Source organism: Tympanuchus pallidicinctus, unplaced genomic scaffold (assembly GCF_026119805.1).
Source record: "Tympanuchus pallidicinctus isolate F22 unplaced genomic scaffold, pur_lepc_1.0 scaffold7, whole genome shotgun sequence".
Lineage (NCBI taxonomy): Eukaryota > Metazoa > Chordata > Aves > Galliformes > Phasianidae > Tympanuchus > Tympanuchus pallidicinctus.
In genome coordinates this window covers 4098311-4242489 of record NW_026294791.1, presented here as the reverse complement: position 1 = coordinate 4242489, position 144179 = coordinate 4098311, and the positions used below count along the sequence as shown (strand labels likewise).

Sequence of the window (144179 nt, the reverse complement as noted above, 5' to 3'; positions counted from 1 at the left end):
AGTTTGTCGAAAACACCAACACCAAGCTGGCCATAAAATAAAGAAACATTCGTTATGATTTTTTATAGCTCCCAACTACTGTAAACCATGGACGAATAGAGCTGCAAAGCTGGTCATTAAACTGTCTGCTCTTTCCTGTTTGAACAGGGCCTCTCCAGGGCTTTTGCTGCCTCCACCACCATCGGTCAACATCCAGGAAGGAAGACGTTTCTAAGGAAACCACGGAGGCTTTCCACCAAGGTGGTTGCATGAAAGCGCTGAACTGGTGAGAGTGACAAAAAGCAGTTCATTGGATAATGTAGAAAAAGGTAAAAAGTTATTGCACACAGACTGTTTTTATAATGAGGCCATTCAGGCATAAAATCACTTTAAATAGGTAGTTTGTTTCCACATTGCAGAATTATTTTCGTCCTACTCTTTCAAGGGGCAGTTTATCTAGGCACAGTGGTGCATAAATAATAAATAGCCCTAGGGGCAAGGCATTTTTACTTTTTTTTCCCCTGCTTCGTATCCTGTTGCAGTTGGTCTGGGGCTGCAAAATGAATTTTGTTTTCTAAAATAATATTATTTACTTTGAGTGCAGTCCTCTGCAAGATGCCATGAATTCTCTTCTGCAATTGCAATGTCCCAAACCAGACAGGAGCTTTTCAGTCCAGTCTTTTTGCTAAATGGCTTTTCTGTGGGTTGCAGAGTGGCTTGCTGGGAGGACAGGTACAGTGCCATTAGCTCACAGACCTCCAAGAAAGCCATGTGTGCATCCAGTGTTTGGACCAGGTACTCATATGTGGTGCAAATGGTCTGGGATAAACCCATGGAGACCTGAAACGTAAGTTTGCCATAAAGGTTGCTGGTGTGAGGAGGAGGTAACAGCTGACATACTGAGAATATACTTACACTTACACTTAGAGATTCTCTGGACAAACAAGAAAGGTTCATTTCTTCTGTTTCCTGAGATATTGCACATCTCCTGCAGTAACTGCATCTGTTATTGCAGCCAACAGATCAGAAGGCCATACCAAGATCTGCTTGGAGATCTGGAGTCTTATCCTGACTTCAGGGAGCTTCCAAGCTTTGATCCCATGGTAGTGTCAGAAGGTCTGGAGCAAACCTGCCATCAGCACCCGCTCGGTGGAGCCAATTCAGGATCTGACTCACCAGCCCAAATTGAGATTCCTTGTTTACTTTGGTCATAGATCCCAGCTTTGCTGGTATGCTTGACAGGAAAGTAAGGGGGTGGGGGACCTTTCCCTTTTCACCTCTTCCTTGGATTGCCTTCTGTACATCTGAAAGGATGGACGATGGTTGTGGAAGAGTCAAGAAGACTATATTTGGACATGGGAGACTTCAGGCTCGGTGTGGAGATCCCAGAAGGATGAAACACACTGCAGGTGGGCTCTGGGAGAGGAGCAACAGGGATTTGCAATAGGGAAGGGATTAGGTTCAATGAGCTCTGGTGAACAGCTTCCACCTCCTGTGCTAGAGAGGTCCAGTCATTGTGTCACAAGTGTGGGCCCAAGGGAAATAAATAGAACACGTTAAGGAAGGATCAGCCTGAAAGGATCCAGACATGCAATAAAGTCCCAGGTTGCTGATGGGGGAGGGAATGAAATTCCTGCTCTCCTCAAAGCAGTGAGTGATTAGCTCTAAAAGCCATGTGCCAACGCTCCTCCGGCTGCCGTTGTTCAAGATAAAATAACAGGTCATCTGTTGGAGCAGAGGTCCTTCCAGACTGAGGTCTAATTTCTGTGCTCCGGGGGCTTAAGTGCTGGTTCAAAGGTCACCAAGCAGCACCAGTCACCGAGCAAGGACGAAGCTCATTTTCACTCAAAACAGAGCCTGCAGAGCAGGACTCTGCATGCAGTCAATCACACACAGCTTGGATCTGCACATTCTCAACGGAGAAGGAGATGTTTGGAGATCAATAGTGCAGACGGATGGTGCCAGAGCAGATGCTAGTGCAGAGATAGGGCTTACCTTCCCTCTCATAGCCAAAAAGCTTGAAGCACAGAACTGCTGAATAAATTGTAGGAGCTACAGATAAGCTTGTGGGGAACCTCCATGGATCTGCACACCAAAACTCCATGACTCCATCCAGGAACCACATTATTGCTACGCCAACTGTGCCTTCAGCTGAGTGGTGGATGATCTTCATCCCAACAAAAGATGCTTGTGGGTAAGTGAGGGTTTCACTGTACTCTTCCCTCGCAAATAAATAAATAACTAAAAGCACTTTTTCCCCCCCAAAAAACAGAAACATTCATGTTTGAAAGAACTTTTCCTTTCAGTTCCATGAATCTGGTTTCTTATCACTGGAATAGCAGAAGTTAATAAGGTTAATAGTGTGAAACAGAGTGAAATGAGTAGCAGTAGAAGCACAACCCAGGTCCTGCTGGGTGCCTGGCACGCTGCTGGCCCTACCCCAATTGGGAGGGGGATCAACCTGGCCTGGCAGATAGTAATGGCAAGTGGTCACCATGGAGCCTGGAAAATGGATTTTCTTTTTTGCACAGATAGCATGAGAAAGGGTGCACCTATAATAAGCAATAAGCCTTTCATCTACTAGGTAAGGAGATAGGGAAAACCACCTATTCAACACAGAACTTGTTTTAGAAGGCCAGATACAATGGTACCAGAAACTTTGGAAAAGTAAACTAAAAAAGATGCGCAGGAACTCAAGGCCTTTTTTGGACTAAATGTCAATCCACACGTCAACTGGGTAGTGAACTTCCATCTGGTATGACAAACCAAATATTTGCAATTCCTGCTCGCCCTTGGAAAAGCCATTGCCCTTCCCCAGGAGCAATCCAGAAAACCTAAGAACAAGCTCCAAAAGGTCTGCAACACAAAAGCTCTCAGGGGCTGGTTGTGGTGCTCTGCAAAGCATTCAGGGCTTTTGCATGTTTATTCCTTTTAAGCACTGAGTGGCTTTTCTTTCTCCATGATAAAGTGATCTATTTCACAGCTTTCAGCCCAAAGTGTCAAGCACTCAAGCAGAAATTAGACCTTAACGATTGCTAATATATTTCAGCACCTAAGGAATCTATGCAAGAAGGGCAGGTAAAGGATGGAAACGGTCTGTAGTTAATTCCTGCCCTCCCCTTGCAAGGGTTTGTATCCCCTGCCTCCCAGTCTGTGTTTTTACTGAGTGGCAATTAATTAAAAAGATCAAGATAGAAGAAAGATGGAAACCTTATTACTGGTGTTATATTTCCATTCTAGTTTTGCCCAGGGAAAAATGTTTCCCAGGAGATTAGCTAATAGTTAAGCTATTAAAGGCCTTGAAACTGAAAAGGTTATTTGCAAGGTCAGGCAACTTGACTAAGCTCGTAGTTTCAAAATTATCCTGGGTTCCTTTACTAATTCATCGATCAAAATGACACGTTTTAAATTACAGATGAAAATGCAACAGATTTAAGTTCCCATCATGTAACCCCTGCATGAAAACTACACATTACAAGCTTCTAACCATAGTAATTTTTAAGCGAGAAGGGAACATTTGTTCTTATTATGAAGTGCTGATTTACTACAAATTCACAAGAAGCTGAACAAGCCTTCACACTGAAAACACACCGTCTCCCCAGCCACTCTCAGATGCAGTTAATGCAGTATTATTGTTCCATTAGCTTTAGTCATCTTTTTCATTCCTAGTTTAAAGGAAGGGATGCACTTCCATGAGGTGGGAAGCAAATAGAGAGATGTACAGAGCGGCTTTTCTCATGGATTCACTTCAACACTCTTTGTGGGAAGCCAAGACATCTGCAGGACATACAGATGGACTTCTATACAATAAGAATGATAGAGCACTGGAACAGGTTGCCCAGTGAGGTGGTGAAGTCTCCTTCTATGGAAATATTCAAGACCTGGCTAGACGCCTACCTGTGCAACCTGTTGTAGGGTACCTGCTTTAGCAGGGGGGTTGGACTCAATGTTCTCTTGAGCTCCCTTCCAACCCCTGTGATTCTGTGAGCTCCTGGGACCTGTCTGTCCTTCTAGGGTGGTCATAGGGGGTTTGGGGCCGGCTCAGTCGTTCAGCTGTGGCTCTGTTCTGATATTAAATATAATGCCAGGGCTGCCATCTGGGAATGATTCCAGACTGGGCACTACAGGTAGTTGCCTTTGAAACATCATGCTTTGGAAAGGCAAGTCAGGTGCAAAGGGTAACTGTCTGTTTTTCTCAGGAAGAACACCTCGGGAAGGGTTGAATGAACCCACATTAATACATCCAGCCAGGAGTGGAACATCCAAAAGAAATCCATGTTATGTTTGAGATGGGGTCAGAGTGGAGGTTGTGACCGGGGCTTTTGCATCCCATGCACAATCCTAGAATCTCACAAGAGCCACATCACCCCAGAGCTGTGCTATCATGGCAGAGGCAGTGGGGCTGGTTTTCTTTCCATCTGGCCGCTCTGCATCCTCCAGCAAAGGAGTCAGCACTTGCGGCCGCAGCTGTAGCAAAACCCATATGCTGAAGTTTGGATCATTTTCTTTCCCATCCCAGGCATCTGGATTTGTGGCTTGTTCAGCTAATCGCCTTGCTGGCAGGGCTGCACACAGCTAAATAGCCATGGGGAGGCTCAGGGAGGAGCTCACCTGTCCTGCAGGGCACTTCTTATTCTTTCTCTTCAAAGGATGTGACTCACTGACGTAAATTTCGTAGACAACCAGTGAAAAATGCTACTGGATAATAACGACCTCCTTTCAAAGTCTCTGCCATCGTATGTCCCGCTACTTCAAGAATTGTTCCTGTCAGGATAATGTGTTTATAAGTTGTTGTTTTTTTTTTCTTTTTTTTTTTTTTTTCAATGTGAATCAGTTACGAAATATTCAGGCAGAGGGACATATGGAAATCATATGAGGCTTTACTGTGCTACACTTGAATGTGATCCCTGGAGAGCCAGGACTCAATGCAGGGCTGCCCAGCACCACCAAGAGGGGATGCACGGGAGGAGGGGAACCCGGAACTCCTTAGTCTTTCATTTGTGGGGGATCACTGAGCTATCATGGCTGGCAGAGTGTTTGATGCTGGTCAGAAATCTCCCACTGAACTTTTTCCACAGAGGACGCAGGATTTGGTTACATGAACACCATCTGTGTTTTCGAAGCATTTGTTTTTTCTATCAGAAACATAAAACCCCCACTGGAGAGCAGCCCAGGTCCTGGATCCATAGCCTGATGCGAGGCTTTGCAATGCCCTGAGCACAGTGTCACCCATCACAGTGATGTCTCCTGAGCTGGCACCTCTCTGCTGCCAGGAAACAAGACATGAATGATGATGTGAGCAGGAGATTTACCCCTTCACCATCCCTGGAGGTGTTCCAGAACCATGGGGATGTGGCACTGAGGGACGTGGACAGCGTGCATGGGTGGGTGGGTTGGGGTTGGACTGGGTGGCCTCACAGGTCTTTTTTACCATAATGATTCTGTGATTCTATGATACTATTGATCAGCTGTAGGAGCTGCCCATGGCTCTGATTGCTGTTTGCATGGTAACCCCACAGCAGCATACAAAGAATCATCACCCCAGCTCAGCTCATGTGCTTGCTGTTTTGCTTTTACCTTTGCTGTTCTGAAGGTGAACAACCTCTTGCACCCACACAGAATTCAAGGGGTAAGAAAATGTATCAGCCACACTGATAGAAAAACAGTCCAGGCCTACGTGGGCAGGAAAATAATCTGCTTTGCAGAAGGGCCGAGGCAAATGCTAGAAGGAAGAAAGAGAACAAGAGGGAAGGACAGACATCTGCCATGCAGCTCTGCCATGTAACAGATTCAATGTGTATGTTCGGACCAGAGCACACACTTGTTTACTGGGGCAACACTGCTGTCACATGTCACCCACCAAACAAAACTGTACATCAAAGCCACTGAGCACTTGCTAAGCAGCGAGTGTGACCATTCATCATGTAGGGCTACATACATGTTATTCTGCAGTGGAATGCAGTGTGTTGTGCTAGAACATAGTGACAGACACCTCTAAACATGCTGAATGATGGAGTGCCTTTGTGCAGGGGGAGAACATCAGTTAGCTATTATACTGTGACCAGCATGCTGCTTAGGTTCTTATTCAAGTCTCTCTGCCAAAGCTGTGACATTAAAGCTTTCCTTGCAATCTTGTGGTGGGTAATTTTATTTTTATACTTTAACTTGATGCACTCTATCCTGATACTTTTCTTGATGTCACTTCTGTGGCTCAGCACTTGTGGAACTTGTGGAACTGTGAAGAAATGGCCGAGCAGATGCACGGGTTCTGGTTGGACATCATGCAGACAGCACATTGCAAGCTTTCTTTAGAGGACAGCACGTGGGTTATTATTAAACCAGAAAACATATGTGAATAATTGAGGAAAAGCATCCAGTGTTTAGCTCAGAAAGTCAGCTTGCTGAGGATAATGTATCTCTGCATTCTGACCTGTTGCTGACAACAAATATATTTCACTGTTACCTGGATAGCAGTGATGAGATATTTTTTTTCCTTGTCTAAATGAAAGCCAGTTGGGAGAAGCTGGCAACAGACAAATGATGCTCATTCCACCCCTGCTTTTACTTAATGGCTGATATCAAGATCCTCAGCATTCACTGGTGACATTACTATTAAAAACATATTTCTTATCTGGCTCTTTTCTTCCTACAAATCGATCATGGAAATAAATCTGTGCCAATGGAGCAGTGAGCATGCAACCGTGGGAAGGAGGAGGAGTGCAGCCTGCTATGTGGTGCACCTGCCTGCTGCTGCCAGGCATTACCTGCATCCAGGGACTGCAAACTCCATTCCCAGAGAGCCAAAATGCAATGGACTCCATGGAGATAGTGCAAAACCCTATGGATAGAGGAGGTTCTCTTAGCCCCTGTATCTCCCACACATTCAGGAGGATGTGGAAGGTCTCTCAGGTTGTTGATCTCTGCTGGCACACTGGCAGCACCAGGATAGTGGGTGGCTGAGTCTTGAGGAGATGTGCAGTGTATCAGTGTATCCACGTGTCGACACATCAATATGTGGCTGCAGGAAATTGCTGAGTGCAAAATAATCTCCATCAAGATCTGTGTGATTGTTGATCAGTACACGTAATATATGATAGATATACCATCCTATCCAGATCAGGTCTCCAGGATTTAAATATATGTATGATGAATTAAAATTTTGTGTGAAATTCTAGCTGGTTGCTCTGGTGAATATTGGAAAACATGAAGCCTTTCATCCCCAGGAAGACTTTTATTGGGGCAGACGAGTAAGTGCTTCACAGCCTTTTCCGTTATGGAGAACTTTTAAACCACAAGTGTGGTTGAGAAGAAATGAAATTTCCTTTCCAGATTGCCTTAAGGTGCTAAAAAATGCCGTGATTGTTGTTAGTGCCATACAGACAAGGTGGGACAGCACGGAGAATCAGATGAAATTTAATGATAAGTGATAATGTCAGCTCCGTTCATATTAACCAAGCATGAGTTTGAGGTTATGTTTCTTTTCCAGTTTATCTGAATTTCTCTGTTTTTATTTTATTTTATTATGTGTCCTTAGGGCATGGACAAAACTTTACCTGATTGTCTGGAGCCAGCACAGAAAGGCATAACTTTGGGCTTCTTAAGATCTGCAGATAGGAACCTCCTGGCAGTGTGTGCAGAAACGATCAGGTAACCGTCAGGGGATGAGAGTATCTGGTGACCATTTCTGGCATTCAAAAGGGAAAAAAACCTAACTTTGTAACACCACCACCTGAGGACTAAATGGAAAAAAGCAAGGAAAGGGCCATAAGGGGAAGGAGGGTACTGAGTGCCTCTGTACTTCATCCTTTGCATAATTGTTTGAGTTGGAAGGGACCTTCAAAGGCCACCTGATCCAATTGCCCTGCAATGGACAGGGATGCTCAAAGCTTGATGAGGGTGCTCAGAGGAGCCGTACACATGGCTGGATCCAATCGGTTTTCTCCTCACAAAGTCCTTAGGTAAGAATATGCTCAATCATTTAGCTGTGGAGGAAGATATGCTGTGTGCTCCATGAGGAGCCTATCACTCCTCCTGCGGAGTGGGCAAAGCCCACTGAGGGCTGTATTCATAGAGGTGTTCCTGGGACCAGCTCACTTCACTGAATCACCAAGGTTGGAAAGTATTCCAAAATCATCCAGTCCAACATAAACCCACCACCAGCATTCCCCCACTAAACCATATTCCTTAGCACAACATCCAAATGTTTCCTGAACACCACCAGGAACAATTACTCAACCATTTCCCTGGGCAGCCCATTCCAGCACCTGCCCACGCTTTTGGATAAGAAATATTTCCTAATATCCAACCTGAACCTCTCCTGGCACAAGTAGAAGCCATTCCCTCTCATCCTATCAATAAGAAGGAATAAGCTCTGAGATATTCCAACCTGTGATATGTCATAAAATAACATGCTATGGCATCTCCTCTCACTGTTTTCCTTTCAGGCCCACAAGGACAACACGGGACGAATCAATCATACAAGATGGATGAGGCCACTGGGTGATGCTTGGGTGAAAACCGCTTCCAGATTTCACACCAGCTTCACTTTTGTGCCCCGGCTGAAAACACAGCTTTATTGCATGACCATAAGTAACACAGGAAGGCACTCACCACTCCGTTTTGTGCAGCTTTTGTTTGTGATAGTTTTAATTTACTGCTGAAGTGAATCCGAGACTGATAATTTTATGATTTTTTACCGAGAGAAGACATTAAGCTACTTACTTTGGCTGCACTTCCTACTCTGCAGAAATTATTTATCCAAGCACAGCGGCAAAGTGGGTCAGGGGAGGAATAATAATAATAATAATAATAAAAAGAAACTGCCCACAAAAATCTTGAATCCCTTGCAGAAGTTGGATTAAGGCTCAAGATACTGGATGCAAACCGCTGCCACGTTCTCCATTTCAAAGGAAAGGTGTCAGCTCAGGCAGCGATGTAAAAGACTGCAAAGTTTGGGCTGCAAAATCCCCTTCCCACCGTTTTCCATGCTGGTCACAAAGGAACAAAGAGCTGGATTTGGTTCTGCAAGCTGCTCTGCCTTTTCCTCAAGGGATATAAACCCCAAGGAGTGAGTTGCTTCATTGATTCTATGAAAAAGAGCAGAGAAAGCACTTGGGAAAATATGGGTAAGCAGCAGTGCTCATGAGGAGGAGGGGAGAACAGGGAAGAGAAAGCTTTTTTTCCTGTATTTTCTACCACCAACTGCTCAGTTTGGGTGAAATAGGAGAGTCACATCTTTTCCCAACTCTCTAAAGTGAGGCAACTTTGCTGAGGCCCCGGCTTGAACCGTACTGTGCCCAGATATCATCAGATCCTGCACAAGAAAAATAAAGAGCTCAAGTTGCAAGAGAAGAGCGATGGAGGAGTGAAACTCGAGAGGAGCATGCAGTTTGCTGACAGCTCCCTGCAGCTCAAACCAACCCATCAGGGCTGCAGTAAAGCCTTGGAGCAGCAGCATTCTGCTCCAGGAAAATCAACATGGTGCAGCTGGGAGGGGATTATGCTCATGCAGAACGATCTCTGCAGTGGCACCAGAGGAAGAGATCACACCATTTGCAAAAGCGATCTGTGCAGGTGAGAAGGGAAGCACAAGCCACACCAGCAGCTCAGCTAATCAAAAAGGATCTAGCATTAATAAGCCAGAAGTGGAGGAAAAGAGATAAAACCTGGCAAGGCTGTTGGCAGAAGGATGCTTTTCTCACCTCACCAGCAGGAATCCAACCCACAAAAACCAAATGCATTTCTTACATTAGACAATTAAAACCCATCTTAATCCTGGGAGACTTCAGGTGGCATAGCATGCTGTTATTTAATTGCGCCTTCCAGGGCTGATTAGCTATCCAAGCAGCAAGGCATCTCCACCTCCAGTAGAAGTAAAGGAAGAGAGAGCAGTGGGATGGAACCTCTAGACCAAGAAGGTACGACAGCCACAGTGGGATCAAAGTAACTCCAAGTTGAACAAAGTCTGATCTTAGAGAGGCTAACTGGAATTTTATTCCCAGTTTCTATAAGGGCATCGGTAGTGGTTGTAGATCCAGGCACGGTATGGTTGAGATGGGGTGCAGGTGGGCTGGATGTGATCTGCTGGATCCCAGCCTTGTCAGGAAATTCAATTCATTCTTCAGAGTGATGTTGTCAGTGACCTCTGTTGACTGTGTGGAGCATCACAGACAGCCCTGTGAGCACAGCCCACCTCTCCACTCTGGGAAATAGCTCAGAACACCAAACTCACAAGTAGAAAAGTGCCTGAGCCAGCAGGAACAGGCCTTCAGCTGGGAAGGTGGGTAAATTTGGAGCAAGAAGACCAGTGTTTGCAAAATGAAATTCTGGAATGATTTCAGATTGCCTTGATTAAAGCCAGATTTGTTGCCTTGTGTCCATTTTAGGTTAGCTGTGAGGTTGCTTCTTTTCCATAGGTGTTTCCATGGCTACTTAATGAAGCTTTCGCTCTAGCTTCTCACTTGGAAAGTAGGAATTGGGACAAATTTGAAGAGCTTTTAAAGGGGTGAAAAATAGCTGAGTTAATTTGGCCTCTCCTCTACTCATCCACCCTCCCTGACAAGACAGATGTGATGTTGGTCTCCACAAAGTGATTAGAGGTGAGACCTGTGGGCAAACTGGGAAGTACAGCCCTGCCTGTCCCATGCGATCATCCTTACTGAAACGTTTCAAATAAGCCTCAGCTTGCTTGCAGATGTCAGGATGAAGCAGAGAAGTTCATTTCCTCCTGCAAGTGAAAGGTCACCGAGGAGCAGCACTCGTGGCAATCTCCATGTGTACCCAGCAGACATGATGAGAGGGACGTTTGCCACACAGGCAGCACTTGTTGCAGCTCTGGCTTGCACTGGTTGTACATACTCAACCTCAACCAACCTCTGTCTTCCTAAATGTTGGTAAGTTTCCCTCTGATATTCTGAAGAGCAGCTCTTCAAGATGGGTGACTTTCAAAGTGGCTGATTGTGCAGATGTGTCATGGCAGACAGGGTGGGAATGCGTGCAGCTGGAGGAGTGCTGGGGCTATATATTTTGCAGAGTTTGGAGTGTTTGTGAGCATGGCCTGAGTCAGCAGTCTGTGTTTTCTCCCAGGCAAGAAGAGATATTTCATGCAAACTTCGCCATCCTGTTCTCGTTTCCTGTGTATAAGAAATGACCTGAAAGCAGAGAAGGAGACAATGCAGAAAACTGTGATGCACGAGGGATACTAATAAGCCAGGAGCATTTAAAAACAAAGCTTTTCAGCAACTGAATTATTTAACAGCAGAAGAGTTGGAGAAAAGGAAGGGATTTCTGGCCTGAGCTGGCAGGGTCAGCGCTGTCTATAGGGCTAACTTGGCACTCCTCCGTACAAGGCTTGTGGATTTACTCCTGCAATCTGTGCTGAAGACAGGAGATCAAGGGGTTTTGAAGGCTACTGAGTATTGTGTCTTTGCTTTCGACAAGGCTGTATGTTCAAGAAGGGATTATATCCACAGCACTGTGGGTGCCACCTGTCACTGCTACTTTTTCTAATATTAATCTTAGTACTCCTTCTCATAGCATCATTAAGGTTGGAAAAGACCTTCAGAATCTTTCAGTTCAACCATCAACCCACCCCACCATGCCCACTAACCGTGTCCCTAAGTGCCACATCAACCTTTCCATTCCATGCACAAATCCTTTAAAGGTCCAGTTTTAAGGAAATATGAATCCTATTTTTTGAAACAAAAGGATTACAAAAATCCTATTCACAACTTACAACAGTGTCATGCTTTCTGTTGCTAGGAGTTCCTCTTACAAAATCAGCTCAGCTTTTGAGGGTCTGCCTATCTGATAGGGTGACATACAGCTTGAATGCAAGCCAGTCAAAACTCAACACCTCAGCAAAGTCAGTCCTCTGGGAAGCAGAAGCTGAGCAGCCCACGTGGGTGCTACTGGAGTCCTCCTCTGGAGAAGATGCAGAGCTGAGGTCTGGATCACACATGGCTGGGACAGTCCCAGCAGAGGCTTGCAGAGCTCTGTGTTGCACCATTGCAGTTTAGTCTGATTTGCAGTAGTGGGGTCTGGTCTGGCCTCATCTATTCGCTCAGCTTCTCTCCATTAGTGAATCCTTTGGCGCTTATTACCCTTCTTCTTGTTTCAAGATCACCATGGATTGGGAACTCAGCCTCAAATGAATTGCTTTGTGTCTAGAATTTGTCACTGCTCCCAGATCATCAGCAGACAAAACGACTCAAAACATTCATCACCATTATTGTAATTATTACTGTGATTGCTGCTTATTCCCAGCAGAAATTTCTCACCAAATGATCCCTGATAAACCTTCAACAAATGATGTCTTATTTTAAAAACAAATAATTTCCAACAGGAATAGCAGGCAGTTGCAGCTCCTTTGGCTGCTGTGTGCTCCAAGCTATGATATGCAAGCTGTGCTCGTATGGGTACCAGCACTGGGCTCTGTACAGCCCAAGTGAAAACAGCAAAAGGTAACTGGGAAATAGATGTCAACAGTGCTTCTAATCATCGCAGGCCTCCTTAGACACATGTTTGTAATTGCTTTAAAATAATAATAAAAAAAAAAGAAACGAAATAAAAACAGTTATGAATAATCTAATAAGCTCACCAACCACCTGTGAAACGTGGCTTCCCAGCTGCACAGTATCAAACACAGGAATAGAAAACAGAGCATTCTCCGAGGCAACGCACATCCACATCATCCCGAAGCTGCAGAAGAAAAATGCATTAATGCCATTTTTGGCTCACGGTGTGCATGCCACTCTGTGTAAATGTGTTGGAGGAGTGGTTGGTCAGAGAATCTGCTTTAAAGTAAAAAGCTGGGGAGGGGAAGATGGAGGAGGAAGATGACATCGTTGACAAAACCCTGTGTAACAGTAATTTAAGGGGCTGCAATCTGGCAGGCAGAATTAAGAATAACGAAGCATGTTTGCCTAATATAAAGATATTCAGGAGTAAGTGCTCAAGCAATGTTAACATGCAGAGCTGCATGGGAGGCTTTATTCAGAAAGTAATTTGTTTTCCTGCTATGAAAAGAGGGTTATGTTTGCTGTGTTTTGTAGCCACCCAGCACGTGTCCTCGCAACGCTGTTTTTCATGGGAATGAGCTGTTTCATGGAGGGAAAAAGGTAACATCCTGACATGGAGGAAAAAAGAAAACTCTATTTGCAAGACTGTTCTGACATGTTTTTCTTCTACACAGAACCAGACATCAAGTACAGCTTCTTAGCCACGACACTAAGTGACCCACCCAAAGAACTCTTTTTCCACAAACAATATAACGTTGGGAGAAGGAGCCTGAGAGGAAAAGCAAACAGTCCTTAAAGCAACTACTTTATTTGGATAGTTCTGAACCACTGGCGTTGGGGGCAGATTTTAAGTCGGTGGGCGTGGGGAGAGGAAAGCTCATGGTTTTGATTTGAAGTAGCCACATCAAAACCCCTTTTTAGTGAATGGAATGGCAGTGTTTTGAAAAATACATCCTTCTTAAGGGGATGTTAGGGAAAACAGTGCTGTGGCCTGCTGAATGATAAAAGCCAACGTGTTGGCTGAGGAGGAAAAAAAAAATTGCCTGGAAGTAAGACAGTTGGATCAGTACAAGGGAGCCTTGCTCTGGTTGGAGCAGTACCTGTTTGGTGAAGGAAATCATTATGCACACGTGTTGCTGGTGGGCAGGGTAGTCCTAGCGAGTAGAACAGACGCCAAAATGTTGTTCTTTCTTTTCCACCACATGGACTGCTGACACGGAGTTGTGCACACTGTGTTGGCAAGACACTAAAAAGCAGTTGTTTTGCTCAGAAGAGATTTGGAGCCCTAGTTAAAGACCTGTCCATCCATCCTGTCTGGGTACAGCCTACCAGCCAAGTCCCCGAGGCACTGCTGATGGATGAGCCACAGACCTGCATGCTGTCTGCTCTGTGTTGAACAATAACATGATTTGGAACAATAAGGACACGGAAAATAGTTACTGGGCAATGAGGACATCTCTTACTGAGTCTTCTAACCTTTGGCTTCAGCTTTCACTTGTACTTTTGATCACCACACTGTACGTTTTAGAGGGGAATGGTGTTCTGCTTCCCATGCTAACCAGATCACTGCATCTCTCCCAGATGGATGCTCCCAGGTCTAAAGGAAATATATATATATATTTCATCAAAGTTCAAGCATGGAGCAGGTGACCATGGTGTGGCAAGGGCAACCAAGGGCCACCATAGTAGCACCTTCTTCAGCAGGCCGTGAAGCTTCTGTCAAAGGCAGCCAAAGATCAGGACCTCCACAGAGGTTTCTGAAATCTGGAAATGTGTTTTCATTCTGGTGTGGAACAAGAACCAAAGTACCACAAAGGTTTCTGAGAATTGGAAATGTGTTTTCATTCTGGTGTGGAACAAGAACCAAAATAGTCAAACGCTCCACCGAAATGGAAATAGTTTTCTTGTTATTTTTGCCATTGAAACATCTGTTTTCAGATTGAGATCAGGGTTCTCATTTAGATCTTTCTCTGCATATAAATTGACCCCAGAATCTCTGAAAACTTTCCCATGGAAATATTATTAATGGGACTATTTCACTGTGAGATGTTTTGGTTTGGATGAAGCAGCATTTTCCAACAATCTCATTAAGATATTTGAGTGGCTTCAGTCTCAAAAGCACAAACTATTTTTTCTAGCATTTTCAGATCCTACTGTAAAAAAAAAACAACACAAACCAGTACCAAAGTACTGCTTTGTCACCCATCAGATACATAAAATGAGAGCTGTATTATTGCCTGTTACAGCCTTTTATCAACGGATCTTTGTTCACAACAAATCTCTTACAAAAATGAGAAAAAAGAAAATATCACAGAATACCTCCAGACAAGGCTCTCAGTGCCATTCAGCAAGGATGCATTTTGGTCATTAATCACCCACATTTAGGCTAGCAGTTAGAAAAGCCCAGCTGTTCCAAGCCACAATGCTTTCCTTCATTACATTAGTATCTCCCTATTAACAACTTCAACACATGATCTCCAAGAAGGATCATAGTGCCTTATTCCCAAGGTGGCCATTGTGGCGTTGTTTAAGATTGAAAAGTTCATGTACTTAATGCCCCTAAAAAATCCCAGCTTTGTGCAAAGAGCTTTTGTACAGGCAATAGTTGATCTCACACCAGTGCTGCTGTTACCCGGCAGCTCCCAAGACACCTTGGGGTCTCCAACCTTCCCAGTGAGCAGTTATGGATACCCTCCCTGGAGATGGACTTTCGGACTGGAGTCAGGTATTGAGCAAGCTCTGAGCTTCAAATGAGTGGGAGCTGTCTGACACATGTAACTTGTGCTTCGTGCCAGGGCTGATTGAAGCACTGACTGAATGTCTCCTTATTTCTTCCCCTCCCAGCACTGCATAGTGCCAAGCTGCTGCATTTCCTCTGCTCATCTCTAATTCAGGCTCTTTTTTTCTGTTCTTTTTCCTTGCAAGCATCCATCGTCCAGTCTGGGATTTCACAGGCAATCTGGTGCCAGGAGCCATTTGGATGATGCCAACCTGCTGAACACACCCAGGTAAAAGCCCAGTGCATGCTTTGCTGGGTTGAGCCCATGCACATCCTCCCATTCAGGACCACACTCTCTTGTCCTTACCCCAGGGATGGCACTGCATGTTGGGATCTGCTCATGGCTGCCCCCTCTTTTGGCATCACCTCTGCCCATCAATGCCTTCCAGGGACATATTCACACTTCTCAAAGCCACAGCTTTGGAGTGGGTTTAAAATTTTCCCCGGGCACATTCCTAGGGCCTCTGGTTTCCAAACTGTCAGGAATTTGCCACACAAACATGCTCCTCCCCTTGATTTGTTTCTTCCAAGTAATTAGATCGGGGATTGTTTGTTACCTGTCATACCTTGGTTTAAGCCATTTGGGAACAAAGTGGGAGAAGAAAAAAAAAATGAGAGGCTCACAGTGGATTAAGACTGCTGATTGTAGTAACAAGAGAAGGTATTTTAATGACAGGTTTAAGACTTGCTAAGTAACTGCTGTGAGGATTATGAATATATTTTGTAACAGGGTAAGATTAGCAGATAATCCCTTAGGAAAAAAAAAAGAGAGAGAGAGAGAGAGAGATTGTGAACTTTTTGAATCTTTTTCAAAAGAAAAATAAACTACAAAAACACAAAAAGCCTTAAAAAATTCTACACGTGGAAAATTTTCCTTTGAAACATTGGCACCATTAAGTATTTCTGGGTCAGTATCTTTGGCGGGATTATGCTGATGTACCTTAACGTGAGTAAAGAAATGCTGATTTATAGCACATTTAATTTGAGCGTTTCTTAAAGGAACTAACGTGCTTCTTGCCAAGGAGCAGCCTGGCATCTTCAGCTGCAGGGAGCAGTCCTCAAGAAGCAAGCTGACTTTCTTAGAAAATGAGCTCTTGCTCCAGAACAATGCAGTCATTGATACCTAAATGTCATATGGAAATTTCGAGGACACTTGGGGCCTTTCTCTTTCCTGACTCCATGAGACCTGATCTTAACCCTCGCCAAACAGGATGTCTGACCAACCATTAGCTTTGGATTTGACCCTTTCTTTCTATTCATCGTGAGGAAGGGAAGCGATGCACAAAAAGCTGTGTTTTCATTAATTATCAGCAGTAGGAATTCACTGCCTGAAACATCTTCTTCTTGGCTGTATGTACATGTTTCTATGTTCATGAGATCTGTGTGGGCAGATCTCTGCTGACAAAGGATGTTTTTCCAAGCAGTGCTGGAGCTCTGCAAAACCAGCTGAAGACTTGGCTGCTTGAAACTGATGAGGGGTAGTGTTGCTCAGACCTCTACCAACTATGATGCAAACCCATAGAATCATTAAGGTTGAAAAAACCAATAAGATCATCTAGTCCAATCATCAGCCCATGTCTGTGACTGCTCTAGAACTTGTCACTCAATGTGACACCCACCCTTTTGCTTGAACATCTCCAGGGATGGTGACTCCATCAGCTCCCTGGGAAGCATGTTCCAATCCCCTCAACCCATGGGGAAGGATTATGTCTATTCTCTGGCCAGCAGAATTTGGGTCTGATTTCCTTTCCTTTTTATTAAATGCCATTTATTCAGGTCTGAAGAGCACCGTAAGCAGATTTAGAAATGAGTCAGAAGTGTTTCCAGGAGAATGTTATAGGCTCATGGATTTGCTCTGAAGCTGAGCATCACCATAGCTCTTTTCCAACTGCAAAATCTTGAGTCACTAGATGCAACAAGACTCAGAGCTCATAGGGGAAGTTTCTGAAGTACTATTATTACCATCTCTCGTATACGGACCTTCAATGACTTACTTCAGTATCTCTTCACATAAAATCAGCAGAACAAAAAGCATTCCATGGAAATAAAAAGAGGAATTAATAGGGTGTTTTCAGTAGGAAGCATCTCACTAATATTTGTGCAATGCTGAGTCCTTCTCAGCAGAGAGACTTGAAAACAACAGCCAAACATCAAACTATAGGATAAATCCCAATGGCCAAAGGCTTCACTCATGGACATGTTTTTCCCCCTTTCTGACCAGTACAAGACACACCTCACATCTCAGAAGCAGAGGCAAAACTCAAGCTAAGTCGCTGCTGTGACATTAAATTATGTTTTAGGTCCACAGAAGGGCTTTCTGAGATTAGAGAGGGAAATGAAAGCCGACAGTGATTTAAATGAAGGAAGGAAACAGAGCAAAAAAGGACGAAGTGCTCTGGATAGAACTTTCCTCAAAGCACACTGAGATCAACGCGAGCCATATTTCTTATCCAGACAGGTTTTGCAGCAAGCCTGTGGTTAAATGTCCAGTTACAGTCTTTGTTTGGTCCATGGCCACAGAGAAGCAGAAACTGCTTTTTCTCCCAGAGAAGCAGTTCCTTGCCAAGTATCCCCACACAAAGAAAACAAACACAGGAGAAGGCACCATCGCAGATACCCAGGGAGATAAGCTGCAAAAACATGTGCTCTGGGCAAAAGTGCAAGGTGCAGAATGTGAGTTCATGATCTACATGTGTTCTTCACTCTGTTATGTTTATTTTTGCACGGTTTTGATGTGTTAAATTAAGGGATAGTTCATGGCCGTAAGTCATCTTCTTGCTGTCGGAAGCCAAATAGTGGGAAGCAGGTATCTTGCACATCAGAGGCCAGCTGTTTCACAGGGAGACTTCAAATGACTAAAGCGAGAACATGAGTGGTTGTGCCATGGCTCAAAATATTGAAGGAACTCCAAAGTTTTCGGAACAAAAATTGCCTTAGGTCTCAACTGCAAATTAGAAAGGGATGAAAATATCTGCTCCTCAAAGCGTTTCAGTGATTGAGATCATCAAACTATCCGAACTGGTTTCCATGAGTTTCCATGATCTCTCTTGGTACAGTTCCTGCTCCAAAGGCTTTATCTGGAGCAGAACCAGCCTGTGCAGCACGTAGCGGTGAGTCCAAAGAGATGATCCCAGCCCATGGTTGGCTGTACTCTGCTTTAACATTCATCTGACCTTACTTTCAGCATAGTGGAGGAAAAAAATGACCCATCCTAACCCAGCCATCCAGTTTCCTGCTAAATCTGTGGGTCCAATTGCCTTCTGATATTCTGTGTGCAATATGAGGTGGAAATCTTTAGGAAGGCACAACAAAGAGATCCTACAGTTTGGAGAGGAGATGGATTTTCTCAGCACTTACAAATGGAAACTTGGACATTTTTCTTCTCCTTTTCCAAAATATTTTTCCCATGCAGCAGCTGACTGTATTACAAAATTAGTGCAGCACTGATCTGTAAGTGCAAAGACACCTTAAGGAATTTGGGATAAAGTCTCGAGGGGATCCTGCTCAAATCTGCCTGTTGGCTTTTGAGAACCAGCTTGAGTTTTCCTGATGTGTGTTTCCACAGTGCTGGTGGTCTTATTAACCATGAAAAGTTAGGCAGCAACAAAACAACAAGGAAGAATCAATCCTTTTCCAGAATTTTCCATTATTATGGGGAAAAAACTGAGTATGCAGGAGTCACAGCTACTGACATTTAAAATCCATCAACATTTTAGTGTAGAGATCCGTGCTGTAACTTGGTGGTAAACTCAGTGGCTGTATATAAAGCAGAGTAGTTAAGCTTTGCTATTGTTTAAACATGCTTCAGTGCCCAAAAGAGTTTGCATAAAGCGCTCTTATGGACTAATCCATCAGTGTGGATGGGGATTGAATTCATCTATTAATTTGTTTCCAATTAATAACCCAATTGATTCAGAACAAAAAATACTTTTTGCATCCATTTTGTGTTTTCCTTTCATATTCAGCATAACTCACCAATGCCAAAAAAACCGCCGGGACAGGACCAATGGCAGCAGTAATTGTGTCACTAACTCACAGCTCAGCATCAAGGTTGCAGCTCTCCTGTGTGTTTTCCCAAATCCAATTTAAGCTCATAATGTACTTTATTAGCTGAAGACAGAATATTTAAACTCAAAATATTTTGTTTTTTAAGTTTCATCTTTTGAAATGGCAATTGGCAATATTCAAGCCACATGTTAGCCACTTGTTTTTAGGACAGAGGGTGTACCTTAGTACAAACCTTTCTCTGTTTCTTGAAAAAACAACAATAAACCACCCTTTGCCTTTTATCCACATCTGGCTGCAGCAGAAACAGTGACCCATGGAATTCAAAATTTCATACTTCACTGCTGCAGGCAAAGTCCAGAGGTTATTCTCACTGTGTTTGTGAAAGATGTAGCGCTGTCAGGAGGAGAAGTGCTTATTGAAAAAACACGTGGGGTTTCTGTGTCCAAAAGTTATGGAATTAAGCAGTGATAAAAGACTTTTTAATGCCCAGTAGTTGTTCATGGGATTTAATAGGGAACGGCTCAGTTGCTAATTGCAAAACAAGAGTAAACATCCCATGTCAGATCTCATGCATGGAGCGCTACAGCTCAGCAGATCTGCGATGCAGAAATCTCTCTTCAAGGGTCTGCAATTCCAAGGAGGCTGTTAAACATAAATTACCAGTAATAGTAACCTCGATTGTAAGCTTATGCTAAATATATTGCAATACCATAGTAAGTCAAGTTTTCCAAGAATTCAAGGAGGGTAAGAATTATCAGAAAGAGGAGGATGAATCTAAGTTATTTTCCCAATGCCGCCATCCAAAGATCATCTTTCTCCATTTCTGAGAGCTGTGAAATAGAACTTAAGGTTGGTCTGAACTGAGAAAATAGGAGTAATAGTCAAATCCTTATTCTTTCTCTTATTTTGTCTGAGTAGCAGCCTGCTACAATTACTGCTTAACTTGTAGAAACCCTACACATGAGATGGCTGAGTCCAAAATCTACCATCATTTTAGTGGCGTGGTTTAATGCACATGGCGATGATGGGTTGCTGGTTGGACTACGTGATCTTAGTGATCTTTTCCAACTTTAATGATTCTGTGATTCTATTATTATTATTTTATCATGCCTCTAACCTATCACTTGCCCAAACTCATCACTCAAGTTGCCTTCATCTGGTGTAAAGGACTCCCCGCATTTAAAGTTGGACAGTTTTGTGGATGGGAAAATGCTGTCAAGTGAATGCATCCCTGTTGGAAAGAGATGGGAAGTCCTCTGGCTGCCTCAACATTCCTAAGTGAATTTTCGCCCATCCTATGCTTTCTCCCAGCAGGATCAACACACTGCTGCTTCGAAGGGAAATGTCTGATTCCCAAATCTAGTTCTGGCTGGCATGCTGATCCTATCATCTTTCATGTGTGTGCAGGGAGGGGGGACTTTACAACTTTAATGATTGCAGAAAGAAGTTCATCTGCCAGTGCGACCTTTAGGAAGCACATTTCCTTCTGCCTCGCATGTGATTCTGAAAAACATTTGGTTGACATCTTTCTTTGAAGCTCCCCAATCATCTTACGTATCTACAAAATCCGAACAGCAAACCATTGACAGAACCACAGTTTCACAATATTTTGATTAAAGAACAACTCGTCCTCTCTGCTTTGATGCTTCCCTGTCTGTGTTTCCTGGAGGCAGAATTTCAACACTAAGCAGGACATTGGAACTCAGCCATTTAAAGGGGCAATGCTTTTTCTTTGTGACATTTGATAAGGAAAACACCCTGTAAGCAGGGCGTGAAGCAGGTATTTAATTGCTTTCCTTTCTTGGGACACTCTGGAGGATGTTCAAGTCCTTTCCTGACTAATCACCTTCTTTAATTACATCAAACATGTATAGTGTAGATGCAGAATACAAACAGCATCCTTATATTTGTGTTTATGCTTTCACAAAAGATTATGCACTACAGTAACCTTTGTAATTGAAACAGTGACAAGTGAAACAATCATTCCAAGTAGAAAAATGCTTTACATATATAGTGTCATTGATAATTTCTATTAGAAGAAGGAAGATCTGAGTAATAAACTCCCTATTATTTTTTTTTAAACCCCAAGCCAGCTAATGCATTGTATCTTGTTAGTCATATGGGAATCATGGAAGTATTTCTTTCCACTCAGATTGCCTAAAAGTTAACCTAGGCGAATGGCAGAGCATGCTGATGACACCAAGACCGCATAGATAAATTTCATATGCTTTCCAACACCATCACATTTGGTTTATATCAGCAGTACTGAATTCCTCCATAATTCCCAAAATTGCATTCCAATTAGTTGACATCCACATTAGCTAGATGTTAATCCGGTTAAAAATAAATGCAAATGAACTCATATGTGCTTGGAAAACAAGCTATTCCCACTTTGCTGTTTTTTGGGAGGCATCAGCCGTCTTTATTTCCCACCCCTTCAAGGCCACTTGAGGGGGTCACATGAGAAAGTTGTGCTGAAACACAAGAACAAAGGACAGAGGCAGAGGAGAAATGACTGCCCAGACTCACTGAAGGCCACCTTCCTTCATCCTCACCTCCAAGCCAGATCCAGGGGTTCACATAGGAACGGCCTCACCGCCCATCCAGTTGTCTGTTGCCAAAATGGCACGGGTTGCTGGCTGTGCTGCCATCACTACAGCATTCTCCCAGCTGAGAAGGAATGTGATTAATGACAACGCTTTTTTTTTTTCTGGCATGGTACGAACGTTTCTAAAAGAACTGTAATCAAATTGTAAATCTTGCTTTGCCTTTTCCCCCAAGATCTGTTTGCCCATCGTTCTGTTTCTAGGGTTATCTATGCTAGCACCATCTGCTGCATCCTGGAGATATTACAGGCTTATGAAGAAAGCCACTTTTGTGAAACTGAGGGAGCATCAAAGGTGTGAGGGATATCTGCTCTCAGGTGGCTTCCAAGGAAAAGCTCCAGGTGATGACAGATGAGCCCAGGCCATACAGCACTTACTTCCCAACCTTATTTACTTGCCCAGTTTGCTCTCCCAGAGCTCCCTGTGTTCCCATGCAAAAATGCACAGTGGCATTTCTATGAGCCTGCAAGGGGGCTGGCCCATGCTGGGTTGGAGTCTGTGTCCCTGATTATGAGGGCTTTAATGTCCATTTCCCTGCTCCTTTGATCCTGCCCATGGCATGCAGAGGAAAGGAAAATCTGGCTTTTGTCTGAAGCACGTTTAACCCCGCTGCCCAGAAATGGGACCTTGTCAGTCAGTGGATTTCATGGGTGGATGAATGAGATCACAACAGTTTTCAGTTCATTAAAAATAAATGGCCTTCCTACCTCTTGCTTTGGGTCTGTTAGGAAATTAACGTGTTTGATTCAGACCTTAATGGCAACAAAACACAGCATTATTACTATTATAAGACAAATACAAGCAGTAGCTATGTAGCTCATCATCTCCTGAGCTGGGGTGGATTTCAGATGAGCTCCTGCTGCCCAGCTGGTACAAAATCCCAGTAATAGGCCACAGATGGCACTGCTGCAGCCAGGGGTCACACAGGCGTTCTGCTAAATTGCTCCACAGGCTCTGGGATCACATGGCCTCATCTCCAGCTGCAATTTCAGACGAGTTTGAAATCAGGAGAAAAGCCTGCCCAGAACTTTCTTTCTTTTTTTTTTTTTTTCCTTAATTATTTTTTCTCTCATTTTGGTGAATTCCAGAATCTCGACTGATTTGAAAATTTCTGTAGGAATTTTTCTCTTTGAAGAAAGAGGAATGCATGTGTGTCCTCCTCTATGTCTCCCCCCCTGAAATATCCTGCCTTGGTAGCTGCTTGCTGTGTGCACCACGTGGAGTAAGCAGCTTCTCCTAGCTGATATTTGGTAATCTCTCAGAATAAAGGGAAGCCCAGGTATGAGCAGCAGCTGGAGTAGCAATATTTCCAGCCAGAAGCTTGGCGTGTTTGAGCTGTGAGTGCAGCAATCCATCAGGACTCTCCCAAGCAATGTGACTGATTCTTCATCACTTGAAGGCTTCCATCCAACACTGGGTTCCGTGGCACTGTTGTGTTCCTGCACATGGGCTTGATATTGCAGGTCTCCTGTGTGATGCAGGAGATGTGAGAGGTGAAGATGTCCATGACAGGGATTGGAACTGGATGACCTTTAAGGTCCTTCCCAACCTAAGCCATTCTATAGCTCTGTGACTCTATGATTCCAAGTGCTTTATTATCTTGTGTGATATCGAAACAGAGAGCTCTAGGAGAGATCACATCTCAGAAGTCGTATGTTGATACATCAGCATTACGTTAAGGTGGCATTCAAGGCTTCCTAGTAAATCCAGCAATTGTCAGCATTTATGGTTGCTAATTAAGATGGCAAATGTTTGATGGCAGAAATGCTGTGGTTATATAAGCAAAACTCAGCTTGGCACTATCCAGTGGGCTTTGTCCCACCTGCCCTGTCTGATTTAGGGGAAAGGAGGCGTCTGTCAGTGTCTGCACAGACGTCACCGACAGAGCGAGGCCATTGCATCTGTCCTGTGTGCTCCAACTACAAATAGCTAAACCATCTGATTCATACTTAGCCTAATTACATTAATCCTAAAGCAAATAATCCCAGCTCTTATGCTGTCAGCATGTAATTTTGGTGTTATTACGAGATCACTGAAAATAGGACTGGAAGGGAGCTCACCAGGTCGTGCTGTATGGTGGTGCCAAGCTCTCTGGTCCATTCCAGGGGGGCTGAGGTGCTCCAAGCAGCTGCATTCACACCAAGTAGCGTTGGCAAAACCCTGAAAATCCACACAGAACATCTCTACCTTTACCCTGAATCTCTTTCTCTGCAGATGAAGCTGTGATTTCTTGCCTCATTCCCCAGTGGACTCAGAACCAGTTTATTTCTTTCCTCTCTGCTTAAATATTTGAGTTATAATATCATGTCTTCCCCCTTAGTCCTCTCTGCTCAGGATGACATGAGCTCGGTGCTGGCTGGCTTGCAGCAGAAATCACGTTTTCTAGAGCTCTCCTCATTCCCTGCTGAACTCTCTCCAGATCTTCCCTGAGGTCCAGATTACAAAGTTGGACCATTCACTGTGGCTGAGGTTTGCCAACCCCCGGCACAGCAGAAATGATGCATGCAGTGGTGTGACAGATAGGTGACATATGTGACAAATTGCACTCTGCTTTGTGTGCACCAGAGTGGTGTCTGCTTTTCATAGATGCCATTTGGCACATCAAACTGTCTTTGGACCATTTCTGGGATGGCTATCCCAATCTGTAAACCTTCTCAGCTCCCAGTTCCTTCTTTGCTCTCTACATCTGTCCTATTATGTACCAGCACTGGCTTTTTTTCTGCATTACGTAGCATCTTCTTTATTTTAGATGGAGACTTTTGGGATCTTATCTCGACCATGCAAAGGCTTACAGCACCTCTTGTCTTGGCCTCACCTTAATACTCTTGTTTGAAAGTACTTCAGGACAAAAAATATATACTTTTCTGTTTGGTTGTAGTTGTTTTCTTAAACAAACAAACAATAAGAAACTCCGAGCAAACACTTTATGGCTTTTTCCAATCAACTCAAGAGCTGATTGTCAACGTGTTTGTGACCATGGTAGATTTTCTCAAGATTTATCCTGCACCTCCAGGCTTTGGCTGGCTGTGATGGAAATATTGGAAGAACTGGTGTTATTTATAGTAGTGGAAATCATTATTTCCACTTTCTTTCCCAACATCTACACATCTTTGAAAAGAATTGGACACTTCATTTGGGAGAGAACTCTAGCTCAGTTTTTATTTTATTCAAATCTGTTTGCTTGCTGTATTGAATTAAGCGGGCGTAGTGTAAAATCAGGATAAATCTGAAAATGAATTGCAATGTCTATATAGTCATTTTTTAGTTTCAGTTCAAGCAACTCAGCAGAATCACAGAATCATTAAGGTTGGAAAAGTTCACTAAGGTTATCTGGTCCAACCATCCACCCATCTCCACCATGCCCACTAACATGTCCCTCACACGGGGCTGATCAGACCTAGAAGCATTTCTCTGGTGCCTTCATAGCTATCCCACTTGCAGTACAGCATAGGTATGATAAACAGGATATTCTAGCTCAGATAAATTGCTAAACATTGTTGTGAGATCAGCAATTGCCAAACATCACAGCATAGGTACCTACCCACAGCCCGTCCTTGCAGGGCTGTAATGAATTGGAACATAGAGAGGGAGCAGGAGCAGGAGATTTCGCAAGTGAAAGAAAATGGAGCCAAGTATGACATTAGAAATACAACGAGGGAATAAGTGTTTGTAGAATGAGGTCTTTAACATAATTGCTCTCTGAATGATTAGTCCTGAAGATAGGAGAGTGTGTCTTGTTTCAGGGCTGGACTGACTCTGAGCATCTGGGGCTGTTGCAACAGGTCCCAGTCTCCCTTGGCAAACATTAGGATAAAGGAGGGCTTCTCCAGTGCTGGGAGAAACGGGCCCCACATGTGCACAAAGACAATAGTCCTTGGCTAATGCAATGAAAACCAGCCCAAACTCTGAGAGTTTCCAAATCCTGATGAAACCCCTCATGTGCAATACCAGGAAGATATAAAACCACCTGGGTTTCTGAAACTGTATTATTTATTTCCCTGCATGAGGGCACTGAGGTCAAGAAGAGCCTTGCAGAGGGCAACAAATTATGAACTTGCTTTCAAAATAAAGCTGGGTCTGTTCACGGAGCATTTACATGAAGCCTTAGCACGTGACAGCCTTGTGATCCATGTACCAGGCACAACAAACATATAGAGCAATGCACACAGTACTGTGTGATGGTTCACAAATAAATAAATCAGTGCTTTTTGACCTGTACTTTGCAGACCCATGGGCGTCCATGGACTATATCCAAGAGGTCTGTGAAATGTAGTGTGGGAAATCCAGTTTAGATGAATTGCAAGGGGATTTGCATCTCCATTAGAGAATGTTTAAGTGTCTGTTAAAAAAGTCAAACCACCAAAAAGAGGGGGAAAAAAAAGGTTATAATTCTACGTTTGCAAATGACTGCTATATTGAAGGGATAAATACCCAGGAGTAAATACACACATTGTGCAATACTGCATTCAAAATAAATAAACCCTTCAAAACCAAAGTTCGTCATAGGAGCTGTTGAGTTACAGATGAGCTTCACAGATTTGTGTCTTTTGTCTCCGTAGCGTTGAGTCTCAGCATCTGTCAGTGAGTTATTAACCAAAACTGAAGCAGATCCCAGCCATGCTGGCCCAAATTCCTGGCTGGGTATGAGAAATGGCCAAGGCTTAATGAGCCCATGCTATGGCTTTGATGTTCAGCTGTTACCTGGGTTTGCCATTCATGGGAAGGAAATTGCTGCTGAGCCACTGGAGCTGTGGTGGCTCATGGAATCATGGAATATTCTGAGTTGGTAGGGACCCATATAGATCATAGAGTCCAGCTCCTGGCCAGTCTTGCTTAAGTTTTTCTGCCTGGCAGAGCACTCATGTGGGTACAAGTGCTAAGAGTAAAGCTCTTGGGATTCATCAAGGTGAGATGCTTTTATGGTAATGTGAAAAACCCGATCTATGCACGGAATTATACATAATAGTTGGGATCATATCTGAAATTATGTCAGGTAAAAGAAAAATACAAGCCAACAGCAAGTAGAAACCTACCTCCTGTGGTATATTACTGTGTAATTAGTTATGTGTGACTGGGAGCAGATGAGGATCTATCTTGCTATGAAGCACCATTGCAAAAGAATGCTAAAAGCCCAATAAATTCCTAGACATGACCTATCTTCAAAGATCTATCTGCAAAATGCACAAGGCTTTTTTTCCATCTCCCTTCATGAAAAATCCCCATTAGCAGTGCTGCAGGAAACCAGCCACTTGCATCCCTTAGGTCTTATTATGCAGGAGAACAGCATTTTGGGGAGGTCATGACCCAGGATTGAATACTAGATGAGAGCAGTCCAGGAACAGAAGGTATGATCCCACATTGCTCTACCACTAAATAATCCTACCGCTGGGGATTCACTTCTCTGCCAACCACCCCTAATTAATGCTGTTAGGCACGACTCTAATACCATCCCTGCATCAGTCCCACAGACATCAGTGGCAAACCTGTAATTTAATTCAATAATAGCAGGACTGAACCACAAATACCCACCATCACCTGACCTTCAGCATGCAGGCGAGTCATGATTTCTCTGTCTTTGGCTTTACTCTTCTCTTTTCCCTACCAGAAGTTGCAGGAGGACTAAAATTTGTACCTGAAGTGGCACTGAGAGCTGTGGACACCATGCATAGCCTTCAGCATGAAAGAGCATTTTAAGAGAGGTATCACTTAATGGAAGTATAATAAAGGGTTTACAAAATTAATAACAAGGAAGGGTTTTGCATGACCCAGAAGCGTGCCACATTTTCCAGAGATGTGCCTCCCATCCACTATGGAAATCCAACCCGAGCCTGCTTTGGTGTGGGTGATTGCTGTTCCCACAGCTCCTGCCTCCTGCCTGAGCACTGCTGTGCATTTACCATCGAGTCCAGCAGTCATCCATCTCCCCTTTGCTTCTCCCCATCATGCATTTTGGGGAGTCCCACTGACTTCAGGTGGCAGTAAGCATTCCTGTGGAGAGCAGACACCCTGGTATATTAACTTTAGCATTCTCCTAGCTGTTTTTAAGGGGTTTTGTTTGTTCAAATATATGTTTGTATGGTTTTTTATATGTTATTAATGTTTTTAATAACTATTTACAGGACTGAGTTTAACAAACAAAACCATTTCTCAATTCTGATCTTCCATTGGAAGCAATGGGGAGGTCTCATGGCTCTAGAAATGACACAGTGTGTTTGTTGAAAGCCCAACTTCTCCACAAGGCAGCTCATCAGGATCCACTTGCCTTTCCCAGCAGCATTGACACAGGAACTCGAGCAACGTCAAGTTGTGTAGATTGGTGTAAATTCTGTGTGACTGGTGAACAAATTGACTTCTGAATTGGGTGGTTTTCCTCTTCCCACAAATGGCATTTTGCCTTGTCCAAATTCACTTCTCGTTAAATCCTCCCACTGAACTGTGCTCAGTGTTTAATAATAGATGGATTGCATGTTTAAAGCAACTGATTTACTTAAATTAGCTCTGCTGAGATTTAGCAAATTTGTGACAAATATCTCAGTGCTTTCTAGCTGAACATAAATATGATCCAGGGAGTAAAACTGTCTGCCTTGTCGTGATGGCAGAAAAATGGAATATCAGAATCAGGCCCAACATTTTCAGATACACTTAGGACATTTTGTGGATAAATTTCCACCATATTTTGTTCTTGTGTTTTTTTTGTTTGTTTGTTTTTCACCCCAGAAGCCAGGAGTGAAACATCTTTGTAAGAAAGAGGAAATCAAGCCTGGATTATAGTAACAGATGCCATTTATTCCCAGTCTGGCAAATGACCCTGGAGTATATGGTAAAAACTTTGAATAAAACAGCACAGACCTCTTCACCAGAGATTAGCAAGTCTGTTTATTTGCTCAGCTTACACAGCCCTTGTTTTATATTTGGATGTATATGAAGCACAACAAATAATTTAGCATGTGACAGCTGCTTTGTATAAGACCCCAACTGCTTTTCCAGCCAAGGCATGCTAGAAGGAGTGGAGGTGACTTCCCACACCAGTTTCTTAATGAGCCTTCTTCCTCTTTGAGATGTTGTAGCAAAGAAATTGTTCCTCACAAATGAATGGATATATTTGCAACATTTCTTTGATTATTATTATTATTATTTTTTAATGATTCATCAAATAGATCTAGGTAGAATGCATGTCCACGGATGGTCTGCCCTTGCAGCCCATCCCATTGGGATCTTCCCAGACCATACAATGTGACCAGCATGGTTAGGGTGAAGCTGCAAAAGATGTTTCCATTGAGCAGTAGAGCAATTTGTCCTCACCAACCCTCAGGGCCAGGAAAGAGGCTGGTTCTGAGCTTCTTCGTTTCTGCTTATCCTCATTTGCTCATCTAGAGTTCCTAATTTGTAATATTCTGCTTTAATATCATGCATTAAGCCTAAGCTTATAATGAGCGTGGTATGGGACGTACATGGCAGAGTGCATTATGAACAGCTCTGATTGACGGTGCCGTGCAGCGATGACAGCACTGTGTTTTCCTTTCATTTTTGGAGACTAAGTGGCTTACATGTGGTCCCATTTAGAGGATGTCTGGGTGGCAGCTGCATTCTCCTATGTGCTTATGAGAGGGAAATGAACTTTTCAGTCTTGAAATGCTGTAAAAAGGGGTTATGTAAGAAGGCTGCATGCAGCTATTGAAGGGGGAAAATATCCTCTCCAGACAATGTGACTTCCTGTTTACAAAACAGAAATGGTTTGGACTTGCCTCTGAAATGCCACGCAAGACTTCTGATGCTTTCCAGAGCAGTGTCCGGCTTTGGGATTTGAATGATTCTTTGGGGAGTGCTGTCCTCAGAATAAAAACCATCGCTGAGGCCGTGCATCTGAAACCACCCATCCGTTTCCCGGATTTCAACCTCCATCTTTAAATGCAGAGGCCTCATTTTTAGGGAAATGCTTTGAGACGTGGCTCACATAAAGTGCCTTTCTCCGTCATAGCAAGCAAACTGTATTTATCTCTGCTCTTGTGCAAGAGAATCATAAAACCCGTGTGGAAGCCAGTGGTGGGAGACGTTGCACTGAGTGACATGGTTTAGAGCAGTCACAGACATGGGTTGATGGTTGGAATAGATGATTTTAGGGTCTTTCCAGCCTTAATGATTCTGTGATACTATGAAACAACCCCTGCAATTCTCTCTATGGACCATGGTCCACTAGGACCTGACAACACACATCTCTTCTCTTTTTCTGGATGCTGGCAAGCAGTTTTTTTTTCCTTTTTCATTTTCTGCAGCGTGAGCTGTCCCCACAGCTCAGCACTCATTCAGAGGGGAAGCCAAGAGCAATTGAGGAGTTGTTCTTGTGGTGTTTTGGCACCAAGGAGTGAGTGAGTAAGTGACCGAGTCCTGCCAAGACCAGATGGTCCCTTTGAGTAGAGTTGTGGCCTCTGGTGACAAAGTGCAAGGAGGTTGCCAGCAGAGGGCTGACCCAGCAAAAAGCTGGTTTATTTATACATTTCAGCATGTGCTGAATGTGTGTGCTGAGTGGAAGGAGTGAGGGAGAGCAGTGTGTTGAAAAGCACGCTTTGCAAATAAATGGATAGTAGGGTTGCACGTTTGAGATCTGTGCACCAATTTCCAGTGAGAAAACGTCCCATGGGAGCTCACAGAAAGAAAGGAACCAGTTCCCAAGAGGTCCCTGCCCCCCACTCAACAATCAGAGGCTAATGGTACTGGGCACATGTTGTATCTGATTTCCAAAAGATGAGCTGGGCTGTTAGATGGCCTTCCCATCCCTGGTGCTGTGACCCTCAAAACTGAGAAGCTGTGCTCATTTGGGACCAGCTACCTCCTTCCTTTACTCACCTCTGTAGTACAATTGGGAGTCAGGGAAAAAGCCTTGGTGTCTATGGCACAAAACCTGCACAACTTTGAATCCTGCTTTTTACATGCATATAATACTGTTGTCATGAACTATTAGGTCATGGCCTGAACCAGTGATTGAACACCTGGTGAAGGGGAGCAGCCAGCCCTGAGAGCACAGGTGGAAGCAATTCACCTGTGCAACCAGAAGGGTCCACCCCTCCCTAGCCTCATTTAAGGGCTGGCAGCTGTAAGAGAAAGATCTCTGCTTGGATATTCCTTCTTTTGGAGTGTTTGGTGAGCCTCGATCCTTAGAAAGGGGTAAGTGATTCTTTCTTTTTTTTATTACTGGAACATGACTGCTGTTTTCTTGGGTTTAAAGCAACTGTGTCTGCTGCTGCTTACATATGTTAAACAAGAAATGCGTCTCGCTGTGTTTGGCTTCTTTGGGATTTGTGTTAGCATTGCTGATGTACTTGTTGTTATACTGCTAGCTGGTAAGCTGTGTCCAGGAAGCATGCCTGCTTGCCCTCAGCGTTCATGAGTCATTGGGTCATTCCTATTGCATGTGCAGTATACCTGAAATGATTCTTAGATACTCAAAAAATACAGTGTCCGTGTTTACTGAATTGGCTTTTTTTTTTTTTTTTTTTAAGTGTTACAAGGCAGGCATGGAGAGGAGACCTTTCTCAGGCTCCTTGTTTCTTTCTGCTCCCTGAACAACTCATTAATCACTTGTACAATGTAACTGAACTCCAGGCTACTGCCTTCTGCCTTGAAAGCAACACTGTCCTTTCTGAAGCATCTGTATCTGGGAAGCATGGTCTTTGTTGTTGTGTTTTTTCTGCAATCTGATGTAGCCTTGAGTGTCTGTCTTGCTGGGAGCAACAAATGGGTCCAAGCTTTGTCTACATCTGTGAAGGTTGTCTGAAATCTTCCTTGTTGATAAGCTGGAGAAAAATGTGGTGCTCAGTCCTTCATGCACCTGTCTTGGATGAACTTTGGGTTATGGTATGGACAAGTTCTATTTGGGTTCAGAGTAGTTGTTTTTGTTGCTGAGGTTGATTTCTGACGTTTCTCACCCTGATCTCATTATGCTTCTGCCCATTAAAAGGCCACTTCATTCCCCTCTGGTCCATGTGGGTCTCTGGAAGTTCATCAGATGTCAGGCTGAGATGAATTGCCAATGGCCCAAGCAGGGTATTAAGCTGCGTATGAAGAAAACCTCCTTGACCTGATGAATCCCAGAGCCAGTCAGGGAAGGTTATTGACAGAGAAGTCAAAGCAGAGCATGGGGAGTTCTCATCTGTGGGAAAACACCATGGTGCTCAGTGAGAGGAGGAGAGGCATGGCCTTAGGGTGCCTGGAGTGCTTCAGTGGCTGTGGTCTAGCTGCAAACTGAAGGATCTCTAATAGAGGATAAGCAGGGAACCTGTCCTTTTCACCAAGAAATGAAAAGGAGGAAAAGTGAAAATAAACTTTGAAAATGGAAACTAAATTCAGAAGGAATAAGTTTAGAGGGGGGGAACAACCATCCACCAAAAAGCATTGCTCTGCTGAGGTCAAGGCAGAGAAGTGTCTACGTGGGGTTAAGGCACAATATGTGGTGAGAAAGGGAGATGGTGGTGAAAACAGAATGGGAGAAGACAAAGACACTGCTTCCCCCATGCTCCTCTGTCACAACAAGTCTACTTTGTGACCCCATCACATCTGCCTCAATCTGTCTTCATTTGGCTCTGAACAGCGATAGAGAGCTCAGCAGGTTTTCATTATGGCAATGTGATTAGGGCTCGTGATGACTTGGGGAAAATCCTCCCCTTTATACAAAAATGGCTAGATGGGCCTTGCTGGTTTCATGCTGCTGCTGGAAAATGGGCCTGGGAAGGCTGACCAGAGGTTGGCACAAGGGGGAAGACTGTATTTTCCTTGCAATTCTTTGCTTTTAGCACTAATAACCTGGTAATGCCTCCCAGCTTGCTGCTTCCTCCAGCCAGCCCTGTGCTTGTGGTTAGTGCTGAAGCTCATTGTGCTGAGCAATTGCACTTTGTTATTTTAAAAATTACAATACAAAAAAAGATATTTCATAGTGGGGAAGAAGCCAGTCTTTGCCACGTCATGCTAAGTGGAAGTGAGATGCTGCTCCACTAAGCATCACAGGATGGTCAGTGTGAGGCAGGTGACTGTAGAGTCATGCCAGCTAATTCTGACACTAACAGATTAATAGTCCTTTAAAAAAGAAAACTTGCCTTTATTGTGCAGGCTACAGGAAGCTGCAATGAGCTGATGTAAGCCTGAGGAGCATCCAGGGAGTATTCACACCTCTGCAGCTTTGTGTGTCCACTTCATATTGTTGGCTGGCAGCATCTGTTGCTTTATGTTGGTGTCTGCAGGCGGCCTGGTGCAGAATGCTTCTGGGAGCTCAGGAAGGTGTTGAGTTCTTCCCTGCATGGAGTATGATCAGGCTGACACCCTAATATTCCATGTCACCTGGCATCAGGCAATGATTTACTCTTTCAGAGCAGTGCACTAACAGCGCTGCATCACTTATGAACTGCATCTCTTGCTCTTTGGTCCAAATTTCAGCAAGGAGAAATACCTCATATAATGTTCATTGTCACTATTACCTGTCTTTCTACAAACACTAGAAGCATGTCCCAGTGAATATGAATTGCCTCATCCCTAGAACACCCAAGGTCAGGCCTGATGGGGCTCTGAGCTTCTGATGGAGCTGTGCTCATTGCAGGACAGATGGGCTAGATGACATTTAAGGGTTCCTCCCAACTCAAATGAATCTATGATTCCGTAAGTGCTGCTTTTCATTGGGAAAATGCAAAAAAAATGGCAGTCCTTTCTTAGACATTCTGCTGTCTTATGAAACAGACATGGCTTGAGTCACATTTACTGGGAGGGAGGAAAATGTTCCCACAACCTGGTATGTCAATGTCTTCTTGAGCTCTGAATAAGTGTGCTTGGAGCCCTGATAACAGGGCACCAATGATATGTTTTGTGTGGTGATGGGTTGATGGATGGACCAGATAATCTTTATGGTCTTTTTGCAGCCTCTGTCATCCTATGCCACATACTTTCTCCAACTCTGTGGACACTTGTATGCCTTCCTAGAGGAACAATTCCTCTTTGGAGGCAGAAGAGATGCATGTGCTGATGACCTTTTGTGTCTTTTTACATGTGCATGGATGCCCTGGATGCACTTGACTAGGTCAGTGAAAACTGCTGACTCCATCCCTCCCCCCACCAGCCATAAAGGGGTTTGGGACTTGGTTAGAGGCTCTGACAAACATCTCAGGACTCTGGTGGTAAGACAACATGAGTTGCTCCCAGGTTGTACCAGGGCTTTGCCAAACCTCCTTGACTTCTTGCAATGAAATTTGTCCCTTTGGGTGCTCAGAGCCAGCCTAGGGCAGAACAAGACATCCCCACTGGCTGGTTTGGCAGTTTCCAGCTCGCTGCTGCCCATCACAGCTCTGCACCTTCCTTTCCAGCCACTAAGATTGCAACAGACTTTTCCTTTCCTTTTATTTCTCTTTTTCTTCTGGTTCAGTGTGGATTACAAATAATGTCTGAAGCTCATCAAGGAAATGACTTCAGGTTTTAAGTTCTTTGCTGGGGTTGCTTTGAATATGTGGGTGCTTTTCTGCTGTTTTTTTTCTTTCCTGTGCATCCGATAAACAGCTTCCCCTCTAGAAATGAATACAGGATGATATCACAGCTCAGTGAAATGCACTTGTTGCTTTAGCTCTCCTTGTGTTTCTAAGAGCTCACTCAAATTTCACCAAAGTTGGCTCTATTTCAAAGCCTAAGATGATGGATCATTGGGCCAGATTTCTCCTCTTGCTTTTACTATTCCGGAGCCAGAAAAATTAATAACGCTGTGATTTTACTAGGGAGTGTTATACGTTACCAACCATGAACACTTGAATGTAGGTATTTGCCATGACCGCCTTGCTGGCTCATTTAACCACTTTCCTCGAGGTCTGGGTCCTTACAGCAGATTTTTCAGGTGGAGCTGTGTTTATTTCTATTTTGTGGAAGGAAGGAGGAAAACGCAACTTGACAGAGGGGTAGGAGCCACCTCACCTACCTACCAACCTATGTTAGCTAGTGCCCATTGCAGTCAATGAGGAGATACAGGCTCCTCAGGAGTGTAGATGCCCAAAACACACTGTAGATATCTCAGTCTTTTCACTGAGTACTGATGGAGTTGGGGGCAGTGAGATGAAATCTGCCTGAGCTAAGAGACAACGATTTTTTTTTTTTTATATAGTGTAAGAACAAATTAAATCTTTCTCCCACACTACTAAGTTTGAGTTTTCTCTTCAGAGTTACAGCACTTTCCTTTGAACTCGGTGCTACCCAAAACTCACTGAGGACTGGATCTCTGGGACACCTACAGAGAAGCATTTGCAGAATAGGAGTTAAAGTCATGTTCCATGGGTATAAAGATTCTCATGGCTTTGCAGGAGTGGAAAAAAAAACAACCCTATCTATGCAGGACAGGGTAACTTTAAGTTAAATATATTTCAGGGATGGCTACTATTAGGATTACTACTGTACAAGGATCTGTCTTCTGTTGCATAAAACAGCATATTATTTAGGTGGTTGTAATATTAATTAACGATCACCCTCTGAGGTGAGTGCATTATGGAGTGATAAGTGGCACTTTGTAAAGACTGGTAATCAAAAGCCAACTGATTTTTTTCTGATCCCATACAAAGTTCATCTAGAAAATGGGAGATTGTTAGAAACCTTATTTGAGAAAGACTGGCACTTTTTTGTTGTTTTTTTTGAGAGGAAAGGGAGGGAGATTTATGGCTTTCCCTTAAGGAAATTATGACTCCATCACACAGTTACCAATGCAGAAAGAGAGCAATCCATGATTCTTGCCCTTTATCTTAGGGATGTTAATTCAATTTGCATCTTGGGAAATAAACTTCATTTCTGCAAAGTCCCTGAACACCTCACACAGGCAGAAGTCAGGAGAAAAACTGTTGAAGAGTGATCCTTGAGAAGTCTGGATCCACAGGAGTGCTGAGGAGGGTTGAATGTCAGCTCTACATCCAAACCTCAGCCAGTAGAGAAAGGATGACATCTCCGTGATTCAATTTCTCCAGCTGGTTTCTTAATTCCTTTGCCACATGGATGTGAAGTGCTACTTCCTCCTTTCTCTAGCGAGTTCAGTAATCTTGTTTGTGCACCAGTGGCGATTAAAAAATGGAGTGCTCAGGTTGAAGGCATTTCAAGACCAGCAGGCTGGCTAAAGCAGATATAGTTGGTTATGGGAGACTGGTAAAGGCCCACATAGAGTGGCTCATTACCTCGAGACACTGTGACTAATGTTTTGAGATTTGTTTGTTGGCACTGATATTTTGAATGGCCCTGATGAGTTCTTGTCAATGGTGCTCTGTCCCACTGGGGCAGCTCCTGGCATTTTTCTTCCCACACATTGCACTCAAGACAGCATTTTGAGACTACTGGGACTGAGAAAATCATTCCTCATCCAGACCATAACTGAAGAAACTTCACAGCCAGATCAATGCAGCTGACTCCATTTGGCAGTTTGGACAAGGATGAATATCAGTCTGGGGCGGTGGGAATCAAGAGTGGTGATACAAGCAGTGTTAAGCTTAAAATGGCATTGTGCTATGCCAAGTTTTGCTGGATGTAAACATCCACAAGCAGGAAAAGGGATGTCATCATCTTGAAAAATGAAACAATGTGAAGAGGTTTCCAGTTTGGTGCTGAAGGTGTTGGTTGGTTCTGCACCATTTGGGTGTGCTGTTGAGTACAGGTGATATCATCCATCTGACAGCACTCAGCTGAGAATTTCTTTCAGAACAATTGAAATGAGCTGCTCATACCATCAAGGAAACAGCAAGCAAGCAGAGAAGTTAAAAAGCCAAATCTCCTTTCAGGACAAAGCAGCAAAACCATCACTGAAATATGAGCAGTAAGCATCAAAGAAAGGCTGATGTGGTTTTTGATATACCTGGATGTCACTCCTCCCCCCCTCCATGTTCAACATATTGTGTCAGCTGAAATGCATTGGGCCCCTCCAAAGCAACAGCAAATATCTGGGAACAGATCCAGCGTTCAGGAGAGCCTTTCAATAACTGCAGTGATCATGAGCTCAGGCCCAATGCAATAGAGTATTGGTTTGCTCACTTGGTTTTCTGTTTCTCAGGTAAAAACTTTTTGCCTCTCTGCTGAGAGAACAAGTCATTCGACTTAAGTTTTTTTGTTTTTTTTTTTTTTTTTTTTTAGGATCTCAACTTGCTTGTGTGAGATGACAGCCCAAGAGTATTTGCCAAAAGTTGGGAAAATGCCAAGTTTTCATTAAACCTCTTGTAAACCCCAAATTGCCGTCCTGCGAGGCTACATCTGGCAAGGAAGCCATCTGTGATTCGTATAGTCTTGCTCCAACAAAACGACAACAGTGTGAAAAACTCTTTTCTCTGGTCGGCAGTGAACTGTAAAAGTAACATTAGTAATAGCTTCTGCAGGCTCAGTAATGACATAATTGACATTGGCTGAAAGCACAAGCCCCAACTGCGGGGTCTTGCCAAGGCTCTGGATTGATTCATATCATCCTTCAAAAATACAGGTCGTAGTCAATAGCCCTCTTGGATGCTGCTTCTCACACTGGTGTTGAGACTGCTCTCCTTCTGAGCTGTGTCTGCAGTGAAGTCTTGCAGAGTATGAGCCTCCTGACCCCAGCCAAAAAAAGGGGGCTGTTCTGCTTGACTGAAGCCATTTGCTTGATCCGTAAACAAGGTCTGAATTTGCAATTGTTTGAAAACCTGCAGTTTCACAGAGAAGTGCACACTGCACCTAGTAATCTCTTATATCTGCAGCAACATGACCCGGTGCATTTTATTTAATGCAGAGCTCTGGTAAGGAGGCTGGGCTTTAAGCCATCTGCACATATGCTTCTTGGATGCCTGATATTTTCATTTTCCTTCAGATGAGCTGCACTGTGAGGGGGCTCCCATTTATAGCATCCGGGAATCTTTCCAGAATAAGTTGTGCTTGCCTTGTCTGCAGACCTCTCCTCCCCCCTCAGTCCCCTTCACCTCCATGACTCAAAAAATACAGACCCCAGCAGATGTCCATAGGAGGGGGGGGAAAAAAAGTGAGTCAAAAAGCACTGATTTGCTCAAATCTCTTGCTAAGAAAACCATTCCCCAGCTCCCTTTGTGTTTAAAAGCTTGAGGCCCCTGGTTTAGAGAAATCCTAGAAATACAGCTTAAAGATCTCAGTGGGATTGTGCTGTGCTGGGGGGCTGCCTGCTTACTGATGGGGAATGTTTGGAAAAACAGCACCTAACGCCTCCAAGGTTTTCATTTGCACCTCTCCTGTTCTACACATTTCATGGAGAGCCTGGCCTGAGGAGAGGGAGCCTTTTATGTGTTATTTAGACAAGTAAGTGACAAAAAAGCACTGACTTGTAGCCTGAATGCTTTGCTAAATCTTTAGGTCTTCCTGGTTCAGGTAGAAAGAAAGAAAGGGCTTACACACTGAGGGAAGACCAAAGGAAGATGAAGTTAAAGTTAGCAGAGGACTATGAGTAACACAGAACTGAGTGCCTGACCATGGGTGAACCCAAATTAGTGAAGAGCAGTGGTGGCTCTTTGTGGGCTGGCAGGCTCCAGGACACAGGAGCTGGAGCAGAAGATCTCATCCCCACACTTACAAAGCTCCCTCAGGAGCTTAGAGATCTCTGAGCATTGCTTCCCCTGATGCCAGAGGCAGAGTCCAAACAGACTGACTGCCAGACAGTGGTTCCAAAGCCAGCACTTGAAACCAAGGCCAGGATGCTGTAAACCAGCTCTCAGTATGCCCTTCTATGGCTATAGGGTCTGTTGGATCTTGCCTTTGGCGTGGTTTGAAGCTCCCATGGGCTGTAATCTGTGGTCTCTTTTTTGTTTTACACTGACTTTACAACATGAGCCTTCAGGGGATGTTCATGGCTGACTTACTGGGTGGGAAACAGGGAGTTCATAAGCTTACAAGGGTTTGTCTGCCAGAGCTCCTGACTGTGGCAACACAACGCTGCTCCACAAAGAGAAGGTCACAGACCCTTTTCAGTGCAACTACTATTGGAAGGTTTTGCAAGCCCATCATGCGGTAGGGATGGATCCCCAGCATGGTTTTGTAACACCATTATGCTGAGGCAATAGTACTCTACTGATGCCTTCCAGAAATAAAGCCATGTCCTACCAGGCATGGCCTGAGGGATGTGGGACTCAAAAGGCTCCAGTTTGTCCAGCGCTGTTAAACACCACATCTCTGCTGCCAAGGAAGGACCGATGTCACCAGTAAGGCTAGACCCACTCTATGGCATAGGGAAAGCCCAACTTTTTTTGCTGTTCCTAGGAGATCCCAGCCAAATTATCCTGGACAGTGGGGACCAGGTGCTAGCCACCTCACTGCCTTCTAGCTCATCAGAAGCCCTTCTGCACTGACACTTTCTGATGAAGGATACTCCGTAAATCATTTCCTGCTGCAGGGGGATTGGAACTGATGATCTTTGAGGTCCCTTCCAACCCAAGCCATTCTGGGGTCCCCCAGGAAGCTCCCATCCCCTCCTCTCTCATCCCCTACTCTCATATTCTGGTGGAGTATTTGTTCCTTAGTCCTGATAAACCAAGGTTGGAGAAGATATCAAAGGGGAAAAATGCATAATGCAAGTAGGGAAGCAGACAAAATGAACAGAAATCTGATCATGGGTGGTCACTTCCTCCATTTGTATGAGGATTCAGGAAGTCCATTACAAAGCACTTTATCACTGTCACTTAATTCCAACTAGGTTACAAAAGATTAATTAGTTTGGCTCCTCCTATCCGCTACCTGCATGTTGCAGAAGGAGGTGTTAGCAGTGAAGCCCTGCAAAACTCCAACTGGCACACAAGAAGCTTTCTTTTTCTCTCTAATACCTTAATAATCTGAGCCCAATGATCATGGGAGCTGTTAGCATCCTTCTAGGCATGGAGATGGAAGAAACGCACTGGGAACTGCAGACATCCAACATTGTCTCTTTGGGAGGCAGCCTTTGGCTGCCTGAAGCAGGGAGCCTCGTTTTATTAGGCTGCTCCTCAAGCTCATGTTACTATCACAGCACTACACAGCCCATTAATAACTCTTGGATACAGCACCAGGGTGATAAGCAAGTTCATTACACGCTGCATTCCAACATTTGGCTCCAAATTCATGGTCCTGAGGAATTCTATCTGATCTCCTTACGATGATTTATGGCCTCCTCTTTTTCTTTTCTACTGATCTTTTCCCTGGTAACCTGAATTTGATGTGAATTAGCTTTGAGTAGGAAAGCCATATCCCATTGCTGAACAACTTCAAACAGAAGTGGGCACACCTGCCAAAGCTTTCACACTTCTACTGTCTATATTCACATGTTGCACCCAAGCGTCAGGCAGCCTGCTGTTATCATCTGGACATCCTGTTATTATGCAAAGAGATCAGTAGTTTCAGAGGTTCCTCCATCTCCTGCAGGACCATGATGCACTTCACCTGGCAGCTCACCAAGTAAAATCATAGAATGATTGCATTGAAAGATCATCCACTTCCAACTCTACCGATGTGAGCATGGTTGCCCTACACGCACTAAATCAGGCACCAGATCAGGTTGCCCAAGGCCCCCATCTAACCTGGCCTTGAACACCTACATATCTCACATTTAGCAAGAAATACCAGTAGCATCAACAAGGTTTCTAGGCTTTTCTCATCTATTTCAGTGCAGATACGATACCTGAGCAGGACACAGACTGATATTCCCTCCCCACTGATCAGTGGACTGCAGGACCTAAAGGTGGAGAAGCATAAGCCAAGAATTAATATTACTAATTTGATAATTACTGACCCTTGAGTGTACAGGCAGATCTTAATGGTAATGAGGATGGGTGCGGTGCTCCTTGGTTCAGTATTCAGTGGCATGGACTTACCTCTGTCTGTTCCTCCAAGTCTGATCTGGTTGGGGATGCCAAAATACCCCGCTCAGCTCTTGCTCAGGGTGGTGAGTAGACAGATAATAAATAAAACAGATGGCAGGAAGAAAAAGACATTAGACCAAAGATCCTGGACACAAATGTGCAAGTTGTTCTGATTAGCCCCTGTAACTATCAGAAAGATCGATGCAATGGAGTGCTGTTAAATGAGATGTAATGACTAGGAAACCAGTGCAATAGAAAGGTGTTACAAAGGAAAAAAGAAAGTACTTGCCTGTCTCTGAAGATCTGGGCTTTTAAGGGAAACCGCCAATGGGAGGAATATCCAATCAAAGATCCTTCCCCAGGGGCAGTCAGCCCTTAAATTAGGTATAAGAGAGGTGCAGCCAGGTACCACCTTTCCCAGTCACATTGCCTTCACCTGTGCTCCCAGGTCCTTTCCCCAGGTGCTCAATCTGTGGTTCAGGCTGTGGCTCAACAGTCACAATACAACCCCCTTTGAGAAATTGTCTGCTGAAAGATTTGGGTGCTTCTGTACCTTCTAGTCTGTGCATAGTAGTTTGCATACATTGTCCAGAATTCTTCTTATTGTCATGATCATATAAAGGGTCTTGGTTTGCCACTGAATTGGGATTTTGTGGTCATAGCAAATGCAAAGACTAATCCCACACTGTACCAGAAGAAAAGCATGATCACAGAGCCGTTCTCACATGTTTTCTCAGGGCTGGCCCTTAGTTCACCACTGGCCAAAAAAAACCTGCAAAGATATTTTTTTTCTTCTTCTTCCAGAGTTTCTTATTCCACTAAGGACGTATTATTATTTCAAACTTAATGGGAATTTAATCAGAAAGGAGTGATGCAGCGACTAGTCACCAGCTGAGCTCTGCAGAGCCCTATAGATGGGGCCAAGCCCATGTGCAGCCCTTCAGTACTCCCTGACCATGTGAACGCTTGCCCTTAGCCAGGCTTTTGGGTTTGGAAATCATTACCACTGCCTCCCTCAGCCATGGCAGCTGATTACAGTAATAGGGGAATTAAAATCCTTTACCTGCTATGGCTCTTGCTCAGCTCCCCTCCCTGCCAAGTGCTATCTTTGTCTGTAACAGCCTGCAAAAGCCAGTCGTGCCTTAAAACAGCAGCAGATGTTTTGTTTTAATAGGGGAGAAGAGAAAAGGAGAAAAGGGAATCAGTGACAGGCTGTAAAGAATAAAGGTGGGAGGGAAATAGCAAAATGGAATGATCCTGTCTGCTTTTATTCCTCTACTGCCCAGCACAGCAAGTAACTCACTGTTCCTGTGTCACAGGAGGTCTGAGGGTATTTCCAGGTTTATCAGTATTGTTTCTTCTGAAAGTTGCACTCCTAACCCAGCATTTCTGTGTGCCTTGTTGATAACCAATGTCTAAAATAATAGAGTGACTGTGGGCTTGGCTGGGATCCACCAGCCTATAAAAGGACATTCCAGAGTTGTTAATTTTTGCCAACTACATTCTCACCAAGGAGGCTTCTGGGTTGTTGAAGACCCCTCATATCCTCAGGCATCTCTTTTTAGCCAAGGACAATCCTCTCTTCTGTCCGCCTTTCCCCATAAGAATCTCTGAAGACACCCCCCTGTATTCTTTAGCTTTGGAGCTCCCAAGCCAACAGCAACACCAAAGCAATTTCTATAGCTTCCCATGTTAGCAGCTATGGAAAGGAAAGGTAGGATGCCAAGGCTGCACTGGTAGGGTAGGAAAGTATGAAGCTTTTAGCAGTACACTTAGAAGACATACACAGCCAATACGGGCACTAGACCTACTTCCAGTGTATGTCCAGCTCACAGTACATTTTTAGAAGATGTACCAATTATATGACTTCTTTGTTTCTTAAAAAGAAATCAAGGATGTAGCCTTCTTGTTCTTGTGCAGAAGAAGCAACTTGATGTAACGAAAACCCACCTGCTTTCCATTTTTAGGGAATTTTTTCTTTCTTGGGATAGACTGTGGACAATTGTCTAACTGCATAAAAGCTGCTCTATTTCCCCTCAATTACAAAAAAATGATATGCTGGATTTGCAACTGTTCTGAGGACAAGTTGTGTGACAAAAATGAATGACTCCTTTTCATTAGTACGTATGTCTCTTAGCTGAGCATTTTTAGTGGAAAAAAACTGCTCTAAAAGAAGCATAAATGTGACTTGAAGTCTGATGCTCTGCTAACTTGGCAAATGCCAGATGACGAAGTACAGAGAAGAGCTAACCTATAAAGTATCCTATATTTTAACAGCCTGTTTCTCCATTAAGCTTTCTTAGACATCAATAGAACAAAGTGTCCTGTAATGTACGTTAGATGTCTGTGTGCTGTAAAAACATTAAAGCTTTTGTCAGCTCACTACTTTAACTCTTGAAGATGATTGGTGCTCCAGCAAAGTCATCACCTTCTGCATTTTTTTTTTTTATTATTATTTTTTTTTCCTCAGAAGGCTGCTGTTGATTTTATGGCTGTGCAGCCACATCATCATTAGTTTTCACCCTCAAGACAATCCAGATGCGGGTGGTGACGTTATTACTGTTGCTGTCATTATTTGCTGGTGAATTCCTCCATGGATGTTGATATGTTCTTAGATGAAGAAATACCTAAATACAAAGCAAAAGACCCCAAAGGCTGTTTGGGGATAAGTTCAGCCTCAGTAAGGCATATTCTACAGGGCAGGAACATCTGTACAAAGAAGCTGGCAAAAAAGCATCTGTAAGCCATTACAGTTACATGCTCATCTGTAGCAATTGGACAGATCAACACAATGGGAGAGGCATTACAAGAAAGACACAACAGAAGGACAGGCACAATAGAAAGGTGCTAAAATGGATAGGAGAAAGATTGCTCACCTGTATTAGAAGATTCTAGTTTTGCAGGGGAAAGCATCACCAAGGAGGAATCTCCAGGAAGAGATCCTTCCTCAGTGGCAGTCAGCCCTTAAATGAGGTCTGAGAGAGGTGCAGCCAGGCTCTACCCCTCCCAGTCACACAGCTGAATTGCCTTCACCTGTGCTCCCAGAGCTGACTGGGTCCTTTCCCCAGGTGCTCCATCACTGGTTCAGGCTGTGACTCAGCAGTTGCAATGCACCATCCTTGGGCTCTTTCACCCATAAACAAAGCACTGCAGATGTAATTCTAACCTCCATAGCTAAAGATATAGAAGAGATATAGGGGGAGATGGGGCTCACCTGTGTGTACTGACAAGAAGAAGCAGTGAGGATTTAAGATTTAAGGGCAAGCTTAGGACAGGCATGACTTAACTAAGGTCTCCCCTTGCTGACAGGGCTCATGGCGCTGGCCAGACTTTGAACCTTCTCACCAGGATTTTTGGCTCTATCTTCATTTCTTCCTGCTTTGTCCTGGTGCCAGCGACTCTCTGAATGTCCTGCTGACCTGAAGCTCTGATAGCCCCACCAGCAGCTCCCACTCACACAATATTTGTGGCGTCCTTGTGGCTTCCTGAATGCGTGACCTGGAGATAACCACCGCTCGCCCTGGCTGTGGGTATGGCATCTCAGGCAGGTTCCCACCAGGCAGTTGCTGTGCTTACTGTTTGTATGGTGGCTGCTCTGCAGTAATTGTCTGTGTGCTCATGCTGACCTGCAAGAAACTCAAGTTGAGTTTTAAGGACCCTGAGGTCCCACCACTGTTATCCCAAGACCAGCACTGAGACAAGGCTGCCACATTGGCAGACTCATCCCTATACCATGTTAGCTAAAGGACATGCTTGTTTTCAAGCCATCGCTAACAATAGGTTCATGATATGATGGGTCTGCTGGCAAATGAAAAAAAAAGAGACTTTTTCCTGCTCTTTCTCATAGGCAAACCTATGGCTTGCCTGCTCTCCACAGCGACATGTGGACATGAAGAAACTATCATCACTGAAAGTAATTTTCTCTCTCTTTCCCTAACAATAGAGTTTATAGTACAGATCATCTCTAAGATCTAGCTTGCAAGGGGTAGCAGCTGTGAGAATAACAAGGAAACAACCAAGTAGCTTTGCCTGATCAGCCTGGGGAAGGTGTTTGTGAGGAGTTTGTGACTGAGCCCTATGACGTAGGTGGTCCCTTCCAGTCCTACGTGCCTGCTGATGGTTGTGGCTCTCTTCCATGTGCCGTTGCCTCTGAAGTGTTTGTGTTCCTTGCCACGGTATGTGAAGCAGCTTTACTGGAGCCAACAGCCTTTATACCTGGAAGTCACATAAGCAACTCCCACACAGATCTGAAGAACGCACCAATGTGCTGAGAAGGAAACAACTGCAAAGTCTGCACACACTGTCACTGTGGGGTTCAGTAGGGAGAAACCCAACTTACCCCTGCCCTACCCCTTTGTGAATATTTTGCTCTTTATCTCAAGGAGCTCTCTCTGCTTGCTGAGGAACATTGAGGATAGAAATGAATGCGTCCCTCTCTTTCTCTTTGTGCTCAAACATGGGAGTTCACATCCTCTGCCTCTTCCTTTCGGCTGCTGGCCCCCTCGAAGAGCAGAAGCACACCCCAGGGACAGCACAACAAACAGGGTGAGGGGTGAGAACAAAAAGCCCTGCGGCTCTGTGAAATGTTGGCCTGGAAAAGGGAGTGTGTTCCAAGGCCATACCGGTAAGGGCATTAAAAAAGCACCGGGAAAGCAGAACAAAAGCAAAGATAACAAGGCTTCAGTGGTCTTCTCGTGCATGTCTTAAACTTCATGCCTGAGTGGGTTCCCATATATATATATTTCCAGAAGGGAAATGTGAGCCTTGCTTATAAAAACTATGAGCTTTCTTCAGAGTTTAACCTCTACCCTTCGAGCAGCAGCCTTAGGAATTGCTTCATGCAGGGCGAAGTGTTCCTCTGTGGCCCACGTGGCTTTTGAAGGGAATAAGCAATTAGAGATTTTCTCACCCTTTTCCTGTCTGCTTTTGTCTCTGCTTTTGTGAAAGGTAGGAGCTTTGCAAAAAGCTTTGGGACTTGCAGTTATTGCATCATTCCCATCTTGGCATCCACATACCACCTCCTCTTCCTGTGCTTTTCACACATAAAGTGCCAAGAGCCCTCTAGCTACCTTCACTACATACCCTTGTAACTAGCTCTAGTAATTTCCCTTGTGACTAGCTGTAGTAGCTATTTCTTGTAACTGCCTCTTGTATATAGCCATAGTACTTCTCCTTGTAGTTACTTCTTGTAACTATAACTCTTACTCTTGTAGGCATAACCCTAAGAACAATGTGATAAACATATGTATGTCTACATGCCTGAACTACCTCATGTTTTAGGCATGTAGGCAAACAAAGTGATAGGCAGGAGTTTAGCTGAAGAAGAGCTGACTTTGCAATAGCGTTGAATTTCACAGGAAAGGTGTAAGCTGGGAGAAGCAGGGAGCTAACATGCTGCCTATAGGGCACTGCTGTGGTCAGACACAAGTGCTCTGACCAAAAGAGAAGATGAAGAAGCATAATTAGGTGCCAACTGTTGGTCTGTGATGCTTTTAGCCTCCTTTGCCATCTTGGTAGGAAGCAATCAAGTAGTTCTGCCTGAACCTCGAGCTGAGAAGTGAAAATTTAATTCAGAGTCATTTCTTACAGCTGTTGCAAGATTTTGTATGGACAACAGCCCAAGCAAGGAGGGCTGGAGTTGGCAGTGATACCACTTTAATCCAGCCACTAATCTCACCTTGTGTTCTGCTTTCCCGTTTCCCTTTAAGAAAATCTTCCCTCCTGTTAAACTCTAATTTGAGTTATTTGTTAATAGGGGAGATGGTAGGCACTTCAAAGTATGAAGACACAAAATTCTCATTTGCATTTAATCAGCCTCGTTGGATATCACATGGCAATGTAAATTAGTACCCTACTGTGACCAGGACATGAGTCTTCAGCCCTGAGCCATCACCACCCATGAGAGCCCACCCTAGACTTAAGAAGGAAAAACACCACTAAAATTCATTAAAACTCTTAACTGAAAGAAATCGGGTGTTGCAATATTGGTCATAGCTTTTCTCTCAGGAAAACTCCAGCTGGGATCACCCAAAGATTTTTGCTCAATCTTGTATTGCGGCATCTGGGTGCCCACTAACAAAAGAATCTAACCAGACTGTTGCATAAATGTGAATTTTCTTGCCCTGAATCCACTGTTTCACTTCACATGATTCGCTGAACAATTCCATTGGAGCCTGTAAATAACTACCCACCATTATTACCCTAATAATTCTCCCAAGATTAAAAATGTGTTTATTTTGATTCGGAGATTATAAAACCACAGGAATAAAGCAAGTGTAGGCTGCCAGTGCTTTATTTAATTTCTTGTTCTTTTGCTGAAGTTCTGAGAATAACTTCTGTTTCCTGCTGAAGAAGGAAACAGTATTTTCCTTGACTTATGTATATACGACGTTCCTGCTTGTGAATTTTGCCAGGGCTGGAAATAGGCAGGAACCTTCCCAGAGTCTGAAGCCTGTTTATAACATTCTGGCCCGCACCAGCACTTTGGGTTGGCTTGGAGGGCTGGGGCTTCCCCCTAGAGGTTAAGCATCTGCTGAGTCCTTATGGGCACACAGAGCCAGAGCAGACCAAGGGGAGGTGCCACAGGAACCTCCCTCCTGACCAGTGTGCTCTGACTTCATTTAGACCTCATTTGGTTCTTCCACATTCTTTTTTTTTTTTTTTTTTTGTCTTTGCTTTAAGTTATTTGGCCATAACATATAATCAAGACTTCCCTTACCAAGAGGAGCTGCAGCAAGAACAGAGGGAGTAAAATATAGGCTAGCCGTGTAATGGGAGCGTGTGAATGTGGGATGGGAAATGCAAACAGGAGGACAGGAGGGCAGAGCTGCAGTATAAAAGCAGCACTGACATCAGGAGTTATTTCTCTGGCATGTATATAATCATATGGTAATATCCAGTTGGGAGAACGTGGTAGAGGGTTTTAAACAAAGGAGACAGCCGATGCCTGGAGCTCCTCTGCACATTTATTACATCAACATAATGATATAGAATAATAGAAGAGAGGCAGAGGCTGGCGTGAGTGAGCAAGAGTGGCTGCTACTGTATATAGCACTGCTGGGAACATGCCTGGCTGGGGCCTGACATGGAGGCTGAGCTTTGAGAATGGTGAATTAGTGGGAGTTTGGGAAAACCCTCCTGAAAGCTGATGTTGGAACACTTTGTAAGGGTGAGCATCTCAGTAGCTTCATTCATTGAGTGCCCCAAGAATGAGGGAGTGAGGTGGCTTCATCACTAGCAGCTGGGCTCATAGCAGGGAAGGGGTCGCTGGTGGCAAATCTCTTTGCCCAGACAGTGGAAGCATTGCTATGGCTGGAAGCTGGGCCCAGATAAGATCAGGCTGAATGGGAGATGGAAACATTAAACCCGGTCTATTTGTGACTCTTAATGGGTGACTGCAGCTCTTGCTGTGGAGGAGAGCGCTTCTTGGGGCCATCAGGTCAGGGCTTTTTCTCAAAGTCATACTCTAATGCAATCAGGGAATTACAGGCTTGATGCAAAGATAATAAAATTTAATTATCTAGCTTCTGTTATGCAAGAGGCCAGGAAAGATAACATTCCTGCCCTGCCTTTAATCAATGATGTTCATGTTTGCAAAGCACTGAGTGGTATGGAGCTCTCTCAGTTCCAGGGTCCTGCCGCCAGAAGGTACTTCTGTACCTATGGGTACCTATGGGGAAGTGCAGCATCTGCCATTGTCTTTGCAAAAACCAGGACTGAAACTTGATGTTCATTTCTAAAAATGATGTTCCTTTCAAGTGAACTCCAAATCTAGAAACCTTAAACCCCCTGGCAGCCATCGGCCCCTGCCTTTGCCATAAAGACAGTGGTTTTCCTATAGCTTGACTCTTTCATATGGTGGTTTTCTGCATTGCTGTCTCCATAAATGAATCTTTACACCTGAGGAGAACATCCCTCTGCTTCCCTGCCAGGGCTGTTTTTCCTCTCACTGTACTCCAAGCTGTCTTGTAGTTATTTTTGTATTTTTCAACTTTCTTTTTCCTTTTCTTTATATTACTGCTGAAGTTGTGGCAATTCCCTGTAACAATATAATCTTGTGCAACTTATCATGATAAATCTATTCCACAAACAAAATGGGGTCCCTAATTACTAGGGAAAAAAAAACTTCTATAGGCAAGAAAATTCAGTGCAAGGCATACAGAACTTATGCATCACTGCAGCTGAAGAACTGACAGGGAAAAGCTCTCCTTCTGCTGATAATCCACTACAATGCATCGCTGCTGTAGTCTACTCATAACCCTTGCAATGAGATTTTAATTCCTGAAGTCTTGAACAAACAACAGAGCTGCAAAGAGGGAGACCCCGATGTGGGAAAGAGGAGCAGTGACCTTTGCAATTGAACTCACAGGGAAACAATACACCCTAGCCCAGTCCTGATCTTTGGGTTTGGGCTTGGAGATCTCGGAAGTCTTTTCCTACCTTTATGATTCTACGATTCCAGGCATCCCTCACCCCCAAGAAAGTGACAGAAGGGCTGAGGTGTTGAGCAGGTTATGACTGGGGTTGGCATTAATCATGCTCTGTGCCCGGTGTTCTGAGGAACTGTGCTGATTTCCATATAGGATCTTCTTTGTACAGCTCAGAACATCCAGAAGGAAAAACAATGAGGAATGTGGCCCATTTGTGGTATACAAGATGTGTAATTTATACAAGATGTGCAGTATAACATATAAGATTTGTATTATGCACTATGCATACAGCATTAAGGTGCCCGCTTTTTATTTTGAAGTTGATCATAGAATCAGAGAAAATCCTGAGTTGGAAGGGACCCATAATGACTTCTGAGTCCAATTCCTGGCTCCACACAGGACCACCCAAAACTCAAACCCTTTGGGCTTTGGCATTGTCTTGAGCTCCGACAGCTTGGGGCCATGCCCACTGCCCTGGGGAGCCGTTCCATGCCCACTGCCCTCTGGTTGCAGAGCCTCTTCCTTGCACACAGCATGACCCTTGGCTTCTCTCCAGGGGAACCGAGCCCTGTTGCCCCATGTGCCCCCTCCACACAAGACCCTTGGCATCTGCAGAAACACCCAACCGCTGCTCCTGGCCCTCATTGCAGGGCTCCTCGGGGTGAGGCTGTGAGCGCTGGGGAAGGACACATGTTTCCCATTACTGTATAGAGCTGTAGTGACAAGAGATCTGACAGAAGAGAGGGGCCACAGGTGGGGGAAGGCTCTCCTGTTGCAGGGGCCTCATGATTAATAAAATAGTGGAGAAGGTGAGAGCTGCAAATGAACTCAGATTTGCAATGGGTCTCTTTAGCCCGAGCAAGCAAACAAAAAGAATTCATTTTACAAAGCAGACTGGCCAGGTTTGGGGATGTGCTGTCCAAATCCATGCTGTATCACTCGAAACCGCCGCAAGAAAAATACAGTACACCAACCCGCCCTCTGTTTCTATAAATCACTTCATTTCACCAAAGTCACTCCCAGCACCGCTCTCACGAGCTGCTGTCCCACTCCTCACCCCGCTTGGAAGCACTCCCTTGTTTCCAGGATTGTGTTACAATCCCATTTGTTTTTCCCTATAAACCCAGCTCATGACGTGGCTCTTCCCATCCCTGCTGTTACAATGCAGTATGCAATTTTGCGTTTGCTTATGACACACCATGATCCGAGCAGTATAAATATCATGGCCGATCTGGTGTTAATCATCTCGGTCCTGTCGATGGGAGGGCTATTGGAAATGCACGATAGCTCTGCAGGTTATTCATAGCATCAGCTCACTAATTTTTACTGGAATGCATTCACATCTGAATGACATGTTTATTGGAACTTCTTTTGCAGTCAAAGAGAGTTATTGTGGGCATGGGCTAAATGCATTCAGCCATTATATTCTGCAAGCCACAGCTAAATGCCAGATTAGGGTTGAGCTGGGTTGGAACAGCCCATCTATAAAGTCTCCTTCAAGTGTCACCAAAACAGACTTGCTAAAGAGTCTACAGGCTACTGGCTGTATATTAGCCCCATACATTAGCTCTTAGCCTAATAATAAAATAATAATAATTGTCAGAGCTACAAATGTTGCAGCCAGGCAGGGAGTGCTTGGAAAATGCAGCTCTTGAAGAGAGTAGGTCATCAGCCAAGAGAAATAAATTTCCTTCAGCTCCCAGCACGCCAGCTGTGCCTGAATCAGCTGTGATGTGCGATGTGCGCAGACGGGTTTATCAGCCTGGAAGTGGAAGGAAGGTTTTCTTGAATGCAGCCAGCCACAGTGCCCTCAGCCCCTCTGCTCCCCAAGGAAATCTGTCTCCAATTCCATGTCTTGCCTCCATATCCGATCCTAAAGCCCTGTGGTTGCTTTGCATGACTATGATAAAATCGTAGACTCATCATAGCATGGTTGGGTTGGAAGGGACCGCAAAGGCCATCCAGTATTGACTCCCTGCCATGGGCTGGTTGTTCCCCACCAGAGCAGGCTGCCCAGGGCCTCATCCAACTTGGTCTTGGGCACCTCCAGGGATGAGGCATCCACTGCTTCTGTGGGCATCCCGTCCCCTCCATAGTGAACTGGTATTCTGATGGGTTCCATTAAAAAAAAAAAAAGACTCCTGACAATTTCCCACTGGCATGTTTTTATTGGGAACTTTTGTACCTCTGCACCACAATTTAATTTCTCTTTCCATCCTTGGGAGTCTTGGGCAGCAAAGAACAGCATATGGTTCTCCTTCCTCTCCTCAACAACAGAATTGAATGAATAGAGGCCAGCCCAAAAAAATTGTCAAGTGCCCTTATTTGCAAACTACTCACTTTTCAGTCTGTATGTATAGTTAGTGTGTAAGTCAGGACAATAAGAGCAACAAAAGCTTTCATGGAGTTGATTCAGAAAGTATTAAATTAAAATGCAGACTTGAAAAATTACGAGAAATAACTTCTTTCCATCTTTGAGATCTCAACTCCTTTCTGACACCAAGTAGTGAATCAAAAAACTGGAACAACTCTTGCTGGGTTATTTTTGCAGAAACTCTGCACAACTACAGGCAGGAGCCCAGAGCATTGCAAAATGCAAAGCACAAAGGACTTTATGCATTGTAAACCACTCCAGATTAAGTATTAGTAGAACTAATTTTTCTTATTGTTGTTTTTTGTATTCAAGAAGACAATATTTCTTAATTAAAAAAAAAAAAAAAAAATGCTATTTTTTCCCACAGCTAAATTTTGGAATGAAACTGGAGTCTGATTAGAAGGGATGTGAAAAGAAAATTGGGTAATGCAGCATTAATGCCTTTCTTCAGAGGACACAGTGGAGGATGGTTTTGCAAGCTCGCATTTTTGTGTTCCCTCTCTTTCCTCTGCAGCCCTCGTGTTAGAGGGAACAACAGAAAGGGGCCACTCAAGGCTTAAATATAGGCAGATGGAAATTTCCCATGTGAGGACAGGCAGAAAAATTTGCTGAGACATCAAAATGTAGCCCGCTTGCCTGGAAGTGGATGCGAGCAACAGCACCTTCCAAAGCTAGTAGATAGGAAGAGAGCTCATTTCTTGCCCCACAACTGTTCACAGTCCAGATGAGAGGGGTTATGAGCAACTGAAATACTCTTTGGAGAAATGGTTAAAGCAGGAGTATGATGGTGAGGGAGGTGGCAACTGCTCTGTGTTCTGTTTGGATGAACAGAACGCAGCCTTTCAGAGTTTATGGGGGGAGGCTATAAGAAAGAAGAGGACAGACTCTTTAAGAAGATTTGTTGTGACAAGACGAAGGGAAGTGGTTTCAAACTAGAAGAGGGGAGATTCAGATTGGAGATTCAGTTTTTAAGAAGGAGAGTGAGGCACTGGCACAGGATGGCCATAGAGGTGGTGGTGCCCCGTCCCTGCAGACACCGACCATCAGGCTGAATGGGGCTCTGAACACTGAGGGTGTCCCTGTTCATTGCAGGGAGTGGGACCAGATGGCCTTTAAGGGTCCCTTCCAACTCTAACAATTTTATGATTCCATACAAAAAGAGAGATCAAAGCATAAGTTTACAATTGAAACTTCCCATCCGTCTCGCCATCAGGTTTTGGCCAATCTCCTGCTCACCCATGTTCCCTAACTATAGTCCTTCCAATAGGGACCACAGGGTTTCTGGTTCCCACCATCCCCTCCCCTGATGCCGACTCTGTGACAAGCAAGGTGTTTACCTCCCCTTCACCTCATTTTCTCTGCTGGTAATGATGGGCAGTGATGATTGCAGCCTGCTTTGATGAAGCATCCTGTGATCTGCAAACGAAAAACGCGGGGTAAATGCAAGAAGCATAATTATTATTATCACTAAAGAAGCTGCCTGGTGACCTCGCCACTGGGGTATAGATTCATGATTGGTTAGGATCGAAAGGGCGATGAGTCAATGTGTTTAAACATGCTGTCACATTCTCTGTACACCCATGGGCCTTGGTGTCTTGGTGAACTGTAAATATTGCAAGCTTGGTTAACCTGTGTTTTGGAACAGTGCAATTACCTTTGCCTTTGATAATCTTCTGAGCCCTACCAGTCAGTGCTGGGGTTTGGAAATTCGCAGTCGATACTCTGCCATACAAGCCAGGTTAGTTTTCAGCCCATGTTTTGCTACAACAAATTATGTGCAGACCTCAGGAATGAGAACCCAATACTGCTTGACATTTACAGTGAGTATTTAATTTCAGAAAGAGCCTTTGTGTAGAGCAGAATAACACAGCAATGAAAAGCCCCTTCCAGCCTGAAAAGCAGCTGCTATTTAGTGTATTATAATCATTTTATGCTGCCCCCTGAAACAGAGGGTGAGGATTTGAGTGCTGCATCCTGTTAAAATTACAGAAGTCTCGATAGGCTGAAAGCTATTTTCCAAACGGGAGTTTAGCTGTAATTATGGGTCAGACAACTTCTCTTAAGCAAAAAGCCCCCTGATTTAACGACGTGACACAACATCACTGCAGGGCCTTTGTTTTTCAGCCTCTTTTCCTACCTCTCATTTATTAAATTAATCTGGGCAGAAGGAGGAAACAACACAACCATGGGAAGGCTGTAAATCTGCCTGCTTTTGAGCATAACTCCAGCCCTGAATAGAGAGAGGTTGGGAAGCCACTTCCTCCATCGACAGGTTATTCCATAATTATCCTCCACCTTCCCCTGCAGCCTGGGGCAGGGATGCTCAGCATGGGGGACACAGCACCCAGCCCTTGTGCAACACAGCTCTGCTATCAGTGTCCTCGGCGTCTTCCCACAGCCGAGACAAGAGCTCCGTGGTTATTTGGAGCTGTCTGTAATTTGTGGGGTCCTCCCATCATTTTATTTGCTCTTAAATATAGGACTGGGAACTCCTGTGTGGAGTCGTCCTCATAGTTCATGGTGTTTCCTGTGTACTGAGCGTGCTGTGTGCTGGCAAAATAACCATTCCCCTACCCTTGTTTACTGCTCTCAAAGGCTTTGGCATGTCATACATCAGGCCTGGCTTCCTCCCCAGCCCCTTGTAATCATGATTACCTGAATAGGCAGTATGAAAGGCTTTCAGCAGTCCTCCCAAGAAAATCTCTAGGATGTCCCATTCAGCGTCTTTTGTAGAAACGATGGTCAGTAAACCTCTTGGGAATATCGGGATCATCTGTCATTGGCTTCCAGCTCATCCCCCTGTAGCCAAACTGGCTCCTGGCTGGTTTCCTCCTTGGATATTTAAAGACTGTTGCAGTATTTATCTCTTTCCTTCGCTATTTGTGTGCTAGATCCTCAGGCTCACAGTTCATCGCTATTTCCATCACTTTTCCCCTGTTTCAGGAAGAGGCAGTGCTTTCTCTGGAGGTTATGGGTGGAGGGGGAGAGCCATGGACAGACTGAGAGCAGGGCTGGGATGGTTGCAGCCTGTGAGCTGTTCCCATGGGCTTTACATAGAGTCATATAATCACAGAATCATTGAGTCATAGAATGGCTTGGGTTGGAAGGGGCCTCAAATCCCATCCAATTCAGACCCCTGCCATGGGCTGGTTGCCTGCCACCAGATCAGACTGCCCAGGGCCCCATCCAACCTGGCTTTGAGCACCTTCAGGGAAAGGGCACTCATGTCTTCTACGGGCAGTATGTTCCAGTGCAACCCAACCCATGCAGCAGCCATTTCACATCACAGACTCTGAGATGGGAACCCTTGGGAGAGCTGAGCTTGGGCTGCTTTCACCTCTTAAGGCTACAGGCAGTTCTGGACCTGTGAGCTGCAAGGAGATAAACCCGATGATTTCTGCACTAAGCCACATAGTCTCCTCAAACAGCTCCTTAATGTGAACCATGTGGCTGTTGAGCCCCAGCCGTCGGTTCTCACTTCAGCTCAGCCCGTGTTTGTTCTAATGTTGAGCACTGTCAGGCGACAGAAGTTTTGGGGTAAGGAAAGCAGTATTCCTGGAAATCCTGCTGCCATAAGAATGTCTCCAGGACACTCACCTAAAGGGTTTTCAGACCCTTCCTGCTAAAACCTGCACCTCCTCGTGTTGCTCTAGGGAAAGAAAATGGCTCATTACAGAACGTATCCCTTTCCTTACAGGGTTAGGCATAGGGATGGCCGGATCATTTCTAGCATCTGCTGAGAACTGGAGAGAAATTCGCCCAGGGGAAGGAGAGAGGCATGCTCTGCTGCTGAGCCCGACAGCTGCCAGGAGCACTTCATTCTCCTGAGCTCCAGGCAGCAGCTCCTAGGTTAAGGAGTACACATGCTTTGCATGGCCATCCCTTCATCAACAAAATGGAGCTCATCCTGCTGCTCCCTCTACCCAAGAGCAAGCCTTGCTGCTTTGTTCAGATAAAAATAGTGAATCTTTTTTTTTTTTGCTATTTGTCTTAGGTATTGAAGAAAACACAAAAACACTCCTTAAACATGTAGAGATTATTAGCCAGTGTACGGACATGATCCACCCAAAGGGTCTCTCCTTGCCCATTCTGCAAGCCTTGCAGAACTGTGTACAGGGACAAGCAGATCCAAGTCCATGACGTTTTTCCCCCTTCTTTAGTACTTCTGCTAAAATAGCTGCTCGTAAAGATAACAAAGCTGGGAGAAAACATCTTGAGGCAAACTGGAAGCTCATTACAGGGCCTGTGCTGGAAATGGTTGTCTCACATTTCCAATAAAGCACAACAGGTATTTGGGCAGGTTGGCTCCGAGCAGCCCATCCCCACCAAACCCTCTGGCTGATTGCAGAGGTGTCAGCCCATCGATGGCTGCACCGCTAGGTGCTAATATCTTCTCCTGGACAGCCCTGTTTCAGTAGCTTAAGCACTAATCCACGTTGTTTGTATTTGTATGGAGACCTGCTCTGCAAGAAAGCTGCTTTCCATGCCCTTTCCTGAACAGTTAATCCACCTGCTAGTTCCTTGCCTGGCCCACTTCTGTGGGGAGCTGCTCTCTTTGCAGGATAAGACATGCATGGCTTAATGCTTCCAGTGAGAGTGCCTGCCTTATTCAAATCTTAGACATACAATTGCCTTCCTGTTGTCAGTGCCAGCTCAGACAAGGAGGAGGCACACAGTCATTTGAATGTTTTGTTCTTCTTAAACAGGGCTGAAAGTGTAACCCTCCACCCAGCATCCCTCGCCTTGCCCCGCTGGCCTGTTTAGCACACAGTGGGTGGAAAGAGTTATGCAGCCCTTTGTTCAGCTCACGTTCGTTGGTGTCTGTGCAGATACCCGTTATCAGCCTCGTGTGCTGCTCTTTGCTTTCAGCAAGGTCACATCTGCTTAAGTCAGCTGCATTGAGAGAACGCGGCATAGAGGTGACTTCTGCTTCCTGTGTGGCTCCTTTGGGTTTGGATTTCTTTTGGAAATGATTATCGGTGTTTCTGCCATGTGAGTTTTAAGGTGCATGTTGGCCCATGACAAAACCATCTTTCCAAGACACCCTAACAAAACAGTTTCACGTCGCACTGAGGAACCATCTCCAAACCTCTGCAAGTCTTTCACCACACGTATCTTAGCTCATGGTGGCACAGTTCACACACCGAACAGCATCACATCTGGCTTATGCTGAATATAAAGTGAGTAAGAAGTGATTTAGTGACTCCATGCTTAAAAGTGCCATCAACTCACCTACATTGCTCAAAGAAATGCATCTTACACATTGTCATGGAAGTCATGGAAACACAGAATCATTAAGGTTGGAGAAATCCTCTCAAATTCCCAAATCCAAACCCAACCCACCCCACCATGCCCACTGACCATGTTCACAAGTGCCACATCCCCATGGTTCTGGGACACCTCCAGGGATGCTGACTCCACCACCTCTCTGGGCAGCTGTGCTAATGCATTACTACTCGTTTGGAAAAGAAATTTTTCTTAATATCCAACCTGAACCTCCCCTAGGGCAATATAACCTTACATCTAATCTTATATGGCTAAAACTCATCTTGAAAAGAGACCTCTTCTGCAGCTATGCTCAACCCCATGAGAGATGGCTACCCTTCCTTCAGAGGGCAAGCAGATCAGCCCTCTGACAGAAGAAGGCATGAGCAGGGTGAATACTATCAAGATGTGATTCTCCCAGGGCCTCCAAGGGGTCAGGACCTGATAAGGGATCTCTCCTCTTTGAGAGCATCAGATTAAATCTGACCTACAGGCAGAAGGTGCTCCTATCTAATTGCTTCTTAAAAAAACAAGAATTGGTCCTCAGCTATTCATTTCCCCACCAATTTTGTGTTAATTTGCAGCCTTTCTGACATTTTTGGAAAAGCCTGAGCAAAAACTGAACAAGCTTTGGACTTAGAAAGCATTATTTATGAGCAAATCCCATGAAAAGCAAACTGGGGGAAAAGCTGTGATTTAGCGAGAATAAGCTTTTCTGATAAAGAAAAACAATAAGAGACAAGAGAATACTGTCAGTTAATAATAAAAAATAAGGGAATTAACAACACATTTGTAACAGTGAGGCCAAGGAGCCAGTGAGACAACTGGTCAAGGGATGTATAAATCCTACACAATTTGACACCTTTGCATCAAGTCTGAATGTCTTCCTAAAGGCCGTACAGTACCTTAGCCAAGGGTTGTAAGGCCAAGCACCACAGATGTGGGATAGAGCATCGATGTCCCACTGGCCTGAGCATTGATTGAGTGGTGTACCATTGATGCTGACAATCTCAGGAACCAGTGAGCTGGATGTGCCATGGAAGTGCCATGCCCAATTAGCCCAGGCTGGACTCTGCATCCATTCAAAGGACCCCTGGCTGGCTCTGCTGAAAGGATCTGCCTCTCTTCAATTAAGCAGTGTTTTTCCAGCTGCTATTGTCTCATCTTTTATGAGGAAAACTTTCATAGACTTTTTCTAGTTCATATGATTTTCCCATGGCAAAAACTACTTTGAAAAGAAAAAATATCAAAGCAATGCCCATTTTTTTTGTTTTAAGGAAAAGCTTCAATAGGTTATTTTCCCCCTAAGCCTTGGTAGCCATTCTTGCTTTAATTTGAGCAAGGCTTATAGCAGTCAAAGTTATACTTGTGTTTACTTGACTTGAGGTAGACAGGACTAATCCTGCTTAAAACTGAACTAAGAATATCTACATAGTTTAATGAAATGGATTAAAGTTTACCTCATATTAAACATTAATAATCTGTCTTGTTCAGACAAGCCCTGGGAGGCTGGAGCAACATAATTCATTTGCCTTCATTGAAATTTCCTTGAAAAGAAGCAAATTAGGCACTTGTGTAGCGGGCAGGGCCCTTTGATATAATGGTGTGCTCACAAGAGATCTGGCTCCCTTCCTCTGTTGGATGAAAAGAGTTTCTTTTCTTAGATTTTATTTTATTTCTGAGTGCCTTATTAAAACAGCACAACTCTTCCTGTTCCATTTGTGAGGTTTCTTTAGGGAACAGCTCAGCCTAGCACGAATTAAATGCTCCTTCAATTAATTTATATCTCTGAATGGCCTCAGCTGGCACGCGCTCATGCCACACACCTGGAGATGGAGATGTCAAAGTTTGGGTGGAAAGCCAAGATGGTCACACTGGTTCCTGCACAAAGCAATGGCTTTGTGAGGGAAGTCACATTGTTTCAAGGTATACTGTGGCTTTAATTGCTTTAAAGAGCAGGCTGAATTCCTACCGGTTCCTATTTGTTCCATCCATCTGTGTGTGTGTATGTGCATTTAGAGGCATGGTTAGTGGGCATGGTGGTGATGGGTTGATGTTCAGACTGAGTGTTGTTAGAGGTCTTTTCTAACCTTAATGATTTCTTTATATGTTGGCGTTTTCGTGCTTCTCCTCAAATTTCTGCTGACACTTGGGAACACCAAAAGGTGTTTTTCTTCCACAACCACCCATTGTTCTGCTAGTTATGAACCCTCAGCACACAACGAGATCAAACCCTGCAGAATTCACGCCTTTGCTACCACCTGGCAGCCTCCCACTTCACGTGCACCAAAACAGCGCCGAGAGTCACTTGGTGAGCGATGGAAAAAAAACCAAAACATCAACACGAGATTGTTCTATTCCGGGGAAAGCACAAAAAAATGAAAGGTTCAGTACGTCCCCACCACTATATATTAAAAGCAGTGCTGCCTTTGAGCTACTGCTGCGGTTGCAGTCGGCGGCTCTTGAGCAGGGCAGGAACCGGCAGAACGGGACTTTCGAAGGAACCCAAAGGACTCCGGGAGATTTTCCTCCTGACTTCGCTCCCTTCTAGCTACAGATAGGACTGGGCAGGTCTCTGTCACAACCAGTCTGATCAGTGCTACCCAAACACAGCATAGGTGTAGTCTGTGCCCCGAGGAAATCAGAACTTCAGACAAGCTCATGCAGGCACTCCCACGCCAGCTGGTGCCAGTGGGGGTGGCGTGAAGGTGATAGTTGAAAGTCATTGGGTTTTGTGGTTGGTTTGTGTGTGTGTGTGTGTGTTTTCTTTTCCCTCGCTGAATCAACAGGGAGTTGTTTTCGACCTTCTGTTTCCTTCAGTGAAGGTGGAAGCTTGTCTTCAGGCTTGGTGAGAAGAAAGGTTGGGCACAAGGCTGTGCCAGGAGCATCACCTGGCACCCTGGGAATGAGCACATGGAGGCTTGGAGGAGCCAAGCAGCAGCTTGGGTCCATGAGAAGGTGCCCAGATCCATGAGGAGGTGATCAGATCCATGTGGAGGTGTCCAGGTCCACGAGAAGGTGCCCAGCTCCTGTTTACAGGAGTGGTTCACTTCATGCATGAAACTTGAACTAGGCTCTAGAGGTGAGCTAAACCCCAGTGAGGCTGCAGGAACTCAGTCCTGCTTGTCTTCCAGCTACAAACAGCTGGATGAAGCCTTCAGACACCCAGACCAGGGCAGGCTTGGAGCAGGGGCTGCAGGTCTCTGCTTGCAGCATGGATCTAGTCCCTCCCCCTCCTTATTGAAAAGCCTCCTAACCGAAAATCATGGAGCAGAAGTTCAACAGCTTCAACAGCTGCAGGCTGCCAAACATTCTTGCTGAGTGAGGCTGTTTGGGCACACCGAAAGATGGCTGAACCTGGGGCTTGCGTAAACCTTTCTTACCTGGAACAAAAGATCTGCTTCCATGGCAGTCAGGTGCATGCATGAATGGGGTGAAAACAGGCTCAACCGGTCCCTGTGCAAAAAAAGACAGGTTTGACTGGAAGGGCTGCTTGTGCAGAAAGGGCCTGCCAGCATCAAAGGCAGATGTGCTGGGTGCTGCACAGCACGATTTGTATCTGCCGGAGCAGAGCCCAGTTTTACAGCACTGAAGGCCACAACTGGCAGCCAGCCTCAGGCTCCAGCAACGCACCTGGTTTGCATAAACGCGTCTGAGTCCATCCATCCATCCAACTCCCCAGGAGAGCTGCAGCACCAAAACCCCAGTGCTGCCCGTGCCAGCCAGCTGCAGCCCTGTGGCTGCTCACTGCCCATGTTAAGGATCTAACCCTGCAAGGTGCAAGCACAGATGTTCTTCACCTGAAGAAGTGGTTGCTTTCAGATCCTAGTGCTGATATGATTTGGTTTTGTTTTCCATTTCACCCATTTCTCTTTCACTTCCTTCCTGCCCTGCAGGAAGAGATGGCAATAAATATGTCCCTTCACCTGCTCCTCCTGATCAGAGGTGGCAGCTCCTGGAGCCACAGGACAAACCCTGAACAGTCCCTGGAGAGGAAAGAGCTGAGGTGGATGGGACATGGGGGAAACAATGGGTAAACCCCCAGCATCTGATCACCTCCCATGCTGCTCTGTGCCCTCCTGTCCCCCATCCACCTATGCACACATTTTCATGCACCCATCACCACCGAAGCTCCTATTTTACATGTAGGACAGGTGGAGATTTACTGACTTTTTCCACATGCAATAAAATAGTACTACTAATTACGATAATAACAGCAAGTGCTAGCTGCACTCTGCCTGCTTAATTTCCACCTGCTGTTTATTTTCAGTTTGATGTGGTATTTGCTTCCTGTCATGCATTCTTGCAAATCGTTTCAGTGCCGCCTTATCTTGCCTATGTGGTTCACCCAAGGAGTGGCCGAAACGTGGCTCTGACCAAGGGTGACACCAAGGAGGAGTTCCTGTTCTTCTCATCTCCTGTAGGAGGGGAAAAAATTGAAATTTCTCTTTTCACCTTCCACCTACATCTTTGCAATCCATCAAGCTGCAAGGATTTTTGTCCAGCTGCAAAGCATCTGTTCTTCATGGAGAGGTGTTGGCACAGCTGTAAGCCCTACAAGGATCAGGTTAAGGGGCTTTGGGCTTTTTGTTCTTAGATAGTATTTCTTTAAAGCTTGGAATATTGGTAAAGAGTAAGAAATGCAATCAATAAAAAGAGATGCGCTCAAAGCCTCAGCATCACCACAAGCAGCTCAGTGCAAACCAAGGACTGCATCCATCACATCCTTCCCAATCAGGAGCTGGTGGGTCCTTCTCACATCCATCTACAGTGGCATTGGGTCCCTTGCATCTAACTGCCCCAGTGTACAAAGTCCCAAAGGGTGACCCCCATTTCCCCAGCAGATCCCCGAGGGGCTCAAACCCAAAAGCAGGAAGCAAGGCACACTGAGCTATTTTAGTTGTGTTATGAGCTTTTATTTAAAAAGCACATTTATACAGCAATAATTTCGCAGATACAAACTTTCATTTTGTATTCTACAAAAGTCTTTGAATATTCTTCTCTTTACAAAATGGAACATTACAAAAATACAGACAATTTAATATGATTTTTTTTTATACAAATGTCTCTAATTGTAGTTATTTTCATTAAAATATTACTACCACAGAACTACAATATTTTAGTCGACTATAAAAAAAATTAATTCAATGCTTCTTTAAGCAGCAAAATGTAAATAACACAGGTCAGGACACAGTTTATAGTCATAGTGGATATATCTAAAATTGTTTCAGAAATAATATTTTACATAGTTAATTTTTAAGGTTTTATACATTATTTATATAATATTTATATATAAAAAAAAATCATAGCTTGCTGTAGTTGAAATGATAGGACGGATTCTGTAAGAAGGATGTGCAAATGGCCATTCTGCATGCTTTATGTGATCCCTTTGCAAATGCGCTCTGTGAAAAGATCTGCAAGCCAAAAACTTGTGGTTTCTGGGCAAAAAAAAAAAAAAAATAATAATAATAATCCTACAAATCACACTGGGTAGAGGCACAGCTGGCTTCCCACTGGTGTCATCAAGCAGAGCACCAGGATGCCAATGGGAAAAATGGGGGTGGGGAGGATGTACAAACGGACTGGACACCCAGGCTGGGACGTGCCGCCCAGCAGCCCGTCCCAAAAGGGCAGAATTCAAGGTTCCCCAGGACTCAGCCCTGAGGTCGAAGTGCGAACAGGTCTCCAGCCAAGCCGCCGCTACCCAAACCGTGAGCGTGCAGAACGCCTGCTGCCATTCAGAGGGGGGAGGACCGGGAAGCAGAGGATGCTCTTTTCCATTTTAGGGCCATTTGCAGCTGCTGCGCACGCCCGGTCGGCTCAGGATGAAGCCTCGCCAGGAAGCGAGCGAGAAGGAAGAAATGTGGGTTTGTGATCCGAGGGTACATTTGTTCAGCCTCGCCGTTCATCTCAGGACTGCTTGTGAAAGGTGTGTGGTTTGAACAGAGACCCTCCGGAGATCCTCAGCTGGGCAAGCTCCTTCTATACTAAGTCACAGTATGGAAAAGAGGAGGCAGAAACAAACTAAGAAAAAAAAATAGCAACTCTTACAAACCAATCCCAGATCTTGACTCAGTGCTGTTGCTCGTCTGTAGTGCTATATAATTTGTGAGTTGTTTTTTTTTTTCCTTGCCTGCATTAGAAATCTTCATCGTCAAAAATAATAATTAAAAAACAAAACAAAACAAAACACAACCGAGATGGCCAGCTTTCCAAAATCCCTTAGTGTTCTTTACGCTATGAACAATTTGGCGTTCACTACAACATGAACACTCAAACCAATTGCACATCCAGAACTCCGGCACCTCTTTGCTTGCTCGGCTTTTTGCTGGGTGTTTGTTTCTCACTGTTGCTTTTAGTTGATCACCACCACTCCTTTCCTCCAAATGTCGTGAGTTGAAAAAGACCACAGAGTAAGACTTTACCGGTCGGGCAAGAAAGTCTCTCCCTACATTCTACTGTCTGATGAGATTTGAGAGCAGCAGGTAGTTGCTGTCAGCAGTCATTTTTGCAAAAAAATAAAAAATAAAATACAACACCAATCCGATTGCTCAAAGGCCTACACCATGTTGTGATGGTTATTGCGTTCGATGATGTCCACAGGTGAGAGGATCTCCTTCCGGATGGGGGGTGGAGGCAGGCAGGTCTTGGGCTTGGGCTTGAAGAGGTCAGAGACATAAAACACCTGTGGGAACAAGAGGGAGGGTAAGCTTAGCCCCACTGGGTGATGCTTCATTCAACAGAACACACAGTTATTTAGGTTCAAACACCTGTTGTGCAACTGAATTCCTTCAGAGAGCCCCCGATCTCAAGCGCCTGCTACCACCTTTCCTTACAAGATGGAAAAAGGTTCAGATGGCAGAAAACAGCATAAAAATATGATGAAAAACAGAATGGCTTGGGTTGGAAGGGAGCCCAACGATCATCAAGGTCCAAACCCCCCTGGCACAGACAGGGCCACTGACCTCCAGAAATGAATGGTTCAAAATGGATGACGGATCCATTTCATTTATCGCATTGGCGAGAGCGATACCCCAACCTCTGTGAACGGGGTGAAAAGCCAGGAAACAGATACACAGCTCACACTCACAAAAAAACAAAGGTCTCCAGCCAGCCTGACTCATGCTGCTGTTTTAGGGTTGGGATCAGTGTGAAACAACACATTCAGGCAGACATCAGGTAGACCTGAAAAGACTTCAAATCCAAGCCACACTAAAAGCTACATGCAACAAACCCATGGTGAGCAACGCTCTCTTCTTGTCCCTTTCCCCACCCCACAGGGAAGAGAGGAGGAGCCATTCCCAACAACTATTTCCTAAATATCCCGTGATGTCAGCCTTCTCCCGGATGTGAAAAAGCCAGCACTTGGCAATTTTGGGAGGCAGCAACACAATAAGGAACAAAGTGCTGGGAGGAAACTTCCACATCCTCCTTTGGCAGCCGCTGCACAAAGCTTATCAGCACCGGCGCACCAGGGCACTTTCTCCCGTGCCAAACCCCAGCCCCACACCAGGAGGAAAAGGAGTCAGACAATGCAGATGCTCCAGAGGTGATGAAAGGCAATGAGGGCTCTTCTTTCTGTTAGTTGGTACCAAATCTCCAATCTTAGGTCATGCTTCTGCCAAATTTGCTGGCTTCATCCCTCGGGCATTGTCAAACACTGATAATTCAGGGCAAGGTGTGAGCAAGCAAAGCTGGGAAGAGCAACACATAGTGCTGGGAAGTCATAGGAATTAAAAGCATATTTGACTTCTCTCCCACAGGTCTCGCATGCAATTTCTAAACAACAAGCCAAATTAGGGGAAAAAAAACTATGTTGCTCAAATAAATGATATCAGATTGATGCCACTGAGTTGGTAATATGGGGAAGAAACTAAGATGTTCCTCTGCCTCTCTGTGTTTTCTAGCTACCCACAACTCCAGTTGTCCTTGGAAACAACTTCTGCAAGTCTGTATCAGCACAGGCAGATAAGAAACTGAGCTGAATAGACACCGACTCTGCTATAAATGGCAATTCACTCCTACAGTCGTAACCACGGGGTCAGGAAGCTCAACTGTTGTTGTTCAGCTTTTATTGCTTCATGGAAACACACGGAAGGAGCTGACAGGCAAAACAGCTCTTTTCTCAGGGACTTGTTGGTATCTGGCCATATAACAGAGCTGACAAAGTCACTTAGGGGGCATCCAAGTCGCAGTGTCTGCACCTCCAGCTCCATTGCAGAATTCAGCAGGACCTACAGCAGATCACAAGCCTGGATCTGGCCTCTTGCTGCAGCATCTCAGTGTAAAGGCATCTTGAATTGCTCTGGCAATGGTTATCTGCTCAGCTTTAATAAGCGTAAAACCCCTGCTAGGCCGGCTCGGCGTGTTTTTGGTGCCAGTTTGTTTGTGTGCCCACCTCAGAGAGCTGGATTCAATCAAAACGATGTCCAATTTCTGCACTGACATGGCCATGACAAATTGATTTACAGGAGGAGATGGCTCTGTGCAAGAAGCATATGGGGATAGCTGAGTCTGGTCCTTGTTTTGGACAGGAATGAAGTATGGGTAAGTGTCATCCTGCATATTTCAGCTTTTGCTGTGCTGCTCGCTGCTTTTCGGAGTGTAATTCAGAGACTGGGTAAGAGTTTTCACTTCTTCTCAAACTGCATTTCACTTCAACGTGGCTGGAGGTTATACAAATACTTATAGGAATTATGAAACGTGATCTTTTGGGGTTGAAGCAGTGTTAAATCCTCCTGATGTTTGAAATGTTTTACACAAAAAAGGACTAATAAACGTGCAAAATTTTTCACTTGGATTAGTTCCATTTCCTGTAGAAGGTGCTCTCCACCCGTAAAGAAAACTTGACAGCAGAAAACCAAGCGTCTGTTACACCGAGCAATTCGAGATGTTGTATCACCACTTAACATTTCATATTCCTTCTCAGTGCTGAAGAAGTTGTTAATCACAGACAGAGCGGTTAAAACAACCATCCAAGCAAATCAGAGCAGTATCAGGAGCACGTCCTTCCAACGCCTGCCCTTTTCTCCCTCCATCAGAAGAGACAAACTACGCGGCACATAGCAGGCTGCCTACAATGCAAGCGTAAGAACTATTTCCATTTAAGCAGTCCTCATCATATTTCACCCTGGAACTGAGTCTGAATGTTTCATCAGCTGGAAGTGCTTGACACTAATGTCTTCTGCTTGTTATTTCAGGCACTGGAGGACCAACGCGTCTGCAGCAGCACAACCTGGATTTAAGTTCTGGCAGTCCTCAGAGATGAAACCCACAATTGGCTTCTAGCAGAAATTATAGCCTGATAACTGTGGTGTTTTAACAGCCATCATCAGACGTGCTCTTGAAGGTTTTGCTGTGGGAATGGAAAGAGCAGCAGGTCCCTGCCTCCACTTCAGAGCATCCTCCGCACAATCACACAAACCCAGAGCTGGGGACAAGCACCCCCAGGACACTGCTGTGATCTCCATCCACCCAGGGAGCCTGCAGTGAGGATTTCCCAAATGCTGCCTCCAAAAAGCATGGAAACAAGCTGGGAAGGGCAGTGCCAGCAGATCCACGTCCATCCATGAAGCTCCCAGCAGCTGCTTCCGATGCCTCGGCACAGGAAAGCCACTCCAGCCTGCTGTTGCCTCCCCTTCCCAGCACAGCCTCCATCTGTTGGGGGAAAAGGCCAGCTCTGCTGCCTGTCCCAACCAGGAAGCACAAGGATGTCTGCACTTAGCATCCGGAGAACTGCTGCCTTCCTGACACCATGATCCGGCCAGCCATAGCCCTATGCCTTAAACACCACTTCCCAACAGAGACACACAGAGAGGTGACCACCCCCTGCTAACAAGACCCAGTGATGTGCACTTGATGTGTGCACCTACTGAGTATCCTGGAGAGGAAAAGATTCCCAGGATGTGTACAAAAACCCTGGTGATGTTTCTGTGAAAGATAAAGGAACAGTAATGGTGCTTCTAGCAGGCAGTAAGCAGCAGCACATCTCTCTGCTGGCTTTCTGAATGGGACACTGGCACTAGGCAATGGTCAAACCCAACAACCACTGCTCAGCAGGTTAATAACACTTCAAAAAAACTTCCCAGCAATACCATTTCTTGACTTGGCTTTGGATTGTCACCAATGAGTAGAAAGGACATGAATAACCTTGTTTTTCTCCTTGCAAAATAAAACCTTAACAAAACTTGCCCCCAGGTATGCTTTACTTTTACATCAGTTCAAATAATGATAAAAAACAGAAAGCAGTAGGCTGTTAAAACTTTGGTTTGGGGAGTTGGTACGGAGATGTGAATAACCCCAGCCCCTTTGTTTCTGCACAAGGCAGCAGCCCTGAAAGCAGTTGCCCCCCGGCCCCAAGCATTCCCATCTGTCACTTCCAGTTATGGGGCTTGCAATCGGGGCACTCCTCTGAAAGTGAATTGCATGAGAACAGCCCAGGCTGCCACAGACAAGCGGGAACAGCTTTTGTTAACAGTCTTCAAGGACATCAAACACCCCAACACAAGAGGGGGGAGTTACTGGGGGAGGAGGTAGGTGCAGCAGTGCTGGTGTCCCCTAGCAGCGCATCCCCTCCCGCACAATTGCCCCTGTTGGAGCAGGACTTACCACGCAGTAAGCCACCAGGGCTCCCTGTGCAAAGCCTGCCAGCACGTCGGTGGGGTGATGCTTGTGGTCTGACACACGGGACAGGCCAGTGTAAAATGCCATCATGATCAGTGTGAATTGCAGCAGGGGACGGAGCAGGCGGGCGCCCTTCCACGTGAACCTGGCCTGCAGATAGAACTGTGGGGAAGAGAGGAGAAACAAAAAAGGTTGTGTTAATTTGAGGCTTCTTCTGCAGCAGGGAGGAGGTAGGGCAGCTTGCACTGCTTTAATACAAAAGGGAGCGATGCTTTTGCTGGGTTCCCTGAAACCACAAATAACTTAACACCACCATTTACCTACTGAAGCAGAATTAACAGAAAGATGATACAGGGGAAGCACTGCATTAGTGGATTTAGCTTGTTTGGCTGTTGCATAAACATTATATTTACCCCTTTTTTGAAAGAATATGCACCAGGCTCTTCAGGGGAAATGAAACATCATGTCCTTGGAACAGAGCAGATGCTCCAAATTACCCAAACTGTTGTTAGCCAATTAGCATGGAAGAGAGCAGTACCAAAACAGCTTGGTGCTGGCTAACAGGCATTATAATTCTGGGGAGTATTTCTGCAAACCACTCAGAGCCTGGGAACAGGGCCACATCCCCATTGCACGCTCCCTACACCATGCAAACTGGTCCATGCAATGCAGTGGGACGAGCTGTAGCTCTTGGGTCTCCACAGCACCCCACATATCTGCAGCCTCCTGGGCTGAATATCCCTGCATTAGGCCACTTCTCTGCTTTTTGCAAGTGATTTCTGTGCCTGGGACTAAGATGACTCTCCAATCTCTTTAAAAGTCTCCAAAAACAAAAAACAGCATTTGTTGAGTATCATTTCTAATGATATACAGTATTCTACTATTGCCATGGGTTAGGCTCAGGAATACTTCCAGATCCAAGGTACAGTGCAAAACTCAGTTTCCAATATGTTATTGTAGAACAAAAATAGCTCTGAGTATTTTATCATTTCAACTGTTACTATTAGTTCTACCAGGGAAGTTTGAAACCTAATAGCTTCTAATACCATTGTATGATTCTATGGTCTTACTTCAGGCTTTGTCCCATCAAACCCTTTAAGAAAGGGATTTGCTGCTGGATCATCTGATGTCTGTCCTTTATGCACAGCTCTCAAACTAAACCCCCAATCTTGGACTAAGCAGGTAAGTTATGGTTGAAAAAGCAAAGTATCAATTAAAAATTAGCAATGAAAAGCACTGAATTTGAACACACAAAGTAGGCAGTATTTGGAGGGCGAATAGTTCTATAAAACAAGGGAAAACAGCAAACCTGAGTGAGATCTGTGCTTTGGTCAAAATGGCATCAACTAGATTATATTTGGATTTTACATTTTCTTCAGAAACAATCACAGAACTGCCCAGCCTCTGCCTGAGTCCCCTGGCTCCGTTACCTCCTGCTGCAGGCACTGGCCAAAGAGGTCAGAAACCATCAGAGCAAAACACATTTCTACTGCAATGTCCATTCCCCAACTTGCATGCCACTTGCACACCATCCTCACTGAACCTCATTGAAACCAGCCCAGGAATTCAAAACTTATCAGGATCTGCAGGCTGCCAGGCAGACAGACAGATGCGGATGGTGGGGTTGCCCCAGTCCTGTTTGCATAGGAAATGGCACTGAAATGGTGCAAGGGTTTGTTTGTGTACTGATTCACTCCTTCCACAACACGACCCTGGGTCGTGTATTTTGTGCATATGCTTTAAGCGTTTATGAAGGTAGAGAAGCACTGCACTGTATATGCTGGGAGACACCAAAGCACCCAGTGCTAATTGACACATTTCTCTGAAAATCTGCTTTTTTTGACCACCTGGAAGCTAAAGTCTGCTAGGTTTGGATGGGAACAAGGGGCTGGATGGAGCCCTTCCTTGGAGGGGTGGGGAGCAAGAACACAGCCTGGCTCATCTCCTCCACAGCTCATTACAAGGCAGCAGGAGGCAGGAGCAGCAGCAGCCACAGGAGCAGCCTGGAGAAGGGGTGGATGAAGTGAAGTGAGGTCATGTAGAACCTGAGTTTGTTTGGAGCTCCCATCTACTGCCTGGCTTCTAGCAGGGGCTGAGTTACCACAGAGCAGATGGCTTAAAAGACATCATTTTGCTTTTCTCCTGCCAGGGGACTTCCAAGTGTTGGTGGGGACAACCCACAGTCACACACAGCCCATTGGGGAGGAGTTGGTATGGGATGTAGGCTGAGAACATCACCTCCAGTCCTCTGGGGCTTTCTGCCACCCAAACATCCCATCCTGTTCACACTCTCCCCACCACAAGTCTGAATTCCATCAACCACATCCCTTAGTCACTCTAAGGCTTCCTTCTGGGAAGTGGCCGGGCTTGTTCCTGACCTGCAGTTACCTCTTTCTCCAGCCCCATCTGTACCCATACCAATATGGGGCAAAAGCCCTCAAACCTAAACTCAGCCCTGTGTAACACCCAGCCTCGTCAGGGCAAAGCCAGCAGGAAGAACTGCAGAATCCAGCTTTTAGCACCAGGTGCAAGGACAGGAGGGCCAAGACCTCCCAGCACCAAATGGAAGAGCTGGTTGCCTTTCCCACCCCGTTGAGAATCGCCATCGGTCCAGCAATGCAGGTCACACCTCAGCCCTGGCCTCTGACAGAAATCCACTTTATTCCCTTACTTAAGTTATGGCTAAGCTTGAGTCCAAGTCTACAACCATCTTCACACGTTCACATCATCACTCAGCAGCACAAGGGCACTGGGGCTTTCTCTGTCCCTCAGCAAAGCCATGGTTGTCCAGACAAAAAATCAGCAACACCTGTCATTTTCTTTATAAACCAATAGACCACAGTGAAATCCACTTTGACCTGAAGGCTTCAACCTCCCCCACTGACACTCAATAAATACATAAGCTACTCTCATTTTCTCCAGAATCAGTCAATAAATTGGGATATAATTTAATTTTTGTTCACTCTCCAAGTGGCTGGCTGTGATTTCAGGAAAGTTCTTGCTGTAAAACAATTCAGCATTATGATCTCAGGTGTTGGACAGGCGTGTAAAGCCCCAGTAGTCCCCCAAACACAGATACACAAACCCAAGGTGTGGGTCAGGTCTGGAGCTGTGCATGTAGTGAGCTATTACAGATCTCCTTCCTCAGCCTATTATAAATATGAATTATGGACTCACTCAGCCAAGGAGCAACAAAGCAAGGAAAATTAAGACAAAGAGGATTACCCAAGCATAATTTCCCCTTCTAAGTTTCTATACAAAGGACTGATGTTAATTTGGGACTCTTGGTGACAAGAAGGCTGCAAGAAACAGCCCTGAATTCTCATTGTTTATAACCAACTCTCAGAAGCTTTGGCTATGCAACAAGTGCCTTTCCATGGGATTTCTCCCCAAAAATTCTTCCAGAAGTTGGTGGAATCATATTTCCCTATTGAGATCCCATGACCAAACCAAATGCGTAGGCTGGCCACAGGGCTTGATGCTAAAATAGGGCGCTTGCCACTGTGCCAAGAAATGGGAACGCCGTGGTCACCCACTGCCCTGCTGCTCCTGCCCAGCCATGAGCATCCTTTGCAGACCTAACACATGCCAGCAATGGTGGACTCTGCATTTCTCCCCACATTTCTGGGGTTATTCCTCCCCACAACGGCATTTCCTAGCATTCTTGAGGTCTCCAGTTAGATCCTACTTGCAGGCATCCACTATGCTATCCACCATAAACCTGTTTTGGAGCAGGGGATTATGCATACCCACGCATCACTGATGGGCATATATATATATACACATACAAATACACACACACACTCAGCACACCTCCAATGAAAATATCTTTCTGCTCATGTATGGACACTGCATTTTGAACGCAGCTTGATTTCAAGCGTGGAGTGATGCAATACCTTTTAATGAACCAACTAAAGTTTTCTGAACCCACAAAGTCTGTTAGGTGGGATGAAGGACTTAAAAACACCATCAGGCAGAATGAGCTGCAAAAGCAATGCCAGGAAGTGACTTATCCTTGAAAAAATGAAGTATTGTTTAATACAGAACTTGGATGTTGCACTTAGGACACAGCTGAACCTCTGCAGCACGCACTCAGCCCTGCAAATGCCTTCAAAGTACCTTTGCCACCACCAATGCCACAGTTTGCAAAGCTTCCAGCCAGTTCCCATAGCACCATCACCAACCTGCCACTACACCAAAGCTCTGCCACCTGTAACCTCTAAAAAATTCACTCAGTTGGGCAAGACAGCAAGGTTTAGTTTGCACTAAAACAAAAAAAAAAAAACACCCAAAAACCAAAAAACACAACCCTGGGATAACCTGGGATAATATAACCTCTCTCTCTTTTTTTTTTTTTTTTTTCTAATTTATTACCAGCCTTTCCAACATGACAAATTTTCTGCCTGAGCTCCAGAGCTTCTTTTCGCAATGGGATTTTTCTGGTGGTGGTCAAAGAGCCAGAGTGACAGCACAACTGCTGGTGCTAACAGGCAAGCCATTTTCTCACCCTGATACGTACTGCATAATGCTGTCTGCGTCCCAAGTTGCCCTTTTCTCCCTTAAATTTGTGTCCAAATGTTGGGTGTAATTTTTCCCCTGAGTTTTTAAGGCACAGCACAACTGAACAACTGGTCAGATGGAGCCTGCTACCAGCCCTAAACCAGTAAAATATAAAAGAAAATCAGTCTTAGGGGAAAAAAAAATCCCTCCACAAAAATGGGTAATTGGGGCAGATGAGGAAAAGAGCAGAAGCTGCTGGTTGCCAAGAGTTCCAGTGCTCCCACGTGGGGACAAGCAAAGGAGATCAGAGACAGCTTTTTGCTCCATGGCACAGCCCCCAGAGTCACACAGGGGCACTTTCTAAGCCTGTTGCAAAGTTGAAAGAAAATCAGGCAGCAAAGCTGCATTAGAGAATGAACCATGGATTTTCCCACGTGTTGAAGGCATGCTGCGGTTATGGGGTCTCCAGCCCAATGTCACCAGTGCCCTACTCCTGCATTCCCATTTTGCATCTTGCTTGTTCCAAATCTTAGAATATGCCAAGTTGGAAGGGAACCCATAAGGATCATCAAGTCCAGTTGATGGCTCCACAAAGAAACACCCCAAAATCAAGCCCTATGTCTGAATGCGTCATCCAGCCGCTTCTTGAACTCTGGCAAGCTAAGTGCCATGACCACTTCCCCAAGGAGACCAAAACTCAACACAGTATACTCCAGGTGAGGCCACACCAATGCAGTATAGAGCAGGACAATCACTTCCCTCATCAGCTGATACAGTTGGCCTTCCTTGCTCCAGGACACACTATTGACTCATGTTCAACTTGCTGTCAACCAAGACCCCCAAATCTCTTTCAGTAGGGCTGCTCCCCAGCATCTCATTTCCCAGTCTGTACATATAACCAAGGTTGCCTCTTCCCAGGTGCAGAATCTGGCACTTGCTCTTCAATTTCATGAGGTTGGTGATTACCCAGCTCTCTAATTTGTCTAGATTCCTGTGCAAAGCCTCACTACACTTGACAGAGTAAACAAAAACCCTTTCAATTAAGGATCACCAGCAAACTTGTTCAAAACACCTTCTCGTCCATTCAAGGCATTTATGAAAACATTAAAGAGAACAGACCCTAAAACTGAGCCCTGCAGAACACACTGGGAACTAGCCATCACCCTGATGTAACTCTATTTACTAAAACCAAATGCTGGCTTTTCAGAAAGAAAAAAAAAAAAAAAAACCACCAAAAAAACCAAACTGGTGAAGCAGAGCAGTCTGTAGAGTCTGTAAGGAGTTCAAGTCAGTCAGTAAACAGGTCAAGTTCCAGCAGCTTTGGCCAAAGCAAACAGGCAGGATCATGGGATGGGGCTGAGCACTTGCTGATGAAGCCCATGTTTGTCCCCTACTCTGAAAGATCACAAGGTTGGAAAGGACCTACAAGATCATCTAGTCCAACCATCCTCCCATTACCATTGCTACCACAAGCTGCTAAACCATATCTGGTTTCAGATGCTGCATAGCAACAGGTGATGATGCTGGGCAACAGGTGAGGAATCAGGCTGGGCTTCCAAGAAGGCCTCAATCTTAAAAAATAAGTAATATTTGCTACGTATTTGGGGAAATAAACACCACCAACTAAACGTGGACTGGCAATACTTGCTGTTTTCATATGTTAGGCTTCAAAGCCAACTTATCTGCCTGCCTGCAGAACAACTGTAAATAAATACTGCCCCTCCTGAAGCAGAGCAAGTGATGATTTCCAAACTCAGCTCGGAAAATTTTGCAAAGGCAGGACAGGAGGGCTGAGCCTTCTGCAAAGCATCACCACGTCACCTCCAGCAGTGGGGGATGCTCACCCACATCGCCATCCACTGCCCTTCGGGGTGTGCAAGCGGAGCTGAGCCTTTGCAGGGGTGCTCAGTGCTGAAGGAAGGGCTATTTTTGTGCAGTGATTTTTTTGTCAGTGGGGAGGGGAAAAAAAAATAAAGAAGCTGTGGCAGGGAGCTGGTTTCTGTTTTATTTTCTGCCTCATCCTCCCCATGCTGGCTTCTAATAAGGGGAATGCAGTGGGAGCAGCCAGCTTCTTCCACAGCCCATCACCTGGCTGTGCTTCAACCTCATTATTGTAAGTCGGCTGGGAGGAGGAAAGGGACGAAATGTTTCCCAAAAAATCCAAAGTGTTTCAAGAGTGGGGGAAAAAACGTAGGGGGAACAAAGGAAGAATTTAAACCCTCCCCCCACCCCTTACACTGCCTGGAAAGCTTAGTAATTAAATTAAAGAAACAGCTGCCAGCCCAGGGAGGGCAAATCCAAGGATTAAAAGCCAAGAGGGAGCAATGGTAATTTATCTTTTCAGAAGGGAAAGTAAAGAGATGGGGGGGAAGCAGTGCTCAGAGATAAATAAAAGTTCACGTTTAATGTTTTTACAAGCACAGCGCTGTTTCTTTGCTTGCCAATCTGAGCTTATGGGAGATGGAGGGTACAGACCTTGAATGGAATCTGAAGACTTTCTACTTACTGTTATTTTTAAGCACAAATCACTACCCAAATCATTCCCCCCCCCCCCCAGCCCCAAAACTTTCATTCAGGGTCTTTAGTGGGGACTGGGGAGTGGTACAGGGAGCAGCCCTGCCAGGAAGCACCTTGGCATGCTGCAGCAGCCCCAGCCCCACACAGGAAGGACAGAAGTCATTTGTCACCAACAAGGGGAAACACGGCTCAGCCCTCTGTTCTGGATCCGGCCAGGCAGGCTGCTTCACCTGCTCTGCCTCCCCTTCATGCCTAACAGAGTTGCAACAGTGCATCCACCTCCACAACCAGTGCAATATTTCAGTACCCTCCAAACGGTCCCCAATGGAAATCACAGTTAGGGGTGAGCAAAATAGCTCAAGTCATCTACAGGGTTTATAGGACTCTGATTTAATTGCAGATTTGGCTGCATTCAAAAGCTGCACAGCTCAACCATAACTGGGAGTCTCCATCCCAAATAACACCATGGGGTCCAAGAGTGGAATTTTTTTCCCCACCACTGGCACATTTAGACTCTTAGAATCTTTAGATTCCCCAGTCCTCGTCATGTCACTACTGCTACTGAATGTGGGTGAACACCTTGAGTGGGGAACTGGGGTTGAATCAACTGAGGTCACTTACCACCAAATACAGCATGGTGTAGAGGGAGAAGGATGCATGCCCAGAGAAAAAGGATTTCCTGCAAAACAAAGCAGATGCTAAGAACCAATCATCATAGCATTCCTATATGACACTGTAATATTATGTAAGATGTGGTAACCTGCCCACTGCTACCACCAGGGTGCCAAAACAGAAGGAATCACAACCCCCATTTTCTGAGTTATTAAAACCCTGTTATCCACCCTGCTCGTCCCTCAGGCTGAAAATGAATGGACGGACAGGATGCATGCATTGTTTGTCCCTTCCTGGTCTATTCGTGGGACAGCACAGTTATTTCCAGGACAGCACGATAACTCATCATCTCGCCTCAAATAGCCAGGAAACTGTAAATAAATGAAAAGCAAGCACTTCCCCAGTTGCTTAATTACAGCACTCTCCTAAAAACGTCAAAATCGGGCGTGTGATGGGTTTGATGAAGAGTGTGAAAGGGAGGTGCTGGTAGCCTCTCCTGCTGGGAAGAAAAGCTGTCCCTGCTGCACCACGGGCTGGATAGCTTACATCCAGTCAGCTCTGATGGTGAATTCCCACATTGAGTAACCTCTCATGAAACAATGGTGTAGGAGTAAAGAAAAAGGAAAAGGAATATTATTCAGCTGAACCCTGTGACTCCCAAGGGAAACTGCCCGTTGCTAGCAGATGGAATTACAGCCTTCCCAGAGTCAGCAGCAGCAAAACCACCTATTGCTGGCAGAAAAACCCTGCCAGAAGAACGCTTTGCATGAGGCATAATATTGGCATCGGCAACAAGACAAGTGCTCTCACCTGGCTTCCTGGACCTTGCTGTCACTTCCTCTGCAGGTGTAGTTCTGGATGTAAACCCCCTTTGAGCAGTTGATGGTGGAGAAATCCAGGTCGCAAACCTCAAGGAAATGTGGCCGCAAGCGCCCAACGGACACTTTGGCAATGTCTGTGAAGGACTGGCTGATGGCACAGCCAAAAACAAAGCAGCCCACTTGCTTGTAGAGAGCTGCCACGTAAGGGTTCTGGATAAAGGAGTGTGACTTCTCCTTTAGGTAGTGGATGCGGTAGAGCTCTCCTGTGATGATCTGTAGGGGACAAGGAACAGAGAGAGGCTGTGGTTAGAGAGCAGGAAAGATGCTTTCCAAAACTGGCTGAGACAGCAAGATGAAGACGTGCCAGATTGCAAACCAAACCAGGAGAGACAAATTAATTCTTACAACAGGCTGGTGAATGATTTGTCAGCTTAAAGCCAGAGCTGCGTCTCACAAAGGCAGAAAATCTGAACAGTGCATATTTATCTGTAAATCCCTTCTTGACAGCCAGTGATGGTCTCAGCTGGGTGGGACTGCACTGTCCATGCACACCCTGTCTGCATCCTTGCTTTTTACACCAGATGAAGTGTAGCTCAGGCAACCTAGAGAAAGCTTTCGCTATGCAATGCTCTGAGATAGATCAGTGCCTCCTCTTCCTCAAGCTCACACCTCACCCAGCCCACTACAGACACCTCCAAGCATTTCCAACCAGCTCCTGGTGCTCTTCATCTTCCCCTTTTTACCGTCTCCCAGGAAAAGATTGTAAATTATACTCCATAAAGTCTTGTTTATGGAGAAACTCCAAGAAAAAAAAAAAAAAAGACAGATCTAGGCTTAGTGCATTGATATATCTTTACGTAAGTGAAATTGTGCCCCAGATCTATAAATTTTTATTTCCACGACTTTGTTAACATAACACAGATAAATAATCAGTGACTGTGTGTGAAGGAGAAGCCACATTCACTGCTCCTTTATTCAATTGATGGTGGGGTGGGGAATGACTTCCAAACCTGTCTTTCTGAAATCTGTGAATGTAAAGGGTAAGACTCAAAACTGTGCTTTCTAGAATCTGGACCCAGATTTGCTGCCAGCAGACTCCATTTCAACCATACAAAGCCTTCATAAACACCAGGTATCACTGGGGATCTCAAGAGGTTCTGCAGTTGCACAGCAGCAAATGATGCACTTGTGGTGCCACCAAAGGCTTTGACAATATGGCCATAAATCACTGTCACACAGCAGAGCTTCAGCTTCTCACAATCCCAAACACTTAAAGACAGCTTAATGAAAACCAGGTGGTGAAACCAAGCCAAAACTTCTTACCTCTCCCAAAGAGGCTTAAATTGTTCTCCGCCACGTTACACATCTAGCTTTTGAGCTCCAGATTTACAGCTTTAGGATTTCATTCATTACTTTAAATGTTTTTATACCTGACCGATAAAGCAAGGCAGGCTTTGGGGATGTTGGGTTTTTTTTTTTGGTGTGTGTTATTATTTTTTTGGCTGCCCCCTCGTCTCTGCCCCTCTCTGCTCTAGTCACAAGGACTGCGATACGTAGATCCAACCATCAGGAAAAATGCCTTCATGTTAATCCCTTTCTGGAGCAGGCAGCAATATTCCTGCTGGTGTGGCAGCCTGCCAGCAGTGTGCAGGAGACAAGGCTCTCCTGCTTACCTTTTAAAAAGCTTGGCACAATGTTTGGAAACTAATAAACTGGAAAAGTATGGCAATTAGACTGAGAGGAGATGAAGCTGTATCATTGTTTAAACTCACCCAAACCGTGGCTTGAAAAAAAAAAACAACAAAGGTTGACCTAAGACATCTGAAATCACAGCTAAGCAGGCTTTATCAAGAAGAGATACAAGGATAATAATAAAAAATAAAGACCAAGCCAGAGCTTCCAGCAGCCAGGCGCAGAAATATATCAGGCAGCTGCACCATCATCCTGGACTTACACGTAAAAGCCAACATGTACTCTAGGAAGCCTGATCATGACCAAGTATTGCCTGGAGAACTGGAGCTAACCAGCTCCAGTGTCATGTTAATCCTCAAGGACCCCAAACCATCATTTTCAGAGTCTTCATCTCCATTCTACCTTCAAGTCCAAGCTGGGAGCCAGGAAATCTCCTTGCATGAGAACCACAGAAAAATGCTAGCATGTCTAATTCTCTTCCAAAGGAGGCAACATCGGGGCATCCTGGATGGATGAACGTCATTGACACTGTTGGGCCCAAGGCCATTTGGAGACTATTGCTCTCGCCTGATGCATCTCCCTGGGCTCACTCCCATGCTTGTGCCAAAACCTCATGGGCACATGGTCTCTGCCTCTACTGCACCGCAGCTGCTGTCCACAGCCTCCCAAAAGCCTAATTATGAAAAGGAAATTGTGACAAGGCTTAAAACTCCCAGATTTTGCAGAGGGGAGACGAGCTGACTGACGGGTGACATCTGATCCTGGCAGATGTGCCATTGCTCCCAGCTCACAAAACAGATCCACGTAAAGCCCAGGCTCCTGGCCTCGGAAAGACATGTGACCATTTTTAGCAGGGACCAACAAAAGTCTGGGGATTAATACTTTTCTCTCACCTTCGGTGGTCTTGGTACGAGTATGCAATACTCGTAGCAGATAGTAAACTGTGTGCCCTTTTCCCCGTTTTCAGTTTTTCTGTCCTTTTTGCCATTATCATAATTCATCAGCAGCAGCCCAATTAGCCTGTAATTACTTACAGAGCCTTTCTAATCCCTTAGATCTTTGCAGTATCGTTCTCCGTGTCTTAATCACATCGAAGCCTTCAATTGTGAAACAATCAGCTGATCCAGCTGAATTTCCTGGGAGATCTGAGTTACACATTTTCTTTGGTATTTTCCCATAGGTACTCACAACCTGTCAGGTGAGGGGCTGGGGCTGCACAGCAGTAGCAAGGAGGAACAGTATTTCCCATCCCAATGATGGTCAACCCATTTTTTTTTTTTTTTTCCACCTAAGATGATCAAATTAATTCTCCAGCGGGAAGAGTAGGAGATGGGAGCACACAGTCTGCATCTTCTGGTCATCCAGAGAATTATTAAATCAGTAAGCATATAGGTACTAAAACCAGATCCATATCCTCTCATGCCCTGATGACAGCAAAGGTCTTCACCTCTGCATTTACTTCGTAAGTTGCCCAAGTGTCCTCAAGACATTTAGAACATGACCTGGACCTTATTCAGGGTTAGGCTGTCCACCACACCACATAAAAGAAAAGATGTGAAATTCTGGCATTGCCACCCAAAATGCCATCCTCCCGGCCACTGACCTCACTTTAAGGCACAAAGGTTTGAGGAAAAAAAAGAAAAGCAGCAGAGTCAGTGCTTTGTGGATTTGGAAGGAATTCCTATTATGCTACAATAATTCTGGTATCTGGGTTACATCTGAAAAAGAGGTCAGACTGACTCGAATTTTCCATGCGTGCTGCCACAGCACTGAAGTCTGTTTCTTCGATTCCTCGTTAGGCTTTTGTTTCACTCACCAGCAAATAACGGAGCTTTTAAATTTACCTTATTAAGTTACATTTGTTGTGGGCACAGTGAAACCAGTGCAGAAACGTCTAATTCTTTGGGGATTTTCTTTTTCTTTTAATTGACCTGCTATTTCGTGGCAGAAAGCTGATGGATCACATAGGCAGCTGATTATGTTTCCAGTTTCTGTTCCAACTCCTGTATTTGCCACCGCCTCATTACTGATCTGAAGCACACTCTGCATGCAGCCAGCATGACGATAGCTCGGGCAGTAATGCGAAAATGAAAGGCTTTCTCATTTCATTTTTATGGCTTTTCCACACTTGGGGGTAATTCACCTGCAGGGTAAAACTCTGCTGTATTTATGGAATCGGGGAGTTGTCACCTTTTAGGGGTTGTTTTGAGGAGGATGGGGATGAGGAGGCGGCAGTTTTGGGGACCTGCGTTGCTAAGTGAATCTATTTGGTCAGGAAATGATGGAGATGTGGGCACAAAGTGGCAGATGTGCAGCACATCCCTCCACTGCCTGCAAGCAAGCCTACAGCCCACTGATATCAAAACAAGAGGAATGGGATGGCTGGCACTTCTGCTGGCCATCACGGATGGGAACATCAGTGCTTCACAAGAAACCAAGGTCAACACAGCCAAGCTATTCTGGGAAACATTAATGAGATTTGATTATTTTGGATGGTCCCTTCTAACTGAACTATTCTATTCTATCCTATTCACCACTCTCAGCAATGAGGCTGAGATGGGTTATTACCAAAGCAGGTACCACAGCATGCTAAAACATCCTTCAGCAATGACATTGCTCCTGCAAGAAAGGATGAAAATCAGGGGGGTGAGGGGAGAACAAGTGCATCTGACTTCTTCCTCTCCAGCACTCCCAGATGAAGGAATGAGGAGGCAGCAGCATCTCTGGGAAAGCACCTGAGCTGTGCTGGCAAGCCAAGAAAACGTAGGTACTTTTCATGAAGTAACACTGGGGAATTTCATCTGCAGATGGAAGTGTTTGACTGCAAGCCAGGAGACAGGTCCTGCCTGAGCACGAGACATGTGGTGGTGGAAGGAGGCTCAGCTCCATAGGTTGAATTCAGTTTTTTGGCTGAAATAATAAAGCTCTCAATGGGCAATCATCTCCTAGCACAGCTCTAGGAAAGCTGGCAAGAGAAAAAGAAAGGAGGAGACGTTGGAAAGGTGGCATATTCAGTACTTTTTACAGAGAGGGTTCTGGGAATGTGCTGCCTGCACTAGGTTTTAATTGTCTTTTTAATATGCCAGTATTATACAAATCTCTTTAAGTATAATACTAACCTGTGAAACTTTTCCAGGTACTGGTTAGCTGAAAAGACACATCTTTCTATTATTATTTTTTATCCTCATAAAATAGGCAAATATCAAGAGTTATTTGAATAGGAACAAACCATGCCAAGTCCTCACTGATTCTTCTTGCATCTACTCTGAACTCCTACTGCAGGGTGAAAAAGCTCCTGCAGAGCTCCCAGACTTGCCCAAACAGCTTTGAGCCTGTTTACCAGTTTCAAGAGTAATCTCATTCCTCTCATTACAAGCTTTCATTTGCAAATGTTTACTGCTTACATGGAAGTCAGATAATCACCAAGGAGATTCACACTACAATGCATAGCATGGACATATCTGCAAAACCATGTTAAACCCCAAATGTGCTGGTGGGGAACAGGCTGCATCGTTTTGCTCTGCTTTCCATGAAATTCAGAAGCTTTGACTTTCAAGAAGATGTCCACAACATACAGGCTTTTTAGTATCTTTCCTTTGACAAGCTCACAGCTCTACTGAGTTTCTGAGCTTGGAAAGCTCTCATAACCACCCCAGCTTGACAGTGTGCCTCTGATTCAGCATTCCAGGCAAACCCGCGTCAGTGCCATCAGCTAAGGTGTAACAAAAAGGTGTTGGAGATGCCCAAGGGGCAGAAGAACAGATTTCAGAGATGGTACTTACGGCAAGGATGGCAATGAGGATGCCTGCAGCACACAGCACCGCGTCGTTGATTGTCTCCATTGACTTCAGTGGGTACCTGATGCTGTCATCGTCGCAGTAGAAGCCCCGCTGATAGGGCTGGATTGTGCTTGTTTCGATGATGAGGAAGGGCAGTCCAGCTAGAAAGACAAGGAGACAAAAACCAAAACCATCAGTGATATAAGGCAAATAGGAACAACCTTCTGGTAAGGCAAAATAAAATAAAATGACCAGGTACCTTTCCTGATGCTTTTCTTTTTGTATTGCTATCTTTCTGAAGAGAATTTGGGTTTTGTTTTTTCGAGTCTTGTAGGGAAAAAGCATCTCCCCTGATATGGTTATCAGATGTCTGCAGTGCCTGGTTTCAGTTAAACCTCATGCATTGCAAATATTAACTTACAGGAATGGACCCCAACAGCAATCCCTCTGCATAAAGCCATGAAAACAAATCTGGCACTTTTCTCTGTGGAGGGCTGATGCCTGCTGCCCCCAGGCAGGACGAGCTGTGCAAACAAACACTGAGAGATCGGGTAGCAGCCCAGTGCTTCCTACCTGACCAGCCCCACTAAACTCAATCCATACTACTTCTAGGGCTCTGAAGCCCCCCTCTGCTCCTTCCTCTCTATTTACAAGGTAGATGTATATTTGTACCTGCAACCGGTCAGCTCAGCTGGAGCTCTGCAGAAGGCACAAAGCAGATGGGCTCAAAAACCTGCAGCCAATGATTAAGACACACGAAGGGAGACCTCAAGACTGCTGTGTGAGTGAAACTCCATATTCTTATTATTTTGGAGAAGCACAGCATTACCTCAAGCCTCAAAAGACAGCACTGAGGTATTTCCCAGTTGCTTTGTGCAGGGCACACACATTCATTCCTCATGCCTCAGCTTTCCCATCTTTGCTGTTAAGCCCATCGCCAAGAGAAGAGATACATCCCCATCCAAACAAGCCCCAAATTCCCAAATCTCATTCAGAATAGATCACAAAACACAATCCTCCTCCCACTCACAGACCGAAACCCGGGCAAAGCACCTAACACATCACAGCTCAAGCATGTCAAGGATTGGGCCAAGGCAAAGCAGAAAAACAATGAGGCACAGCTGAAGGAAAGCAGTGGATGTCATTTAGGTGACGATGCACAGTGGTTCAAAGTTTTAGCCAAAACAGCGGAACTCGTGCCCACATCCTGCTAAAAGCACATAGGTGTATTTACTGACCACCAACTTGCTTAAGCTTCCCTTTGTTCAAATTGAGAGATCAGACAGGCTTTCCTTATTAAGATAAGGAAAATGAAGCACTATTTGGTTCTGATCAATATTTGTCTCCAATGCATTTGCAGTGATCTTGTCTGCTCAATGTGATTTGCAAAGGCACTGTATGAGTTAGCATGTCATCAAAATAATGTTCTCCATCTCAAGATGAGCAAATTTTCTTTCATCTGGCTCCTGTTGCTCTACATTAAAAGATTTACTAGAATTATTAGGGGCTTTTGTCAGTCTTTAAAAATGAAGGACAGCCCCAATCACCGATTTTCCCAGTCTGAGTGAAAGGGGACCAACGCACACTGACCTGAAGCCCTTTTGGAGCATTCAGAGCCATGGCTCAGGACTCCCTTCTGACCATCTCCAAAACTTCTGGGAATGGGTTAATCGTAAGCAGGGCAGCACAGTTTCCAACAGATGTGAAACGGCAAACAAAGGTGTCAGACCTGCCTGCCCAGCTCAGATGTGGTAAATAAAATCAGACACCTCACGTGAATCCAGTTGATCTTCATTCCGCTATTTAACTGTTCTGAGGCACAGCCAGCTTTGGCCCTGAAAAGCACCTCTGATGCCAGCAATATGATATTAATAGGCCACTTAAAGAATCCTTATTTTCCCAGTGAAAAATTGCAGCAGAAGAACTAACGGCACTCGGCGAGATCCAATTTCACATGCACTTGAAGCAGCAGCCTAACGGTTGAACTCGAGGAGTAGACGTGCCACGGTTACGTGGCTTATTGTTATTTCTCCAGTTCCTCTTGTTAATAGCTTTCACATGACAGGTCTGTAAAACACATGTTCCCACAGACAATAAAATACATCTGAAAGCTAAAACTGGCTTAAAATAAAATAAAAAAAATTATTAAAAAAAAAAAAAAAAAAAAAAGACAATAGTGTTCCTATACATGATGTGAACCCAGGAATAATAAAGATTTGTTTTCCCTTCATTCATTGAACAGCATGGGGTAGTATTTCCGCATTTCAATTATATGTAGGTTTGCCACAGCTATAATAAGAGTATAACTGACCTGTATGGTATACATTTTCTTTAAGTGCACATAGGCATAGTTTAGAAAACCCAATGGTTTTGTTTTCTCTCCTACAAACTTGTGGTTTAGTGGGATATTGCCAATCGACTCTTGACATTTTTCCAGCAAAACGGTAACCTCAGATTCCCCCTTTTTTTTTTTTCCCTTTTCCCCTCCCCTTTTTCAACATGAGAAACATAAACACACACCAGAACTGAACGGATATTACTTAGAAGGCACAACGTGCCTTTGATTTTGAGGGTGGAGTGGGAGGCTGTTCTTGCAGCAGTAATTACCCAAACAACAGAAGACCCCAGCCCATGCTGGACAGCAAATTACACTCAAGATGGTTCTCCTTCCAAGAGATTATTGTTGGAGCACGGCTTGCCTACTGGACTAGGTCACCATCCACGTTGTTTGTTTTTTTTTTTGTCTGGCAAGGGGCTTTCAGTACAGAGAAGACTGAAGGAGTTCCAAAAGGCAAGTAGAGAATGGGTTTTGCAGAAAACATGAAGGGAGTGAAGTCTGGAAGAACACAAAATTAACTGTGGAGCAAGATATCTGAAAGATCCCTCAGCAAAACACCACTGAGATGTTATTCACACCAAGAGACAAAGGTAGCTAGAAGTGGGGTATAGCCCCACACACCCTTAGAAAAGTAAGAAGTGACACAGGGCTATACCACGGAGATTAGGTTTGTCCTCATGACTTCAGATGCCCCAGTATAACCCAGTTTAATGTTTTAATAGAAAAATAAAGGTTATGCAGCCCTGGCTGTAGTGACCTGCATCTACAGTTCAGCATCTGCACTCCCTGTAACGGTGCTGGTTTTCCAACCTCTACCATTTTCCACTCCCAGTCACGGAACAGAACTCCTGAGAATAAACAAGGTATGTCTCACAAGGTGGCAATGAACAGTGATATGCACTGAACAGATTAACAGTCCTACAAGGCAGGAGAAGGTGCTACGCTCATTTTTGGATGGTCCACTTTCTTCAAAAAATGGTCCTGTTTGGCCACTCTGTGGCTACAAGGCAACAGCATTCTCAGATCTGCTGCAAGATCTTTTTAACAAAACTGCAGAAGGGCCTCGAGTCCTCCCTAGTACTGGTATCATCATGCTGAGAAATTACACAGCAGCCATTGGACCATCCCCTAATTCGTCGAGGCCTCTGGCATATTCATACAGAACTGGGTAACCAGAGGTGCACTATTATTCCCCTTTTAAACACAAAGAAAACCAAAGCATAGAATAACAAAGGGATTTGCTTATTTCAATGCAGAAAAGGTAAATGGAGCTGAGATCACCTTTCTGAGTAGTAACAGCCCTCAACAAAGTAAAGGAAGGTTTTTTCCTCCTTCATTTAAAGGGGAATTTCTACTTTAATAACAGAACCAGGAAATCCCAGCTACATGCTTTTATCTAACTACACTGCAGGAGATCAAACGAGACTCCAAACCATGAGCATAACAGAAATCTCTCAGGGGCTGCTCCTGCCCCATCCAAACCCACAGGAGTTTTGCCATGGGTCTGCATAGAGGGCAGCCCAGTGCAGGTGTGGACACTAACGAATTGTACAAGGCACCACAGGACACCGTGAGGCTGGACATTGAAAAATGATGTTGCTTTTGTTGGGAGGAAGTCCAAATGACTTTGTGACCTCAAACCGCTGGTGTCCTACGCTAATATTGGAGGGTTTAAATTTATTTATCTTCTCATTTAATAAAGGCAATTGAGTTTGGAAAACCTAGCACCAAGGGGAAAAATATTCCTTTCCTTGATCAGCACCTTTATCAACAGGCAGTTAATAAGCAATAATCCTGGGAAGGCTGGCAGAAAGCTAAAATCCCACCCCCAAGCCCAAAGAAAATGCCTTGCAAAACCCCAAAGTACTCTGATCATCTTGAGAAGTGCAGAAAAATCAAAGGCAGAAGAAAGGGCTCAGTGTTGGGTACAGCACTTTAAATCTTGAAGCCTTTGGAAAGTTAACATTAGTGCAGATTTAACAGGGAAAAATAAAAATAGAGGAATAAGCTTTCCTTGGCCACACATTCAAAAAAAAATCATGGAGGGAACAGGAGGGGAAATGCTGTTTCTGCAGTGACCCACCCATGCAGCTCTCATCTTCCCAGCCCAAGCTTTACCTTTGCACTAAATTAAACACCCTCTCAGTACATTTTGATGGAGACTCTTTTTTTTTTTTTCCCCACCCCTTAACATCTCAGAAAATAAAAATCTTCATTCTTTAAACATGGCAGGTCAGCAGAACGTTGCTGGCCAGCTCAAGAAAGCAACGTAATTTCTAGCAAGCATTCTGTGATGGGTTTGGCTGCCAATGTCCAGGCTCAGGGCATACTTTTAAGGTTTTGGCAGATTAAAGGTCTAGCTTAATGAATAAAAAAGGTCATTAAAGAATTTGGCAGGGCTGAGTGGGGCATCTAATTCCTCATTCAAGATGTACCGTATAAATATTTGCATTCCAGCAAGTAACGGGCTATCCTTTTGAAGCAGTGGTTGATCTTGGGTACATATAAACCTTATTTGGTTGGCTGTATCTGTACAAGTGTCACAGTGCATAAAAATTAGATTAGGTGTTTTAAAGTTGGCTTCCTCAGCTGTTAGAGGAGAATTGCATCGCTGCAGATCAGGAAAAAAAAAGAAAACGCACCTCAGCTTTGGTAGCTGCTGCAAGAGTAAACCACTCTTGAAACCAGTTGACATGTACACATTGATAACATTTGATAACACAAAGAATAGAAATATTTCCACATTTCTATCATTTGAGGAACATCCTGACAATCACTATATGGCCTGAGTGTACCAGCACCATCAGAAAGAGAGGGGAAGGAGTTCGGTCAACAAAAACTGAATCTCAAGGGGTCTGATGCATGGTCCAACAACAGCTAGAAGAATCCTGATGCATTACACTGATATTTCCTAAAGTCTTGAACAGCATCACTGAAGTGTCTCCTTCACAATGTTTTTTGACTAAACCTGGATACTTGATGCTCATATATCCACTGGAAGCCAGTACATAGAGTACCTCCTGCTTCATGTTTCATTACCTTCTCAGTCTTAATGGTTTATCACGCCTTGGTTCCAGCTGTCCAGAAGACTGCTCTGGGCATCTGCCTCTATTTTGGAAACATATCTAATGTCTTTGTTTTCAAAATAGATTCCCATTCAACTCTAATACAGTTCCACTACTCTCAGCTACATAGAAACACATGAGGATAGAAGATTCTCTAAACATACAAACAAACCCTAGACTTTACCATAGAGCAAGTACCTGCTTAAAAAACATCTGTAAACAAGGATCAGCATATATAGCATTTCACTGATTTGACCTGTTTGGAGAGATCCCGGGACACAAGGGGTTGATTTCTGCCAGAATCAGGACTCCAGTTTTCTCTACTTGCTGTAGATTCTCCCAAGCAACCCATATTAACTTCTGATGTTGCCTGTGTCAACCTGCCTGGTGCCCTTCCTCAAAAGTGTAACGTTCCCATTCACTTTATTGTTATTTCAGCCAATTCATTGGACTCAAAGGGAAACTTAGATTTTTAGGTTTACTAGCTGCTACTTGGGTTTACCGTCCATTTCAACCTAGATGATGATATCTTCTATAATTTTTGTTGACCTCCCCCCAACAGCTCTTTAGTAAGAACTGGTTCTTCAGGAATGTTGGGGCAATGCCTTCTTACACCTACAAGAACAGCAGCAAATGAAGAAAGCAGAGAACATTCACCTTCCACACGGATAACTGTAATATTTAAGACCCCAGCAGTGGCATGGAATATTTGAAAAATGCCTCTAAAAGACAGCATCAGTTGATGGAAGGATTGTGACTAGGTATCTTACAGGTATCTCTATCTTGAGACCAAAGAAGCCATCATTCAGCAACATAACCCGTCCCATCTTTCACAGTAAGTACAACCCAGAGCGCGCTCATTGACCCAACCATTCTGGAGAGTATTAAGAGGAAAGTTCTCTTGGTCACAGAAACTTTAAACCAAATGTCAAATTATTCTCACGCACCACAAATTCCTCTGGATTCTAAACCTCTGCAGGAAATGCTTTCTTGCACAGCCGAAGCTCACTGTGCCAGACCTGCATACTCACTCTCCAAAGGCTGCAGACGACTGGGAGAACTGCCACTGCTTTTGCTGGGAGGAATATTGCTCTTTTAGATAGTACCTGCTGTCATTTCCAGAAGTAAACAAAACGTACAAAGAAAACAGCAGAGAAGGGAATTCTAAGCAGTATGTTAAATTGTTCCTTCTGGCAGTCTGGCATGAGCTGATGTATTAAAAGAGCTTTAATATAAAGTGTGCGTATATTTTTAATACCTAAAAAATGTACTAATAAGAACAAAGGGTTTATCCAAGCCACAATATCTAGATACATATAAAATTATGCATTTGTGGGGTAAAACACACCGAAGTCAAACTGGCCGACCAACAGAAGTTGGAGAGGTGAATATAAAAGACATTACAAGTGGGAACCCAGACCCAGTGCCAATCAAACGCAATGAAAACAAAGCAACCATCACATAGAATAGAACAAGGAATAAAATGCCACAAAAACCCCAAAGCATCAGGATCTTTTGAGGCACCTCAGTCCATCCAAGTGCTGTGGAAGTTCTGGCAGATATAAGCCTGATCTTGGATGACCCAACTTGAATAGCGAGGGGAAAAAACTAAAAACACGTCTATGGACTCTGCAACACCCAGGGCAAATGGACCACGTGAAAAACACACTGTGGTGACTATTATGTTTTCAATTACAAATGAAGCAAGCCTTGCTTCCTTTGCTGCTCAGTGGGGTTTGGAAGGAGCTCTGTCTCAGCATGGCTTCCCTGGATCTCCCTTTGAGGAAGGGCACACACTGGCCCAGTTCATGTGTTCTACCCACAGGAGCCCCTCAGTTTTTCCTTTATAACAAGCCCAGTCAACTCCAGCAGCCCCTACTCTTCAGGAAAATTTTGTGGGCTGTGCATCTTGCATTAATATATGAAATACTCAGCACAGACTCCTTACCTCAGCTTAGTGCTACCAGACACTACCAGGTATAAGGCACTCTTCCTTGACAACCCAGAGGGTGGAAATATAAAAAAAGCAGCCCAAGCAATGCTGAATCCTATTATTTTTTAAAAGAACAACAAAAGGAGAAAATGTAGAAATTAAACCAGCCCACCTGATCAGTGTAAAGGCCCCTTAAAGGAAAAACAGATCTCTCCTGCTGAACTTCCTGAGCTTCCTCCTTGCTTGCCTGGAGCATCCTGGCTAAGAACTGCGCCCGTAATTGAGCACGTTTTCGGGAGCAACTTCTCCTTTGCCCGAGGAGGCCTCAAGTAGCTTTGTGACCCCATTCTGTCAATGTACCTATTGTAAATGCAAAATCCTGCTTTGGATTTGCAGCAGCAGCCACCTGCACAAATAACACAGGGTTATAACTCTGTAACCAAAGACAAGCACTGAAAGCTTAAGAAGTTTGTAGTCCGAAACACACTTCTGACCTCTTCCTTAAAAGTTCACTAATCACTTTTAATTCAAAATTTATTTCCTCTTAATATACTTGCTTTATAGAATGCTCCCTCCTTTTTCTTTTTCCTCCTCCTTCCTCCTTTTTTCTTGAAGTTACCCAGGAGAAAATGGTATTACACAACTCCCTTGATTAACTGGAAATGAAACTTTTCCCCCTCGGTAGTCATGATCCTGTTGGTACAGCTTCCAGAATATAACATACAGTATACAGTGACGAAAGAAAGTAAAAGGAAAAAAAAAAAAGCACGAGTGCAGCTGGAAATGGTTCAAGGGTCCTTCAAGCAACAGGAGTTTGACATTGGTGGTCCCTATAACAGATCCCCATAAGGCTGTTCTTGTGCATCAATGAGTTAAAGAGGTGCAGGGTTCTCTTTTTTTCTCTCTCTCTCCTGTACTTCCACATTATAGGGAAGAAAGACCTTGTAGGCTGCAGAAGTTGCATGGGTTGAATAATTCCAATGAAAACCAGCTGGGAATGGGTTACCTTCATGGCAGCAGTCACCTGCAGCAGAGATGCCCACACCATGCTGCTAGCAAGGGTGGGAATCAATTACATCCCTATGACAGCTGCTTTGTGGCCAAGTGACACCAACAGACCTGTTCCCTTACGGCACAAATCGGGCTGGATCCTAATGGTGCAGGCTACAACCAAGCTGCTATTGACATGGATCCTGAGGACACAATGCAAACAGTGTTCTTTAAAACCCAAAAATGGGTAACTCCCCATTTTCCTTTCCAACCCCCCCCCCAGCCCCCATAAACAACGCCCTGCCCCACTGTCAATGAACGCGTGAATAAATTGGGGAAAAAAGGTTGAAGGAGCCCAAGGGAACAGCAGTCCCTTTTTCTTTATTGCAATTAATTTTGACAAAGACTCCACTGTTTCCCCTATCTTATTTATTTATTTTTTTTCCCCTCCTTGAAGAGCTTTGTGCCAAGCTGCATTATTCCTCTTCACCATGGTACTGCCATGAAACCCGCCTGGTATGTTTCAAAATCACAGGTTTTCATGGAAATTGCTTCTTCCTTCAGCAACAACTCCCTTTGTCACATCAGGCACGATGAAAAGAGGAGCAGGAGGGCACAGGTCTGACCACAAAACACTACAGAAATGCACCCACAGCCACCCAAACCATGCACCAACTGCCTAGCATCACAAAAACCCCACAGGCACCCTCCAAAAATCATTTTCCCACCTCCACCACAACCTCAAGATCCACGCAAAATACCACAATCCCCTTTGCACAGCTTCTTTTCTAAGCACTTTGATGCTTGGGAAAAAGCCTATTTCTCCCCATACCACTGGCGGGCTTGTTTTGAAGGAGGTTTTTAAATGGAAATAGTTTCTTTTCTTGCAGCCCATCATGGCAACCAGAGCCTGCTGGCTCCTTCCACTGAGGCTGGAGCTCAGCAACTTGTAGGGGGTGTCCTCAATCTCCAGCCTATTTACTGCTCTGGTGAGAACGGCGCCTATAGATGCTCCAGTTCTCAGATCAGCATTTGGAGGGACTCACTTATTCAACAAACCAGCCTTTTCTAAATGCTGTCAAAGGAGTGATTTGATGCCTTTCAGTGCTTGCTATACAAAACGCTGAAAGACCAGGGAACTTCAAAAGCCGCAGAAGCGGAGCAGGAGTTTGGCAGGAGTTCATTAGCTGCCTGTGTCCTTCTGTGTGTGGCTTGTAATTACATGCAGACCTGATGCCAAATCCTAATCTACTGAGGGGTACCCATTAACGTGCTGCTGGATGATTCACAGGTAGCTGATGTTGAGATTTATACAACTGGCATGTCAGATAATGCATGCATTTCTTTAGTTTTTCTTTAAGCTGCTCTTCCCCCCCCTCCACTCCCCCTCTTTTTGGGTCAGGGTACAAATGAGGTTCTGGCAGCAAAGCTGGGATAGTCCAGATCAGTCAGAGGCCACACAGCAGTAGACCTGACCCTGCTGTCATTGCAGGGATGTCACATCCTCTTGGTGCATGGGCTACACAGAAATCACTGGGGTTTTGCTCCCACACTGCGAGCCATCAAAACTCACTGCAAGTTCACCAGGCTCATCTTTCTTAAAAATAGGATAGTAGTAAATTACTCACTATGGCCCATCTGCTTCTGCTGATACCCCCAAGGGTTTGTAAGCCCAACCACCTATCATAGTTCGCCTTTGTAGAAGACAATTTTTTTCCCTTTTGCTTCAGGGTAAAAAACACTACATTTAAAGTGCAGGTTGCTCTCTATACTCGCCTTCACTCTCTTACTGTAGGTAGCGGATTAGTGACAGCAGGGACCTCAACAGCTAACAGAGAAGCTGAGCAATCAGCAACCTGAAGATGATCACTCACTTTCAGGAAAAATAGATGCAACATACATTCCTCCTATAGAGGAAAATAAAGCAGTTAGTGGATTGTGGGACCAAAAAAGCCCTTCTCTTACTTGAGATCTGTATCACTTCGCAGCCAGCTGGCTCCCAGAGCAGCTCTTGGCAATTAAAACCTTGGGAAGTCAAACACAACAGCACGGAAGCTAACCTTTTATTTTCCTGCTTTTTAATTCTTGTCCTGTATTTGATCTCCAAGCACCAACTGTGGGCACCAAATTCTCAATCAAAGGGGTAGCCAGTAGAGCATCTCAGCACTAAGTTGGACCAGATCCCTGCCAGCAGAGCCTTTCACTTCAGGGAGTGTATCCCCATGCACGCCAATTTGTCACCACCACCGGTTTTCTGATTGAGAGCAAAAAATCCAGTCCTCATTTCCTTCTCCTATTTGATGTTCCACTTTCCAAAAGCTAAGGCAAGTCCACTGAATCTCCCCTGTACCTGGTATACAGCATCTCAGTGGTTCTTACCCCCAGAAGCACCATGAAATGAGCGATCCTAATGAGCAGCAAAGTTCCTACAGCAAGAAGGCATGTCAGCAGATTTATCTGTCACTTACTGCCCATGAAGCACTCAGAGACTTGAAAATCCACCGCCCATCCAGACTCAGACTTGTCCTTCGTCCCTTGGGTGCCTGTCATGGAGAACCACATGCCTCCTCTGGACTCCCACTCAGTAAGAAATTGTTACTGGTTTCAGTGGGTGCTGCACTCAATCCACAGACTGTGGAATAACAACAACTGGGGACCCCTATGACATTTCCTAAGCAAGCAAGATAGTCAAGCACAGGACTTCTTCAACATGTATCTGAAGTCATGTTTTACAATTTGCTTCCAAAGAAAGGGATGAAAGGAAAGACAACGAAGATACTGGCTTGTTCCTGAGCTGCCTCACTGCCCAGGAGCCCTGTGGATCTTTACTTCACATTACTGGAGGTTTGATGCTGCTGACCAAAAATGAAGCAGGACACGTTGAGAGAATTTGCAGAACTGGTCAGCCCTGATACCTCTGGGAGCAATGCTAACCAGCCAGAGGACAACTACGTATTCAGAAATACTGGTCTGATGCATTATGGATATACATACAATATCCAGAGGCCCTCATTGGGAGCAATTCAATACATTTGGCTTTTCAACATTTACATAACAGCCAGCTTCTATATTAATTTTTCCTCACAGTTTTCAAGCAGACATGAGCATATGTATACCATCACCCCTCCAGAGACCACTACTGCCATACTCCCCTTACATTTTCCTTCTTTTCATTGGATAAGCCATTTCCCCATCACACTTGTTCCCCCATATCATTGCAAAGTGCCTCCACTCCAGTCCTGCAGGACAACTCAGGGCAGGATGAGCTGCCAGCACTTTTAACCCAGTGCTTGCACTGCTTTATCCTCCTAATAAAGCTCTCACTGCATTTGACATGATACAGCTCTCATTCAGCCATGAAAGCTTCCTTGCTTATCAGTAAGATTTTTAATCAACTAGCAGGGAAAATGTGGCCTGGCATTTTATTGCTTCCTTACACTCTGCTTTTAGATGTTTTGGTTTTCTCCAGTTTGTATTCTTGCTAATTTCTTTAAGCAGGGAACCAGTGGAAAGCCCCAAGCCTTTCACAGCCATCAGCTTTCCCTGGATAATTTGAAGGCAGGGGAGCAATGGACAACAAGGAGCATGCATGATGGGGTGGGAGAAGAAGGCACCAAGCTCTCACCCTCACTGCAGGGTCTGGGACATGGTTTTCTCCTGGCCACAGTTCCAAAACAACAAACAGCGTCTGTGGGGAAGGGTCACAAGAAGTTCAGCTCTCCTCTATTGAAACCATCTGGCTCCTATAAAAAAAACCCAACTGGTTGGTTGAGATGGTTGGTAGCACCTCCTCCTCGCTATGTTTTTCTTCCCATTTCTCGAGAGCATGGTGGCACTCAGAAATGCCATCATGTGGGACAGGGCTTCCACAGGCCATGGTTTACCCTGCTCTCAGCACAGTGCCAGCAGGCAGCCCAGTGAATGCAAACCCTACTTAGTTATGAAGAAGCTACCTTGGCATCCATCTCACTTCTTTTCTCCTTATCTGAGCCAGATGGTTCCTTATGAGAAGCCTGGCCCCCCAAATGGTTTGTCCAGGTCAGGAAAACCAATAGGTCAAATAGGTCCCTCTCCAGCAAGAGGCGTCACCAAACCTGCAGGGGAGGCAGAGCAAGGGCAATGAACCTTTACTATTTTTAATAAAAGGAAAGTATTCAAAAGCCTAAATCTCCCTTTTGTTTCCAACAGAAATAAAAGGGGAAAAAGAAAAAAAAAAAAATAAAGAAAAAAGAGAGAGGAGCACTTACAGGCAGCTCCCCAGCCTGTAACACAAAACCGTGCTGTGCTGGGAAACCTTACACCATGCTGCATCCAGCTCATGCACTCCCGCACTGCTCACTGCCTCCCGGATGCTTCCCCAAGCCCAAACTGCCCTTGAGAGAAGCCAAGCCTCAGCCTCTGCTGAAAAGCCTCTTTGTTTGGATTCCCTTTCCAAATCAGCATATCCTGAGATTGAACTCCCTCCCACCCCTCTGCAGGGCTTTTTAATGTTCAGATGCCTTGGCAGCGGCCAGATTTGCCAGCAGGTTTGTGGCCCTGTAATAGCATTTAAAACCTCGGTGTTGGGGCATGTATAGCAGCAGAAACTTCCTTCACGTTGCTGGAGAGAGGAGGGGAGAAAAAAAATAAAAATATATAGCAGAATTACTTCAAAAGGTCCTTTAATCGTGAATTGTGACCAGAGGAGCTAAGTTCTCCTTAATTAAACAACAGCTTTAATCTGCCTTCATTAGGCTACGGTAAAGCACAGCAGTGAGCTGCAGCAGATTCTCAATGGGAAGTTAATAGCATTTTCCTTCATTAGTCCACTCTGTCTGCAAGCTTCGGGGGAGAATTGTGTTGAACTCATACAGGCTCAGCGTGCATCTCAGCCCCATCTCCCTTGAGGTTTGCAAGCACCTGAAAAATCCTGCAATGCCCCAAGGATGAGGAGACACAGTGCACCCTCAGGAGCCCTGCAGCATGTTATGAGGCAGTAATTCCAGTTACTTGGAGCCAAGCATACCAGGCCTTGCAGCAAGAGGCCATAACTCGCCCAAGAGCTCTCCCAGTGTGCCAGCATCGTGTTATGGTGACTGTGCCAGCACTCAGCCAAAAAGCAAGGCACAGTGCAGCAGAATTCCCCTCCATACAAGAACCTCCACCAACACCAAAAGGAAAACAAGCCTCTCTCTCTGAAACCTCACATGCAGAACCTGAAGAATATTGCTAGCAAAAAGTTGTTTCTCACTTACAGCAAGCTTTTTAAAAATAAAAAATAAAAAAATACATCCATCTCAGCATTACATCTTTCCCCATGAAAGCAAAATGCTGAGCATTCAAGCAGGTGGATTTTCAGACTGCAGATCCATTCCTACATTCATAAAGCCAGTCCAGTTCTGCAGATGACTTCAGTGAGAGCAAAAGCAAAGTCTCTTATGCTATATCCACAATCCAGATGCATCCCATGGTCAAATTCTATCCCACTCATCCAACCACTTGAAAAAATGCGGCACCCTGCAGGAGCTTTAGGCACTGGAAAACTTTTTTGTACCCATGCATGTAGTGATTTATCAAAACAGGCACTAAAATGCTATTTCCATGGTTTGGCGTTTCACAAAGATTCACGCCAGCTCGGTAAGAAAAACAAATGCCACAAAACTTCTCCTTTAAGGAAAAAAAAAACCAACAAAATACAACAAGCCTCCCAGACCAGTGCTTTAGAAATGCTTCCACATGCTAATCAGCCTCCTATTCAGCTCCAGACTGAATAGGACTCCAACAATGACAAAGAAATACGCTGAACCTATTCCACATTTCATCCCCTTCACTCAAAATGTTGCTGTTACCTTGGTTTTCTGCTGCTTTGTGGGAACTGCAGCGGAATGACTGCTGCATGCTAAAGCTGCAGGGAGGGCCAAGAAACGGGGAGTGTAAGGCAGAAAAATAGCCATTCTGGATTATGAGGGTGTTGGGGGGGGAAGGATTATTTTAAGGGGCTGTCACCGATGCTGCAAAATTTCCTAGGGAAAAAGAAAAAAAGCCAGGCCTAACATAGAATGCTTTGGTTTCAGGAGGGGCTGCAGCCCTCCCTTTCTGCAGGAGGGGGGAAGCATGCAACCAGGCCACCCAACTATGCTCCCACAGGAAAGGAGGTAGAAGTTCTGCGGATGGGTTCACACACTTGTCCTTAGGCCAGGGTTTGGTCCAGCCTCGGGGCTCACAGCCCTCCTTTCTCCCCAGCAGTGCATCACTGAGGGTCAAAGCCTCAGTGCCCAGTTCACAGCATAGACCCTGAAGCTGAAATTATCAGGAAATGCCTGAAGTCATTGAGATGCATGCTGGTAGCTCAGCAAACCTTATGGGCAGCTGGGGGTGCCTTCACTCTGGCTCTCTCCCATTCCTCCATGCATCAGGAAGCACAGATCTCCCTGGCCATGACAGCAGGCTCCCACCTCTGCACAGGATGATTCCTTTGGTCCTTTGAAGCCCTGGGGAGAAACTCAGGAAAGGAAAGGAGCAGAAAGCTCTGCTAAAACCCAGGGTCATCTGATCAGTGATCAAAGAGCCGCTTGAGAAACCTGATAGCAGCATACTGATTCACAGCTATCGACTTCGGAGATACGCTGCCTACCAGCAGCTTGCCAGCATCCAAAATAGCCCAGGAGCACCACTCAGAAAATAAACCCACCTGGTGTTCACTAAACAGACCTGCAAACCAGAGTTTTGAGAGAGATTTTTGGCTAACCCTTTGGAAATGATCACTTGAAAGAGCAGCGGGCTCAACAAAAAGCCTCGGAAACCCTTAAGAATCCCCCGTGCCAAAATGCTTGGGGTTCAGGATTGGTTGCCACGGCCACTGCAGTGGGAAAGCAGAGCAGGGCTGGGCCCACAGAGCAGAGCATCAAAACAGCCCAAGAACAGAGGTGGTAAATAACTGTCAGGAAGATAGGAAGCTCAGACCCCATTTGTCACCACCAGCTTTCAAATTCAGTGGTTCATTTTGAGGCATGCAAAGATGTCTCAGCTTTGAATAAGCACGCGCTGAATTAATGGCAGTGGAATTAATGCCTGCTTGCGGCGCCTGCCTCCAACACATGCACCATCATATGAAGGCAATGCTGTGAAAGCTTTCAAAAATGACTGTCGTTCTGACTAATTTACAGTAAAACCAGTTGAAAGCTAATTACAGGGAGTGCAGCTTGTTGCTTCCTCTGCACGGCAGCCAGCTACAACCCTGTCACTGTGGGGAGAAGCAAGCCCTCAGAGGGATCATCATTTGTGTCAAGAGGGACATCTGCCCAAAACCACAAACCAGGGACTTTCACTTTTTCTGTTTAACCTCGTGGAAGGAAGCATCGTGCTGTGCTCAGCTCCTCCAACCAGCAAAGCTGAAAGTCTCCAGAAGAGCAGCCTGTCTCTAAACACTCCCAAAGGATACCTCCATGCCACAGCTACCTGCAGTGTTCGGGACAAGGGTAGAGTTTGCTCAGCTTTACTTGAGCTAGAGCAGTCTTATTTCAACCTCTTGGGCATTGCAAGCTAAACCTACCTGTGTGTGTTAGCAGAAAGACTGGATGCATCTCCCAAGCTTCTCTATGATGCAGTCAGTGCAGCTTTCAGGACTTTTTTGGGCAAGGGATAAAAAAAATGATGGGAAGGTACTACAGGATTAAGTATACTCTCCACTGATGTAGTATCATCAACACTGTCAGACCAGCTGCAGCTTCCTTTGGGCTCTGGCTGGCAGCCCAGCCCAGAAGCTCCTGACAGAGGACACCATATGCTCTGACAAGTCAACCTCAAACATAGGCATAAGCTATAGGCAATACTGGTACAAGAACACATGGCATAAAGAGTATGGGCATTTTCAGAACATCACAAGCCTTGGAATTAAGTTACTCGATGCAGAGTCAGTTTTCAACCTTCTGTCTTCTAAACATTCAACACATGTGAAAAACAAGCCCACTTACGTGACCGACTAGAAAGTACAGAGGTATTTCTGGAGGGGTTGAAACTAGATGATCATTATGGCCCTTTCCAACCCTGGCAATTCTATCATTATATGATTTTGACAATTAGAGAGCCACCAGACCTACCTAATTTTCAAACTTTTTCATGCATCGCCTTGGCAGCAAACTTATGCTTAAGACAGGTTCTCCAGTGGTTTGTGTCATCAAGTGCTACGAAGACACTTCAAATTCCTCCTTTTTGGCAGCATTCTTTCTACTCGGGTCTAACTTGAGAAGCAGCTCTTGCTGGTCATGACACCACAGCTGCAGCTAAAGCATTGCGTGCAGCTGAAAAGCAAGAAGGGATTCGTTAGCACAACCTTCCCTCAGCTGCTCCAATAAGGCCTGCCTACGGTCACCAGAGCTTTTCACCTGCTAAAATCGTGGTGATGGCATTCTGCAAGGCAAGTATCACAGGAGAGCAAAACTGAGGGCTCTGTTGGTTCTGCTGTATGAGGGATCCCACAGTTCTGCCATCCAAAAAATATAATACTAGATTCAGAAAACCGACTTCAGACATCACTATTACAGCATAAACACTGGATTATTTTATTTACTGCTTTCTTGAGGCATTATTCGCTCAAGTCACACTCACTTTTTTGAGAAGTGTAACATGAGCTATTGAAAAAACCAATGCCACTGCAGCAGTCAGGGCCCTAAGACAGGACAAAATAAAAGAAGAAATTCCAACTAAACAAACAGTGCTGATCCTCAAAGTCTAGCTAGCATCCAGAGGGAAAGCACACAGGGAGGGGTTGCCACGAATCCCCCCGCCCCCTAAGGGTGCATGGGGCTGGGGAAGCTGCAGCTTTCAGTGCTGGCTGTGTTGAGGCTGGGTGGGAGGACTCGGAGGCTGCTGCCTCTCCCTACACTGCCTGCAACAGGCATGGCCTTGTTCATGGTAGAGGCAGACCGGGCGACCACAACGGTCCCTCCTGGATTACCATGGATGAAGCAGGAGCATTGTATGAATGAAATGGAGAGGACGGAGTCTGCTCCTCCACAGCAAGCTACAGCAGGGCTAAGCTTCTCCCCCCATCCCCCCGCCTTTTAACTCATTTCAGACAGAGGTAAAGGCATGCAAACAGCTTTCCCATCTCAGATGCGCACGCTGAAGAGGAGCCCTGGTTTGCAAGGCAGTGCCCATGCAGCACAGGTTCCCCAGCTGTGGTATGCAAACCATCTCTGGGCTGCACATGGAGGCACACACAACTGGAGGATGCACCATCAACCTGTATCCAGACAAAGTCAGACCAGAACAGCCTCAGAAAGGCATGCATATTAAATGGAGATTTAAAGGGTATAAAAATAATCTGTTTGATCTAGGAGTGATGTTTATATTATTTTCTGTGCTCACTACAAACAGATATGATTACAAGTGTCATCTGCTGTAATCGTCATCCCATCTCCTCCTGTCTCAGCAGCAAGTACACAAGATCCAAAGCACTCCTGGCCACGAAGCAGTTGCACACAGTTCTGCTTTCCTGGAGACACATCTTCAGCCTGGCCAAATTCCACCAACTCAGAAAAGTAAGCAGATTCATACCCCCAAGGACTCAGTCTGCCATAGGTATAGCACTTCCTTGTTCTGCAATTAACACCTCAGCTATAATTGTCACTAATAACCTCCTCTTGATAGCTGTGCTTTTTTCCCCCCCCCCCCCCCCTCCAGCTTTTATAAAGCCTACACAACATGTTTTTGGGGACGTTTAAAAACATTTTTCTCATCTTTCCTTCCAGCCATCATTGGCTTTTAGTTTGGTTTCTCAAGAAAGGGGCAAAAACTGATGATGGCTATCATGCTTCCATTTTGATTGCTGGTTGAATAAGATCTTTTCAAACACTCAGCATCTCAACCAAGGCACGGTGGGATGCCACCACACAACCCCTCGCCAAGATGCCACCTCTGCAAGACTTTCTTTGCCAGAGCACTTCCAAGGCTGCTGCCAACCCTGCTGCTTCACAGGGAGCACGCTGCCACAGAGAGATCCTAGCAGGATTAACATCAGTGATATGTAAACATGAACAACCAAACCTGATCTAAGGATGCTCCAAGCACACTGACGGCTCTCCACCCACACAGCTCCTTGCGTGCGGTGTGTGGGGCCAGTCCTCCCCAGCCCATGGAAGGCAACACCGAGGCGTTGGGACTGCCTGGCTGGTTTAGTGCTCTCATAGCTTTGTGTCCTCGGATGAAAAATAAGAAACTGTTGATTCAGCAGTTTCTCCAGGCACGTCTGGAGAGATGTTACCTACACATCAGTGAGCCCTGCACGGCGGGGCAGTCTTAAAAACGAAACAACAACAACAAAAAACAAAACAACCCAAACAAAGGAAAGTTGCTTAGCTCATCAAATTCAGCTTTACAGCACCCAAAGAACTCTAACCTCATTCCTCATCTTTAATTCCTCCCACTCCTTACAATTAAATGACAAAGCCAGGCCTGTTTGCACTGATTTTTGTGATGGCATAGCAGGGGCTCAGGTGGAGCTCCAAATCTTTTTATTTGCTCCTGCAAGCTGGACAACACAATTTCCTACACAGGAGGGGAGAGTTAAGAGTAGCCTAAACTGTTATCCCAAATTACAAGATTATATCCCCGCTTACATAAACATTTCAAGGTCCTGCTAGCGTAAATATTTACACGCAAAGTTCATTGTAGCATCAAGCTCACTACAGAAGAGATGCCAAATGAGTGTGAAAGCTGAAGAGATACTGAGGGTGTAAGAGGCCCATCAATATGCTGCTTCTAAACCTCCTGAAGGCAGCAGAACTTTTGTTATGCAGAGTAACTGGGATTGGCAACAAAGAGAAAACTATTTAAGACAGAAAATGAGACCCACAGCAAGTTACCTGCAGTTTACAACTCAGCAGCCTTAAAGACATGCATATGACCTGATTTCCACAGGAGAGGGGCAAGCCAGATGAAATCCCACTATTTTATTGCACAGGCAGGACGTTTTGGGAGTTGTCATACCTGTGCAAGCTGCAAAAACACGCGCTACTGGAGACCCCAGCGTGCCCTATGGCCTTGCTGACACAGCCCTCCCCTCTGCTGGCATGAAACCCTTCTCCTGCAGGCCACCAGCAGTGCACAGGTGGCTGCTCACTGTTGGCCTCATGTGAAAACAGCAGGTCCAAGAGGAGAGCACATTTAACCACAGATGCTACTTCCGTGGGAACAGCCTCCAAACATCCCACACCTAAAGGGTCAGGGGAGGAGGATATCCTTACCTGGCCCTTGTCCTGTGCAGAAAGAGGATGGCTGGTTGAGCTCTCCACGCAGACAATGGCCAACTGAATGTGGGGTCCCCCATCACACCTCTTACTTCTGCTGCTCCCCAGACCTCCCCCGTTGCTCCTCAACTCCTCTGGCTTACAGAGGGCCGGTTCAGCCCCGTTTTCAGATGCACTGAAGTGAACAGTGAGCCATGAACAGGACAAGATGACTCTACCACACAACCAGGCCCTACTGCAGCCCTAACAATCTCAGGAAGCATCCTCTAATTCTCTAAACAGAGCCCTCCCTAGAGGAGGAAGCAGATGGAGAAAGTTATTTTCCCTCCCTGCGCACTCAGTCCTTTTATGCCTCTTTTGCCCAGGTGAACTCTGACACAAATTTTCGGGGAGGTTCACCGGATCTGTGATGAAATCTCTGGTTCATGGCACAAGGAAGCAGAGATTTGCCAATATGGATGCTTGGCACATTTGCATGCCAAGTGCACTCGTTAAGAGTGGGGCATTTGGAAACACTTAACTCTCTGCCAGCCCAACCCGAGCTGGAAATGCAGAGGAAATGTGGGGTCTCCATCAGCAGATCTTCAGCCAACCCACTGCACTGCCAGCTACCAAAGCAACAAGCTCCTGCCCATGGCTCCCTAGCTACTCCAGTGATCCCCAAGCAGCAAAGATACAGATCTTCCCCTCATGAATTTGCTATCAAGATAACCACTGTACTTAATGAGCAGAGACAAAGTGGATCTTTCTAACACTCTCACCAAATTACAGCTGAAGGAAGCTCCTGATAGCACTGCTTTACTTATTCTGACTTTCTTAGATGTTTATGATGATTGTCTCCTGGGTAATTTGTTTAAATTTGTATGTAAACAAAGAAGAGTTTGTACGCATCTGCTGCCTCACAAAAAGCATGTGTCATTTCTCAAAGGCATTTCTGCCATAGCTCATTCTTTCCATTTTTCCCCTACAGAATACTCATCTGGGGGGCAGAATTACAGCAGAATAACTACAGCAGAAGCCAATGTGGAGTCATAGCCCTCTGCAAATCAAATGACTGGTTTTAATATTTCCTAAAGCAGCCCTCGAGTGAGAAAAGCCTTCTGTTTCCCCTGTTACTCTGAAAGTCTTTGGGCAACCACTCAAGAGGTGTAACTGAACTGCACAGGAGGCCACTGGCCATGCACACGTGCACCAGCAGAAGATCTCTGCCAAGTACATCCACCTCTTTAAGGTCATTTCACCCAATTCTTCTCCTCATCATCTCGCCTAGAACTCTATTGCTTTACTGAAGATGTAAATACCCACCAACAAGTATCCATCCACCTTTCTCTTACACGCTTCAGCTGGAGCATTTGTTTTTCCTCTCTCACCTCCAAAGTGTTTTCTTTGTGACAAGCTCAGGAAGGAAGAAAAATGGGAACCAAGCACTTGGAAAACTGCAGGAAAACTGCAAACTCTTCATTTTCCTGAGAAAAATGCAGAGCAAAGAGCAAGCCAAGCCCACTGCAAGCGGGGCAGCTGGATGTCACAGCAACCCAAGCAAAGATACCCATCAACAGGTCTGCTGCTGGGTATATTTGAACAGCCCATCCGCTCTCCATCACACAACCACCACCCTTATCACAGCCCACCAGGGCTCCTCACCTGTGTGTCATTAGCCAGATTTGAACTCTTGGCTTCAGCTATTGAATTCCTGCTCTTACTTTCAAATGTTCCTCACCCCAAAACACAACCCTTGTGTTTACTCTCTCATTTCCACCTGCAGTAACATGAAACAAAGCAACAATCACAGCTTTTGCTGTATCACATTACTCCCTAACAATACCTTCCAGTAATGCTTGATAAGTTCTGTTTACCAGAACTATCTCAAGTAGAATAACACATGGCAATTACTTTTTTCATTTCAGACTCTTAGTCTGGAGAAGGAAAAGGAAAAAAAACACAGCACAAAAAAACCTTTACCCATTTAAATAGCATTTGTGTGTGCCAGGAATGCCTAAAGTCAAGAAAACTTGGGTAAACAAAAGTTTTAAAGTTCTGACTCCAAGCAGTTGTTTTACTAGGAATGCAACCTTCTGTTTCAATAAGTGAGGTAAGTCAAGCTTGCTGTGTTTCTCCTTACAGTAGCTTCACATGTATATCATAGAATGGCCTGGGTTGAAAAGGACCACAGTGATCACCTCATTTCAACCCCCCCCTGCTTTATGCAGAGTTACCAATCACCGGACCAGGCTGCCCAGAGCCACATCCAGCCTGACCTTGGATGCCTCCAGGCATGGGGATCCACAACCTCCTTGGGCAACCTGTTCCAGTGCCTCACCACCCTCTGGGTGAAAAACTTCCTCCTAAAAATATGTAGGATATCAAATATTTTCAATTTTTTTTTCCAGATAGACAATGATGAAGCTTTCTGTGCTGGCCTCTATCCTTGTGGGAATATGAAGAGAAAACCATGCATCTCTTCTTCATATATTAGTGCCTCGTAATACACACCAGATGATCAATAAACTACATAAAGATTAAATCAGACTGACAGTCCTTAAAAAACGGCCTCTAAGCAGAAACAATTGTTTTAAAGACTGTGGCGTCTGGAGCATTAAACTCACGTGCTGCCATGCTATTAATCTCTTTGTTGGAAGCCGGTTGATTTCCCCTGCCTGCATCTGTCAATTAAACATTCAGCATTGCAGCCAGCGTCCAACGGTGGATGTTTTGGCGTGCAAAACACCTCTTGGAGACGGCCTGCTGGCAGTTCCCGTGCACGCCGTGCCACTTCCAAAAGCCAAGCGGGCTGGCAAGCGAAACTCCACCGTTGTGATCAGGGGATGCCCGCGAGCGCTTCAAAGCAAAGCCTTTAAACCGACAGCGCGCGAGGAAAGCCGGACCCGTTGCTACAGCACGGAGACGGAGCTGAGAGGGGAAAAGTTCCCCTGTTTCCCCAACGCGGAGCGCAGCGCACTGCCTCCACCTGGAGCTGCAGCGCTGAGCCGCGGGCCGGGGGCCGCTCCCGGGGCGCCGCGAGCCCGTATGGCTGTGCCTCCCACCCCCCCACAAAGCCCTCCCTTTACTTTGCACGAGAGGAGAACAGCGGCGGGGAGGGGGGAAGAGATAAGTAACTAAAAGTAACGAAGAGAACGATACAAAGAGAAACAGAAAGAAAATAAAAGAAAAAAGAAAGAAAGAAAGAAAGAAAGAAACAGGAGAAAAAGAGTAGCGTTGTGCCGTGGGTTGTTTGCGTTAAGCAGTGAGGCGGGGGTCTGCTCCCAGCGGGGAGGGTCCTCGGATCCGCTCCGCGCCCCTTTTGTTCGCTGAGCGGAGCGGTCCGGCTCTCCCCAGCGGGACCCGAAGCGAGAAACCCGGGGAGAGGAAAGGAAAGAAGGGAGAAGGGGCACGGAGCAGCTCCGCGGCAGCTCACCCATGACGAGGCAGAGGAAGTCGAGGCAGATGAGCAGGACTTTCTTGCTGCTGCCCTTGGTCGGGTTGTTGTTCAGCGCCGGGCTGCCCCCATTCTTGCTCTCCGGCGCGATCGCCTTGTCGTACTTGTAGCTCTGCATTATCGGGGGCGAACGCCCGAGCCGTGCCGTGCTGTGCCGGGCCGCGCCGAGCCGAGCCCGCACGCGGTGCGCCGGGGAGGTGCTGCCCGCTCTCCCGGCCTCTCCGCTGGGGCACGGGAGGAGAAACGCGGGCGGGGTCTTCCCAACACCGACACCGCGGGAGGGAAGAGAAAAAAAAAAAAAAAAAAAAAAAAAAAAAAAAAAATTTGGAAAAAAAAAAAAGTTTGAAAAAAAAAGTAGCAAAACAAAACCAAAATGAGTAGAAAATCACAAAAAAAAAAAAACAACAAAAAACACAACAAAACAAAACAAAAAAAAACAACCAAAACCAAACCAACAACAGCAAATAAAAAAGAAAACAACAACCAGGAGCGGGGAGGGGAAGGGGGAGATTTTGCGGGTGTCCCAAGGCAGTGGAAAAAGTCCTGGAGGAAAAGTCGAGGGGAGGGATAAAAATGGAGAGGAGCGCGGATGGGTTACGCGGAGGTAAGAGGTGCGGAGCGCTGCGCGCTGCCGGGGGCAGGTGGGCTCCGCGCTGCGCTGCGCTGCGTTGGGGGCTCCCGCCGCGCCCGCCCCGGCCGCTCTGGGAACCACTGGCTTTGGTGCTGCACTTTTATTTCGCGAAGTCCTTTCCACCCCTTAGCAAAAAAAAAAAAAAAAAAAAAAAAAAAAGGAAAAAAATGGGAAAAAAAAAAACCCAACCCAACAAAACCCAGTCACTTCGCCTCGGATGGGATATCCAAGTAAGCACGGCCCCTTTCCTGCTTCCCTACATCTGACATTTTACATAGATAATTAAGTCCACATTTTTTTCCTGAGGGAAGTTTTTAAAAAAATAAAAGAAAGAGAGAGAGAGAGAGTCGGGAACTAAAAGTTTTTCGCGGAGCCGAAGGAAGGAGGGAGCCTCTAGCGTCTATGGAGCGGAAAAGCGCAATAGGAGGGAGAGGGGGAAGGAAAAACAACCAGCTCTGCAAGGGAGGACTCAAAAGGTGATTATGGCGCAAAGTGGCGGCAAATAACTTTTTTTTCCTTCTTTTTCTTGCTTTCCCCCTGTCCTTCAGCTCTGCTCCGTGTGCTGAGATCCTTTTGCAGGGGATGAAGCACCAGGGACCCCAATGCCCATCACAAGGCCTGTTGGGGCTGAAGGATCATGGAATCATTAAGGTTGGAAAAAGGCTGCTAAAGACTAATCCAAACATCACTGGATGGTTTGGTGAAGGCTGAGTACCACCACTGAGTTATAGCAGCCTCGTCCCCCTGCAGCAGCAGCACTACCTTTGTGAAACAAGGGTAATGAGAATGCTAGAAGCAAGGTGAGGGATGATACCTTGGCTAATTGCCCCTTTAGTCTAATTAGAAATTGCCAAAGATGCTAACAATGTGTTTTCCATGAACCTCAGCTGGAGGTGGGCTGGCCATTTTGCCAGCTCCAAGCAGGGATGCAGAGACAGTTGGTAAAGCCTGTGGGTGCCCAAGGTTCAGGTCAGCATCTGACCTCTTCTCTTCTCCTTTTGCCACATAGTTCCCCTTTGCATGCTGGGGAACCTGAGGAGCTGCAAGCTGAACCTTGCTGAGGGCAGGTTTTCCAGGAATCTGTTTAGACACATTCCCGGGCACATTTGGGCCAACATGGGAGGAAGAAAGCAAAGAGGCTGTTTTAATATTTTACTTGTATATGTGCGGTGTAAAATAGAAAGGGCAAAGCAGACCTTGGGTTTTTGTCCAATTCTTTCATCACGGTGCCATCAGGTGCCATCTCCCACATTGCTCTCGAGAAGGCAGCTCTCCCTTTCGTGCCACCTCACAGTAAAACCATCAGTTTTGTACCCCAAATCATTCCCTGTGGCAATGATCACCAAAATGTGGCCCTGGCCAAGGGCATGTCTCAAGGTCTCTGTCTCCTTCTCATTCCTGCAGCAGAAACATGGGTGCCAAATTTAGGCTCTCCAGCTGCCTGGAGCGAATGGAAAGAATCCTCACGTGGGAATTATGCCCTGCCCAGGGTTGGCCCCAATGCCCAGCCCTGCTCCCCTCCCCATGGTCAGCACCAACCTGCCCCAAGGAGCTCAGAGCTCCCAGCACTGGCTGCAGCCACCCCAGATCTGCTGATGGAAAACGATCCCTATTGAAATCCCTTGGGTTAAACTCAATTTTAAAGTGAAGAGAAAGAGGAATAAGAATAATAATTGTTATTATTATTATTATAAAGACCTGTCGTTGTAACAGCAAATGAAAAAAAAAAGAGCCTTTATTGTACTTGAAGGGAAAGTGGGAGTTACTGAAATTAAAGTTTTATATTTGCATTTACAAGGCTCCTTAGGCTACTAATGTTTGCGTTTTCATAACAAAAAGATTGTGCTGTTAATTGACGCAAGCAATGGTGCACAAATAAGTCCCAATCTTGGATGATTTCTTAAGGGAACAGCCACTACAATTCCCCATTGTCAAGTGTGAACTGAGCAAGTCATCTGTGCCAAAAAGCAGCTTCTGTGCCTGGGTCAATAAAATGCAAGAGATTCATTGGTAATACTTAATTGTTTATTCATAAATGCAATTATTGAATACACCACGCACCAGCCTCCCTTCTAGGGCTCAACTTTTCCTCTCAATCTTATTCTGCATTCTCACTATGGACCGTTTCTTTTTTTTTTCCTTCTACAGATCAATCAAAGCCATTGCATTTCTGTTATCAGTGCATTTTGCCCCACGTTATTGGAGGTCTCCCAAGATCTTCACCATCTTCCAATCTGAGCTGGACCAAACTGCCAGGGAATGAGGAATGCAGCACTGGGACAATCTATCAGAAGATAAAGCGTCTGCAGTAAAACTTGTTCTTGCCCACATTTGTGCCTCTATTGCAATGTTTCACAGCCCAACAATATTAGAACAGAAATTGTGTTTTATTCAGCCAGTGAGGACATTTTAAGAGAATAAGCTTCACTAAGACCAGTCTTGTAGTACAAAGTAGAGCAGGAATGGGATGCTTGTATCCCTTGTATCTCAGGACATGACTTCAGCCACCCCGTGGAAATCTGCTCATTGCATGGCAATAATTTAGAAGTGAGAGCAGCTCTTCCTCATAATCACTTGTCATGATTCAGGTCAAAAGGTCACGCTTCTGAAAGAAAAAAAAAATAAATGAAGAAGTCAAAAAGTTCCTGGTTTTATTTTTTTCTTCTATAGAATGTGTCAGAGGGATGTGCCAGCAGGACCTGGTTTGGGAACAGAAACTCCAGTGACAGCTGATGCTCTCAGCTGGTGCCTGGGGTATTTTGGGGGGTGTGCTGGCAGATTTGGGGAATTCCTCTCATCTTGCCCCAGGTGCAATGGGCAAAGTGAAGTTGCAGAATGGCTGGATGTTTGGCACCTGGATGGTTGCATGTTTACTGCTACCTCCTCACATCTACAGAGGGATTTTATATAGCAATCTACTTTGCTTTTCCATCAAGGGGACAATGTGACAGCAGGGAAGGACCAGGTGCTGCCTATATTTCAGAGTCATTCATCTCTATGTCTATGGGAGACCTAAAATAAGAAAACAAACTATGCTGTTTGCTGACATATCCATCCGTTACTGAGATTGTTCCCTACCAAATGGGGAAATCAGAGCAAAGTTGCATGCTGCCCATCAGGTGGCCAGAGCTGGAGTCACAAGGCTGAAATACCAGCACTCTTCTGGGAAGCCCAGAGCTGAACCACTGCTACCCTGCCCAGGGGTATTTTTAGCACCATCATCTGCTGCTCTCCTGCAGAACATCAGCAGAGGGGCTGAGCAGCACGGAGGGATGTGGGGCATTGCCAGCCCTGGCCTCTGTGGGTTTTAGGGTTTCCTTGCACCCACTGGTGCCTCATCATCCAACCTGCCCTGGTAGGAAATGTTTGCAAAGGTTGGGCTTGGGTCTGTCCCTGCAGTAAGGGAGCTACATAGATAGAAGAGGGATCCATAAGGAGCCTAATTCTGCATGGGCAGCGTCTGGTGGGCATTCTTGGTGGGCATGGTGGGGATGGCTCTTGCTGGTCTTGGTGGTCTTTTCCAACCTTAACGATTCTACAATACTGTCAGCCTAAGCCTCATAAGTACCCAGTTAATTTCTTTTAAAAAATTAGCTGATAAATGTCACCTTAATGTAGGATTTTCTGCCATTCGTGAAATTGGGCATGCAGATTTGTGCAGGCCAGGAGAGTCAGCCCTCAAAAACGTGCCCTGCTGACCCACAGGGTAGATCAGCGGTCAGGGAACTGTTCCTGGCATCCCAATCACCAGTGTCAGATGCATTTGATTTGCCAACAAACCTAAAGTCCAGCCTGTGTTGCAACCAGCTCTTGTCCTGCCGCCAAGTTTCACAATCTTGGTGTTTCTCCTTAATTTAATTGAGTTCCCATCATCTTGATGTGCTGTGATTACAGGATTCCAGCGCTGTTCAAAGAAATAAATACAAGAGACACGGTTAGAAGGAAAAGAAAAAAAAAAAAAAAAAAAGCCTCAAAAACTCATTAAAAAATGCACAAAGTGGAGGAAAGGACGCCGGGTTTTTTCACTCGAAGGTGTGGCAAAGACCACAGGAACCCGATTTGGGATGCGGAGCCCCTGGACCAGCATCTCTCGGAGGCTGCGGGTTTCTCGTCCTCAAAAAGGAGACGAACAGCACCATCTGCTGCCCTCCGGCGGCATCTGCCCTATAGACATCAGCACAGCCATCCCATAGCACCCATAGCCGTGTTCAGGGATCAACCCGAGCCATCCTGCGCGGCGAAATTAAAGAAGCGCTTAATTACGGAATACACGCGTTAATTACGACGAGAGCTCAGTCCTGAATAATACTCACTCCCCCCCAGCTGGTGGCATGTAAAGGGAGTTCAGTGTAACAGCATTTTCACATATTTCCCTCCGTTCCTTTCATGTGTTTATTAGCAGAGCCTTAAAGAGCTGCCTGTATAATTCACCTTTATGTGCAATTCCTATCCAGGAAGGCATTTTCACAGTCAGCAACAGCTAATGAAAGGGGTGGCACATCACTGTGCAGCTCCAGCCCCTCTAAAACCCAGCTCTGTGCTCCACGCTGGCCACCTCCCAGCAGTTTGTTTGAAAGTCAAGAATGTGCCATGTTTTACTGACGCTTCGGGGTCAGGATCTCAATGAAAGCCCCGTTATAAGCAGCAGCCTCAGAGGAAAGTTCTCCACTCCAGACTGCAGCCCTGAACTGTTTACCAGTTACCTGGCAGTAGTTAACACGTTGGGAATGTCTCCACTGGATGTTGCCCAGGTGTTTGTTGCAGGATGCAAATGTGTTCGTGGTTTATGATGTAAACAGGTAGATCTACATTTTTTTTCAGCCTGGTTTGATTTCTGGTCACAAACCTTCTAAATAACCCGCTTGAAAGTGCTCAGCATCCATCTGAAAGGAGAAGGAAAAAAAAAAGGCATGTATTTTTTTCCATGTCTAGACCAAACCAATTTTTGGTCCCCACGATAGCTTTCAGCAGAAGGTGTTGAAGCATAGAATCATAGAATGGCTTGGGTTGAAATGAGCCCCAAATTTTGTCAAGTTCCAACCCTCCTTCCACAGGCAGAGCCATCAACCTCCAGGTTGGTCCCAGACCAGGTTGCCGAGCATCCCATCCAACCTGGCCTTCAACACCTCCAGGGATGGAGCATCCACATCCTCTCTGAGCAGCCTGAACTGTTGAGCTCCTGTCCATCTGAAGCAGAACACATGCACAGAGCAGTGCTGGGGTTCATCAGTTCCCCAGTCCTATGTTGTAGGGCTGTGTATCGTGAAGATGGAGACATGTTGGGCAAAGCTTCCACTGCAGTCCCTCTCTCCGCTGCCCCACGAGTTGCGAAGGCCAGGCCAGATATTTGGATACAATGCACAAATCCCTGGGCTTATCTGCTTGCCAGTCTCTATCACGACAATTCATTCAATAATTGTTCATTGTTAGGTAGCCCCGTCCCTCTGGGCTGCAAGCCTCGTGCCGAGCCTTGGATGGGCACAGTGCACACAAAGCCAGCAACCTTCAAAGCCTGCTCTTTGCTCCCATTTATCTTATCTAACACTCCACTGAAGTATGGATTTACATAATACATACCTAATATATTAATGTTCCTATTCATCAAGAGGATCTCAGTCCTGTTTTCTTTGAAAGCCTCACCAGTAATGATCAAACTCCTTACAATAGAAGATTGTTTTATACCTCTGAAAAGGATTTTCTCCCCTATTTGTTTTCTGCATACTTTCACTGGGGTTGTTTGATACTATGATAAGAGCTTGGCCCAAAAACTGGGAGTGGTAGCATCCACACTTTGGGTTTGCATCACATTACAAAATGACAGCACTCACATTACTCATTCAAGGTGAACCACTTGGTCCACACTCTCTGTCGACAACATCTTCCCAAATTATCCTGCAGTATAGCCTCCAAGCTGCCAATGGTCAACTTCCATTTTTCACACATTTCCATGAACGTGGTTAAATGCCCTTTTTTACAACCCTTCCCTCTCGCTTCACTTTTCTGTGTAACTTTAACTTTACTTTGGACACTGGATTTCAAAAGGCTGAATCACAGGATTGTAGAATCATTTGGGTTGGAAAAGGCCTCTGAGATCCCCAAGCCCAACCCACACCCCAAGCCCACTGACTACGTCCCTCAGTGCCACATCCCCACAGTTCTTGGACACCTCCAGGAATGGTGAGTCCACCACCTCCCTGGGCAGCCTGGTAAGAGGAAATGCATACAAAGAGGAAACAGCACTGGAAGAAGTTATGTTCAAGGTATGGTATGGACCTTAATGCAGCCCAAATGACTGTACAAAGGCATGCAGGCTGCCTGCACACCACATCATCAAACCTCTAAAGGATGCTGCTCTGTTTTCTCTGTAAAGCCATGCAGATTCACTGCAATATATATCTACTCTATCTTTTGCTCTGTTTTTTTTTTTTTTTTTTTTTTTTTTTTGGAAGAGCTAAGGAAATACTTGCTTTTATATGGATGTTCAGGCGTAAGTCTTCTAGCCAAAGGCACACAAAGAAAAATGAGGAGTAAATTACCCATTTTATTTTAAATAGTGATAATGATCGCATGTTGGAACAAACTGTTGGGTTAGTGGTTGATCTTTCTGCTTTCATATCATGCCTGAATGCCTTTCTGAAAGATAGCTAAACACAAAGTATTGGGCTCAGTACAGAAGGGGATGAAGTTAGGTGGATGAGCTATCCAGAGACCCAGACTATGGCATTAATGGTCTCTTCTGATCTCCGAAATCTGCAAATTTACTCTGAACCAGAGATTATGAAACAGCAAAGAATAAATCCCTTTAAAATTGCTAGTAAATGTCAGGAAATACACTTTAAACACACAAAGACGCAGAGTCGCTGACGGTCGTTGCACAACAGATCACAGATAGCTTGTGTGCTCTGTCACAGGCCACTTTATCTCCCTTATCCAGCCCTGCCAACACCAAACAGTAAATGTCAAAACCCTTCTCTTTCAAAACCCTGGGATTGTTTCGAAATACTGAGATCCAGCAGTGAAAGAAGCTGATCCCCTCAGCTCCTGATAGAGGACCTTGGAAAGAAGGCATGATCTCTTCTTCCCCCTTCTTGATCCATATCTGGTCATGTTTCCAACACTCAGACGGCTATCGCATGGCTATCCCAAATTGGCTTTCATGTCTCATATGAAGGAAACAAAAAAGAGTGCCGATGAGCACCGGAGTTAAACTCACATGAAAAATAATTCCATAAAAGGGGAATCCTGCAGCTTAAAATAGCCTGGCACTGGGCTGTAACAAGAAACTTTTTGCTGATGCCAGCCAGGGAGCACGATTCTACGATACTGTAAGTCTAAGCCTCAAAAATACCCAGTTAATTTCTTTAAAAAAACACAACACGACTGCCCACCCTCACCAGATCTCAGCTGGAAAAAGCAGAGCCACCTCCACCGTGACTGATTGGACAAAGAAAGCAATAAACAGCACCGTGCTTCAGAAGCTTCATGGTCTTTAGAAATTAAAGCTGGCTGGAGCTCTGGCAGCCAAAAGGCTATTATTACTGTGCCTTCTTGTGTAGATATGATCTAAAGAAAAACACACATCTAGGTCTAACAATAATAAATAGTAAAGCTATTCATACAGCCCACTGCTTACACGATGGCAATTTTGCCATAATTGTAGGTAAAAGGAACAAGCACACAAACAGGAGTCTGTAGTAACTCAGCATTACCTGGTGCTTGGGAGCAGCTATTTCTTCTAGGTATATACCTTTGAGAAAGAAAACTATTTCAAACTCTGAAGGAACATCAGCAAAGCTCTCCTGCATCCTCAGAGCTGTATTCACACCAGAAAATAAATAAAAGCAGGAGTTAATTCCCTCACAAGGGGTTGTTTTCCAGCAGCATTTCCAGTCACCTGCAGCCATCCCCAGCCTGCACACCTCAGGGGACACCAAGGGGTGGCAGATGAAAAGACAGCAATGCAAGCAGCATGTGGTATTCAAGCAGCTTGGAGGCTGGCAGCATTCAGTGGAAAAACAGGCTGCGAGTAAACTCAACCACTGGGGCATCCTCATACCTTGACTTGGGCACAGTGCCTTCACTCTCCATTTCCTTGCCATCATTCCCTATCCCGTGGCCCGCTGCTCAGCTCAGAGGAAAAACCCCTGTGAGATGGCAGAGTGGAAATCACGGGATCATTTAGGTTGGAAAAGACCTTCGAGGTCATCAAGTCCAGCCATCAACTTCACTTATCCTTGTCCCATCACTAAATAGAATCACAGAATCATTCAGGTTGTAGAAATACTTTCTTCATGTATTATGAGAGGTGGTAGATTAGAGACAAAGCAAGCACAGAAGAGCCTGGTATTTGAGAAGCAGAAAAATGACTTGCAACCAGAAGACAAGGAATGAAGAAAGAAAGAAAAAGAAAGGAATTTAGTATGTATTGCAATGTCTTTGTTTTTTTCACTAGAAGCAAGTTCTACTTGTTCCTGCTATTTTTATAGTTTTCTAGTTACATGCCCTCATACAAATGAACCTGGCCATGACTTCCTGCACAATCTCCATGGGACGAGCATTCCATCACTGAGCACAGCATGTGCCAGCCCAAAATGCCCTTCCACCACACAACCTCAATCCTCAAATGCATCACAAGACTTTCTGAGGTTGGACACCTCCCTGTTCCTCCTCCTCACCCCATCCCAGAGCCAAGGACACACATCTCACATCACACCCCTGCTGACCAAGAGCTCAGGTTTGCCTCGCCAAGTCCAGGTCTCAACTCTATCCTACAGTGTAGACATACCCTTAGGGCATGTCTGCTCACCAGGCTCAGGCAGGGTGCAAGTCAGGTCTAGTTTGGTAGCTGCAGAACAGCATTACAGCACGGAGCAATCTGAATTTGCCTGGGCACTGTGCCACATTAACTTTTTCACAGAAAAGACAAACCAGGCTAAATTTTGCTCTCCTTCCTACCCATTCAAATTTAATTTACTTTAATGGGGAAAGAGATGATCTTGGCAGGCCAGGCTCATCCCTGCTGTGTATTTAAGCCTCGCTGGATGGTGCTGCCTGTGAAATAACTGCAATGACCCCAAACTGGATGTTGGAGAGGAGGCTGGAGGGCAAACCAAGCCATAAGGATGCAGGGCAGGATGCTGCACATTCTCCCCATGGAGGAGGAAGGTTTGTGTTGGGCTCCCTGAGCAATGCCAAGCTTGAAGCTTCAATAGGTATCTCATTTACACTCTGCTTGGTTTCTTACATACTGTAAGTAGTCCCATTTACACCCTTGCCTCCCCTGCTTCAACACCACTGTTCTGCAGGAGAGAAAAGAGATACAAGGAGCCCAAAATGTGTGTCTGGATATAACGTGGAGAGAAAACAGAACTTCTGCACAGCTAGAGATGCTGGCAGATATTGCCCAGTGTCATCCAACACACAGGCAACTAGGCATCCTCCACCTGGGACAAGTAACAGAGTTTAACGTAAGATAAACCTATACAAAAAGGTACTACGATTTTATGCTGGTTTTGACCTGTCATAGTAAAGCTTGGCTCAAATCGATGAGGTGTTGTTTTAGGATAAAGTGAAATCTCAAAAACAGGAAGGAGCATCGCAGCTCACAGTCCTTTTGTTTCCTTCTGAGACACTTTGCTGCCGCTGCTACACAGCAGCTTAATGGGCTGCCCCTTCCCAGAGCCACATTCCTGCTTTCTCTCCTGGTCCTGCATGCACGACCCTGCCTGGGGTGCCACGGTTTTTAGAAGTGCTCAGGTCATGGGTTTTGTCAGAGCGAGCTGGATTCATCTGTAATGCATGACAGCTCATGAATCACTGGGAGACAGGAGCAGAGCAGCTTCCCTTGGATTTGAAATGAGCTCAGTCTTTTTTCTCATAGACCTACTCCATCATTCTCCATTTACAAAAAAAAAAAAAAAAGAAAAAGAAAAAGACACACTCTTCATTCTCTCATGTCAGCCAGCAAGCAGAAGCACTACAGAGAACGGGTTCCCTTTCTCTATTAAAAACTGTATGTACATTGTTGTGCACGGTACCATTTGATTTATGTGTTGCTGATAAAACACAGGCTCTGGTGTAACAAATCAATACAACAGTCCTGTTCAAAGCCCTCCCCCTGAGCAAAGAGTTTCTTGATGTTAAATATTTCCTTATCTAATCTTCCATGCTTCAACATTCCTTCATTTAGAAACGTTGATAACTGAAAATGCAGAAGGGGACAATCACAAGGAGAGATTAAAGAATATTAGCAAAATATTTGAAGTAATAGTAGCATTACATGTCAGAAAACAATGTTGGTGCCCTTATTAACCAACTACTGTGCATAGTGCTGAGGGATCCCAAGCCATGGCTTAAAATCCCACTGTTTGGTGCTAGGCAAAGGCAAGTGCTGTTTTAAAAAGTGTGGGGCACATTCCATACTGGATAGAAAAGGCAACCTGTCAGAGGTTTGCAGCTCCAATTTCTTTGTGAAAGATCCTTAAGTTTTCCTTAGTCCTTATCTCAAACTATTGACTCAAAATTTGGAGTTCTCAACTCCAAAAGTTGGTAAAACACTGCATGAATGAAGACTGTAGGAGTTCCACTCTTTCAGCTACTCTGCACTTCATGGAGAGAGACGTAGATCAGATGATACATCAGTTAGAAATAACTGGGAAGTATGAAGGAATCCTAAGTATAAAGTTTGCAGATTTTTAATCCTGCAATGTCTTCCAATCACGTGTAAGAGATGAGTCTCACTTTGGCCATTGAAAATGGTCTTTGCAGTGTGTTCTGTTTTGGTAGGGTTTTGTTTTGGAAAGCTGGTCTAACAGACAGTCCTCTGTTAAAGGCATCACAGCTGGAGTAGAATGGGATTTGAGGGGCTTGGCTGAAGATGTACTTTACATGGAGATTGAAGAGCATCCTTTGTCATGACCCTATTTAACATGCTGGCTACTACTGACCAAAGAGAGAAATCCAAAGACTACATGAATACCATAGCTATTCCATGAGACAAGAAAAATACATATGCAATTCAGTATAAAAATCTGGCCATCCCTAGTCATGCTGCACAGCTAAACATGATACAGATCTATTTTTTATTTCTTCCCCTTAGGCACAGTACAGCAAACCAGCTCATTTAAACCACCTGAGGGGAATCATTTTTACAATAGCTACAAGATGCCTTAAATTGCTAAAGTAGCCATTAGACAATGACATCCTGATCCTATCTTAGCTCAGGTCAACTTAGAAAGGAGGAAAAGCAGCATCCATCACATACAGGGAGAATACAATTGAAATGAATACTGCTTCTTAATTAATTCAGAAATCATTGTAGACATATAGTGAAATATCCAGTAAAAACATCCTAGCTCAGCAATGGAGCTGTCTGCTTCTCATGCCTTTACACACAAGAACAAGGGAAAGCTTGACGGCCCAACTGCCTATAAGCATTTCTGAAGAATAAAGGCTGATAAAATATATGGTCAAATGAAGGATAAGAGAGCAGGAACTGGAGGACAGAGAAATGCAATACACCACTGAGAAACTCCATAAAGAAAGATCCTTAGCATTAGGATGCAAAATTCTACTGAAATAATCCCTCTGCCTTTACCCACCCTAGCAAACCTCAGGCCTAAAGCAGCATTTGAGACATGCAGGATAAAGGAAAGGTACAGTAAAAGAGGTGAAAAAGATCAAAAACTGCATTTTTTCCTCTATAACCTCTTATATTTTCTAGCTGCACCTCATCAGAGTACATGCTCATACATGGCACAACCTTCAGGAGGTATGTTTGTAGGTTGTCCTACATGACATGCTGTCAATCATTGTACAAATCATTGCTCTCCATTTCTCTCATGCTTGTATTTCAAACCAGACTTTCTCAGCAAAAGCTGCTGTTCAATCTCAAAAAAGGTTAAGTGGTTTTCCAGCTGATCCTTGGCCACAGTTTCTATCTACTCAGCTCAAAATAAGGGCCAAATCCTAGCTTGGCTCTGAGCCGGCTGTTTCAATATTACTCGATAAGTTCCCTTTGTCTGGAAAAACCTTCAGATTTATCTTCCACATTTCCCCCATTCTGAGATAACAGCCAAATAGAAGTGCCTTCGCTGAACATGTGCAGCTCAGATGGTCTCACAATGTAGTGGGGCTCCGTTTCCACAAGACCCAAATTCAGCTGCTGTTTCCCCCTTCTCAGACACTCCTTTGCAGTCCAGCTATGACCATCAGAGATATGTAAGACCCCATTTTGTTGCTGGTGCAGCTTTGCCAGAGCAGTCGCTGGGTCACAGTGATACATGATTGTGTAATTGGGAAAATCATGAGATTCCACCTCCATCTGCTTATCCCAGATCTTTCCTCTTGACCTAGCAAACTTAGCCAAGATATTTTGATTTCTACTCAAATTGCTTGAGAAAAAAACTAATGTTATCATGTTGGAACAGGTCTTCAAAGATTTCTGGAAGGATGCAAGTATGGCTCCCATGGCCAGCCAGCCCCCAAGGCTCACATTTGAGAGGGTACACTCAGACTGGAAGTGCTTCCCAACAAAGCACAGGGGGGTTGATCCTCAGAAATGATAAAAACAGATTAGGAGTTCTAATCTCTAGGCACCAGAGGGAAAAACTGATGGGGAGGCCAGCTGTGAAAGTGATGTTCATTAGACATTGTACTAGAATGGGACAAAAATGCTACTGTAGGGAGAATCAAAGAATCATTAAGGCTGATCACTAAGATCATCCAGTCTAACTGTCCATCAAACCATGTCACTCAATGTAACATCACAGTTTTCTTGAAAACCTCTAGGGATGGTGACTCCATCACTTTCTGTATCATGTGAGCTGGTCAGAAAATATTTTCAGGATCATTATAATATCCCGTTTCTCAAATTGATCCAGACGTACTTGATACAGCATGCACTGAAGTTCATGGAAAAAAAGAACGTACTGCTTTCAGTATATATTGCAACAAGCTGGAAAACTACATTAATTCTCAAACTTGAAATAAGACATTAGTAAAATTATATTCCTGCTTATAAAAGCAGTCTTGCCAAGCAGACTGTACAATTATATTGATGCACTAACATGCAATAAACCCTAAGTAATACAGTAATATCTTTGCTATACAGTAGTGCTGCTGCTTATGTCTAGCAATCATTAGTGTGTTATGAGGTGGTTACTTAGACACACAAAATGTAGCCGAAAGGTTGTTATTTCTCATAAAAGAGATTTTGGGTTTGTTTGTTTTTAACATGGATGGCCAGATTCAGGTTTATTTTCCCAATACGCTGCTGAGTTATTAAAGAAAGCACTGGCTGCAGTTTAGCTCAGAAGCCTGGGAATCAGGGAAAACACCCTTTATTATGTGTTATTTGGGGTTTATCTTCTGATCAGTAAAATATGAGTAATGCCCCTTTGGTGAGGCTCTAAATTCATTAAGACTATACACAACAGCAAGACATGCAGGTTGAAGAGGAGTAACTTATGGGTGCTGTAATTTGGAGAACTTACATGCCCTCAATCTGCTTGCAGGGCTTTGGCACGCAGTTGTGTTGCAGCACTGCAAAATGTTATCCCACTTTGGCAGATCTACAGTTACTGCCCCTGTAAAAGGTCTTACATGTTTATGAAAGCAAGACAACCCAAGGCAGCTCACTGTCCATCTGCACCAGTGTAAGCCTGGGCACTGTGGAGCTCCTGTGGAGCAGTCGATGGCTGAGAACTTCTTTCACAATGGCAACTTGTTCACGTACCAAAGCCTTTAGCAATTATTGCCCATCAAAACCTCTAGATAATTACGCCCTTTCCCCAAATGAGTGCAGCAGTTCATTGCTGCCTTGTTAAGCTTGGTGACCTACATGAACAATGCTGCCCAAGCCTCTGACATGCCTCCATCTCACAGACAAAAAAAAGTGCCTGAATGCCTCGTAATTACCTCCAAGCATCCGTCTGTGGGAGCCTCTGCACAACCACTGCAGACACTGAACTTTTCATCACAGAACATGACCCCACCAGAAAAGCATTGCTGGCATGCAAAGGTGTCAAATGCCGTTCGGATACACTGTGGTCTCTGGGAGGTGGTGTTACTTATTTCTGATCTGGTTGGGATTCAGAATAATCTCTACTGCTTCTGCAAAGAAATCGAGCCATCCTGTTGCCACGTCATACTCATTTATAAGGCAGAGTTGCTGTTTCACCTGTCCTTGTCGAGCATAAGTCTAGGAAGATATGGGAGTGCTGCATCCACTCTGCCTTAATGACCCCACAACCTACATGTAACTAAATTCCCACCCTCATTTTCATGATTCACCTTCACAGTCCCAGTGGGTGAGATTTTGCATTTCCCCAGAGTTTTTCCTCTCACTACTGGCTGCATGCAAGCCAAAAATCTGCTCGGCAGGGAAGTACCCAAAATCCCTGTACACAGGGCTGATCCTTGCACAGAATCACCAATTACAAGCACTCCAAATCCTTCTCCCTCAAAAAACACCACTTTCCTCCACAGTGCTGTGAGCACACCCACCAGGAGCATCCTCCTGTCCCATGCTTGCCTGGTGACAAATTGCCACCGCTCATCCCTCTCCCCTCTGCAAACTGCAAACTCCCAGCTCCACCAACCCACAGCTGTTACCATGGTTTCCTTTTTCTCTTACTCCTGTGATGCAGTGAAAAATGCTTGCCTAAAACCTCTTAAGATATTCCCATGCATGGACTGTGGTCCTGATCTTGTCTTCTCCCTGCTAGTTGATTTATTAGAGCACCAAACCTGGGGCATAGCAATTCCTCAAAAACACCCCCGAATGGTACCTGAAGGGTAAGTCTATATAAAGATTGCAGGGATGGGATTTCACTGCCATAATAACTAGGGAAATGTCAAATCTGGGTACACAATCACATCCAGGCCCTTGTAGATTGAAGTCATCCATCTTTCCTTTTAATAATATTTGAAAGAAGCCACTCAAGCCTCTCCAACCATGATTTCTGATGCAAGAACTCCACGCCGCAGACCAGAAATAGCAGAATTATGAGTGCTAAAAGTGTCTAGTGAGGCTTTTATTTTAATTCATATTTGAGAAAGGTTTCTAGCAGCTGGAGAAAGCAAGAGCTGCATTCATAAAACCCTTGGCTATTTGCCACACAAATGGTGCTTTTAAGGAGCAGGGGGGGGGGAAAGGGGGTGTGTGGAAACACAGAATGTGCCCATTCCACATCAGGAATGCATCTCTCCAATTCATAAATCCTCCCCCTTTCCCCCAGCTGAGTGAAGGAGACCTTTCTCAGTTGGCCACTGAGGTGAGAGAGGGTGAGAGCAATTCTCCGGGCCCAGAAAGAGGCATTTATGGGAAACAACACTTGCATTAAACACACACACAAACAGTGCTATGTGCTGTGGTGTGCAGACAACTGCAAGGACAAACGTCTCCGAGGAGCAGCCAACCCACCATGCCAGCAGCCTGCCACTGTGTGTCATGGCCTTCAAGGAATACCTAAGTTTCAGAGCAGGTCAAAGAGTTTCCAGGCTGAAATACCCACACAGACATAGGCTGGAGTTGCGAGGATGAGGAACTGAAGTGCAAAGATTTATGGCTCCATCCAAAAAGAAATGATCTAGATTTATTTTGAAATTGAAGAGGATGCCTATCCATGACTGGAAATAAAAGGGAACTAGAATTCAGTTCCTCTAACAAAGCTCTGTCCCAAGCTGCAGGAGCCATGAGGTGCCAAAGATGCTGCCAGCACTGAGGCACAGGGGAGGACCAACACTTAGAACCATTAAGGTTGGAAAAGACCACCAAAATCATCTAGTCCAATCATCCATCTACCACCAATATTGCCCACAAAACCATGTCCCTAAAGCTTGGGCTGCTCTGAGCTGTGTCAGCTCCAAATGGGGCTGTTTGGGTTAATAACCAGTTTTCTGACTTCTGGCAGATTCCCAGCTGGGGAGCTTAAAAGTAACAAAAATAAAGCAAAAGCCACCTAAACATTTGGACTTGGCAGCAGCTGAGTGAGAAGCTTGAATCAGGATTTTTTCAGCTCACCTCCATCTCTGTCTCTAATTGCACGTAGCCCTTAACAGCTTGCCTGGCATCCCAGAGGGGCTGAGCCCAAATCAGGCCCTGGTTGGGATGTGAAGCAGCCACTCAATGAGCTCGAAGCATCCCTCTGCCCCAGGAAGGAACATCTGCACTCCGCAGCCCCATCCAAATAACATTCTGATGCTTCACCAAGCCTCGTTTCAAGCATTTCTTCATTTAATACCATCTGTGTGTGGTTTAATTTTAGCCCCATTCTTGTCCTAGCCATTGTGGACGTGGGGAACATATTGTTCCATCCTGACTGATGCAAAGCAAAAATACAAAAAGGCGAGGAGGTAGCAGACTGATTCTGTGAAGCTGTGAATCATAGAACCATGGAATATCCCAAGTTGGAATGGACCCATGGCAGCATTTTATAGTGAGGTCAAAAAAGGGTAGATGGACCATGCAGCCAAATCCTGAGATCTTCCTGAATCAGCCCAGGGAGAATATCCTCACTGGTGCAAACTGAATGGTGCAAAGTAATGGTTAGGACACATTGAGAGCTCCACCCCATCAGCACGCTCTTTCCCAGCTGATTTAATTAGGCAAAGCCAAGAGAAAGTCTGCCAGCTCTTGCAGATTATGCCCTAAAAGAAAACATAGTTGGCAAGGCACTGAGAAATGCTATAAGCAAATGCTTTCCCTCCATGCTTCCAGGATTTGGAACAGTTCTGCCTTCTACTTGTAAAGGAAGGGAGGGAGAGATTGTGATTTCCTCTCCATAGAGGCCAACCCAAATCCATATTGTACTTCGTAGTCATAGATGCAGCATAAAAGCTCAACTCCATGACTTCAGGAGAAGGACTCATGCATGGATCTGCCTTAAAAACGACCCTAAGCACCCAAATAGTCCACCACAGCACATACAAAAAAATAACAGCTACTGATTGCTATTGACTTCTAGTGGGATGGGGTATCTCATCACTCATTAGACCTCTGAATTAGAATTTTAAGGGCATAAGCAGCTTCTTTTCAGCACTTTCCTCTCTAGAACAGTTCAGTATCTAAAAGGAGTCTATAAACAGGAGGGAAGTCAACTCTTTGAAAGAGTAGATAATAGTGGGACAAGGGGAAGTGGTTTTAAGCTGAGGGAGGGAAGATTTCAATTGGATATCAGGGGAAAGTTCATTACTATGAGAGTGGTGAGGTGCTGGAACAGGCTGCCCAAAGAGACTGTGGATGCCTCGTCCCTGGAAATGTTCGAGGCCAGGTTGGATGGGGCCCTCAGCAGCCTTGTCTGGTATTAAACGTGGAGGTTGGTGGCCCTTCACGCAGCAGGGTGGTTGGAGCTTCGTAATCCTTGAGGTCCCTTCCAACCCAAGCCATTCTATGAAAGTGTTTTGTTGGGAATGACAGAAGTATCACACTCATTGCTCAGGTGGAGTTTCCATCACACATCCCCAGTGGAGCATCATATATTGCCGTACCATCCAGATTTCTCTTAATACCAAAAAAAAAAAGCCATCACAGGCTTTGGGCCCATGTGCACTACATTTTTGGAACACGCTTACATCACAACAAACCAATCACAGGCTTGTTTATGAATAACTAACCTCCAGAAAAGTTCATTTTCAATGCTGCAGTCCAACATCTGCTCTTGGCCAGGGTATGGAGCTTGATAAATAACGTCAGTTACATAACACAAATGGAAATTGCTTGGTTACAAATCTAAAGCCTCTGATGCACGTCGTTCCTGAAACATTCAAAATAAAGCATTTCACGTGTCACAGTTCACCCACTGCTTGCATTATCTCATTAACTATCTCCTCCAAACAGCCCGGGATATCAAATCCTGCTGAAAATCCACAGATTTAGGGCACTTACAGGGGTTAGATGGCATGGCCCCAAACCTGAGCTCCTGTATAAATAGATGCATGGCATTCCTCATCTTTTTTTGGTCATATTGAGCTGGAAAATGCATCCTGAACCAGAAAGGGCAACATCCTGACTCATTCCTAGCTGAACTGCCCAGTCTACATTTCTTTTCTGCATCATTCACTGCGCAAAGGGAAGAGATCCCTGTCCTGCTCCACAGCCAAATGCAATTTCATGTGATCGACACCAAAAATAAAGATACCACTTCACCAGGCACCGGAGCCTCCATCTCCTAGCAACATTGCCCCTCCCCAGCATCGCTCCTGCTGGCAAACACAGCTCCAGGTGCATAGATGAGATGGGTAGGAACACAGATGTATGTGCACAAAATATGTGTGAACATCAGAGGAAAATGAAGGAGAAGCCCCCACCTGGGGCACAGGGCTCCGTTCCTGCTGCACGCTGGGCTCTTGGCTCACCCACCTGGTTCAACGTCTGCACTGAGCAATGGGATCCTGGAAATGTTAAGCATAGAAAGCATATCCTGTAGAGCACAAGCTTGATTAGTATTAACTCAATATTTCTATTTACCAATGTCTGTGTGTCCAATAGGCTAAATGCTCACAGCGCATCAGTCTGCTCTTGAGATTTAGTCACCAACATTTAGGAAAGAAACAAGAAGGCAAAGCAGCTCATCACCATCCAGCAGCTCCCGTTCAACATGTGAGCTCAACCACCAAAACAACACCATCCGTGCTCTCACTTATTTGTTGTGGTGCTTCGTTCAGGCAGTCAGGGCTTGCCAAGACTGGAAGCAGAGATCAAACAAACCCCACAAGCTCCTGTATGCAAAGAGCAGAGAGAGCCGCTGAGATTTTGCTCAGCAGAGGCTTGCAGGGATGGACATGCCTGCAGCTGCCTGCAGACCCTGCTGGGTTTTCATCGGCTTTCCAGGAGATAATGCACTTTAGATAAGGCAGTCATTTTGTTATTTGTAACTTCTCCTATGCCTTGGTGCACATCTCTTGCTCTGATGGAGCTGATACGGTTTCACTGCACCACGCGTGGTTTTATATCACAGCAACTTTCTTGTTTCTACCCTGAGATTGCTATTTTTATTTATATTAATGGGTTTGTTGAATTAAATTGTCTTTTTTATTATTTATGGCAGTACAGTTGCAGAGGCTGGTCATTATTTTATCACACAGCTATTGTTTAAACACATATTCCCATTCCAGTTTCTCAAATAGCTCTATTATTTTAGAGTGTGGATTGCCTTTCTTTTGGGGTTACAGCTGTCTTAACAAGTAAAAGGGGAAATTTTCATTACAGGAGAGAGCTGGGACTGTTGAATGGGTGTTTCCTTCTGGACAGGTTTTCTTTTTTTTCTTTCTTCTCATTTCTAATGAGACAGAAACTACAGCAAGAAGAATCAGCCCACTTAACAAAGCTGTGTTATTATCTAATTTACAATATTACAGCAGCAGACAGTGGGCTGTCCCATGGCTGGAATGCAAAGGAATGGATAATTCCATCATTAGGATGAGCTGTTAGCCCATGAGAAGCAGCAGCTGACAGCACTGCCAGGGTGTGGAGATGGTTTCAGCTGGCTGCACTACTGATGGATTCATGTTTTCTTCCCTGTGAATCTGTTCTGCTCCTTTGTACTACCACAGCTACGAACCCATGGGGCTTCTGTTGCTGCTTTGCCAAGTGCAAACACTCAGCCACCACCACATCCTTACAGCTGCAAACAGTGAGCACCACCATCACCCCAAAACAGCCATGCACATCTGCTTACCCCCACACACAGCATCTCCATCTCTGCAGCTCAGGGCTAAGGGCAGCGAGGAGGCACCCACATTGCCACCTCCCTGCCACCTGCCCATCTCCCAGCCCAAGCAGCATCCCTGCTGTGGGGCTGTGCCCCATCAACTGGATGCAATTGGCCTCTCAGGGGTCACCCCGTGCAAAGAGTCACCATAAGCTGAGTGTAACCCCAAGCTATGCCATAAGGAAGAATCAGCCCATGGAAAATATGCCAATAGGAGAACACCCCTCGTCCTCAGGGCAGATGGATTCATCCTCAGGCAGGTGTGGCATCCCCAAACGGGTGCACCTCCAGGCAGGTGTGACATCCTCTGTACAGGTGCCCCCCCCGGTACCATCAGGAGACTGCACCCCTTGGCCAGATGGCACTCCCTTCTTCACCCCCATACAGACCCCACCCCCCAGAAGGCGGAGGCACCCCAAGGACAGCGTCCCCACCCCAATGCAGGGTGCACCCTAGGGGCAGCGTCCTTCCTCGGAGGCTCCACCCCGAAAGCGCGCAGTGTCGCTCCCAAGCAGGTGCCAAACCCAGGGGCCACCGTCACCCTACAGCGGGTGCTTCTCGTCGAGGTGCCCCCCTCTCCATCCCCATCCCCACAAACTGCCCCCAGCCCCGGAGCGTGCCCTTCCCCGCCTCCGTGCACCCTGCACGGCCCGGCCCGCCGCTCCCCGCTGCGCACGCCATATCCGAGCCGTGCCGTTCCGACCCGAGCTGTGTCGTGCTGTACCGTGCCGGCCCTGCGCATTGTGGTCCTCCGCCGGGGGGGCGAAGATGGCCGAGAAGCAGCAGAAGCACGACGGGAGGGTGAAGATCGGCCACTACGTGCTGGGGGATACGCTGGGGGTCGGCACCTTCGGCAAAGTCAAGGGCTGAGTACCGAGGGCTGAGGGGAGGGCGGGGGGGAACCCCTCCGTGCCGAGCATCATCCGCGGGGCGCGGCGGTGGGGCGGGAGGGAGGAGGTGACCCCTTCCCTGGGAAGGGGTGAAGGGGTCCTGGGCAGTTCCTGGAGGTGCCCCCCAGGGCAGCACCCACCGAAACTTTCCTCCCGCGGCGGCAGGAAGGTGATGCGGGGGGTGGGTGCCCGGGCCGTGGCTTTTCGTTGCCGTTTGAAGAACGCTTAGGACCTAGGGGGTGGGGGGTGGAGGGTGAGGAGGTTCCGCTGCTGCCCCCACCCACTGTGGGGGCTCAGCGATGGGGCCGAACGGGGATGGATGTCTCTGGTTCACGGCTCTGGCACCCAAGCCAGGCACTGGCTTTGCTTTTCGTGATGCAAAGATTTCTATTCCTTTTAATTCTACCGTTATGTGCACATTTTCCCCCCGAGTCATGATATTAAAAAAACAAAACAAAACAATAAAACACCTCTACACAAACGTGTGATCTGAGCAGAGTGAGGAGCTGTGGTTCCCAGCAGAGAGCAGGTCTGGGTGCTGGGGGCAGAGTGGAACCCCATCCTGCTCAGCTGTATCTAAATAACCCCAAACTGACAGCAGGGCAGAAAAAACACCTTAATCACTGCAGCTAAATCCACCTGTGGCCATTAATCAGGCTCCTAAAAATATATGGCCAGGTTTAATCCCAAACTGCGAATTTACCAACTAAAGAATTATCAGAACAAACACTTCTAAAAGAAAGGACCATTCAAATCACTCCTGTGTACCAACAGACCTCAAAAAGTGCTCCAAAGGTGATTTTTTTTTTCTTGCAGACCAAATGAAGCCTATTAACAACAGCCTGATTTCCTTAAGGACCCTTCAGGAGTAGCATGAACATCTCCCCCTCCCCCCAACCCCATATATCACCCAATTGGTTAAGAACAGACTTCCAAAGGACGTATAAAATAACATAAAAAGATTTCCAAACTCCATCCATTGTGGCTTAGCAGCCTTTCTATGTGTATATTTTCCCCTGTAACGCCAGTTAGAGTTTGACAGGAGAAATGCAGAATAGCACTGTTTTAACCTAATGAGCCTTAATGTGTGCTCATCACGTTTGGCAGGAAACATGGAAGAGGAGAAGAGACTTCTTTTCCTGATTGCTCCAAGCTTTGTGTCTATTATATATAATAAATTTGCATTAAGCAGGCCGGTGCCATCAGCAGTGTATTTCTTATTGCAGATGCCCCATCCCTGGAGGTGGCCAAGGCCAGGTTGGATGGGGCCCTGGGCAATCTGAGCTAATAAATGGCAACCAGACTATGGCAGGGGGAGGTGGGACTAGATCATCTTTAAGGTCTCATCCAATCTAAGCCTCTCTATGATTCTATGAAGTAATGAGGGAAAGGATGTCATCTCCCCTCCTGGCAGTGGGAAGGAGCCCGTGGGACACATCAGTGCTGTGCGTGCACCAGGCACATCCCATCCCACACAGAGCTCTATCCCAACCACTGCCATTGCGTGACAAGCAGTTCTTGGGTGATGTTTGTCTCCATTACTTGGGCTCAAGTTGAGGTCAGTTCCCATTTTTCTGGAAGTTGCTGCTGAAAGACAAACACTGCAGTGGGCGATGATCAACTGAAAGAGGCTGAACGGATGAAAGAAAGGGGAAAGGAAGGGTGATACAGCATCTAAGCAAGTGGCACTGGGACAGAACAAACATGTCATTGCTAAATATATGCTTTGGATTGATTTCATTTATAACTTCAGGCTAAGATAAGGGCCAGCACAGCTGATAGGGAAGGATTTTGCTTTCCCTTTCCTAAACTTTTAGTAATCCTTGCAAAGCATTTGGAAAAAGCTGAGCTGGTCATGCTACCTGAGTTTCACCAAACACACAAGGTAGATGTGGCACTGAGGGACATGGGCGGTGGGCATTGTGGGGATGGGTTGATGGTTGGATTTGGGGATTTTAGATGTCTTTTCCAACCTTAATTATTCTGATTCCATGCATTCAGGAGAATTCATAGGTATCTGCTGCAAAAAAGCTATCTGCCAGAGGACTTTAATTATCTGAGCTTACTCTAGGATAAATCTCTCATCTTTTTTCTCCTCTCTTATAAAAATAGCAAAACACAGAGGGTCTTCTGTTAGAAACTCAACCTATTGTATCTCTTCCCTTGTTTCTCCAGCAGCCTCCAGTACTGGAATAATGCAGGCAGTCCCATGCATAAGCAGATGCAGTAGGAGCTAAGGATGCTCACACCATGTCTGCTTTGGTGCCAGGTTTTGGAGTTTACAGTCTCTGTCCAGTGTGCAGTACTTTCACCTCAGTGTCAAATCCATCTGCTGTGCCTGCCCCAATGGAGCTGAGTTTGCTGATTCTAAGCTGCAGGGAAGCTGACTGGAGTACTTGTCACAAGAAGACAAGACACATGCTCAAATCCCTTTTCCTAATACTGCCACTCAGCCCTCCCTCCTCTCCTCAGGCTTTAATCCAGGCACTGAGTGAGAAGGAAGGAGCAGGCTTCCTCATCCATACCTGCCATCACCACTGCTCAACCTGGGTACCAGGAGAGGACAGTCCCGTTGGCACAGGGACTCTCCCTTCTCCATGTGGCAGAGATGGGTTTGCCTTGGCCATGCAACCTCCCAGTGCTTCTTCTCCCACCAGTGTGTGCTGGGCTGGAGAATGTGAGCAAAGGGAAACATTATCCCCAAAGAGCCAAAGGTTTAAAGGACTCCCACCGCATAGCAAATTATGTTGTCTTTTCATCCCTCTCTCAAGACACTCAAGTAGACTTAACAAGCCAGTGGGGACTGGAACAAGAATATCTCCGTATCTAATGCTTACTGTAAGCAAAAGGTGGATTACAAAATAGTCTGTTTGGTTTTAATTATTGGTGTGTTTGAGCTAGAAAAACCTTCACAGAGTTGCATGTTGTTTGTCATGGATGGAAAGAGGATGAACTATTGAGCAGTGGGATTAAAAACAGTAATTATTCACTCCAGGCATGACCTTTGCTTTTTCTTCCAAGGGTATAGTATGAATTTTTCAGAGCTTGTGCTGTGGTAAGGGCAGGAAGAGTTGGAAAGATGGAAGGGATCAAGGTCTTCTTCCTAGTTCTGCCATAAGCCACTTTGCTGTTCCTCAGTTTCCCTGTTGCCTTAGCGCTCCAGTTCTTGAACAGGACTGAATGAATCATGTGCAGCTGGCAAAATGCAGCTTATTGCACTCCCAGCCACGGAGGTCAGCCAAATCCAAAGTCTAGGAGATGTTGGCTGAAGTTGCCCAACACTCCCTGCGCTGCCTTCACCAGCCTCTCCTGTGCAACGCCATGACCACCTCAGCAAAGAGAGATGAATGCTCTTCACAAGGCTACTGGTGGCCAAAGCACGACAAGATGGGGAGAATTCCTTGCAAGGCTGTGTGGACCCCTTCCTTGCAAGGCTATAGGACCCCTATAAAGCTTGAGCGGGTTGCTGTACCCCTGGCACCCATGCCTCCCCAACTTGCCCCGCTTTCCCCTCCCCAAGGATCACCAGGGAAAATGCCTCCTGGGACTATTTTCAGTGCTCTCCTTGTACCACCCAGGAGGAATTATCTGCCTACTTCAGCCCTCTGCTAATCCCTAAATTGCATCCGAACGGCGAAGCTTAGTTTATTCTCATTTCATCTGGTAGTTTGAGTATTACGAAGGGATGAAATGGGCATGCAAAGTGGAGCTTTTATTTTCAAGAGCAGTAAAAAGTGTTTTATTTTTAGGATGCTCTTATTGAGGAAAGAATCTCTGGCAGGTCTTATCTCGTGGCTAATAATAGTGACCTCGCGTGCCCTGAGCAGTGCTGGCGTTGCCTCCTGCCTTCCCCGGCCGCCTGCTTTACATGCATTGCTTCTCATCAGCTCCTTAGAGGCTCTGAAATTACTCAGTCTAATAATCTAATAACAGAATTTGCTCATAATTGTTAACAGCTTCTGCTCTGTGTTATTAGTGATGGGGTAGCACTCGTAATTAGACAGCCTAAATGCATGCTGCGTGCAGGTTTTCTCTGCTGCCTTGGAAAGCCATCCCTATGTTACCTTCTTTAATATCCATTTGGAGATCCTGAGAGGGGGCAGCTTGTGGCCAGAGCACCCTTTTAGATGTAAGCACCTGTTCAGATGTAAACTATCTGTTTACAAGCAGTTTCTGCTGTTAACTTCATTATAAATTTTACTTCCTACACACAGAGCATTTTCTTCCACAGGCTGTTGATAGCAAATAAGTCAGATTCTGAATTCAGTTTGCATTAGCATTAAACTAGTGTGATTCCACCAGTGACAGTGGTGCTTCTCCTGGCTTGTGGTCACCGTTTGTCCCTACACACATCAGCACCTGAGTGCACCAAGAGCATGTCATAAAAACACACGTTGTGTTGTGTCTTTTCTTAAGGCAGAATTTGCAGGAGCTGTTACACTCCAGCATGGTGTTCCTGCAGCTTGTCATCAAAACGAGAAGCATGCTTGAGAAAGTATAAATAGAAATTCATTTTAGTAATGCAAATCCTGCAGTCCTATTCTGGGCAGGGAAAATCCCTGTATCATTTTTTTAAAGAGGTGCGATGGTCTCGTTTTAAGGCAGGGTTTATTGGGGATTCACTCAACCTGTGCATTACGGTGGAGGTTCTTCCCCACCATTTAAATGTATTTGTCTCTGATCAACATAACCTTTCTGAGCTATAAATCCTTGCAAATTACTTTGGGGTATGGCCACCTCCACTTATTCTGTCATATTTACTTAAGTATTTTTTTTCCAATAAGTCCCCTCTTTTCTTTTTTTTTCCTACACTGCAACAGGAAAATAATAAAGCAAAGAGAAACAAAGTTTTGGAACTAGGTGATCTTACAGATCCCTTCCAACCCAAACCATTCTATGATTCTACGATTTAATTATTCTTTTTCCCAAATTCCAACATTGAGTATGTCCATTGGGATTTCCCTTGTACAAATGACCCCAATCTGGTTTTGAAGTCATTTATACCTTGTGCACTCATTTCTGCATTTATAGTTGAGGCACTGTATGAAATGGTGCATCATTTTGCTTCCTGTAAACCTGCTGCATTCCTGGGTGTTTGAATCTACCTTTACTGCATAGAATAGGACTTAAGAAATGTAGAAACAGTATCTATAAGAAAGGTGAGGAAAATAAACTCCTGATATCCAGACAATACTTAAAACACCCCAATTTCTAATGTTTATTGCCTTCTTTTGATTATAAATCATCCATCTCAGTATCTTCAATCTCCTGTATGTATCTTGCTTCTCTGCATAATGACTTTGCAATGCCTTCTTTCCATTAGTTGGCGAACACCAGTTGACGGGGCACAAAGTAGCAGTAAAAATCCTAAACAGACAGAAAATACGCAGCCTGGATGTGGTTGGCAAGATCAAACGAGAAATTCAAAACCTAAAACTCTTCCGGCACCCTCATATTATCAAGCTGTAAGTACATGTTCTGCTCACGTTCAGCTGACTCCTCTATCTGCAAAGACTTCACACGTTGACTTGTTTTCAAGAGATGTCTTATAGTACAGTATAGTACAGGACGGTAGATGTGTGGTCAGGTTTGTGCATGTTGAAGCCAAAAATGCTGCTTTTTGAATGTCCTCCTGCTAGCTTGCATGGGAGCACAATCCACACATTGAGGAACTGTAGAAGGTGTTTTTCCTATTGGAGTTTGGGCCATTATAGCAACTATGAGACTTGTCCTTGTGCCAAGTTTTGCTCAGCTAAGCCTGCCCAAACATCCACTTTTCCATTCAGGAGTCATTATAAAGGTGCAGAGAGAGGATCTGTGCTTTCCTGCATTGGGATGTTATGAGGAGTCTCTATGATTCTCCTTTTTTGGGTCAGTATCTCACGACTTGAAATGATGGAGAATTGTGCCTGAGGAATAGCAGCTTGGGCAGGCTCTTAGAGTGAAGCCTTGGCCTGAAGTCAGTAGGATTTATGTTTTCATGGCCTGATTATCCAGAGCTTAAAGGAACATATATTTTTTTATTTATTATTCAGACGTAAGTTTTCAACATTGCCATTCTGATGAACCTGAATTTAAGTTGTAAATCAGCACCTGCACTCCTGCCTCTGGGGTTCCGTCTCAATCCCTGGTTTGTGCAGCCAGTCCACATTAATGAGGCACTCGATAATATCTTTGGCATTTCTATAAAAGAAAGCTGTTGAACGGTAACTGCAAGGATAAGTTGACATTTAGGTCAGCCTTAAAACTGGCATGAGATATAGCAAATACCTGGGACTTAGAGGCAAGGGAAAACAAATTCTCCCTAAGTTAAATAACTAATCATGCAGCAACTGTTGACTTTAGAGTAACTTCAGAGTTCCGTGGATTTATTGGAGAACAGATTGGTATTATTTCATGAAAAAGGCAGCAAGAGTCGTCGGCTGATCATCCAGCATCCTTCCAGGCTGCACACACATTCATCAAGCAGACCATTAAAGCCTGGAAATTAAATTCAGTTGATCAGTCTCCTACGATAAATACTTCAGCCCTGAAATACACCGATAAAGAGGTGAAGAGGAGTCTGTGGCACATGAGGCTCCTCTTTCAAACGCTTGTGGTGTCCCATCACTTTACATATATATACAAGAAATGGTCGTGCTGTTAACTTAGATGTCTGAGTGCAAAACACTTTAGAAAAGCTACGTTGATCCTATTGATCTTTACTGGGACTATCACCTGTTCACTTGATCACTTCTGAAAATGAGGTCTATTTATCAGCTGTGAAAAATAAATAAATAAAATAACAAAAGCAAACAGTGTGTCTGAAATAAATCACAGGGAGCCTCAGCTGGTGCTGCTATGCATTGCTACTGCTGCTTTGACCTCAGCTCATTGCCGTCAGGTTACGCCGGATGGGAAACTGAAGTGTGTTTGTAGCACTTGGGGATCATTTAGTGGAGGTGGAGGGTAAATTTGCACATCAAGGAGGATATTCTTTTACTTTCCCTCACATTTATCATTCTAGAATGTAGAGGAGCTTAATGTTTGAAGGATGATGTTAATCTTGTGGGGTGCTCATCTTTGTTTCTATGTCTTTCCAAGGTTAGCTCCGCCTAGTGTCTAGATTTCCTTTTTTATATCTTCAGTATGAAGAAAACCAAATATACTCTGTTCCCACTCCCATTTTAATAATTTTTTTACTTTTGGAGATGTTGTTGCACATCTTAGCCAAAATGGAAACTTGAATGTCAGGACAGTCTTAAACGCAATGGGGTTATCTGGCAGAGATTCCAGAGGATTATTTAAAAGCCTGAAGCAAAAGGGTGAATCTGTGAAAGAGATCCTTTCATAGACAAGTGAAAGATTATCCTGACATGCCCCTTGAAATAAGAGATGGCTTTTCAGAAATGGAAAATGATTATAAACACAAGATCCAAGCATGTGCTTATGTTAAGAATTGATTTGAAGCTAATAATCTGTTTCAAAGCCTTTCCCTTTTTTATTAAGATGTTTTTTCTTTGTGTTTTTGAAGGTACCAGGTCATCAGCACACCAACGGACTTCTTCATGGTCATGGAATATGTATCTGGTGGTGAATTATTTGATTACATCTGTAAGCATGGACGTGTAAGTGCCAGTACCAGTCAGCCCCAAACTCTTATATGGGAAGAGGATGGTGGTCAGAAGTAAAACGGCTGCTAAAGGGAAGATTTAGGCCCAAAATAGAAGTTGCTTTGCAGCAATCCCATCTGGAGATCTCATCTCATACTCACACATAACTTGTGTGCCATTTTTTTTGCAATGTTCCATGTTGTATTTCGATACGCAAACCGAAATATCCAAAGGTAATGTGTTGCTTAGTGAAGACATTTGGAAAACCACCATATCTTTTTAGTTTTTAGCTATAGGTTGCTTATCCAACCCCCTGGTTCAGCAGCAGATTTATGTGCATGCCGGGCATTGGAGCGGGGGAGCACTCAGTGTGGTCTCCATCCCAGTCCTTTTCCTCCTCCCGACTCCCCTTTGGCTCCTCATCAGGCTTTTTGAAGACTTTTTAAGGATGTGGCTTATCTGAGCAGCATTTTCAAATGCCAGTATTCCTACTGGGTATAAATCATCTGAGGAGTAGGCTGAGCACTTGAAACATGATATTATGGTTATAAAATGACTAGTGAACATTCTCGTGGATAGGAAGAAATCAGGGGGCTAAAAGGAACATCCAGAATCGTGCTTCAGGTGAAGGATCAGCCCAGTGTATATATCTTCTCTATACTACAAAAAGTCAGTAATTGTCTTAGAGTAGCTCACTGGTTGATGGAGCTAACTCCATTTACTTTCCTACATACAGTTTTTATTTCCAGCTCATCTTGCTCATTCGGATCTTTTCAGTGACCAATTTGCATCCCATCTGAACTCCCACGTTCAGAAACTATTTTTTCACACAGGGAAAAACAAAACAATCAGTGTCCTGATCATTTTATATGTAGTTTTTCTGTCTGTATGTATCATTGCTGTATTCCACTTTTGGCTTTTTTTTTTTGTTCCCCAAAGCAACCTTCTCCATTCGTCCACGAAGAACTGTTCCCCATGCTAACCTCTGTGGTGTTTTGACATGGTTAATGGGCATGGTGGTGATGGGTTGATGGTTGGACTAGATCATCTTTGAGGTCTTACCCAACCACAATAATTCTGGGATTCTGCTTACAGTGTGTAATAGAAGTGGGCCCACTGGGAAACCAGTGCCTGATAGGTGGCACTGGTAGGCTCTCCTTGACGGCTCAGCCAAATTTATTTTCTAATTTCAGCTCATTACCATTAGCTCTGGGCCATATCATTTGAAAACACTCACTTACAAGGGGGAAATCTATTCGACAGGGGGAAATCTACTTTCTTTGCTGCTCCTGATTCCAGCATGGTCACAAGCATGCTCTAATTTTATCTCCACAACATGGAACACTTTTGGCTCCTTGCTAAGGCAAACCTCCCCTGCCCGGCCCCACATGCCTTCAGAACTGTTTCCCCTTGCATCTGTAGGTTGAAGAGGCTGAGGCTCGACGCCTTTTCCAGCAGATTCTCTCCGCAGTGGATTACTGTCACCGACACATGGTTGTCCACAGGGACCTGAAACCAGAGAACGTGCTGCTGGACGCACACATGAATGCGAAGATAGCCGATTTTGGTATGTGACCCCAGCAGCATTCCAGAAATGCAGCCAGCTCCCAGCCGCTTGCTGGAGCGTGTCTGCGTAGCACGCCTTACAAAACCCAGAGTCTGTTTTCATAACCACTTGCAGTTTCTCTACCTGAAAAGCCCACAGTTATAAACACTGGCCTCTTAGCAAAAGCAGGGATTACTTATTGTAGGCTGCTTCTGTGCTCGCATTAATAATGGAGAAGGAAGGTCATTTGCAAATCTTCACTGTGTTTCAGTATAATCACCTAATATAAGGCTTTAGCTAATTTATGTTTAAGACAGACTCGGCGCAGTTAATTTCACAGTGAGTTGGCTGCACGTGTTTATTTTCATGTGTGTTCTCCTTAGTAGTATGGCCGTGTGCCTTTGGCCTCACTTCATTTTAGAAATGAACAGTAACAAGAGCCTGTAAGTGGCATTACAGATTGAAACCCGACGTAAAAGCTGAGTTGCCAACCCTGTTCTGTTCAGTGCTGTCTAGCAGTGATAAATCCTTTTGAAGATTTACACATTTCACAACCGTTCTGTTCTCTGAAGAGAATTATGTCTCTTTTCTTCTATGGTAAAGAAAGAAAGTTCTGAGGTTTGCAACTCAGAGAAGCAAAGTTAGTTTGGAGTCAATGCTACTTGTTTGGAAAGAAAATAAGAGCTCAAATAGCAAAGCAGCTCAAAGGTGTCTACTTAGATTACATCAGATTTCTCCCTCCTCTTGCACTATCTCTTCTCTCTGGCTGGATGTCAATACATAGGCAACACCTTGTTTTTAGGACTGTCCAACATGATGTCAGATGGTGAATTTCTACGCACCAGCTGTGGTTCCCCAAATTATGCAGCCCCTGAAGTCATCTCTGGAAGGTAGGACATGTCGCTTCCAATCATGTGAGTATGTAGTCTTTAAATTTCCCCTTGAGATTGGAACCTGCTCGTAGTAAAGCAGCTGAATGGTTCCAGCCAGTGTTTTGTGTTTGGGTGAGTCTACTGGGAATATCTGAAGGTCTTGCTTGTTGTATTTCTCAATGGCTGTAGCAGCAAAACATGTTTTGCTAAAGATGTTTACTTTGGAGGAATTATTAACAGCAGATGTTTACTGTGTACATTGCTAATTAAAGGGAATGAAAATTACTCTTTGGGTGCAGATAACGAGGTTTCAGAAAGATAGGCTTTTCCAGACCACCCCTTTCTCTCCTGCCCACCTATATAAAACACAGTGTGAATGAGGAAGACCACTCATCAAGCGAGCAATCAGTATTCTGTTTAATCACTTCCCCACACTGCTAGACTCTTGTATTGAAAATCCTTGTCTTCAGGTTCCTTAACTTTCAGGCTTATTTTCCTGACAGCGGGTTCAGTGGCGGTTGCTTTGTCTTGAACTGATGAATTGAACTGACAGAACTGTAGAGCAGTGGCATCTCTCAGGTGCATCCTGCCAGGCTGCAGCAGCTGCTTGGTATGGGGCATTCTGAACGCAGGCTCTAGGGCTGAATTCAGTCTTGCCCCATTGATACGGTCATGCCACCTCCCGTGTTTTACTGTTGAGACCCTAAATTACATTGATTTTCCTTACTCTCTCTGTAAAAGCATAATGGAGTTTACAAATACAGGTTTTTGAATTTACGGTCTTCTGTATGGTCCTTTGAACCGCCCATCTCCTTAGCATCCACTCCATCCTTTTGAACCATTCTTTGCATGAGTGCTAGTTTTCATAATCCAGTATGTCTTTGCCTATAAAAATCCAACGTTTTGTTTAATGTTGTGATGATGACTGTTTTATGCCTGTTTACACAGGCGCATGTGTTGGCAGAGTATCTTAGGAACTAGACCAGCATCCAAAAGCCTGTTGTGACTACAGTTCTACATATGAAAGCAAGCAAATCCTCATCGTCTAGAAGGGCACAAAACCAGAAACTCTACAGTGATTCAAATATTATTCCCATGTTTTTTTTTAATAAAGGCCAAAATCACTTTTTTTTTTCTCAGTACATATAGGAGACAGAAAGGAACAACCTGCCATCTCCACCAGGGGTAAATGTGCTGCTGGAGGTGGATATAGCTGAGCTTCTCCCAGAGCAGATCCAGTATGTGAGACCTTGTGTTTCGGCATCATTAAAGTGTACATCATTTGGGCTTAAAAGTCCAAGCACAGTTCAAACAATGTGGCTATCAGCCAAAAAATAGGCATCATTCTATCTGTTGAAATCAGGCATAGACCGGTGGGACTTGGAGCTGATTGCATTAGCAGAATGCCCTGACTTTGCTGCTGTCACTGTTCTCAGTGGGGAAAGTCTCAAACATGAGAGCAGAAATGGTATTTTGTTACTTGGGTAGCATTCAAAGAATGACAGTGTACATGGTTTTTGTATACCAGGTGTGCATGTAGCAGAACTTTTCAAGAGGAGCAAGTGCAGGATGATTAGATTTCACAAACAGACCTCTATTGGTTTTTACAGTCCAAGAGTGTCTCCCAGACACTCTGAGAAATCAGCAGTTTCAGCAAAAAGCAGTGAACCAACAAATCAAGCAGGCAAGCAGCAGCAAAACCCATATATTTGGGGTATCCCGACTTGGTGATGCCAGGAAGCACATTAACAGCTTGTCGGAAGCTGGAGCTCTTGCATACCAGCACACAAACTTCAACTGAAAGTAAACACTCAAGAGATATAGTATCTGCTGCTGTTTAATCTGCGTCTGAATGAATAGAAACTGCTGGCTGAGTCCCCCAGCCTCGGGGGCAAGGAAGCAAGCAGCCTGGCAGAGCTCCTGGAAATGTAGGTTTGGGCTTTTTGGTGGGTCTGGTGGAGGTGCTCATTTTCCTGTTCCATGCATCACGAAGGAGCATAAACAAAAAGCAGCTCTGCGTCATTCTCCATCACACTCGGGTGGGTTTTTGGCTTAGGAAGGCTAAAGATGCAGAAGGGAACGAGAAGGGTTCTGACCCATTTCTCCTCCCTCACATCACACAGGCTGTATGCTGGCCCAGAGGTGGACATCTGGAGCTGCGGTGTCATCCTCTATGCCCTCCTCTGTGGCACTTTGCCCTTCGATGATGAGCATGTGCCTACCCTCTTCAAGAAGATCCGTGGAGGTGTGTTTTACATCCCTGAGTACCTCAACCGCTCCGTTGCCACTCTGCTCATGCACATGCTGCAGGTCGACCCTCTCAAGCGCGCAACCATCAAGGACATCAGGTCAGCCCACAGAGTGGTTTGTAGGAGCTGTCAGTTAATCCAGCTGGGTTTGGTCCTAAGGGATTTAAGGAGCCCTCCTGCACCCTTCTGTGCTGGCGAGTGCTGCCAGCTGGTGGTGGGTGATGATGAACCTGGACTTGGTGACTTCATTTCTCAGTGGCTTCACCAATACAAGTGAAAATAGGCAATAGTTGCTTCCTGCAACTTATATACAGATAATGCTATCTTAATGCATTATAAAATAGCCTCAAAAATCTGTTAATAGTGCTTAACAAAACCAGCTCTCTCACACAGTAATCCTAGGAACTCAATATTCACCTGCCATTTTTCAGTACTTTATTTCAAGTACATCTCCCTTTGGATACCAGTTCAGAATAAAAGTGTAGTTGTTGCACTTACTATCTATCCAATAAAAAAGGAAGAGGAACACAAGAATTACTAGCTAAAATGTCAGACACAGTTCAGCAAATGTCTTTAAATGATGCATTTCTTGTGCAGTCAATGACTGTACTGCCCATGAAGGGGAACAATTGGGCACTTAAGCAGATATTTGTTCCTTCAGATATCATGAAGTGTTCATGACTGGTAACACAGCTTTGAAAGTTTCACAAACTGAGTAATTCTAAAAATATTGATTTTGTGAAAGTGGAACCCCATATGCATTTTGTGGAATTTATAGTAGTCGTTACTATAACGTGCTTTAGTAGGGGGTTGGACTGGATGATCTCCAGAGGTCACTTCCAACCCCTATGGTTCTGTGATTACATGTAACTGCTGTGCTAAGCATATGCATAAACATCACAAGTACTTACAGGACATCATGGGCTGTTAATACTTTTGCAATTGATGGCCTGAGTTTAACCATTCAAATAGAATCTGAATTATAAATGCCTTCTAAACTTCACGAGTCCTGAAGAGTAGATTTAATTATATATTAGAGCAACAGCATGCATGGCAAGATTACCAACTGATAGGTGGCACCTATAGCTGAAGCTTGCTCTGGCATTTACCCACTTAATTACCATTGACTTCACTGTAAACCAGTGGGAGTGGTGGGCCTGGGTAGCTTTAAAATATAAGAAGGACATGAAGATATTAGAGAGTATCCAAAAGAGGGCTGCAGAGATAGTGAAAGGTCTGGAGGGCAAGGTGTATGAGGAGTGGCTGAGGTCTCATAGTTTGTTCAGCCTGGAGCAGAGAAGGCTGAGGGGAAGCCTTGTGCTGGCTACAGCTCCTCAAAGGATATTCTATGATTCCTCTATGAAGTGCTGTGTCTGATGGTGGCCCCTCTCTGCCTTCCCCCAGGGAACACGAGTGGTTTAAGGAGGAGCTGCCCAGCTACCTCTTCCCAGAGGACCCTTCCTACGATGCCACCGTCATCGATGACGACGCGGTTCGGGAGGTCTGTGAGAAGTTTGAGTGCACCGAGTCAGAAGTGATGAACAGTCTGTACAGCGGTGACCCCCAGGACCAACTCGCGGTCGCCTACCATCTTGTCATCGACAACCGGAGGATCATGAACCAAGCCAGCGAGTTCTACCTAGCCTCCAGCCCCCCAACTGGCTCCTTCATGGACGACAGCATGCACATCCCTCCTGGTGTGAAGCCGCACCCCGAGCGGATGCCACCCTTGATAGCAGACAGCCCCAAGGCACGCTGCCCTTTGGATGCACTCAACACCACCAAGCCTAAACCTCTGACTGTCAAAAAGGCCAAGTGGCACCTGGGGATCCGCAGCCAGAGCAAGCCCTATGACATTATGGCCGAGGTGTACCGAGCTATGAAGCAGTTGGATTTTGAGTGGAAGGTAGGAAATGTGCTTTGGGGAGGTTTTCAGTTGTTTGTTTTCTTTGATTATGACTTGAGTTGATTGGGGAGGTCAGTCTATATATGGTTACAGCCTCAGCTGTTTCCAAACAAATGCCCACAAGATGTTCTGTATCTGTGCCATTTATTTGTGGTGTGAATAAGCGTTTTTTGTTGGTTTTTTTTTTTCCTGAATGCCCTAAGCCTCTGTCTGGAAAGATAATTCTGTCTTGTTTAGCTGCAGGGATAAGAAGAGCTGGTCACATTTCTAATTTTAGTGGCTAATTCCCTGCGAGGTCATCTCGAGTGCTCCCAAGAAAAGCATCTCCTGTTATTTCTGCTTGGGTCATAGTAGTTGCATGTCCTGAAATGGCACAATACATGTCTCCTTGTTCCTACTTACGTGGTGGTATCACACTGATGGGTAGCTAAGCTCTGCTGTGCTGCTCTCTCGATCTCCCTCTTCAAAAGAACTAGGGAAAAAATTCAATGAGAAAACTCATGGATTGAGATGAGGATAGGAAGATCACTCACCAATTACCGTCACAGGTAAAACATTCTCAGCTCTTCTCTAAAACTCAGTGCAGTTATACGAGCTCTCCTGGCCTTTCACAACAGCCTTGTGCAAGCATCAGCACCAAGAAAAGGAGAATTTCTGCTCAGATATTCATCACCGGAGTCAATATCCTCCTCACTCCATGTCCAGAGGGTTTTTGCTGTGTGAATGACCTCAGCCCTTGAGAAATGCTCAAATTTTGTGCCTGTGCATCTTTAAAGTCTCACATATCCTCCTTATTTTGATAACATTGTTATGTATTTAAAGATTAGTAGCACCCAGAACCTGATTTCATGGCACCATCGAGGAGATGGACTGCCTCCAAATGCATGTGCCTACAAGAGCCAGACATTTCTTGGCTGAATGGTTTTATGGAGAGCTAACAAACCTAACGTATTTCTGGTACATCTCCACAGACTGATTCAACCAAGTGCCTTTATGTAGGCAGTGGAGCTTATTTTATAAGAGGAGGTTTCACAGCAATCTTTCCCATCCTAAGAATAACTTCAGGCGTGACTCTTAGCTCTTCCATCTGTGCCACCACTTGATAAATATAGCACAGAGAAAGGATCTCATTGCGAATGAGATGCAGCAGATTGTGGGGTGGGAAGTGGTGAGAGAAAATGCGTAGCACAGCTCAAGACTGATTGATGAACACTGTTTAATTCTGCTGATGGGAGAGGCTATGATTCCCTACCATCCATCCCGCCTGGCTTTCCAAAGCATGGTCCTGGTATATGGGTCTGGGAGTGGATTCTGGCTCATTAGGCCTTTGTTGCTGTTGAGGGAACAGTAATATTGGTTTGGTGCCTGGAGAAGAGTCTGCAACAGCTTCATCTGCCATCAGGGCTGGTGGATCAGAGCCCCAAGAATTGTTTTCCAAACACAACTGTAAGAGGAAATAGGAGAAGAAGCCATTTGCTTAATTTTTGAAGAAGTGCTCTTTCTAAAACCTGTGTCTTGCTAGTCTTTAAAAAAATAATAGAAGGAAATGAATGTTGCTCTTCTTGCCTTGAATGGTATTCCCTAAAGCTGGTTGCCCATTGCAGGTGGTGAACTCCTACCATCTCAGAGTGCGTCGGAAGAACCCGGTGACGGGCAATTATGTGAAAATGAGTCTGCAGCTGTACCAGGTGGACAACCGCAGCTACCTCCTGGACTTCAAAAGCATTGATGGTAAGCAGGAATTGATGCACTGTGAGATGTAGAACACATTAAACAGCAAGCTCGGAAGTTTTGAGGAAAAATAATAGTTCTTTCAGTTCCTGAATGCTTTTGTAGGATGTGATGCTGTTTCAGGTCAGTTATGATCATAAAATATTCCAAGTTGGAAGGAGGCCACAAGGATCGCTGAGCCCAACTCCTAAATCCCTTCTGATCCATTCGTCTCCACTACTGTTACTAGTTCTTTAGTAAAGGGATACCACACTAATGCTGTTACAATTATTTCTTGCTTTTCCTATTGCCTTAAAGACGAGGTGATGGAGCAGAGGTCCGGCTCATCCACCCCGCAGCGCTCGTGCTCAGCAGCTGGCTTGCACCGGCCAAGACTGAGCATTGATGCTGCAGCAGCCACTGAGTGCCAGTCACTGATGGGGTCCCTGAGCGGCTCCTTCGTGGGCAGCATCTCCTCAGTGCCCCCACGCCTGGGCAGCCACACCATGGACTTCTTTGAGATGTGTGCCAGCTTGATCATGGCTCTGGCTCGCTGAGCCAGGCGCCGGACTCCCAGCACATGGCATTGCACTGTGAGGACCAGCTCCAACGTGGCCGTTGTGTTGTTCTTCTGCTTCCTTCCTTCTCCTCACCACTCCACAGCCTGCAGCGCAGAACCAGTTCCTCTGTTAGAAGATCCCAAGTGCACTCAAAGGACACAGCCCCTCAAACGAGGCATTGAGGAAATCAGGAATGACTTTGTTTCACTCATTAGACCAGAGTGAAATATATATGAGCTTTTTTATCCTGAACCCAATGGGATACGTGGGCAGGGCTGTAAAGTAGCAAACATATCATTGACTTTTGGTAGAGAACTCCCTCCTGGTTGATCCTGAATTCACAGAGCCTTGGGCAAGCATTTCTTTCCCCAGCACACATTGATTCAGGTTGTACCCCCCATACAGCCCCAAGCAGGGGGAGGACAGGGCTTCCTGGAACCTCTGGCAATGCTTTCACCCTAAAACAAGCAGCTGCTGCAAGGACCATCCCACCCTCTGTTCTTTTTCCCCTACTAAAGAAGGGTGAGGAGTGGCATGTGCAAAGCTCCCATTGCAGACATGGGTAGGATGGGGCAGGATGCTGCTGAGTCCCCCAGATCCGGCTTTGCATCATGGCTTCGGTGCACTTAGCTCTCACATTTCCCATAGGAAGATTTTGCCTATGTCGCCACCCCAAAATCTCTGCCAAAACTGCCTGCCTTCACCTGCCAAGGATCCTGCTGTCCTGATGCAGAACAGGTTGGGACCTTGCTGTGACATGAAGAAGGCGGAGATATCGCAAGCATTTCACTGTTTCTTTGCTACTGGCTGTCCGAAGGACAGGGTTTTATATTTTAAAACAAACTGTGAGGATTTTTCAGGTTAAAATTCTTGTTATTCGAGGGTAAACTCTAGTGCATGTGTGACAATTCCTTTGTTTAAAAGAATGATTACTTCTCATTGCATAGGCTTAATCTAATGGACAGCATTGGCATCTGCTTGGCTTTGCTACGGTATTTAATTCCATTTGATTGCAAAGGAACTTAGTCTAATCAGTCAAGGAACAAACGCTTTATGAACACTTTGCCAAAAAGTCCTGGGAGGGTTATTTTCTTCCTTTTTTGGTTTTGCTTTAAGAAACAAAACAAAGGAGAACGTTAGCAACGTTGCTGGTCCCAGGTATGCAGTCGTTCAACTTTAAAAACAACCCTGAACCCATCGTTTTGATAGTTTTTATGTCCCTAGAAGTTTTTTGCTAAGGATTGTTTTTTTTGTACAGTTGCACTTTAATTTATACTTTCCGAAAGTTTCTATAAGCAGCAAGGAGGAGAATGACACATTAAACCTTTTGTACTAATTGTCTTAGGTACTGAAGACAACTACGGGATATTTTTGCCATCTACTGGCAGATAAGTGGACATTTTCAGTGTGAAGTCCCCTTTTTTTAAGAACACAAAATTGCCTTACTTTTGTTACAGATGACATTTTGATTCTCACTAGTGTATATTTCCAGCTTCAGTTTTATCAGAAGCCGCACAAAATAGAAACCTGCCAAAAAAGCATCAGTTTTGCTGTTGAGTTCTTGTATGCAGAATCCAGCACAGCAGCGTTCGGATTACAAACAGCAGAACAGTCTCGTTTTTAAAGGAAACACTGGAAATCTTTGTATTTATCCTAGGTTTTGTAATAGGTTTTTATTATATTATCGTTATGAAATAAATACGATTGGGTGGAGGACAGCTTTGGTAGTGTACCTGGTAGGCATCAGGCAATGTGCATCTCCTGTGCTCTAGTAGGAGCAAGAATGGAGAATCCAGACTCTTCCATACAAAAGAACCAAATCTGAGCAGTGTCCAGCTCCTTAGCAGCTTTCAGATCAGCACTGAGATGTCAGCCCAGCCAGGCGAGCAGCATGGGATGCTTTGGGTGCTGGAGATCAGCCCCTTTGGAAAGGAGCAGGAGAGGGTAGCCAGGTGGCCAGGAAAGCAGTCAGAAATTTGGAAGTACCCCTGCTGTGAAACATATTTGAATATAGAAGGTTGTTTAAGTCATCACTCATAATTTAGCATCTTGCCAAGGTGCTTGTCCTGGTGGCCCTGCTGATAATGTATTTGTGTGGAGCATGTAAGGATGTCTTGCCTTAAAATTACCTTTGTCCTCCCCAGCAGGACTACGTGATGTTCAACAGCAGCACATCTCCCAGGAAGGAATATTTGCCTCCTGGAGGCAGGTGGGAT

General features: G+C 45.0%; 2 protein-coding genes and 2 long non-coding RNA genes across 14 annotated transcripts; 2 read left to right on the top strand and 2 right to left on the bottom strand.

The window, feature by feature from the left end:
* Positions 1-1402: 1402 nt before the first annotated feature.
* On the top strand, positions 1403-36827 carry LOC128072454 (uncharacterized). The gene is made up of 7 exons (XR_008202258.1): positions 1403-2173; positions 7514-7626; positions 8424-10871; positions 15423-15505; positions 30850-31052; positions 35070-35183; positions 35646-36827. It is a non-coding gene; the product is annotated as an uncharacterized LOC128072454 (long non-coding RNA).
* Positions 36828-62826: 25999 nt separating this feature from the next.
* Positions 62827-104629, bottom strand: PLPP3 (phospholipid phosphatase 3). The gene is made up of 6 exons (XM_052666288.1): positions 104275-104629; positions 81309-81466; positions 75824-76107; positions 75023-75080; positions 67370-67546; positions 62827-63446 (listed from the first exon to the last, which is right to left on the bottom strand). The coding sequence occupies exons 1-6, from the start codon at positions 104411-104413 to the stop codon at positions 63321-63323; spliced, it is 942 nt and encodes a 313-aa protein (XP_052522248.1). The 5' UTR covers positions 104414-104629; the 3' UTR covers positions 62827-63320.
* A 2300-nt stretch (positions 104630-106929) lies between these two features.
* LOC128072453 (uncharacterized) lies at positions 106930-125746 on the bottom strand. 9 transcript variants are annotated; one of them, XR_008202250.1, is made up of 6 exons: positions 125669-125746; positions 123236-123319; positions 122543-122682; positions 109630-109809; positions 108707-108830; positions 106930-107531 (listed from the first exon to the last, which is right to left on the bottom strand). It is a non-coding gene; the product is annotated as an uncharacterized LOC128072453 (long non-coding RNA). The 9 variants fall into 9 exon arrangements; XR_008202256.1 differs by having other exon boundaries at positions 123288-123319; positions 125669-125683; XR_008202251.1 differs by lacking the exon at positions 125669-125746 and adding an exon at positions 125363-125486.
* On the top strand, positions 125358-143220 carry PRKAA2 (protein kinase AMP-activated catalytic subunit alpha 2). Of its 3 annotated transcripts, none has more exons than XM_052666263.1 (9): positions 125358-125439; positions 130852-130993; positions 133042-133135; positions 134543-134687; positions 135469-135556; positions 137662-137886; positions 139192-139693; positions 141298-141424; positions 141722-143220. In XM_052666263.1, exons 3-9 carry the CDS (start codon positions 133076-133078, stop codon positions 141958-141960), a joined length of 1386 nt encoding a protein of 461 aa, XP_052522223.1. In that variant the 5' UTR covers positions 125358-125439; positions 130852-130993; positions 133042-133075; the 3' UTR covers positions 141961-143220. The 3 variants fall into 3 exon arrangements, with proteins under 3 accessions (XP_052522223.1, XP_052522220.1, XP_052522221.1); XM_052666260.1 differs by having other exon boundaries at positions 125388-125503; XM_052666261.1 differs by having other exon boundaries at positions 125395-125478.
* The last annotated feature ends 959 nt before the right edge of the window (positions 143221-144179 follow it).

Coding starts and splice junctions, on each gene's coding strand:
- PLPP3 (XM_052666288.1), bottom strand. CDS start 104,413: ATGCAGAGCTACAAGTACGACAAGGCGATCGCGCCGGAGAGCAAGAAT. Junction 81,467..104,274: donor CTTCCTCTGCCTCGTCATGG/GTGAGCTGCCGC, acceptor TTGTCTTTCTAG/CTGGACTGCCCTTCCTCATC. Junction 63,447..67,369: donor CCCTGGTGGCTTACTGCGTG/GTAAGTCCTGCT, acceptor TTGTTCCCACAG/GTGTTTTATGTCTCTGACCT.
- PRKAA2 (XM_052666260.1), top strand. CDS start 125,407: ATGGCCGAGAAGCAGCAGAAGCACGACGGGAGGGTGAAGATCGGCCAC. Junction 139,694..141,297: donor AGTTGGATTTTGAGTGGAAG/GTAGGAAATGTG, acceptor TGCCCATTGCAG/GTGGTGAACTCCTACCATCT. Junction 141,425..141,721: donor GGACTTCAAAAGCATTGATG/GTAAGCAGGAAT, acceptor ATTGCCTTAAAG/ACGAGGTGATGGAGCAGAGG.